The 144179-nt window shown below is 35.2% G+C and overlaps 4 protein-coding genes and 3 pseudogenes across 5 annotated transcripts; 2 read left to right on the forward strand and 5 right to left on the reverse strand.

Annotated features, from left to right (window-relative positions):
• Positions 1-27417: 27417 nt before the first annotated feature.
• Positions 27418-28257, reverse strand: LOC143629793 (transcription repressor OFP13 pseudogene; annotated as a pseudogene).
• Positions 28258-42621: 14364 nt separating this feature from the next.
• On the reverse strand, positions 42622-47801 carry LOC143630301 (cationic amino acid transporter 6, chloroplastic-like). The gene is made up of 5 exons (XM_077099361.1): positions 46529-47801; positions 45887-46109; positions 45416-45764; positions 44614-44848; positions 42622-43384 (listed from the first exon to the last, which is right to left on the reverse strand). Exons 1-5 carry the CDS (start codon positions 46908-46910, stop codon positions 42810-42812), a joined length of 1764 nt encoding a protein of 587 aa, XP_076955476.1. The 5' UTR covers positions 46911-47801; the 3' UTR covers positions 42622-42809.
• Positions 47802-70551: 22750 nt separating this feature from the next.
• Positions 70552-72056, forward strand: LOC143629800 (transcription factor SRM1-like). The gene is made up of 2 exons (XM_077098974.1): positions 70552-70922; positions 71621-72056. The coding sequence occupies exons 1-2, from the start codon at positions 70564-70566 to the stop codon at positions 71898-71900; spliced, it is 639 nt and encodes a 212-aa protein (XP_076955089.1). The 5' UTR covers positions 70552-70563; the 3' UTR covers positions 71901-72056.
• Positions 72057-74588: 2532 nt separating this feature from the next.
• On the reverse strand, positions 74589-75589 carry LOC143629808 (putative germin-like protein 9-2; annotated as a pseudogene).
• A 3016-nt stretch (positions 75590-78605) lies between these two features.
• On the reverse strand, positions 78606-82024 carry LOC143630310 (cytosolic Fe-S cluster assembly factor NBP35-like; annotated as a pseudogene). Its single transcript, XR_013153141.1, has 3 exons — positions 81881-82024; positions 81674-81775; positions 78606-79576 (listed from the first exon to the last, which is right to left on the reverse strand). The product of XR_013153141.1 is annotated as a cytosolic Fe-S cluster assembly factor NBP35-like (transcript).
• Positions 82025-83115: 1091 nt separating this feature from the next.
• LOC143629819 (vesicle-associated membrane protein 727-like) lies at positions 83116-88139 on the forward strand. The gene is made up of 6 exons (XM_077098991.1): positions 83116-83160; positions 84321-84531; positions 85165-85354; positions 85451-85571; positions 86869-86931; positions 87954-88139. The coding sequence occupies exons 2-6, from the start codon at positions 84342-84344 to the stop codon at positions 88095-88097; spliced, it is 708 nt and encodes a 235-aa protein (XP_076955106.1). The 5' UTR covers positions 83116-83160; positions 84321-84341; the 3' UTR covers positions 88098-88139.
• Positions 88140-106981: 18842 nt separating this feature from the next.
• LOC143629337 (uncharacterized) lies at positions 106982-108018 on the reverse strand. The gene is made up of 4 exons (XM_077098642.1): positions 107893-108018; positions 107715-107825; positions 107316-107368; positions 106982-107235 (listed from the first exon to the last, which is right to left on the reverse strand). The coding sequence occupies exons 1-4, from the start codon at positions 108016-108018 to the stop codon at positions 107187-107189; spliced, it is 339 nt and encodes a 112-aa protein (XP_076954757.1). The 3' UTR covers positions 106982-107186.
• Between the last annotated feature and the right edge of the window lie 36161 nt (positions 108019-144179).

Consider the following 144179-nt stretch of genomic DNA (forward strand, 5'->3'; position numbering starts at 1 on the left):
GGTACACGGGACAGGCGTGTTCGTTTCACAGAATTCGTGGGAATTCAAAAGAATTGGAATTAAAATCTCATGACATGGCGTTTTCGTTTCGTTGGAATTGGAATCTTAATTCCATTTTGGTGTGTTCGGTTCAAAGAATTGGAATTGGAATTAGAATTCAATTCCTTCAAATTCCTTTAAATAAAATGATTTCAAATCTTTCCAAAATGTGGAGGAATTCAAGGATATTCATTTAACGAGGACAACGAATAAATAAATTTTTTTAGTTTTTTTGTTTTTAATTTATATTTCGAGTTATGAATTTTTTATTATTATTTTTAAATATTTTTTGAGGGGTTTTTTATCTTAATAGAAAACTCATAAAAAAATTCAAAAAAAATAATAAAAAAACATAACGCAAAATATAAATAAAAAACTAAAAATCTAAAAAAACTAAAATGTTTTCGCCGTTATCATTGTAAAAAAAACACTTTTTGATTTTTATTTATTTGTCAAACGAACACATTAAAAATGTATTTGGATTTCAGTTCCCCTCAATTCCAATTCCTATTGGAATGTTCAGATTCAAAATCCAATTCATTCAAATTCCAAATCCTATGTAAATTCAAATTCCAATTTCATTCAATTCCGTGAAACGAACGCGCCCTAAATGTAAACAAAATTTAAAGTCCATATATTAAAAATATGAAAGGAGATCTGGTCTAGTTCAACGGGTTAGCGCATAATCGAGTAACATGGTTGTGTACTACTCAACCTGACCGGTTGTGTAGAAGGTCCCAATCCAATCGGCTAGTTCTTGGTTCAGTTTGTTTTTTGTTTGTTTTTTAAACGTTTATATATGTTCTCTATTCACATAAATGAAACATTTATAACGTCAACAATTGTTATACTATTTATAGAATTTATATTTTATACTTCTTTTGAGTGTCATAAGTTATTACTTTAAAATTCTGATATTAAAATATTGTACGAAAGAACAAGAATGTTGCAATGATTTTGCAAGAGCTTTATGATTGGTCATGTCATGCAACTCAAGTGTCATCTTGGAAGTTGGCATTGAACAGCATACAACTATTAACGTTAATGTGATATATTTGATTTGATGTGTATGCAAATAGTAATATCTACATGATATAAAAAGTATCTACAAATATAGAAACGCATATACTACTATACAGAGATCACCGACGAATTTTATATGTTAAAAGAAAAGTAAAAAATCGTTGTAATCCGTTTGTGATTACTGATTGAAGAGGTATGTACCCGCCTCAACACCGATCGAGGCGGGTCAACCCACAAGATACAGACAAGAGTCTTGAAAACAAGACATTATGAAGGCACAAAGCCAAAACCTAAGGCGCATATAACATATGCTCATGCATCACATGCTCACGCATATAACATATGCTCATGCATCACATGCTCACGCATATAACATATGCTCATACATCACATACTCACGCATATAACATATGCTCACGCATATCACATCCGCGCGTGGCGCATATCACATGCTTGTGCATATCACATCTGCGCATGAAACATCTGCGCGTGAGAATAAAGAGAAGACCTCGCGCATCCTCAGGATAGGCGCGTATCACACATGCACATAATCAACCTCGTCCTTATCCAAATCAGGATTAGGGCAACCTTGATTGTGCACGTCAGACAACCTTCCAGAAGGTATCTTTTTAAGGAATAAGAATATGCTGATGTTGACAGCTGCCAATGAAAGGTGGACAACTCAGCAAAACCCATGTGCTACCACGTGATTATAACCAATGAAAAAGCACCAGGTGTCCCCAAGGACACGTGGCGCAAATCAATTGGAGGAGGCCAACAAGGCTGAGCCCAATCAGTGGAAACCCTAGCACTATAAATACCACATCAACTCCACAGGGAAGACACACTCAATTACACTCAATTAGACTCAGTTACATCCAACAACACTGATAATCACATCCAATTACAGTGTATTCAGCTATATTAAGCAATACTCTCCAAACTTCCTTACTCTGATATTATTATCTTCTCCTACAAACACTTATTCTCACACCGGAGGGTTACCCCAAAGAGGACCCCTCTGTCCCTTTCTGAGGGGTAAGTTGACGGTGCTGTTCATTTTGTAGGTGGAAGAATCCAGATCCCAGAGATCCATCGGTGAAATAGCATAATCACACCCGAGGAAAGTAGATCGTCTACCAGTGAGTCGATCCACGTTTCTTCATTGGCGCCATCCGTGGGACACAATGGCAACAAGATCTCATCAGATCTATAAAAAAAACAAATTTTCACCATGGTTTCTGGTGCTCATAACGTCGATCAAGTTCTGGAGGATATTGAACGTGAGGATGTTAATGAGGGACAGCAGTTTCTGAGGGTGCCGCGTGATTCTACGCGCACCACCAGTAACCGTCCCTTTATCACAACTCCTCATGGCAAGACTGAAACTCCTCCAGACGATCTCACGTTACAAAATCTTGCCGGCGCGAAACAAAAAGGACCAATGGGTCCAGAAGATTAAACAAATGACCCTAAAGAATGGCTCATAAACGAGCAACGGCGTCTAATGGACAAGTACAATGAGCTGGTCAAACAAAAAACACAAAGGCAAGCGTTTGATAAGCAAACTGTTCATGGAACAAAAAGGGGGCGCGCGCCGGAAGAGGGTCACTCTGTTCACACTGAACACGCTGAGTTTAGTGATGAAGAAGTGCACAGCGTCAGGAGGACACGAGATACTCATGCAGGAGGCTCACAGCCCCGCGCGCAATTGAACATGGCGCCTGGAGCCAGAGCCGATCTGGATCTGCACGCACCATACAGCCCACCAGTGAGAGGGCAAGTGGACGTAACCACACCGTACAGGCCAGCCATCTTAGTGAAACATTCAAAATTCACTGAGCGCATCGCGAAGGCCCCCATTCAGCACAAAACCAAGATGCCAAGTGGTTTGGGCAAATATGACGGCACAACAGATCCAGACGATTTCTTGCAAGGTTTTTACAACACGGGAAACCTAGAAAGCTGGACGATGCCAACATGGTGTCACATGTTTGCTCGCTGCCTCACGGGCGCGGCGCGTGTCTGGTTCGAAAGCTTGCCGACTGGGCAAATCGATGGGTTCGAGGAACTTTTGGAAAAGTTCCAAGCTCACTTCGTACAGCAGCGCAGGCACACGCGCGACCCTGATGACATCATGCACTGCGTGCGCAGGAATGATGAAACGATTGAAGACTACATCACTCGTTTCAATCAGGAGTCTCTGGCAATCGGAGGCATCACTGAGCAACTATTGCGCGTGGCCTTTATACAAGGCGCGCGCAGTGATCAACTCCGCCGAGCTCTCGTAAGCAGAGATGGCATGCCCACCAATTGGGCCAAGCTAATGGAAGCATCCCGAGTATTCGCGAGAAATGAAAAACAAATTGCCCAAGATAGGGCAAGAGAAAGAGGGCATCAAGCTGAGACACCGCGCAGCAACGAAAGAAGGGGCAAACAGAACACTGTATGGTCCAGGTTGCAACCAACCAGTTTTTCTCCCGCAGAAAAACAGGCGCAACCAAGCTCACCTCAGCCCCAAAAAGACATTCGTAATCGCGGGGAAGGTGATAAGAGGGAAGGCGGCAGAGATCCTAGCAGACCTCTGCCAAGAATATGGACTCCCCTCACTAAAACACCTTCACAAGTGTTGAGCACTGAGAATGTCCAGTTCAAAAGCCCCAAGCCACTACACTACAAGGGACCGTCAAGCAGTGGCAAGTACTGTGAGTTTCACAAGTCCACAGGACACAACACTGATGCATGCCACCACTTGAAGGATGCAATTGAGAAAGATGTGAAATCAGGCAAGCTGGCTCACCTGGTGAAAAACTCAAGACCTGAAAATGAACAACCGGAAGGAGCCTCTGCCAGTAAAAAGTTTAAAAGAATCTGTGTAGCCGAGGGAGGAACGCAAGGGCAAAGATCAAGAAAGAGAAGCGCGCAAATCCAAGGAGATTGGCGCGAACAGCAAGTAATCTTCCCAAGAATCAGGGGAGGCCCTTCAATTAGCAGTCCTCTGGTCATCGCTACACACATTGCTCATTACGAAGTGTCAAAAGTCCTGGTGGACACTGGCAGCGAATCAGACATCATGTATGAGCAATGTTTCAGGAAACTGGATACGGCAGACCAAGCAAGGCTTGAAATTGTGAATGCACCAATCTCTGGTGTTTCAAATGAAATCATTCATCCCCTAGGTCAAATACAATTTGAACTAACCATGGGGGATGAGAAACACAAGCGAGCCGAAGTTGTTAACTTCTTGGTCTTGCCCACCACTTCTTGCCACAATATGATCTTGGGTAGGGGAACGATTGCCCAATTCAACGCCATACCGTCGCCAGCGCACGGCGCGTTGGGGTTCCCAACACCAACAGGTGTAACTTTTGTATACCGGGATCATTTGTGTGCAGTGACAAGTACTCCGCGGGAGGGGAGAATGAAACTTCCAATGGCAGACAACGCGGCCAGAGGAATGGATTCTCAACCCAAAATTCCCGGAGCAGAAGATCACAATTGGAGCAACGATATCAGATGACACGAGGATGAGAATAAAAAGATTGCTCACAGCATATATGTCGGTCTTCGCGTGGCAACACTCTGATATGACTGGGGTTCCGCGAGACCTGGCACAACATTCTCTCAACACGTTCAAGTCTGTAGAGCCAATTGCTCAAAAGAAGAGAGTCATGGGGGATGAGAAAGCGAGGGCCATGTATGAGCAAGTTGAGGATCTACTGCGCGCAAACATCATCCGCCCGATACGATACCAGACGTGGGTAGCCAATTCTGTGATGGTAAAGAAAAGTAACGGGTCGTGGAGGATGTGCATTGACTTCAAGGACCTCAACAAAGCGTGCCCAAAGGATTATTACCCCCTCCCAAACATCGACGCAAAGGTGGACTCCGTGGCGCCATTCAAGCTAAAATGTTTCCTGGATGCCTACAAAGGCTATCACCAGATTCAAATGGCACCACAAGATGAGGACAAGACCGCCTTCAGAACCGACAAGGGTGTTTTTTGTTACACAAAAATGCCCTTTGGTTTGAAGAATGCGGGCGCCACCTACCAAAGACTTATGGATGCCGTTTTCAGCGAGCAAATTGGAAGAAACCTAGAAGTCTATGTGGATGATTTGGTGATCAAAAGCAGGGAGGAAAAACAAATGCTCAAAGACATCGAAGAAACCCTTGGGCGCCTAACGGAAGTTAACATGAAGCTCAATCCGAGCAAATGCACTTTCGGCGTACAAGAGGGAAAATTTCTAGGTGTAATGGTCACCAAGGATGGTTTTAAGGTGAACCCTGAGAAGGTGGAGGCCATCCTTGACATGCCCTCGCCATCCTCCATGAAAGAAGTCCAGAAGCTGAATGGTAGATTGGTATCAATCAACAGGTTCCTAGCGAACCATGCAAGCAAATCTACCCCATTTGTCAATACATTGAGAAACTGCTTAAAGAAAAGCCAGTTCAAATGGACTCCTGAGGCCGAGCAAGCTTTCAGTGAGATTAAAGAATGTTTGATAAATCTGCCCGCGCTCACAGCTCCACTTCCTGGTGAAACTTTGACATTGTACCTATCAGCAGGAGAGCGCGCCATCGGCGCAGTATTGTTGGTGGATCGCAAGGAAATCCAAACGCCAATATACTATGTGAGTCGGGTGCTGACAGATCCTGAGACGCGCTACTCCATCATGGAAAAGTTAGTTTTGTCACTAACACACGCGTCGCGCAAGTTGCATAGATATTTCAATGGTCATCCCATTGAAGTTCTGACTGGTTACAACATCCAGCAAGTCTTGCGGCGCCCCGCGCTCTCAGGAAGGCTGACAAAATGGGCGCTGGAATTAGGCGAGCACACGATCGCCTATAAGCCCCGTCCAGCAATAAAGGGACAAGTCTTGGCTGATTTCATTGCAAAAGTCCCAGAAGGAAAAATTGAGGAGGCTCAGCGCGAGGCAGACCCTCCGCGAGCCAATGATGAAGAAAATGTTTGGAGATTGTTCACTGACGGAGCTTCAAATAACGAAGGGTCCGGCGCAGGCCTCAAACTGGTGGATCCAGAGAATCATGAATATACTTACGCCATCAGGTTGGACTTCAAGAGCACCAACAATGAGGCTGAGTATGAAGCCCTGCTGGCTGGCCTGCGCATCGCGCACAAATTCGGAGTTAAAAAGCTAGAGGCCCATGTTGATTCATACTTGGTAGCAGCACAGGTCAATGGCCTTTATGATGCCAAGGAGAACACCATGCCTCTGTATCTAGAGCAGGCGAAAAAGCTAATCGAGCAATTTGACTGCTTCAAAATCATTCATATTCCGCGCAGTGAAAACAAATCTGCCGACGCACTGAGTAAGATGGCATCAACCAGCTTCGATCACTTTGGCAAAGATGTCAGGGTAGAAGTAATGAGCAACCCGTCGGTGGTAGCGAAGTCTGTCCTTGTAACTCATACAACCCCTTCATCATGGATAACTCCAATAATGGAATTCTTGAAGGAGGGAAAGGTACCGGACAATCGCGCACAGGCGAGGAAGATAAGACACAAGTCGCAGAACTATGAACTCCTTGATGGCACATTATATCGACGCTCTTATCTTGGGCCGCTCATGAAATGCCTAGATGCTGAGGAAGCAAGCTATGTGATCAGAGAGATACACGAAGGAATCTGTGGAATACATGCTGGCCCGCGCATGGTGGTTGCCAAGGCAATGAGCGCAGGTTACTATTGGCCAGGCATGTACTTGGACGCTCTAAAAGAGATCCAAAAATGCAAAGCATGTTAGAGCTATGCGCCAAACACCATGCGGCCAAAGAACAACTTGATTCCGGTGACCTCCGCATGGCCTTTCCACAAATGGGCAATCGATATTGTGGGACCCCTACCGCAAGCGCAAGGGCGAGTAAAATTTTTGGTAGTGGCAGTAGACTATCTCACAAAATGGGTTGAAGCCAAGCCACTAGCAAAAATCACAGCCGAAGCGATGAAGCAGTTTATCTGGAGCCACATCATATGCCGTTTTGGCTTGCCCATGGAAATTGTGAGCGATAATGGCAAACAATTCACTGACAGGAAGATATCCAGCTGGCTCAAGGAATTGCGCATCAACCAAATTTTCACTTCAGTTTATCACCCTCAGGGGAATGGACAAGTGGAACGCGCGAACCAAAGCTTGTTAAATGGGCTGAAGAAAAGGTTGGAGGGAGAATCCCATTCTTGGGTCGAAGAGCTACCTAATGTCCTGTGGGCACACAGGACATTAAGCAAAACCAGCAATGGCGAATCCCCGTTCAGCCTAACCTATGGAACGGAGGCAATGATTCCAGCAGAAATTGGATGCCCATCCCATAGAGTGCTCATGATGAACAAGATTGATAACGAGCGCGAAAGGAGGTTGGATCTCAACTTACTTGAAGGGCGCAGAGAGGCGGCTATCATCAGTGAAGCCAAGTACAAGAAAAAGCTGGAAAAATATTACAACCAGCGCGTGAAAGAATGCCACTTCAAGAAAAATGATTTTGTCCTTCGAAACAATGAAGCTAGCCGCGCGATACCCCCGGGAAAAATGTCCCCCAATTGGGAGGGACCTTATCAAGTCTCGGAAGAATTGGGAAAAGGCGCATACGCTTTAAAAGATTTGAATGGAAAGAAGATCCCGCGCGCATGGAACGCGGCACAGCTGAGAAAATGTTTCATGTAAAAATTGTCAAGTTTGTAATCAAGGCTTTTTAAGCCATTATGAATAATGATACGCGCTATCTTCTCTTAATGTGGATTCTATTACCTTTTGCATACATGTTTCACACTTCCCTTTTTTAATTTTGAGCAATATGACAACATTGTATTGACATCAAAACAAAATAAAACGAAGTAAAACATACATGCGCGAGCTTCAAGCTCAAAAACGCGTTAACGAGTCTTAACTCTAAAACGTCAGGGCCTTAGCCCAATAATATGAGCCTTAGCTCAGGGCCTTAGCCCAATAATGTGAGCCTTAGCTCAAATCACTCACAACATCCATCTTACATGCTGCGCAGCCTGACCATAAAATACCTAAACACAACTAAGGCAAAGCAAATGCCAAAACATAGTTGTTAAGGTCTCAGGTTGGGGTCGCGCATGAAATTGTAGTGGATATCTGAGTAACACATTGACATGTAAAGGCTAAAAAACTCATAATTCCATAAATGCGCGATAACGTCGCGCAAAAGAGGAATAATGAAAACGCCAAGACACGTGTCAACATAATCAAGATATGGCAAAATCACTTACAATATGACAAGGGTTAAGTATAATAATTTCCTTACAACCTTGTTCTTATTTCAACGTGCAAGGTAATCTCATTAAGGTTAAAATACCTGCGCAAGGACGGGAATGGGAGTATTCAAATACTTCTCCCCCATCGCGGCCATGTCCACGCAGGCAACGTCGCTCTGATAAGGGTAATCGGATGGGTTCTTCTTTAGCATGCCATATTCATAGCCATCCTTAAACCCTTCAGCTCGACCAACCAAGCGCGCGGCAGCGTTGCAATCCATCACAAGGGCCTGAAACTCGTCTGAGTATTTCATCGCGAAAGCGCAACGAGTCACACCCTGTGAGATTAGCCAATGGCGATCCTGCGCGAGGGAAGCAACAGACGTCTCAAGAGCAGGAATCTGAGAGTTTAATAACCCAACAGTTTCCTTAGTCTGTTTTAGCTCCTCTTTGTCAGACGCTGCTGCAGCCAAGGTTTCTTCTTTTTCCGCTCGCGCAAGGTCAAGTGCTTCCTGGCTAGACGCTGCCGTCGCCAAGGCTTCATCTTTTTCGGCCTGCGCGGCCGCCAGCTCCTTCTTCAGGCGGGCAACCTCACTCTCCAGTGATGATTTGTCAGTTATAGACTGGACAAGAGCTTGGTCACGCGCCTCCGCGTCCAGCTCCAAGTCGCGCACTCTACGCGCGTACTTGGCAGCATCCGCCTCGGCCGCCTGTAGCTTCTCCCTCGCAGCCTGTAGCTCATGACCGCGCTTCACGAAGGCGGTGTTAGCACTTGCTCTGTTCTCACTGAGCTCTGCTTGGAGCTTCTCAGCTCTCTCTCGAGCATCAGAAAGATGCCAAGCAGACACTTTAGCCTCTTGCTTGGCTTCCGCAAGAGCATCACGTACCTTTACGTAATCATAGCGAAGCTCTTGGGAGGCAGCAAAGAAAGCCGACCCAGCAAACAGATGATCGTTGAGCAAGTCATCGCGAGCGCGGCCCTCCTGAAACCTCCTTTCAGCTGGAGGCACAGAATGAGCCCAGAATTCCGCACACACACCCATGGACTGAAATGTGCTGTCTTCAGTAATATTCCATCTCGGGCGGTAAATGTGATCGGCTTCCTGCAAACACAAAATTATGATCTAAGTCATCAAAACATTAATATGGAAGTCCGCACAGCGGAGCAAAAAAGAACCTATACCTGCGGGGATGAAGCAGAAAAGTCAGCGCCAGCTCCACGAGAAGGCTGCGCCGGAAAATCTCGTGGCGCTGAAGGGTTGGCGCGGCCACCGTCGGAGTCCTCAACTTCAAACTCCTCATCCTCCTCTGAAACAGGCCTTTTCTCCTGCGACCTAGAAACAAAATCAGTCTCGCGAGGAGGGCTGTGCGCAGAAGGAGGTGAGGGAGGTCTCGACGCCGCCAGGTCGGCGCGTAAAACGGCCTCCTGCTCCTTAGTAATCCCGATGAGGGGAGATTCAGTGCTTGCAGGAGCAAGAGCAGAACCAACGGCGCTGGCACCGGCGCCAGGAGTGCCGCCAGTAGCTTGTACGCCAGCAATGACCTCTATGAAAAATCAACAAAAAGAAATGGTTCATGACTTGATCTAAAAGAAAAAAGTCAGAAAATAAAAGGGCAATACATACCTTGGCGCAACTTCGTTCGCGAGGCAAACATCGCCATGATGTCCATTCTCCCCTTTTTGGAGGGTAAAACAGGGGACTTCGAAGCGACCTCCGGCGCAGGCTCGGCACCTTGTTGCGCCTGAGGTTGGTCCACCAGGGTCGCCGGCTCTACAAATATTTGAGTGAGCAAAGATTCATTAGTAATTCTATCAGAATCGCGCTCATAGAACCATAAAAGATAACCAAAGGATAAGCAAAGTATACCTGTCGAAGGCGCAACACCGCTTCCCTTTTCCGCCGCGCGAAGGGAGGAGGTAGTGGCACCATACCTCAAGTGGACAGGAGGTCTGCCCACTTTTTGAGGCAGGGAAGACAAGGAAAACTTGGTGGTAAACACCTGGGTTTTCTCAGGTCCCTTCGCCTGAGTAGGAGGATCCTGAACAACAGGGGCATCATCTTTCTTCTGTTTTTTACTGGCCCCTGCGCCAGTTTTCCCCTTAGCTTTATTCTTTAGTTGGGGCGCCTCCTCTTCCTCCTCCTCTTCCGCGAGCTCCAGCTCGTAGTTTTCGAGCGCATCTACAATACGTACAACGGAAATGTTAGCCAAATTTGGTATTATAAACGGAATAAGCATAAGTACAAAGGCTTACCAGGCGCATCGCTGTCAAACAGAAATCCCAGATCAACAGGGATGAACATGTCATCGAAGCGATCGGGGAAGCCAACCTCCCCAGCGCCCAGCGCGACGGAGCCACCCTCCATATGTTCGTCATAGGCGGCGTGGATATACTTCTTGGTGACTGCACAAAACAAGTCAAATGATATCAGCAAAACGAATTATATTCGCGCAGAAGTAAAGCAATGAGATTAACTTACACAAGCCGTCAACTTGGATAACGGGCTCAGTCGCGCTGTCCGCCCACCTCCTGCTCATACCAACCCCCACCAGCGCCTCCTCACAAATGTTCTTGGCGGGGGATGGTTCAGCGGTCAACTTATTTACCCAGGCGCCAGTTGGGTTCTTGAAGACACCCACATCCGCAGGCGCAGAAGAGATCGCGCGCATGGTCATACGGATGGGGATCACACCAGCCCTTATATAGAAAAATCTCTCAGACCAGTCATGAAGGCTCTTGAATGAAACAGTGCAGCACTTCACCTTCTGACTGCGAGGAATGAAGGAGAACCAAGAATCTTGGATCTTGGGCTTATAAAAAAACTGAAAGCGCCGAGGGGTGGGCTCCTCGCGCTGAGATTTGCACATGAACTCAAAATGAGTCATGCGCACGAGTCCAAACGGATGGACTTGGGATATATGAATCCCATAAAACCTAAGCACCGCACCTACAAACCTTGTCATCGGGAGACGAAGGTTGCAGTGGGTGAAAAAATGGCAGTACAGGGATATATAACCGGTAGGCGGGTCCGCCGCCGTTTGCCCGGCCGCAGGCAGCATGCAGCCATACTCAGGGAGAAAACCCTGAGAGGCGATAAGGCTGTCGAAATCGGCCTGCCTCAGTTTGCAGGGGATCTCATCCCACCTCTTCACTGCCTTAGTCCTCCCTACCTCCTCCGTTGAGGCCTCAGCAGCCTTCTTCCCCTTGCCGGTCTTCTTCAAAGTTGACATTACTAGCGATTTAACACGGCGATTGTTGGGGGAGATTGTATTGTCTGAGCTATCAGACATACAACAAAAAAAACGGACAAAGGATGCTTCTGAAGAACAGATATCTGGAAGCAGAACAAAGGCAATCGGAATAGAATGAAAAGAAAAAGCTCTGAATAAACAAGAAGATGAAGGATAAAAAACTCAAAGGGGCTGGCTTTTATAGGCCCAGGAGAGAGAAAAAGTGGTGCTGATCGGACTTCACGCGCCCCCACTCGCAGGTGTAAGCCAATGCGAGCGCGACACGTGTCCCTGACACTGTGTGAGGGGACACGAAAAGAAACGATACAGCTGCCACCAGAGTTCACGCGCCACCACTCGCAGGTACGGACCAACGCGAGCGCGACACGTGTTCCTGACACTATGTGAGGGGACATGAAAGGCAACTGTAGCACCTCGAGCACACGAAAGGTCTGACACGTCTCCATCACGTACATAGACGATTCGTTTCAACCAAAAGGATAGAATTTCGCGCAACGACGAGTAATAAGAAGAAAAAGACAAAACCCTATTAAAAGAGCAAACTATTAAGTCTAATATCTATCTTACCTCGCTCGCGCGAGACAAGACACACATTAGACTGGGGGGGCTTGAAGAGGTATGTACCCGCCTCAACACCGATCGAGGCGGGTCAACCCACAAGATACAGACAAGAGTCTTGAAAACAAGACATTATGAAGGCACAAAGCCAAAACCTATGGCGCATATAACATATGCTCATGCATCACATGCTCATGCATCACATGCTCACGCATATAACATATGCTCATGCATCACATGCTCACGCATATAACATATGCTCATGCATCACTTACTCATGCATCACATGCTCACGCATATAACATATGCTCATGCATCACATGCTCACGCATATCACATATGCTCAGGCATCACATATGCTCACGCATCACATATGCTCACGCATATCACATCTGCGCGTGGCGCATCCGCGCGTGGCGCATATCACATGCTTGTGCATATCACATCTGCGCATGAAACATCTGCGCGTGAGAATAAAGAGAAGACCTCGCGCATCCTCAGGATAGGCGCGTATCACACATGCACATAATCAACCTCGTCCTTATCCAAATCAGGATTAGGGCAACCTTGATTGTGCACGTCAGACAACCTTCCAGAAGGTATCTTTTTAAGGAATAAGAATATGCTGATGTTGACAGCTGCCAATGAAAGGTGGACAACTCAGCAAAACCCATGTGCTACCACGTGATTATAACCAATGAAAAAGCACCAGGTGTCCCCAAGGACACGTGGCGCAAATCAATTGGAGGAGGCCAACAAGGCTGAGCCCAATCAGTGGAAACCCTAGCACTATAAATACCACATCAACTCCACAGGGAAGACACACTCAATTACACTCAATTAGACTCAGTTACATCCAACAACACTGATAATCACATCCAATTACAGTGTATTCAGCTATATTAAGCAATACTCTCCAAACTTCCTTACTCTGATATTATTATCTTCTCCTACAAACACTTATTCTCACACCGGAGGGTTACCCCAAAGAGGACCCCTCTGTCCCTTTCTGAGGGGTAAGTTGACGGTGCTGTTCATTTTGTAGGTGGAAGAATCCAGATCCCAGAGATCCATCGGTGAAATAGCATAATCACACCCGATGAGGAAAGTAGATCGTCTACCAGTGAGTCGATCCGCGTTTCTTCACTGATGAATACAATAATCTGAGGAAAATGACAATCACCATTGGATAGCTAACGTGGAAAAACAGATTGTACAGTAGGGTTGTCATAACATGTCAGACATGATGACTTGTTTTACAAAACACGAACACGACACGATAACTAATCATGTCATGTTTTTCCAAACACAAACACGAACCTGTTTAGTAACATGTTAACTTGTTAAGACATGTTAAGTGACATGTTTAAACATACAATGAATAATCCATGTGTAATGAAACAATTTTTTTTCAAAACAAGCATTAAAGTCTTAATTAACACATAATCCATAACATTTAAAACAAAAAACCACAATCCTTAACATATATGAAACAAAAAACCACAAATCGATAACATGCTTAAAACAAAAATATCATATAAGCAAATCCTAACATCCATAAAAAATATATTAGCAGGTTCTGACGAGCATTTGTGAAATGTCATATATATAAGTATGACTTTTAGTTTAGAATTTTAGGAGTGCATATTTATTTATTTAGTTTTTAAATTAAAAATCTACACATGTTACTAACAGATCTCTTAACTTGTTAGGACACAAAATTTAACATGTCTTAAACAGGTTGTTGACCTGTTTAAGACATGAAACATGTTAAGCTACCAAAACCAGCTAAAACCCGTGATGTGTCGTGTCATGTTAGCATGTCCGTGTCATAAATTGACAGCCCTGATATACACTATGTAACGAATCTGTCGGTAAATATTTATTTTCTAAGTCCGAGAGTGAAACTACCACAATTACAATTGTTATCCCCATCGGCATTACATAAAAACGCATACACTATGTAAAGATAAAGTATTATTTTCATGGTCAATCACGGATGGTCTATATCTATTGGCAATAAATAGAATCCGGTAAAAATAAAAACAAATCGCAAAAGGAAAAAAAAAAGAGAGGGAAAAACCATTGTAATTCGTTGCTGATTACCGATTAATATCATAATTCACATAGCCGTTGAAATGTTAGTCGCTTAGGGCATAAGGAGCATGATGACTTGACGTCACACGCGTAAACGCACAAGGGCACGATGTATTATTTTTGCTGAAAGGCATAATTATTATTATATATGGTAATCAAACATATTGTTTCGTAGGGACCCCTACAAAGTGTTATTTTTGGCTGTTTCTTATAAATCATATTTCATATCAAGAAACTCTTGATTAGACGTCACGGAACTTCACAATAATTTCTAGCATAAGATAAAATTAAATATTATGTTCACGTGTCTTGGAAATTGGAAAAAGAATATAAAATGGCAATGGTTATCATACATCTTTTTTGGTTATTCACACACCCTCTTAGTACACACCCTATCTATATATACACCCTATAAAGGGTGTATGAATAAACATCCCTATAAAATTTAGCATACAAAGTTTAAAGGGATAATTTCCAATATGATCCAAAACAAGAGAGAGAAAAAAATGATCCTAAATGGGTTCACATTCCCAAACTAAACCATGAAATATGTAATGACCAGACGCTTTGGGAAAATAAACGGCTGGATTTTTAATCCAATCAAAATGTGACATGTGTAAAGGATCTGACACACCAGACGAGATTTTAATCTCGTCTGTTCCGACCATATTTTAAAGTTAACTCACTTTTTAAAAACAGTCTATCCAGACGGTTTTTTTTATGTTTTTTGTCTGGTCCGTTCAAATTATTATTTTCATCTTCTTTATCTTCTTCATGTTCTTCATCTTCATCATCATCATCATCATCTTCTTCTTCTTCATCTTCATCTTCATCTTCTCCGGCACCCCACAACTTCATCACCGTCTAACACCACCTCACCGCCACCCGCCGCCGCCGCATCACCACCGCCAACCACCAGTTCCCCACCTTCTAACACCACCTCACCGCATCACCACCGCCAACCGCCAACCAAAAAACTTAAAAAGATATCCTACCTGAAACAAACACCATAATAACAATAATAATAAAAATGGTTAAAAGGTGTCACGCAATCTAATATAGTGGGTAACGAATCCTAACTCATTTGGTTGGCGGTGGTGATGCGGCGGCAGCGGGTGGCGGTGATGTGGTGTCGGGTGGCGGTGAGGAGGTGTCAGACGGTGGTGAGGTTGAGGGTGCCGGAGAAGAAGATGAAGATGAAGATGAAGATGATGAAGATGAAGACGAAGATGAAGAAGAAGTTAGGATTAATAATAATTTGAACGGACCAGACAAGAAACATAAAAAACCGTCTGGATAGACTGTTTTTAAAAAAGTGAGTTAACTTTAAAATATGGTCGGAACATACGAGATTTTTAAAAATCTCGTCTGGTGTGTCAGATCCTTTACACATGTTATATTTTGATTGGATTAAAAATCCAGTCGTTTATTTTCCCAAAGCGTCTGGTCAGTACATATTTCATGGGTTAGTTTGGGAATGTGGACCCATTTAGGATCATTTTTTTTTCTTTCTCTTGTTTTGGATCATTTTGGGAATTATCCCAAGATTAAATGCATAGTGTAAAATTTTATTTTTTTTATTATACTATTACTCTTAAATCTTAATTCACTTGTTGAACAATATATAAGCAAATCTTCTTGTACGTAGTACACTAGGATCACATGTTTAGTAACTAATCAAAGTCTTAAGTTCGTTAACCATCAATTAAGAACGGTTAATAGCTCAAGGGGTATAATGATCTTTTTACATTTCAGTTAAATGAAGGTTTATATGCTTCTTTATTGCTTAAGAAAGACGAGGGGTGTAGATTAAACTTTGCGTTACCAGTTAAGTTAACGCTTGAAGGTTGGTTATAAACTCGCGAATTAGGGCATTCAACGGCTAATTCAATTCTCTTGACTCTGTCATAAATTTCGTATAAATTTAGTTTCATTTCATTCATCTTGATTCCTAACAAAGAAGCCCTAACTTGATTGACTTTTATAATCGAATTCCCATTGTTAATTTAAGTCAATTCGTATTGAGAGTTCTTCGCTTCTTCTTGCTTATTTGAATCAATTGTCCTATTATGCTTAATTAAGAACAAATTAAGAGTCATAATGCAATCAACATTTAAACTGAAAATTAGTTACCTATTATATTTCATAGAAACATTCAAACGATTTACAATTAAGTGGCAGGTAAGCGGGCAACAAGCTGCGCCGCAACCCCCTTTTGGATAGGAAACCCAATCCGACTAAAAACAAAGTGTTGATTCTTATGGGCTGATATGTTACTATACACAACTTTCTGAATCCTATTCAAAAGGTCCACAGCATCTGGAGCTAAGAAACCAAAAGTGTCAAAGGCGAAGGGGATAAACACGTGTTAATTCTCCAAACAAGCTCTCTCGTGTTTAGCAACCTTGCTCGATGCCGCCTTCAATGCTGCCTGGCCTGCTGCAAATCCAGTGTCCCTAATCCCAACAAGATGGGACACTCCTGTGAGGTCGACACAAGCGTGTTTTCCCCCTACCCACCCAAAAACAAGTATATCGGCCAAATGGGTATACAAGAATATACATACAATTTCTAGCTAAATGTGAAATAAACAAATTAAATGAATTTTAAAATTACATACCGTTGATACTTTTAAACTAAGGCTAAGGGTAGTGGGCTTGGTTGAGTCCCAAGTGATCCAATATATTTGTTTCACGTAGGCGTTGATGTGGCACAGGATCAAGCCCCCTAACCAAGCCCAGAGGGTATAGTGGTCCAGGTGATCAGGGGCTTGATTGATTTTTTTATTTATTATTATTTTTTTGTTATATACACAAATATAAATTAAAATACTTCATTAAAACATAAATAAAAAGGAAAATAAAAAAAATACATATAATCGGGTTGTGACATCTCAATGAACTCTTGAAACGAATCGTCGTCCATGCAGTTACATCCCTCGGGAAATTGAGTGTCATTGATGTTGATATTACCCCAACCCGACATTGTTTGTAACTTGATAGATTATTAAATTATTAAAGAGAAATGTAGTGAGAATAGTGTGTTATTATTATAAAATGAGGTAGTTATTTATAATGTATTATTTGTAAAAAAAAAGAATTTAAAATAGCTAACGGCTATCTTTTTGAAAACCAAAATAGCCCAACAGCTATATCCTCCCGCGGTCACAGCCACGCCGGACCACCGCGCCCCCAACCACCTGAGGGGTGTAGCGGTATTCGCGAGCCACATATGCGGCCGCGCCCCCCGCTCATCCCCCCCCCCCCAACTACCCCTCAGCCTAATTGGCACATTTTGTTTAGCGTTTAAAAACAATTTTTTTTTTATTATTATCATATTAAAAGCAAGTATACATTTTTAATTACATCATGTTGCGACATGACTACGGTATCAAATACTGTAACATAAAAATATACTGCTCCTTTGTAATCATGAGTTGTTAATTGTTATATATTTTGCATAATATTTTATTTAATTAAGAGTTAAGTTGTATATAGTACACTAGTTTGAGGTCCGTATATTACACGAGTAGTTCTTGAAAATACAATATTTAATAAATATAAGTATACAAGAAACAATAAACCCGTTAAACACTATTAATACAATCGTTGTACAATAGTCTTTAAATCAATTTTGAAGTAAAAAATAATTATAAATATAAAATGTTAGAAAAAGAATAAGAAGTAAATACTTCGTATTAAATTAACAAATTTTAAAGCATAAATTTAAGAATTATAACTATTATCAATCTTTTAAAAATAGTGATGTTTAATGTAAAAATTATAAGTGACAAAACTTGTAATTTTTTATTAGATAGTATAGATTATTAGATAGCATAGATAGATATGATTCGGCCTAATTTATCATTTTAAATTTTAAATTATGGTTTGTAATTTTATGTCATCAGTCAAAGTCATTAACACCATTAAAATACCTGTTAACTCATTTTAGTTAAAATAGTAATAATAATATGTTATTATAATAATAATTATTTTTATACCATACAAAAATATGCAAAAGAACAAAAGATAAGACATGTAATATTTGGAATTACCTCTCCATCTTTTAAAAAATTGTGAAGAAAAAACAAGTATGTGCAATATTATTAGCTCTCTAGTTTATACATGTTACAATATGTGTATTTTAGTAAATAGTTTTTTTTTTGTCATTTATAAATCAATGTGTAAAAGAAATAAAAATCAAAATTTAACGAGCCAAACTCCAGTTCAACTTTTCAGCTCGCTTTGTAAACGGGCAAAGCCAAAGCCAGGATTGGATTTTTCTTATATACCTTTTGAGCTAACAAAATTTTTTAACAACATTAATAAATTGGACTAAAATGACAAGATATATATGTTGGAATACCGTATGCCCGAGACACATAATTAGGTTAATGTGGCTAGTTGTGTTTGATCCAAGTCGGGTCATACCCAATAACGAGTTAGACACACACCAATTATGTATTTGTTAAGATAAGATCTATAAGACAAATACAGAACACGACACATTCAGAAAATCGGATTTCTGAATACTTACTTGAAAGTGTTAAATAAATTAATTGGTTAATTTATTTATTCAAATAATTATTATTGGAATGATTATTTAACTATATGTTCTTTTGTAAAATGGTTTATAAAAGATGGGGTGTTTATATATTTTATAAAGTATAAAATAAAAAATATATATATATATATATATATAATTTTGGGGCCGGTTTTGGGTGGGCCCCACACCCTAATGTTATGGTCAAGTTTTGTCATGGATTTGGTGGATGTTGAGTATTTCTTACTTGACTTAATACCTAACAACATGATATGATTTGATTGTAAGATATTTATATATCAAGACTTTCAAGAACTTTCAAGTAAGTAACAAAAACCACACAACTCTTTCTTTTCTTTCTTCTTGTTTTCGGCCAAGACAAAAAGAAAAGGCTCGGGTCTCGATTTTTGGTGTTCAAGCTCCCTAACATAGCTCGGTGTGTGTTGGAGGCTCGGGGTATATTCCGTTTGAGGATTTTCCTTTGAAAGTCTAGCATCAACATCATCATCTTCTTCAACCACCAACTACATCTCTTAAAGGTTTAAGAATGTAAGTTTTACAAGCTTTGATAGTTTAGTTTTTCCGTATTACTTGATCCTTGCCTCGGGTTTCTAACATATAGATTATTGGTAATCTTATGACATGAATAAACTAGGTTGTTCATGAACACATATCATATAAACTTGTAATATATATATATATATATACATATGGATAGATATGTTTAGTTTGTAAATATCACGCTTCCGCCTTAATTGTGACTAGTTAAATGGTTAACTAAGTATAAATTATCCATAGAAACCCAACAAATGGCATCAAGAGCCGGGATACGGGAAACTAAGCTTCGGGTTTTCGGTTTTATATTTTTCCCCTTGAAAGATTTTATACAAAAATAAACATGCATGATTTTTTGTATTTAATCTTGTTATTATTTTTGGCTTTGTTCAAAAAAAAAAAATAATAATAATAATAATAAAAAAAATATAAAACCGAGTTCATGGGCCGAAGCCCAATTCGGATGTGATTGGGCCGAAGCCCACTTCATTAGGTTAATGGGTTAACCGAGAAGAAAAATAAAGGAGGGAAGAAAGTTAAATGGGCCGAAGCCCATTTTGGTTAAATGGGCCGAAGCCCATTAGACCTTTCAGTGGGCCGAAGCTCATAATCAAGTTATTGGGTCAAGCCCAAATGGGTTGGGCTAGGCCCGATAAGGTCAAGGGGTTTTGGAACGGGTTCCTAAGACATAACGGGTTATGTTTGTTAAAACTAGACCGAGCCGTAGACCAAATGGATGTTTGTTGTGATTGTTATTAATTATTCAAAGTTTCGGTTTGTAATAATTAATTAGGGGCAATTTTGTAATTATTTATTCATATGGGTATGTAATAAATAGTTTATTTGTAATATCTTTATTTTATAGAAAAAAAATGTATTAGGACATTTGTTATGTAAATTTAAAGAAGATTGCAAAATTGGAAGTTTGGGCCTTATTGGGCCGGGTATGGTGATAATGGGTCTCACAAGCCCATTAAAGGGATTCAAGCCCAAATGGACCTAAGCCCACCCAATGAGCCCAAATGGAAGCTTATGGAAGCTAAGGCCCAAGTTCAAGCCCAATGGATCACAACGGGGTTGAAGAAGATGCTCGAAGCATTTGGATGCGGGATCGAGTGGGAGCTACAACATCCATGTGTCATGTGTCCCTTAGGATTGGACCTAAGACACACACTTGTTTCGGCTAACAAGTGTGGTCTAACTTAGTGGCTCGTGTCTAGTATAATTGTGTATGCTTGTTAATTGATTGTTTGAATATGTGGTTGCTAGATATTAGGATATCAACTTCGTCACATAGAATTAATTAACAAAGCATAAAACGGGTTCTAATAATTATCGGTAATTACGTGACACATAGTTTAATAAAATGGATTTATTAACTAGCCGTCTCACGCCCATAATAAAATGGTTTTATTATAAATTAGAATTTTGAAAATGGTTTCAAAATAATCATGTTACTAAATGCATGTTAGAACATGATTTAAAGTTTTATAACTAGAATTATTAAAACTAAAAATCCCTTTTAAAATTAAGGATAACAAGTTAAACACCATCCTTTTGTATTAACGCTTAACATATTAGTAAGCTCTTAGTGGGAAAAAGGTCACCTAACCGCGTAGAGTAAATTAATATGTTGAGGTAATATTGGCATATAAATGGGAAAAAGGTCACCTAACCGTTTGTATGTTAATATTACAAGTTGATACAAGTAGGACGACTTAAATTAGAACCATGTGAAGAGGGTCACCCAAGCATGGGGTCTAATAGGTGTTGATGGGATAAACATGCCGATACGAAATATGATTTCGAACCGGTCCCATAAACTCTAGAAGTTGCAAAAGGGTTTGCAATTGTTATGAATAACTACCTTGATAAACCGACAATGGGAAAAAGGTCACCTAACCGGAGTCGTGTTTATCGTTGGATTCTAGATTTTAATTATTAATTATATTTGGTATATATAAAAGGGTATTAATAATTAAAATATGTAAAACACTAAAATGAACTTAATTAAAATTCTGCAGATGGCCGCACACGTCGACGACAACATAATCCCTAACGTCCAAAACGTATCTCTCCGATCTATTCTCGCTAAAGACCGTCTTAACCACAATAACTTTTCGGATTGGTTCCGAAATTTAAGGATTGTTCTAAAACAAGAAAAATTATATCATGTTTTGGAAACACCTATCCCCAATGAACCGGAAGAGGGAAGTGAGGTCGAATATATGAATTGGGTCCAACACACGGAAGATTCCATTCAAGTGTCATGCCTCATGTTGGCGACTATGGTTCCCGAAATCCAAAAGGATTTCGAAAACCATAATGCGTACGACATGATTACTCAACTTAAGGAAATGTTCCTTAAGCAATCGAGGGTTGAAAGGTTCGAAACGGTTCGAGCCTTGCATGCATGTAGAATGGATGATAATCAACCAGTTTCAACTTATGTGCTTAAGATGAAAAGTTACATTGATCGCCTCGCCAAGCTCAATTGTCCCATCTCAAAAGAGTTAGCAACGGATTTGATCCTTAACTCTTTGTCGAAAAGGTTCGACACTTTCGTGTTAAATTATAACATGAACGGGTAGGACAAAAACATTGGAGAACTTCACTCAATGCTTAAAACAGCCGAGGCGAGCATGGGTAAAAGGGTTTTACCCGTGTTTGCGATCAATGAAGGTAGATCCAAGAATCGATCTCAACCCAATCCTAAGGCTAAGGTAGCAAAAAGAAAGGGTCCTCCTGTGCATCTTAAGGGTAAGGGCAAATCACCGGTTATGGCAAAGAAACAAAAGGTTGTGGAACCGAGGGGTCATAAGGATGATCCTTGTTTTGGTTGTGGTGAGACCGGACATTGGAAACGCAATTGCCCGGTCTACCTAAAAGAGCTAAGAGACAAGAGGAATGCGGGGCATGCCTCGGGTAATGTCTTTATGATTAATATTGAGCTAAATCTTATTTCTTCTAACACATGGGTATTGGATACCGGATGTGGAACTCATATTTGCAATTGGTTGCAGGGGTTCAAAAGGAATGAAGACTTAAAGAAGGGCGAAGTGAGCCTTTTCATGGGCAACGGTGCAAGGGTGCACGTGGTCGCTAGAGGAGACTTCACTTTATCGCTTCCAAGTGGTTTGGAAGTTGTTTTGAGAAATGTTTTGTATGCTCCTAGTTTGACTAGGAACATTATTTCTGTGCACCTTCTTAGACAATGTAACTTTGACTTTAAATTTGTAAAATCAGAAATGCATGTATCATCTAATGGTATCTTTTATTTTAAAGCTGTACCAAACAACGGTATTTATGAATTGGTTCATGACAATACCTCAAATAGCTCATTATATCAAACTTCCACTAAAAGACTCAAAAAGGATTTGAGTGATTCCTACATTTGGCATTGTCGTCTTGGACACATAAACAAGAATCGTGTAAATACTCTCCAAAAGAATGGTCTTTTGAAAACAAATGAGTTAGGTTCGTTTGATGAGTGTGAATCTTGTATTCAAGGCAAGATGACCAAAGAACCTTTTAAAGGTACAAATGAAAGGGCTAAGGACTTGTTAGGTATCATACATACGGATGTATGCGGACCTCTCAAGCCCACTAGTAGGAATAGTGAAAGGTACTTCATTACCTTTACCGACGATTTTAGTCGATATGGGTATGTGTATCTAATGAAACACAAACATGAAGCCTTTGAAATGTTCAAGGAATTTCAAAATGAAGTACAAAATCAGCTCGACCGAACAATCAAGGTACTCCGATCCGATAGAGGAGGCGAATACCTAAGTGATGCTTTTCAAAGTCATCTTAGAGATTGTGGAATTATTTCACAGCTCACTCCTCCTGGTACTCCTCAACATAACGGAGTATCCGAGAGGAGGAATCGAACACTGTTGGACATGGTTCGATCAATGATGGCACGAAGCTCACTACCACCATCATTTTGGGGATATGCGCTACTTACAGCGGCTCGTATTTTGAATATGGCCCCGACCAAAAAGGTGGATCGAATACCCTATGAAGTGTGGCATGGAAAGGTTCCATCCTTTTCATATTTAAGGGTATGGGGATGCATAGTTTATGTTAAACGTGACACCCCAAATAAGCTTGAGGCTCGATCCATCAGGTGTATCTTCATAGGATACCCAAAGGATGATATAGGATATATATTCTATGATCCTAGTGAACAAAAGGTGTTTGTTTCACGCAAAGGATACTTCTTAGAAACTAAGTTCCTTATGGAAGGACCTAGTGAAAAGAGAGTGGAACTTGAAGAGGTTCAAGAATCACTGGATGATACACAGTTGGTCGATACTAGTTTTCAACACGAGGATGTTGAAGGTGATCAAATGGTTGATCATACACACGTTGCTCGCAGATCTAGTAGGATTAGTCAACCTCCCGAGAGATATGGATTTCTCGTGGATGATTGCTACTTGGTCGATTCGGATGAACCGATCTCCTACAAAGATGCTATGTCACAACCTGATTGTGACAAGTGGCTTGAAGCCATGAGCGCCGGGATGCAATCCATGCACGATAACCAAGTTTGGGAATTGGTTGATCGTCCACTTAACTCCAAACTGGTTGGATGTAAGTGGGTCTTCAAGAAGAAGACCGATATGCATGGAAATTTAGATACTTACAAAGCACGACTTGTAGCAAAAGGTTTCACGCAAACTCAAGGGATTGATTATGATGAAACCTTCTCGCCGGTCGCGATGATTAAGTCGATCAGGATATTATTTGCATTTGCAGCTCATTTTGATTATGAGATATGGCAGATGGATGTCAAGACCGCTTTTCTTAATGGATATCTTGAGGAAGATGTCCATATGGTTCAGCCTGAAGGTTTTGTCGATCCATCTAATCCTGACAAAGTATGTAAGTTAAGGAAATCAATCTACGGGTTGAAACAAGCATCACGGATGTGGAATCATCGTTTCAATGAAGAAATCAAAGCGTTTGGTTTCGTCCAAAACGGTGATGAGGCGTGTGTGTATAAATGGGCTAGTGGGAGTATAGTCATGTTCCTTATTTTGTATGTCGATGATATACTTTTATTTGGAAATGATATACCAAGTATGGAAAGCGTTAAAGCGTGGTTAAGTAGTCGTTTCTCAATTAAGGATCTTGGAGAAGCGACATATATCTTGGGAATAAAGGTCTATAGGGATAGACAAAGGAAATTGATCGGACTCAATCAAAGTGCATACATTGATAAAATCCTGAAAAGGTTCAGGATGGAAAACTCTAAGAAAGGTTTGGTACCTATTCCTAGAGGAACCGTGTTAAGCTCATCCCAAAGTCCTAGCTCTAAGGAAGAGCAGGATAGGATGAAGCATGTTCCTTATGCTTCGGCAATAGGATCTATTATGTATGCAATGATGTGCACTAGACCGGACGTCTCGTATGCTTTAAGCATAACGAGTAGATACCAGCACAACCCAGGTGACAGTCATTGGATGGCTGTCAAGAATATATTAAAATACCTTAGAAGGACTAAGGATATGTTTTTAATATATGGGTCTGGTGAGGAGGAACTCGTCGTAAAGGGTTACGTGGATGCGAGTTTCCAAACTGACCGAGATGATTCTCGGTCACAGTCGGGATATGTCTTCATTTTGAATGGAGGCGCTGTTTCTTGGAAGAGTTCGAAGCAGGATGTTGTCGCGTTATCCACTACAGAATCTGAGTACATCGCCGCTTCAATGGCAGCCCAAGAGGCTGCATGGATGAAAAAGTTCATCATGGATCTAGGGATTATCTCTACCATTCAGGAGCCCCTAGAGATATTCTGTGACAATGAAGGTGCTATTGCACAGATCAAGGAGCCTCGTGCTCATCAGAAAACGAGGCACATTGAGCGCAGATTCAACTACATAAGGGATGAAGTTGAAAAGAGAAAGATATGTATTCATAAAGTTCATACCGATCAAAATATTGCGGACCCACTCACGAAGCTCCTCGATAGGCCAAAGCATGAGGGTCATGTTTGTGCATTAGGACTTCGGTATTCTAGTGAGTGGATTTAATCTGTATTTAGTGTTTGTATAAGAACGAATGTAATGGGTATCTCATGAAAATTAATTATGTTTTAATTATTCAATGAGTTATGTTCTATATTTGCATGTTTAATCCATGAATGACTTATGTTGTTCTAAACGTCCGTAGTCGATCATACTTGTGGGAACGAGTATGAAGTTAAGACTATTATGAACCCGGATTGGTTGATATTCATGTGATGAATATAGGGCATAGGTTTGCCACCAAGGTTCATAGATATTTGTGGGATACAAATATTGGACATGATCCGCTCTCAAGGATCACTGCATGGAGTTAGTGCAACTGATCATAAGTAATCCTTGAGTAAAGGCGAGTATCATTGTGTCCTTTGACCTGAGATGCATATCGGATCTGGTTTTTCATCAAGTCTGATATCTTGACTCTATTCTTTGTTATTTCGGTAACACGATGACGTGTAAGAAAGAGCTCAGATATTATATGAGATGTCAACGAGGATGTATGCAATCAAGATGGGATTTGTTCCTCTTATGTGTTGAGAGTTTAGATGTCTAAGGCCTGATAAGTTAAATCATTGAGAGAATGATCACTCTGTGTCTTTTCGATTTGACAGGACATCTAGTAACAAAGGGATATAATGATAAAACTTACCTATATCATATCAAGTATGGACTTGAAGGGGATGATGTTATTGAATGGCACTTAGTCAAACACACTAGGGATGGTGACCTGTTGTTAGGCGGTATTCACCATTAGCATTAACTTCCTATGAGTCTCGTGCAAGTGGGAGATTGTTGGAATACCGTATGCCCGAGACACATAATTAGGTTAATGTGGCTAGTTGTGTTTGATCCAAGTCGGGTCATACCCAATAACGAGTTAGACACACACCAATTATGTATTTGTTAAGATAAGATCTATAAGACAAATACAGAACACGACACATTCAGAAAATCGGATTTCTGAATACTTACTTGAAAGTGTTAAATAAATTAATTGGTTAATTTATTTATTCAAATAATTATTATTGGAATGATTATTTAACTATATGTTCTTTTGTAAAATGGTTTATAAAAGATGGGGTGTTTATATATTTTATAAAGTATAAAATAAATAAAAAAAAATATATATATATATAATTTTGGGGCCGGTTTTGGGTGGGCCCCACACCCTAATGTTATGGTCAAGTTTTGTCATGGATTTGGTGGATGTTGAGTATTTCTTACTTGACTTAATACCTAACAACATGATATGATTTGATTGTAAGATATTTATATATCAAGACTTTCAAGAACTTTCAAGTAAGTAACAAAAACCACACAACTCTTTCTTTTCTTTCTTCTTGTTTTCGGCCAAGACAAAAAGAAAAGGCTCGGGTCTCGGTTTTTGGTGTTCAAGCTCCCTAACATAGCTCGGTGTGTGTTGGAGGCTCGGGGTATATTCCGTTTGAGGATTTTCCTTTGAAAGTCTAGCATCAACATCATCATCTTCTTCAACCACCAACTACATCTCTTAAAGGTTTAAGAATGTAAGTTTTACAAGCTTTGATAGTTTAGTTTTTCCGTATTACTTGATCCTTGCCTCGGGTTTCTAACATATAGATTATTGGTAATCTTATGACATGAATAAACTAGGTTGTTCATGAACACATATCATATAAACTTGTAATATATATATATATATATATATATACATATGGATAGATATGTTTAGTTTGTAAATATCACGCTTCCGCCTTAATTGTGACTAGTTAAATGGTTAACTAAGTATAAATTATCCATAGAAACCCAACAATATAATCAATAAATAAAGTATAAAGTTGTTATAATGGAAAAATATTTCATAATATTGATTTTGAATGCACGCATGATCAGTTCGGCTTAATTTTTCTAGCAAGTCATAAACTTTAATTATGTAATCGTCAAAAATTAATGTCAACAATAATAACAAAACATTCTGTTTCACAAATTCAATATTTCAATGTTTTATTTAACATTTAACATCTACATTATATACAAGTACTACAATATTGTATCATTCAATTCTATATTCTATAACTAAAATAGTAAAACCTTCAAGCCTAGGAATTAAACGAGTAATAACTTTATTTATCAATTATTACTTTTTTAAGTTTTTCTTTCTCGATCTCCTTCTCACCACCACCTTTGCACAAAGGAGAACAAACCGAAGAAGTGAAAGAAGAAGCCACAGAAGTAAAAGAGGCTGTCGAATAATCAGAAGTAGTCGCATAGTCGTGGGTCCCACCATGGGTCCCACGATCTAAGCCTTTGCTAAGGCTGCTGCTTCAGATTCCAGCAAGCAAATCAATAAAGGCCCCAATAATAAGCTCATGATGGTTTTGCCCATTCTTTCTTAAATACCACCCTAACAACAACTCTAAGCTTTCCCAATCTATCAATCCATGAATCTCCACCATCTCCTCCATTGATTTCTTGAAATCCCCTTGTGGATCATTCGATTCAATCGACATCGCCACACTTTCTTTATACGGTACATCACCATCGCCACCACCACCACCACCCATGCATTGCTTGTTACCCTCAAGAATTGAGCTAGTATTGGGGCCAGGTTCAAAAAACAGTCTTTCAGACCTGGCCCCACGAACGATAGTCTCCACTGAGGAGTACTCATTCATGTTCAACAACTCCTCAGACTCTGTTGATATACTAGCAGACTCGGTGAAACAGGAGTCAGGTGTAGTTACCTCGACTTCTGGTTCAATATGTAAACCGTACTTGGGGTCAAAATAGATGAAATTAACCGTCTTGAACATGGTATTATTAGAACCGGTACCGGCTCTAAAAGAAAGTGTTTTGGGATTTTTACATGAAGGCCATAACCATGTGTCTTTCTTTTTGTTGAATAACAATAGGGATGAAGGAATTAGCTTCATGTTGTTGATGGCTAATGGCTTAGATTGGGGTTGTTATGGTTGTTGATTCTATTTTTTGAAGAGGTATTAATGACAATCACAAGAAAAGAGAGAGTGGTGGAAAGAAAATGGAGGTGGTGAGGCTTTGGTATGTGTATTTAATAACTAAGAGGCATGAGGAATATGTTGGTTATTTAATGCCAATATATGCATGCACCTCTCATATCCAAACACTCAATTTGGAGTGTGTATTATTAATTACAAAATATTTAATGTGAAAGGTATATATTGAATAGTTATTTCAAAAAGAAAGCAGTAGGTATATTTAAATAATTTAACCTCATAAATGTTTTGTTATAGTGTTATGATATTATGAATTATATATATATATATATATATGTATATATATATAAATTTATATAAATATAAAAGTAATTGTAAACTTGTATAAATTGGTTGTGGCTCAATGGTAGAGCACTCACTTTACTAGTGAGAGGTAAGGGGTTCAACCTCACTACCACCAATTTATATGCGAGATATGAGGGATAACCCTGGCAGGGTTCGAGTCCTGATCTCATCCGGTTTCACCGGCTCCTCGTTGTCGTGTCGTTTGGCGGGCGTGGGGGTCGTGTTTTATCCGGTGAATCCCTCAATAGGTGGACCGCTAGGGGCTCCGTCCGTCCGGACTAGTGGCCGGCTCGGGCTACCTTTAGCCAATGGGGGCCACAGCCAGAGTACCCGGCGTTACTTAGTTGGCCGTTCAAAAAAATTCGTAAACTTGTAATAAAAAAACTTACTTGTTTTAACTCGTGATAACCATCAATTTTCCACCTCTATTCTAAGTCATTTTGAGTTATATTTTACAACAAAAATAATACATTTACCAACCTACCTTTTTACGAAACAATTCTTTTACTATTGTGTTACACTAAGTTTTTTCTATAGATAATTTGATACTAATTATGCATTAACTTTTTTTTTTCTTTTTACCGGTTAGATAATATATACAGATATAAAAATGAATAGCGAGATTACATCAATTGTACGAATATAGGTTTTTAAATGAAAAGGGGTCGACTTGATATCTTCAAAGACAATATCCGAATCAAAGTTGTTTCTTTAAAGAGTTATTCGTTTCTTGATTTCCAAATGAATCACACAACCGCCAAAGTAATTACATTAAGCATTTGCATGTAGCCTTGATTTCTTCAAAGACAACATAATAAGAGTGAAAGTATGGTAGCAAATTAGTGACGATTTATGACCGAACTTGCCATAATCACAATAAGAGTGACTGCAACCTCTTTGGTTGCAAACTGTCGTTTACATCGTCGCAAAACAGTCCTTAATCACTTTATATAAAAAATGGTTAAATTATGTATACCGTTTGAAATATATTAATTTGTGCATGGTCGGCTGTTTTTGTTAATTATGTCGTCATTTGCATGCTATTTGTCGAGATCCATCGGAAAGTTGATTATATTTATATATAAATTTGATGAAATGTCACTTTCATGCCGTTTTATCGAATTTTAAATGTAATCTACCGGAAAATTAACTAAATAAATAATATTATGCTAAGAAAAGTCTACGTTGGCAATTATAGTTACAAACTTAAATTAATAAATGTATATAGAATATAAATGTTTATCAAAATATTAAAGACTTCTCGATCAGGGTTCAGTAGGTCGTGAATAGATGTGCACAAACCGGTTTTTTTAAAAAAACCGGTTCGGTTATTAACCGGACCGGTTTTTTTGGCCCGGAAAAAAACCGGTTCGGTTAATAACCGGACCGGTTAATAACCGGTTTTTTTCTGTCAAAACCCTGACCGGTCTAACCGGTTAGGACCGGTTTAGAAACCGGTTAGAACCGGTTAATAAACCGGTTTTTTTATTAACCGGTTTTTTTTATTAACCGGTTTTTTTTATTAACCGTTTTTTTTTTTTTTTTTTAAATTTCGCGGTTTCAAATACGAATATTTGTTTTTTATATTTTGTACTTAATGAAGACCATTATTTTTTCACAGTATAAACAAACCGGTAACTACAAGGCAAAACGGACTGACCGAAGCCATTCTTTGCTTTCGTTGTTAGGGTTCTTTGCTTGGAAGATGAGTATGAGTGTGTGTTGGTGAATGTGTTTTCAACAAACCAAAGATTAAAAACACATAACTTTCATTTATAGTTTTTACATTAAAAATACAAACATTAAATCGTTATCGCATATTCGTAACTCAAAAATACAAACATTAAATCATTAACACTGAAGAAATCTCTAACAAGAACTGTTGTTCATGATTTAACTCAAAAATACAAACAATTGAAACGCAACGGTTCGTTTCATCATTTGCCACGACTCGGGGTCAACCCAATGAGCCATCACACAAATGTATGAGTCGGGCGAACCATGAGGTACCGACCAAACATCCGTTGTTAAGTTTACACCAGTTTGTAAGTTTGAAAAGTATGAAATTAGTTCGGATTTAGCGTTTTTCCATGCTTTAAGACAATCTCTTCTAAGGGTCGAACGACTTACGTGTTGGTAGCGTGGTTGAACATAGTTTTGCATCATCTCCGTGAATTGAGGGTTGTCGAAGTGGTTGAAAGGAAGTGTTTGTTGAATCACAAAGTTTGAAAACTGTTGACGTACCGCTTCAACGTCGTACGTAAACACCCCTCCTTGATTCGTCATCTCCGGCTGCGAACTACTTCCCGCTTCGTCCTTCAAGGCCTTGCAAAAGCGCTGTTGTATATGCGCTTTTAAAGTGGAGTTTGCATCTTTGGCATAGAACTTCAAACAGTGCTTGCATCGAGCTTTTTGGCGACCGTTAGACAGTTCGCATAGGTCGAAATGTTGCCACACATCTTGGTTTCGTTTCGTGGGGATGATCCGAACGACCGTTATGTCTGTGTTCGAGGCACCCATGTTGACGGATGAAGCAGCACTTTGGGAGGCCATGATAATAAGAGCGTATAATCGAGTATGAAATAAACGAGTACGAGTATGAAATAAACGACTACGAAATAAGAGCGTATGCAGTGGTAATGTGGTATAATTGAGTGTGAGATAACAAAATAATCGCGTATGAAATAAACGTTTAGAGCTAGTAGAGTTGTATAATCGAGTGTGAGCTAACCTACCCAACCTAAACTATATATAGTTGTTTGTGGGGGTAAAATGTTAAAAAAAACGGCTAGAAATCAAGAAAAAACGGGCAAAAAAGGACCCAAACGGTCATATGGCCGTTTTATAACGGTCAAAAACCGGTTAACCAAAAAACCGGTTAACCGGTTTTTAGGTTAACCGGTTTTTGACCGTTAACCGGTTAACCGGTTTTTAGGTTAACCGGTTTTTTAATAACCGGTTTTTAAATTTAACCGGTTTTTTTACTAACCGGTTCAATAACCGGTTTTTGTCCACGAATGAGTAACCGAAGTACTAACCGGCGGTTCAATAACCGGTCTAACCGGTTTTTTAATAACCGGTTTTTCTATTAACCGGTTTTCGGTTAAACCGACCAAACCGGTTCTATAACCGGTTTTTTTGAACACCTCTAGTCGTGAATAATAATTTTTCTGCTTTTAAAACCTAAAGCTTAGTTTTAAATGTTTTATAAGTTTATCTAGTTTGTTTGAATGCCTAAAAGTCAAGAGTTTGAGTATGTATAAGTTTATGTTTTTGAGTAAATTAGTATGGTATATGTTAGTATTAATAGATGGTTAAGGCTAAATAATTTGTGTAAAAAAAACAATAAACAGAAAAAGTGGATTTTGGTTGAGATAAAATTACGTGTTCGTGTTTTTGGACCTGATCTCCAACATGAATCATGTCAAAATTTTCCAAAATTAATTTACACATAGTACAATACCGTTTTCACATGACATGTAAATTTAACGCTATGATATTATAACATCGCGGCTTGCCCCGAGTCCACCAATGAATTGCTTAAGACTTTTATTAAATAAAAATTAAGTTCTAATCATTAACCAAGTCAAGATGATAGCATGTGCGTATGATGTCAAATGTCATTAACAAATATGGCTTAACTCAATCATAATAGACACTACAGTTCATGCCTCGCTAGTTATGTCCTTTCTAAATTACAATTAAATCCAAGACAAAGATCCTCTTGAATGTATTTGACTTTAATTCTTTATGTATTATATATATATTAGAAATAAAAAACGATATATACATCTAAAAGAGGTTGTCATTGTTGTATATAATACGTATAACAACCTTATGTAAAATCTAAAATTTTTAGATCATGAGTATAGAATACTAGGTATCAGTCAGACCATTACGTTAGATTGGTGGGTTGTAAAATTACACTTTGGACTAACACGCCCGTAATTATGATACCTCGACCATACAACCTTGGATCATGATAACCTTATAACAGTTAAACATTAATTACATGTATGAAAGGCATAGAAGCATTTAGTTTGACTTAGTCGTACACACGACGTATTTAATACAGTATCTTACCAGTAAGTAAAAGGATCTTGGATGTAAAGAAGACGTTGGCAATCATTACCCTACATCAACGAAATCCATTTCATATCAAATCGGGTAATAGAGGAAAACCTTATCATGTGGCGAAGTTAACAATGGTTGCTTTACGTAGCCTAGATCTTTGATCTACGCTACTCTTGTAAGTTCCCTTACGAATTAAGATTATTTGTAACTAAATTAAAAGTATTTACAAAACATTTCATAATTGATAAGTGTGCTTAGGGTTGTCTATGGGAAGAGTAAACTCAAGCTAGGGCTTTATGCCCTATTTAGATAAGACTTTCAATATTTGAGATGAAAGTTAGGAAAAACATATTAAATAATGAAAAATAGACCAAAGTTAGGCAAAAAAATAAAATAAAATACTAAGTGATGAAAACAACCAATAAGTAATATGAAACGACAAACATGTTCAGCAAGAGAAGAAGTTAGCAAAGGATATTAAAAGGGAAAATTCTTAAAATGGTCCTTTAAGAGAGAGAAAATTAAAAATAACCCTAAATTTCAACGTATTTTTAAAATAGCCCATCAAATTTGGACTGAAAAGACGATATCTGAAAAAATCCTCTGGCCAATAAAATTTAGACAAGTGTCAAAATCCGACGGGATTTTTAAAAATATTGGGGGACCAGTCCATATTTCCGATTAAAAGTTCTTGACATTAAACAGTCTTTGCCGACGGTCTTCTAATGTTTCCTAACGGGTCCCCACAACTTCAAAAAAACATGGGAAAATGTGCCTTCAAATTCAGTATTTCAAGACGCATTTAGGGTGAATTTGTACCAAGAAGATCATAAATGTATAAATATTGAGGGATCCCTCCATATTTTTGAACTAAAATTTATATTCCTGCAAGACGGGTTATTTAAGTTTCTTATCTCGACCCTATATATTTTGAACTCATGGAAAAATGTGCCATTAAATTTTGTCTTTCAAGACATTTACTTGAAAAATTTGAACTAAGGGGATCATATTTTTGAAAATATTGAGGTACCCGTCCATATTCTTCACAAAATCTTAATATTAAAAAGTTGTCTTGCCAGACGGGTTATTTAAATTTCTTATCTCGACCCTATATTTTTAAACTCATGGAAAAATGTGCCATTAAACTTTGTCTTTCAAGACACTTACTTGAAAATTTTGAACTAAGGGGATTATATTTTTTAAAATATTGAGGTACCCGTCCATATATTCACAAAATGTTAATATTAACAAACTCATCATTTTCCAGCAGCGTGCAGAACTGAACAATGTACTCGTTTCCGAACGTTGAGATTAAGTTGCCGTTCATAATAAGATCCAACGAACCCGGGACTCATATCCATAACCTCCACTTGATCACCCCTCTTAAACTTCATGATTTGATTCAAGAGTTAGAATTTGATAAAAATATGTGAATGAATGAGGATTGATGAAGATGATAGATATAATGTAAATATGGATGGACAAGTAAGAAATATACTAAATACCGTCTCCTTCGTACAAATTTTAAATATTCGTGTCTTGAAAGACAAATTTTAATACACATTTTTCCATGAGTTCAAAATATATAGGGTCGAGATAAAAAACTTAAAAAACTCGTCTGGCAAGATAACTTTTAATATTAACATTTTTTGAATATATGGACGGGTACCTCAATATTTTAAAAAATATGATTCCTTTAGTTCAAAATTTTCAAGTAAGTGTCTTGAAAGACATAGTTTAATGACACATTTTTCAATGAGTTTAAAAATATAGGGTCGACATAAGAAATTTAAATAACCCGTCTGGCAAGACAACTTTTTAATATTAAGATTTTGTGAAGAATATGGACGGGTACCTCAATATTTTCAAAAATATGATCCTCGTAGTTCAAATTTTCAAGTAAGTGTCTTGAAAGACAAAATTTAATGGCACATTTTTCCATGAGTTCAAAATATATAGGGTCGAGATAAGAAACTTAAATAACACGTCTTGCGGGAATATAAATTTTAGTTCAAAAATATGGAGGGATCCCTCAATATTTATAAATTTATGATCTTCTTGGTACAAATTCATCCTAAATGCGTCTTGAAAAACTGAATTTGAAGGCACATTTTCCAATGTTTTTTTGAAGTTGTGGGGACCCGTTAGGAAACATTAGAAGACCGTCGGCAAAGACTGTTTAATATCAAGAACTTTTAATCGGAAATATGGACTGGTCCCCCAATATTTTTAAAAATCCCGTCGGATTTTGACACTTGTCTAAATTTTATTGGCCAGAGGATTTTTTCAGATATCGTCTTTTCAATCCAAATTTGATGGGCTATTTTGAAAATACGTTGAAATTTAGGGTTATTTTTAATTTTCTCTCTCCTAAAAGGACCATTTTAAGAATTTTCCCTTTTAATATCCTTTGCTAACTTCTTCTCTTGCTGAACATGTTTGTCGTTTCATATTACTTATTGGTTGTTTTCATCACTTAGTATTTTATTTTATTTTATTTTATTTTTTTTTGCCTAACTTTGGTCTACTTTTCATTATTTAATATGTTTTTCCTAACTTTCATCTAAAATATTGAAAGTCTTATCTAAATAGGGCATAAAGCCCTAGCTTGAGTTTACTCTCCCTATAGACAACCCTAAGCACACTTAACAATTATGAAATGTTTTGTAAATACTTTTAATTTAGTTACAAATAATCTTAATTCGTAAGGGAACTTACAAGAGTAGCGTAGATCAAAGATCTAGGCTACGTAAAGCAACCATTGTTAACTTCGCCACATGATAAGGTTTTCCTCTATTACCCGATTTGATATGAAATGGATTTCGTTGATGTAGGGTAATGACTGCCAACGTCTTCTTTACATCCAAGATCCTTTTACTTACTGGTAAGATATTGTATTAAATACGTCGTGTGTACGACTAAGTCAAACTAAATGCTTCTATGCCTTTCATACATGTAATTAATGTTTAACTGTTATAAGGTTATCATGATCCAAGGTTGTATGGTCGAGGTATCATAATTACGGGCGTGTTAGTCCAAAGTGTAATTTTACAACCCACCAATCTAACGTAATGGTCTGACTGATACCTAGTATTCTATACTCATGATCTAAAAATTTTAGATTTTACATAAGGTTGTTATACGTATTATATACAACAATGACAACCTCTTTTAGATGTATATATCGTTTTTTTTATTTCTAATATATATATAATACATAAAGAATTAAAGTCAAATACATTCAAGAGGATCTTTGTCTTGGATTTAATTGTAATTTAGAAAGGACATAACTAGCGAGGCATGAACTGTAGTGTCTATTATGATTGAGTTAAGCCATATTTGACATTTGACATCATACGCACATGCTATCATCTTGACTTGGTTAATGATTAGAAATTAATTTTTATTTAATAAAAGTCTTAAGCAATTCATTGGTGGACTCGGGGCAAGCCGCGATGTTATAATATCATAGCGTTACATTTACATGTCATGTTAAAACGGTATTGTACTATGTGTAAATTAATTTTGGAAAATTTTGACATGATTCATGTTGGAGATCAGGTCCAAAAACACGAACACGTAATTTTATCTCAACCAAAATCCACTTTTTCTGTTTATTGTTTTTTTTACACAAATTATTTAGCCTTAACCATCTATTTTTCCATGAGTTCAAAATATATAGGGTCGAGATAAGAAACTGAAATAACCCGTCTTGCAAGAACGCTTTGGAATATAAATTTTAGTTCAAAAATATGGAGGGATCCCTCAATATTTATAAATTTATGATCTTCTTGGTACAAATTCACCCTAAATGCGTCTTGGAAGACTGAATTTGAAGGCACATTTTCCCATGTTTTTTGAAGTTGTGGGGACCCGTTAAGAAACATTAGAAGACCGTCGGCAAAGACTGTTTAATGTCAATAACTTTTAATAGGAAATATGGACTGGTCCCCCAATATTTTTAAAAATCCCGTCGGATTTTGACACTTGTCTAAATTTTATTAGTCGGAGGATTTTTTCCGATCTCGTCTCCCCAGTCTAAATTTGATGGGCTGTTTTGGGAATATATGTTGAAATTTATGGTTATTTTTATTTTTCTCTCTCCTAGGGCTATTTTGAAAATTTTCCCATTTTAAAAATGTTGTATGTAGAAACGATGTTATTTTAAAAATATTTTACCAAAATTATGTTGTTTTTCTTTTCTTAATAATTATTTTGAAATGATATTTGTAACGCTAGGTAACCCACCACATGACATCTGTTAACTTTAATACAATATCATATGACATCTGTTAACTTTAAATATGTTTAATACAAGTTATATTTATTTTTTTATTTAGAAGCAATAAGCCAATGACTAACTAAATAAACGTTTGTGGACATGCTAATAAAATATATCTTTACGGATAAAAACTAAAGTACAAGTACAATGCCCTAAAACTAGAGAATTAGAAAATTTCTTTTGTTTGTTTTCCACTTTTCATTTCTATTTCTTTTGATATTTCTCTAAAATTAGAGAATTTCATTTCTCTTTAAAACAAAGAGAAATCTATTTCTCAGCAGCCTCCTCATAGCATGTCACCACCTCGTCTCCGGCCACCACCTCGCCTCCGACCACCACCTCGTCTCCAAGTCTGCAACCGCCACCTCGTCTCCAAGTTTGCAACCACCACCCCGTCTCCACCGTTCGCAGTGGTGAACACAGAGATGGTAACCGGTTGTAGGTTGCAGGTGGTACGGGTGAACGGAGATTAGGGTTTCAAGTGGTGGTTCGTGGTAGGTTAGGGTTTTCAGATGGTCGGGTGATTGTGGTCGCAGGTGGGTGACAGTGGTGGTGGAAATCGGCGGTGGTCGCAGGTGGCTTCTGATTATCATCATCATCATCGCCACCACAACCACCACCACAAAATCTCCAAAGAGACAGTGATGACAGATCTGAGCCTCCTTTTTCTATATCTTATGTTCCAAAAATTTGAATCTTTTTAATTTCTTGTGTACTGTGGTTGAAGAAGGGGATTTGGTGGCGGCAGCCGGTGGTGGTGGGCTGTGGTTGAAGAAAGGGCTGTGGTGGTGGGGCTGTGGTGGTGAGTGGTGTCATGTTGGGTGGAGGTGGGGTTGGGTATGGAAGAGTTCTCTGTTTATTTTCTCGTGTACCAAACAAAAGAAATGATTCTCATTCTCCATACCAATTCTCTTTCTCTACAATTCCATTTCCATTTCTATTTTCTCTCCTTTTCCATTCTCTGTACCAAACACCCCCTAAGTGAAGACAACTGACTAAAGAGTGATACGCCAGATTTACATTGGGATTTGCTCCACGCTTGTCTTTGCACATCATCAAAAAATAATACTACTATAATATGATACTCAATTATTTTTTTAGATATTAGTTTAATTTAATTTAATTTAATTGTCATTTAAATCACCGATAAATCAGTGGCTCATTTAATCATTTTCATTCTCAGAGTATTAGAAGTCACCTAAAGATGAAACCTGGAACACCTATTTTGTCACAAGCGGTACTTGAGCCAAAACCCTTCCCTTTTTAAATGAAGTCTTTTCGTATCCCACCTTAACCATTTGGACTAGTGATCATTGGCTTTTAGTTACTAGTTTATTGTTCGCTTGTTTTTAGATAATATACTTATAATTTAGGAATTAAATTCGTCATGGTTACGGTGCGCGCATATAATGTATATATGCATGGGCCCTCGGATGGGCAAAAGTGAAGTTGCACTAAATTTGACGCTATTTTACTAATTTCGAGAAAATAACGTTAAAAGTAGCGGAAGGTTAATCAGGCATCATGTGGTGGCGTTGATGGCCGAAAGACAAGGGTACATGCACCAATCGGCGGTGTCCCAATGGTTGAGTGTTATGTGCCTTATATCCAAGGCTTGATGCAAAACTACTATCGAGTCGGAGGTCTCACTAGAAGCAGTCTCTTTATTCCTACGGGGTAGAGGTAAGGTTGTCTACATCTTACCCTTCTCAGATCCTACCATATCTTTGCTATTTGTGGGATTTACTTAGTACGATGATGATGATGATGATGACGACGACGACGATTTAGGGATTAAATAATTCGATTCGAACCGAATCTGCCTAAGCTTGAATTCGACCTGTGATTACCTTTCAGACTCATACTCAACCGCTTGAAACAAATTGATACTCAAGAAATAAATACGACTTCTTATCATTATAAGTTCCAACTAGATCTCGATGTTACACATCTTTGTTAGCAATGATGCAACAATTTTCATGCCTATAATGCATTAAACATTGAACTATCAAAGTCTAAAAATCACTCACACTAAAGAAATCATAATTAGTTCTCAGTTCTAAACTATTAATGATAACTAAATAGAAAAAAACTAAAAACATATATTCATAAAACTAAAAATGGGCCGATTTCATTTTAATGGCCACATCACACTTCACGGCCCACAGACCCATTTTCATTAGTCACATATTCAGTCATGCATTTTTATTCATTAAAACTTTAGATATCCAACATACTAACCATAATTTCTCAAAACGAATGTTCGGTCATCACCCTTAACTCTTACCCACTCATATGAACTTGAGAGCAAACCATGCAAAGCTGACCCTTTTAAGTACCCAAACGAAACAAACAATATAAATCCGGAATTAATATATCTGAAAATACCATATTCTTCGAATCAAGAGCCACTATCAATTGATGTGAATTTGTTTCTCTTTGCCTTCCAGTACAAAAATCCATTCGCAAAGTTACCCGAATAAACAAAGTTGACAAAAAAAGGTATAGTCCCCGGTTAACTCTAAAGGCATGCTCCATGACCAAGTTTTAAGACTAAAGACCGTAAAAGATTCTCAGCCAACGAAGCCATTATATAGTTTGATTGAAACTCTTAAAAGTTAAAATGTATCCCAAAATAAGTCTTTGTTCTGGCATGATCAGGTGACGGCACCTTAGTGGTCCAAACTACTATATGTGTCGACTCATCATCGTAACACTCTGGTTTTGTTCAATGTCAAAGTTTTACCGACCAAAAAAATCCTAGCTCGCACATAACATTTTGTCACGAACAAGACTTGAAAAGGTCACTGGAGCACCACTAGAGCAATACTCTTTTGGTATTATTTTATTATTATCTTTTTGAATGGCTATCAATTGTACATCATGGAGATTGAACCATAAACCATTAAATTCACACTCAAACTATCTTACCACCTCGTCAAAGTGGCATTTGGTAATGGTTGGTATTAATTTCAATCATACTAACAATATGGAACCATGAATATCTTTTACATTTGATTATTTATGTTATTTAATAAAAAAAATCAATGATATATGTGCTTAACTTAACCATATCTAAACGTTTTAATAATAATTTAAATTTAGGGATCATAACACTTTTTATAAAAATACATAGCCGAAAACTGAAAATAATGAATACAGGCCCTGTATTACAGGGTTTCTGGCCCAAGTGCTCGCAAAATAAAATGCGGCCCTATTTTTTCTAGGTTTATGTTAAACATATATATTCATGGTTGTAAAATCACTTCTAGACGGAGAGTACTCCCCTCGAGTATTCCCCGAACTCCTTAGTCGACCGAGTTGACAGCGCCCAAATTCTTCTATAGCCATGTATATATTTATATATTGTTTTCTTTACTTTGTAATTATTTTATGTTTAACATCAATTTTTCTTGGTAACCATTCTTTGGGATTTATATATTTAGACTTGTTTAGACTTTGCAGTATTGAGTTTTTTGAGATCTGCACCCCTATTTTTTAATTTTTATTTTGATTAGGTTTAATTATTAAACTCGTTTAGACTTGTTAGTGTATTTTTCTTTTTTCTTTTTTTTAGTTCCAAATTATATATTGTGCTTTAATTATGTTGAAACATCCAAATGATTTACAATGAAGTGGCAGATAAGCGGGCAACAAGCTGCGCCGAAACCCCTTTTTGGATAGCAAACCCAATCCTACTAAAAACAAAGTTTCGATTCTTATGAGCCGATACGTTACTATGCGCAACTTTCTGAACCCTATTCAAAATATCCACAGCATCTGGAGCTAAGAAACCAAAAGGGTCAAAGGCAAAGGGGATAAACACGTGTTAATTTTCCAAACAAGCTCTCTCGTGTTTAGCAACATTCCCCGATGCCGCCTTCAATGCTGCCTGGCCTGCTACAAACCCATTGTCCCTAATTATTAAAACTCAATAAGATTTAACATTAGAACTAGATTCAAGTTTGAATTTATGTTGCATGCACATATAACTAATCATTTCAATCCTCTTTTCAGGTGACAATCATCTTCTCAATCATCAATGAAGAAAACTAAAGCATATCTACATGAAGATATCATAGGGAAAATATTTATCCGAATGCCTACAAAACCTTTGTTGCGGTTAAAATGTTTATCAAAGCAATGGAATCGTCTGATTTCAGATCCTAACTTTATGAAGTCTAGATCACGACGGATGATCTTTCTCCCAGGCCTACCTTTGCATGCCTTAGACATCAAAGTGGCTGGAGATCCGTTGATGATCAAGCTTAGGTTTCCTTTTTACCGAGTACGGCATAAAAAAATCACCCTTGTCGGATCATTCAATGGGATAGTCCTTTTAGTCCTAAAATATAATAGGAATATCTTACTATACTAGCCATATGATCTTATACAACCCGTTCAAGACTGTTCCTGATTCACCATCATTTAATTCGCATTACAACTGTGTGTATGGATTTGATCCTTGATTCCTTTTGAATTAAGTGGTTGGCTATGTATATTTGGTTTAGTTTTCAATAGTTTAGAATATATATGATATCTTTTACTTTGTGATGAGATCTATTATATGGTTTTAGGCATTATAAATGGTGACTTTTGACATGGTAAGCCAAACATTTGATGTAATAATGTGTGAATCGCAAAACAAATCTATTGGGCTACCCATGTATTTGTTAGCTCAAAACTCGTTGTCTCTCGGCCATGTTAGCTCAAAACCTGTTGCCTCCCCACTACAAGTCAACAAAAAGAATAAGTCAAAATCGTATGTAAGTTGGTTGGAGGAAAGAGTTTGGGTCGATTTTAATAGTGTGGGCTGGGCCGAGGGAATCACTTGGGCTACCCATGTATTTTTAATAGTCACCATATGCTTTTATAGAAAGTGAAAACGACTTACTTAGTTACTCGGTATCGGCATCAACCGCGTATAACTTGATTTCTATGTTTAGCGGGTAACTACGGTTTTATTAATAAACTGCAACAAACCAGCCAGATTGGCTACTTGGGCACTTGGCTAGCCAAATCGATAGAAACGGTTTGGTTTTGACAGTTTGTATCTGTGTTTTACACGGAATCAAACCATTTTCAATAATTATATATCAACGGAAGTTCAGCAATCGTAGGCTTAAAAAAGTAGGTCAATTCGTTTTACATTTTAAGTATCAAAAGGTTTACAAAGAAAACAAAAAACGAAAGAGGACGAAATCAGTCAACTCGATAATTAATACTTATTTTATTGTTTAGATTCATACAATATGAATAAGAAATTCTTTTTAAGTACATCCATTCTAAAAGAGGGTACTTTTTTTAAAAAAAAATCTTTAATATCTTGATCGTTCGTTTGCCTGGTTGGTTCCAAACCGCAACTAAACCATGGAACCCCTATTTTAAACCGTAAACCCAGGTATATTACTAATAACCCAATCAAACCGGCCTATTTAACTTGATTTGGATGGTTGGATTAGGCTCAACCTTTTTTAATATCCCTCATTATTGGTTACAATTAAAAATACAAGGAATCTAAGTTGGCATGTCATAATGCAAATAAAACATAAACAAATAATTAGTACCATGAACTTAAGCCAAAATGAGATACACAAAGAGTTGAATGTATAGGGGGCAGTCAAGTTTAAACATAAACAATACCTAAAATGTTCCCCTATGTCATGTGAACCACCTCAAAAGTTGATGGAATAAGTTACATTTATATACAAAAAGGTGCCAAACCCACACAATGTACAACTTGCCCACCAAATCTAATTCTATTCTTACTCATAGCTCTATAACAAAACAATAATAATAAAAAAGTCAAAGTGTTAACTTTGGACTTTGAGAGTAAGGACATCAATATCAATAGATTCCTTCACCATTTCAACATTCTTTTGACAAAGACTTCCTTCTTCCTCACCATCATAGCTAGAGTGAACACTATATAAAACATATACGAGCACTATGACGATCGAAAAGAACCCAAATCGTACATAAGATGATGCATCGATGTTTCCCAACAAAAATATGTTGAGAAAGATTGAAACGCATGGTATCCATGGCATAAGCGGAACCCCCCAAAAATCAGGCTTTCTTGCTTGAGGAACCATGTGATTAAACAATTTAACTAACCCCACTGCGATTATAGAGCACGAACCGAGCATGTAGCCCTTGGGTTTTCCAGGCGGTCCTAACCACCATAGTAGGGTGAATATTATGCAAGTGAACGAAAACGTTAACAGGAATGACAAAGTGGGCCATGGGCTTGTGGTCCCCACTGACACATATCTTCTGTAGATGACTGCATTAGAGACCATTAAAAATACGAAAAGTGTGCCAATGGAGACGAGGTTGAGGAGGACGTTTAGCTCAGTGAAAAGAGCTATCGCTGCTGTGAAAATCCCTGAAAAATTGTAACAATATACATTAGTGTTTTAATTACTTCTAGCATCATATATGAAAAGGAAAGAAGGTTTATATCAATCATCAATCAAGTGTAATAGTAAGAGAAACAAATGAAAACTCATGTGACATAATAGTATAAGACTATAAGTAGATCAAGAAGTCCTTCAAGAAAGTTGACTTGTGAAGAATAAAAGGAGAAGACAACAAAATAGTCAAAGTCTAAAGTCTAAGCCTTAAAAAAAAAGAATTTCAATTATGATTTTAAAAAAGGAAAATTCACAAGACCCACATGATAGAGATAGGATAGGATTTGATTTGAGGATCACATTTACCAAAATCACAACTTTAGAACATGATTCTTAGAGGAAAAGTATTCATGAGACTAGATTAGATTTGGAGCATATGCTTTGATAACAAGTTAATTATCATAATTCTTATTTCTTCCCATCAATCTTATCCTAATTAAATCACTAATTAAATAACATAAATTTGTCACCAATCATATACCAAATTCATATTTAATTAATTTTCATTGGGCATACAACTGTTAGGATTTTCTAGTAATCTATGTCCCATTAAAATATTATTTGCTTTACTATAGAATATTTTTAATGTAAAATTTTAAAAATAGTAATAACTAGAGGTGGCTATAAAACCTGGTTCCGAACTCATTCACAATCGGACGAGCCATACCTGACCTACAGATACGAACATATTTCAGCTACTCAGATAAATTATACCCATAACTGAACCGGACCCATCAAAACCAGTTCCATCTCTACCCAAATCAGCCTGATCATATATCCAACCATACACGAAACCTTTTTCTACCCAGTTACCGGTTGCTAGAAAAACACGGTTTACCCACATTTAGTAATAATATAATATATCACACAATTTTTAACATATACAATAGAGATTGGAGACTATTATTATATGTTCCCAACAAAACTAGTACGAACAAGACTATTTGTCCACCAATAGAAACGGTTCATATGGGACCGATTTCCCATACGGCCTAACTTTCTAAAAAAACATTACTTTATATCAATATTTTATTAATTATAATTTATAATTTATTAAAAATATTTTAATATGTATCATGTCTATGTCATACTTTAAAATACGATAGCAACAAATGAAAAAAAAAACCATTATAATGATATTTCATTATGATACATCACTATCAAAATTAATATACTGTTTAAACCGATATAGATAATTTACCTAAAAATACAGAGGCATTTACAGGCGTTGATGTTTTTGAGTGAACCTTAGCAAACCATGTCGGGACCACACCTGACCTCCCAATCACACAAATATACCGAGCCTGGCCCAACATCGCCACCAACAACGACGTTAGTATCCCGAAGCTAGCCCCAACTCCAATAACATTTGAAACCCAGTTAAATCCGTCAGGTTTTTCATCAAACGCACGTGTAAATGGTGATTCTGGATTTATCTATAAAAGGAAACAAATCTTTTGTTACATAAATCATAAATTGAACTTGACGTTGCATTTGAAAATTCATAACAACTGACCTTGATAAATACCAGAAACACAATATAATTAAAATGAAAATTATATAATAAAATTATTTGGAATATTTATATCCACTAAATGTTATATATTTGACCTTTTTATTAAAAAAAAATAAAGTAAATAACTAAAATAACATAGTACAAGTAAAAAAGTTATAAAAGTATTATCAAATTTATACATTTTAAAAATATAAAATTGTACCCAACAAAATTTAGTTGAGATAAGACAATGGTGCTTTTATAAGACAGTTAAAGCAAAATGTCTTTTTCAAGAAAGAAAAAAGAAATATTTTCTTGAAGGGACTTTCTATAAATAGTTTCACTAAAGTACCACACAAGAAGCAAACAGTACAACAACTTAAAACAACACTTATTTAATTTATTTACCAGAGACTTAAACCTAGACCTTTAGATGATTAGGAGACTTTGCTTTTATCATTTGTTCACGAACCCATATTATTAAAACTATTATTATTATTATACATACCAGATCATATGGAAGAAGCATAGACATTGAAGCTGCCATCAAACAATACAAAATTGTCACAAGGATAACCGAACCCAAAACGCCAATCGGTATATCGGTTATCGGGTTCTTAACCTCCTCGGCTAATGTCGAAACCGCATCATACCCAATATAGCTAACATACACCAAAGCAGCCCCATTAAACACACCCGAAGCCCCGAACGGGAAAAACCCGCTCGGGTGACTAGGATTCGACGAATTCGTGAAGTTTTTCGTGTCGCCTTTCCAAAAGCCCATAATAATCACAAATAATATGAATAAAATGTGGACTGCTGTTATTATCATGTTTAGTACTGAGCTTTCTCTTGTACTGTTGCAAATAAATAATAACTAATGTCAGAATTATATTAAAATGAAAAAAAGTAAGACAACAAGTTGTGCTGCTAGCCTGACGGGACCAGATAATAATGGTAATAATATTATTATTATTACCTGTAACAAATAATGAGAGTCAGGATTAATATAATGAGGACCGCGATTATGTCGAGTTGGTTGAACCCGTTGGGGAGAAATGAGACGGTTATTCGCCATTTTGCTTCGGCTGAGACCCCGATTGCGGTTCCTAGATACGTCGTGAAGCTTCGAGCTGCGGCTGCGTTCGATAACACGTAGTCGATTACGAGGTTTGCCCCGACTAAAAATGCCGTGAATTCACCTGAAAAAAATAAAAAGTTATAATTATATTTACAAATAAATTCATTTCACGTGAGCTAGATTTTATTATTTTCCCGGGAAAATCATGAAAAAAATATATCATTTTAACCTATAAAAGTTTGTTTATTATGTTATTAATAAAATACAGTGTTTACATCAAGACAGACAGAAGATAAACGGTAAATAAAAGCGTTCACTTGACGCGTCTTGATGTTTTGTTGCAGCAGATTTCCTTCTGACGACATAGAAAATAAAATAATTTACTGCGTCAGCGTCAAATGGAAATCTGTTGCCTTCTAATAAGACAAAAGTTAACAAAAGTCAACGGACTATTTTGTCAAATAGATCATGTTGAGTCAACATGGCTATTTTCGTGACTTTTAGTTGGTTGTTATTGACGAGAACTGAATGAGAACGAACCGAGAGTGACGCGTATGTAGCTAAACGCCCCGCCCGCAACCGGCATATGAACGGCGAATTCGGTGTAACAAAAGGCGGAAAGGAGCGCGCAAAGTCCCGCAATGGCATACGAAAGTATAACCGCGGGACCCGCCTTGTCGTGACTAGCGGTCCCACTAGTCACGAAAACACCCGCCCCAACCATTCCGCCAATACCGAAACAAATCAAATCGTACCAACAGAGATTTTTCCGCATATCGGTACCGGACCGAGACCGAATTTGCACAGTCTCTTCGAACGTGGTCGAGACGCAACCCGCGCGTCGGCTCAGCCGACGCGGCAGGTCCGAAAGTGCAACTATGTATGATTTTAAGCTAGAGAAAGATGATCCATTGAGGTCCATAACCTTTTGGACTCTTTGGTGTTTGATATTGTTTGAGTGAATATAAAGGGGTTTTTATAGAGTGAACATATGGGCTCATGGGTTCATGTTATTGGTTAACGGTAAAACTAACGGCCGTTAAGTTTTCTTTTTTAATTTTTACACTTTTGGTCCCTATAAAACCAAGGTTTGTCAAATGGGTCTTTTTGTTTTACAATTAGATAAGCAATATATCATTATATGATTATACTTTTTCATCATTTCTAAAAGGTTCAACTTTTGTAAGTTGATATAAACACCCACTAGTGTTTATGATTTCATGGAATCAAACTAGGAAAATGGTTGTGATTTGACCTGTCTTCAATGAGTTTAAATGTAAATGCGGAAAGATTGACGATATTTGTTACAGAACTTTCAGAATTAAATTCTTTATTTATGGCACGTCTTTTCGTTTCTTGTTTAGGAAATAATCCTTGTTTGGGATCGAACTATGTTGATTTTGTTCAAAGGTATGTTATGGATGCTTAGAATTTAGATTAGTGGGATGATTGTTGTTTGCTTGATTCTCGAATGAGAAAAGCAGAAAAAGGTGCACGAATGGTAAAAAATTGTCTCCGAATCGTGTGTGATTTGTTTAAAGTGTTGTTATGGTCCTATGTGATTTACTTGCCTCTTGAATGAGAAAAACGTAAAACGTCTGTCTTTTACTATATTTAGACTGAAAAAAGTTTCTTGTTAGTTGTAGCAACGAAATGCGGAAAAAAAGTATTTAGTACTCACAAATTGTTATAAGTTAAAGCAATATATGCATACTTAAAAATAGAAAACTTGTACACCATCCTTTCAAAAAGAATTTGTTCATTTGTGAAAATAAAGTAGACCATGTGAAATTTCTTCACACATTGAATGGCTATAGAGGTAAGAAGCTCACACTCATGTATAATATAACAAAAAGTAAACATAAATGTGAGTTTGTGTTGGATGAAATTGAAATTATGTTATGGTGATTTACTCATTTACGTGTTACGTCATTGGGTATACTCTCGTCTATTAAATTCACCTTAACTATTTCAGCCACTCACTAAATCAAGAAAATACGTTCACCCTTTTCACACTTGTATTCAATCAGTTGTGTGTAAAGGGACCCACACCCTCACCCTTCACGCTCGTTAGCGCCCTTAGACCTTAACGGGGTGGGGGTGTTAACGCACCCTTCTGAAGGGTCTAGGTCAACTTTAACGCCCCAGGCGATTTGGAGAAAAGTCAAAAGACATTCTAAAAAAGGATCAGATGCATTGGCTCTTTGGATGTTCAAAGATGGTAATGTTGTGCTTGTGCAGTTGAACTAGTGGTGGATCTGAATATTTCAACTAGCAAATGTATTGACCATAATGAAGCTTCTCTTCAATCCATCCATTACCATGTAAGGCATTGATTCTATAAACATTTCTTTTTATCTTTTTTTTTTCCTTTTACATTTTTCCATTTTTGCACATTTCTAAAACTTATAATCTCTTTATGTTTTAATTAGGGATGTTTTAAGTATAAATGTAAGTATATATGCATGTATTTGTATTTGTATTTGTATATGTGTTACCACAATGCCATGTTCTGTTTAAACGCCATAAAATGATAAACAGAATAAAACATTCATTTATTCCCTTTCAATACTTATTTGTAATTGAGACAAACAGACTAATATGTAAATAAAATATAAGTGTTACGTTAAGGAACCCGAGCAGGCCCGGCTTCGAGAATGTGAAAACAATTTTAGGCCAAAGGTGAACTTTTTTTTGGACCTTTAATAAAATAAACATTTTTTTGTTTAAACAATTTAATTCCAAATATGCTTACTTTATTATGATTTGAGTTGTATAAAAATAAGATTTAAAATGTCTCGAATAAGATTAGAACCCACAACCTTTTGGTTAGATGTCATACCCATTACCAGTAAACCAAGCTAGTGGCCGTAATTGTGCTGAAACATTGAATATACATATATTTTTCATAAAAAATAAATATATATTTAAAAAAAAAATTCGGGTCTAGCGGGGTGTCAGGCCTGTGGCCATCGACTACCCCGCCATACCCGATAGCCGGCTCTGAACCCGAGTGTCATCGCTTGTCACCTCACTATTTTCTTATATCACTAATTACAGGTTTACTTAAATTTTGGTTACTTTATATAAATCTTTTTTACAACTAATTGAAAGGGCAAGATTTATTGGAAATAAAGTTGGTTCAAAGTTTATAAAATAGCTAGAGCGGGTAAAGTTTTTATAAAAATTATATATTATACATTTTATGCCACTATAATATATACAAATCAAAATATTATTATTATTATTATTATTATTATTATTAACAGTATTATTATTACAAAATTGTTTATTTATTTGAGAAAATATAACTTTTTAGAAGTTCATAAAATTTGAGAGAAAAAAAATTCTCTCCACTCATGACCACTTAGAATGCTAATCGATTAATCACAGTGGACCACATCCAATCACTTGCAATGTAAGCTCACTCCAAATGTAGATAAAGAAGACAAAATTTACTAAACTTATATGATAATATAGATAAAATATCATATCAAATGATTTTATTTGCATGTGTAAAACGAGTAATATTATTCATGTTGATCCGTCAATTTGTTAAACTATACACAAAAACAACGAAATAAAATAGTCACAAAATAGGTGAATAATCGACAATGATGATGAGCGTACATGTGAGGTTTAGGCCGAAAGTTTGTATGATTTAATCTTTCGTCTTAGTTAGAGAATTGCAAGCCCTCAATGGTAAGAGTATAGTCATCTAAGTTACAAAATATGTCATGTGAGATGAATTAACACATTTTTTTATCTAAATTCGTTAAGGTTTGAAACTACAATATCAATTCAAAATTTCACATAAAGATATTGTTCGGTAAACATCATGTTTATAGTACATTATGTAACTGTGTCAATGGAAATCAGCACTCATTCATGTATCACGTTTTATCATCAACTGAATATCTAATTCCTCCTATGCACATCCCCTTAAATGCTAAATCCACGTAAGCCAAATACAAGTTAAGCGCTCTCAGCGATGTCTAAACAACATACAGTTTTTCACATGAACGGGGTGTTCATGGGAGCTTTAAATTTGAAGCTTTGTAAAACACATTTTGTTTTTCAATAATCAAACAAGTAAATAAGCAAGTTTTAAAAGCTCACTCAAACACCCCCGAAATATAAATAGCAGAACACAAATGGAGTAAAACTATACACGCCAGTAAAGTATCAATTTTTGAAAATGATGGCACGTACCACAAAAAAAAAGTAGAATATATTATTTTCTGTAATTTGTTAAAACTAATATTATATTTGATAATGTAGTGCAAAAATAATTATAAGTTGGTTGTGGCTCAATGGTAGAGCACTCACTTTATAAGTGAGAGGTAGGGGGATCAAACCTCACTACAACCAACTTATATGGGAGATATGAGGGATGACCCTGGCTTGCCAGGGTTCGAGTCCTGATCTCACCCGGTTTTACCGGCTCCTCGCTGTCGTGCCGTTTGGCGGGCGTGGGGGTCGGGTTTTATCCGGTGAATCCCTCAACAGGTGGACCGCTAGGGGCTCCGTCCGTCCGGACTAGTGGCCGGCTCGGGCTACCTTTAACCAATGGGGGTCGCGTACGGGATACCCGGCGTTACTTAGTAGGCCGTTCAAAAAAAAAGTGCAAAAATAATTGAAATGAGCAAAAACTTGTGGATACCTTCCTTATGTCGATGAAACAATTAAGGCACAAAGGACTGACCAATTTGACACACCCCATTAAGATTTGCCTAGTAACGTGCGTGGGTAACGATAAATTCTGTCGGTCAGGATTAATTGGTTGATAATCTCATTGAAACTTTAAATTATATTTTACATATCTGTATAAATCCAAAAATTAGTTTTGTGTTTTGTTAAGACATCTATGATGTGATATGTAACTAATAAAAATATCAATTCAACTAACCGTTTTTATTAAGGGTGATAATTATATCTTATTATCTTCCAAACCCGTGAGACAGAGTATACTTTACCCGGTTCGGTTTTTTATTATGATAAAATAGGTTATACGGTCTCCGTCCAAAACCTTATTAAAATTATTAATCTTTATACATGTTCGTCTTTATCTTTTATATTTTATTCAATAATAATAGTTGAATGCTAGTAATGGAAAAAAATGACGAACACAATCCATAATGTCATCTTTCACAACTTTCTAGTACCGCTTAATAAAAAGCAAACGAAAACTCATATGGATTCAGGGACTTGTCACTACCACACAACCACACTAATTCCTTGACCTCGGACATCGAAAATACTAGCTTCCAAAAGATATGAATGAACCCCCTAAAAGATTTTAACCGACTACTTCGACTAACCAACTCGGCCCCTATAAATCTTATAGTCGAAGTGGTTTGTTTGATCTCAAATGGAGGTCACTCATATGTTATGGAAGCTGATACGGCATTTGCAGTAACCGGAAACCAGACCATCATGAACCAGTTTGGCACCATCATGTACTAAACTTGTTCGGTAACGTGATATTATCCACTAAAGGACACGTATTCAACCGAATTCATCATCTTTCAAGGCACCATCCTCCATAAACAATCATTTATTTGTCATGAAAAAACAAGCGAAAGTTGATTTTATTAAGCATCCGGTCATGTTCTTGATGCCTTACTAATGAGACGTTGACATCAATCATTTATGTAAGTGGTCATCAATGAACTTCTAATTAAGCATGCTAGAATAGAAGTTGTAATTAGTTTGAACCTAAAACGATAAGACAAAAGGTATGAAACCAACTAGCAAGTGAATGAAGTGTGGTTAGATCGGGTCAGGATTATCCGGTTGGGTCTTAACTATATCCAGTCGGTTCATATCATTTTTTAAATATATTAACATAATATTATACTTTTATCTAAAAGGAAACACAAAGGTGGTTATTTCTATCGGTTAAAAATTAGAAAAAGTTGTCATATTAGATTCGGAGATTTGATGTTCCGTTTCTTTTTTATTTTAATTATGTGTGTATTGTAATCGGGCGTGAAATAGAGTAATGTGGTGTATGTGTTATTTTGCTTGACTAGTCTCTTGCTTGTCTAGTGGTAATTTTAAAACCATACGTAATGTAATGGTTAATGCCCCATAAGGAACTTTATCCACCACTATAATGCAGTCATTAAAAATGTTTAATAAAATTTCGGTTTTTATATATATAATTGAATAGACTAGGGCAACAGAGTGTTGTGTCGAATAGATTTGTCTTCTTATCCTATCCCCAACATTGAGTGAATGGGTTGTCTGCCATAGATATGGTCTACTGTGCTTGTTGTGGGCATTCATAATAAAGGATCCAATTAAATTTAAATCCATATATGTGACATTCCCTTTTCAAACTGAGAAAATAAAACAAAATATTAAAAGGTGTTTCAAAAATAATGTTTTAAATTTTAATACAAGTTTAATTTGAAAAGGTTGTAGGCGTGACAATGTATTTTATCATAGGTCAACTCGGTTTCTAGTCGTGCATATCCTTTTGTCCTTTTATGTCTATGAATAAGAAAATTATAAATATTATAATTTTATTAATATAGTAGAGTTTATTACTTGGATAAAGCATATGGCTTAGTGATAATTACAAATTTAATGTGTAAGCCAAAAAAACAGTTATATATTTAAGTTTTGTAGATTTCACTTTGTAACAAGTACGGGTTCTATAATTAACTTTCGAGTCAAACATGCAAATTTGCATATTGATTCGAATAAAGAAAATTATTAGTACGGAAAGTAGGTTAGGGTTTCGATGTAGCAGATTGTGAAAGCAATCTATAAGCATAAATGATGACATTTCTAACATCGGCGGTTTGCATGTCTTAATTTTATCTAAACTAAAAGTTCATTTGTTATCGCAAAGAGTGACACTATTTGACCTTAAAATTTTCATTATATACAAGTTTAATGTGTCTTTTAAAGTTAAAGGTAAAACTAACTTTTTACCAAAATAAAACCAATTTTTTTTATAAAAAAGTTAACAACCCAACTTTATAAATTTAGAACACAAATGAGTGATCAGGGACGAAATATTAGTATGTTGATGATTTATGTAATTAACTCAATATATTATATTTATGTATATGTGTTTATATGGAACATAAAAAGTATGTCAATATATGATAAAATCGATAAAGACTTCGTAAATTTAATTTATTTATGTGATTTGTCGGGATTTTCTTTTAAACATAAATTTGGTTCACTTTATACTTTTTTGTTGTCTATGAAAGAAAAAAAGTAAGCGGGTCGCCTATTAAAATTTTGAAGAGAACTTTAATGAGCCGCAAAAAGGTACATTGGTGAAAACTTTTATGTTTGTATGCATGTATGTTGTTTATTATTATTATTATTATTATTATTATTATTATTATTATTATTATTATTTTGTAGTGTAACTACACTAGTTTAAAATTGTGAATTAATATATTTGTGTATATATATAACATGTAATTTTATTTGTATTAGATCTTATATCTTGATATATTTTAATACAAGGATTTTTAACCTGTTTTCACTATAACTCATTTTGAAGGTATATTTTGGCATTTCCACATCTGAAAAGCCAGGTTTTCTTACCATTTATTAAAGTAGCATTTTTTTAAGAAGCTCAAAGTAATATTACTCGTTAAATATGGCATCGGTCAGTATAATAATAAAAAAAAGGATACACACATATTTACAAGCAAAGGTGGAGGATGAGGAATGGGCAAATCTTATCACCCCCACAACCAATCAGTTATCAGTCTACTGAAACGAATCCATGCCAGTGGGATTTTTAAATTGTAAGTTTGATAAAATTAAAATAAAAATTAAGTTTGTTCAATTTAAGACCACGTCTTATAGAAGGTCCAAAATGTGAGAGATGAGTTCGTAGCATAAGCGTCACATAGATATTTGAGACTTTCGCATTTTAGACTAGGTTATTTGTGTTCTAACATTGTGGAGATGTGATGATGAGTTGAATTGAAGATATGTCAATATTTTTGGGCGACGTGAGTAAACCTCTCTAGTTTATTTATAAGATTATACTGTCATGGGTGGACCCACACTTGTGGTACGGGGGTTCGGTCGTCTCCTATGGCAAATAGTATAGTACTATTATAATATAAAAATCTCAACCGGCCCTTTTGAGTTTATAGAGATTGTTAAACCGAGAAAGTTGTATGGGTCCGTTATTGTATGTGGTATGTCATTTCATGCTAACCTTCACTTCGTGGTATTTAAGGTCCTTCGAAACATCAACCCAGTATTTTGCTAAAGCTTCGTTCTCTTTTTTTTATCAACCAACGTTGAGAGTCACTCCTTGGGTTTCGGCCATCAAACTATCACTCCAAGAAAACGAGGATATTTTTATTTTTTGTATTTTTAGGTTCTAAAGTAATTTTATAGATTTAGGGGGAAATGTCTTTGATTTTTGTTTTTTTGATATTAAAAAAATTATGGGTAGCAATCTTGACCCAAACCCTTTCAAATGAGTTAATTTGAGTTGTTTTAAAAGTTAAATGAGTTGGTTTGGGTAAAAGGTTTTAAATTAATGGGTCAAAATGAGTCATGTGAAATTCCATCCTTTTATTTTCGGGTCAAAATGGGTCGACAAATTCAAAGAAATGGGTCGATGTGGGTTAGCGTCCTAAGGAAATGTGACAGGTTTCGGATCGGAACGGGTTTTCGTACAAGACAGATTTCGGCACGAAACGGGTTTCAGATCGGAACGGGTTCGGTTCAGGTTTCAAGTCAACACGAGTTTTCACCCATGACGTGTTGGGTTTTGGTTTCTTTTGTTTCTTTCTAGTCGATTCCGGACACGTTTTGTTCGTTTTTTCAGTTTTGTTTTTGTTCGGTTTGAATTCTTTTAGTTTCGTTTTGATTGAAATTTTTGATTTCGATTGATGTGGTCCGGTTTTGGCTTTTTGTTTCTTTGTTTCATTTTCATCGATTCTTTCGGTTTCGGTTCGATTCTAGATGGTTTTTTTTAGTGAACTACGGTTTTTGTCCATGTGGTTTGTCCAAATATGCGGTTTTAGTCTAATAGTTTCAAATTTGCAATTTCCGTCCCTGTGGTTTCATTTCGCTTGCAATTAAACCCGAATTCATTAACCCCGTTAAGTCTCGTTGGTAAACCCATCTCACGTGAGGGGCATTTTTGTCATTTTTCTCTCCAAATAAACCCCAGTCGTAATTCGCAAGCCCCTCTCACGTGAGGGGCTAGGGTGTATTTGGAGAAAAAAGGACAAAACTGCCCCTCACATGAAGGGTACGCTGATGGATTTAACGACTAGACTTAACGAGGTTAATGAACTCGGGTTTAATTGCAAGTGAAATGAAACCACAAGGACGAAAATCACAAATTTGAAACTATTGTACTAAAACGGCAGATTTAGACAAACCACAGGGACGAAAACCGCAGTTTACTCTTTTTTTTTTAATGGAACGAGGACAACGTATGAAACATTTTAGTGTTTTTACTTTTTTTTTGTTTATGATTTATATTTTGAGTTATAATTTTTTTATTATTATTTTTGAATATTTTGAGGGTTTTTGATCTTAATAGAAAACCCTCAAAAATAATTCAAAAAAAAATAATTAAAAAAATCATAACTTAAAATATAAGTAAAAAACGAAAAATCTAAAAAAACTAAAATGTTTCCGTCGTTATTCTCGTTCACAAAAAAAAAAAAAGAAGAAGAACTCAAAACCCGGTTTGACCCTAACCTATTTTGACCCAAACCAAAGCAACCCCTTTTTAATTGACTCGTTTTGACACGAACTCATTTTGACCCATGACTCGTTCGACCCAATCCAACCCATTTGACACCTCTAAAAAAATCAATATTATTTTTTTTTTTTTCTTTTTTGTCCTGTGTACACTTTTGGCAAAGTTTCCTTTATATTAAATTGGGTTGTTGTTCTTATCTTTAGAAAAGGTGGATCCCGCGAGATCAAACATCGTGGGCCTTATGTTTTTCTAAGGTTGAGACTTGAGAGGTCTACAAAATCTTTTGGTAAAACTCAGATCGGATCAATTTCCCATCACTAAACTTTTTTCATATTATATATAACTTTTTGACCATTATTTAGTCATAATAATAAATTTAAGGAATATAGGTTTTAAATAATAACAAATATCAGTCTCAATTTCACTCTTGACTAGTGACAAAGATGCATTGTTTATATCGTCACGATTAACGGAGGACTAACTCCTATAGTTGCAGATCGCTGAAAAAATGTTTTTGGCCGGAAAACACATTTTTTGCTGAAAAGTTCAACATTAACAGTTAACACCAACCACCACCACTTGAGCACCACAAACCGATTCCGATGATGGTTCTAAGGTTCCAACGACCTCAATAACCTGGACTTTTAATAAAAAAAGATTCCTAAAGACCGATCTTAGGTTACGAAGATGTTTTAGATGAAAATGTTGAGTTTTCCGATTTTTTCCAGTGACTTGCAACTAACAGAGTTAATCCTCCTTTAGTCGCGGACTGTTATGAACAATGCACCTTTAGTTATGACTGCCTACAACCAAGAGTGAAGTTGAGATTGTTATTTTCCAATAGGATATAGATGTGATTATTTAAAACCAATATTTCTATTTTAAATTCATCTTCATTGATATCTTTTACCAAAAACACATACTTATATATGAGATAACAATATAGGTCCAAACGAGCACAGCTGCTCGTGAGCAACTTGAGCTCAGATCGGTAAAAAGCTTGAATCGAGTCATAGCCTCAAATAAAGCTCGTTTAGGCTCATTAAACGTTATCAAACCTTATGTATTTTTAATTTTCTCTCTTTTGGACTCAAATGCATTTATTTCATACTAAACAGCCGAGCTCGAGGCGAGCTTTGGTTCATTTTAGATAGTAAACGAGATCGAGCCAAGTTTGGACTCATTTAAAGTTTTTCTCAAAATAGATCAAAATAATTAAAATGGTACATACATTTAACTAATGAATAGTAAACGAGCCGAGCTCGAGCTCTCGTTAGTTAAAACGAGCTGAGTAGAGCCTAGTCTAGCTCGAACTCGGCTCATTTATTCATGTGTATCTACTCGTCTGATTCATTAGTCGGATAAATGAATATTGAATACCCATTAGATACAAAAAGTTAAAAAAATTAAGTATATTGATTACGTTAGAAACTATGTTACATGCAACTATGCAAGTCAAATTAATAATTTGAAACAAAACTATATGCATACTACATTGTCCACCACTAACTTAAAAGAAGGATTCCAAACTTTTGGTTTGGGTCAAATAATAATGGATGGGAGTTTAATCGTATATAATTTATTAGAAAGTACAAATATAATGTTATTCACTTGAAACAATAAGCTAATAGCAATCACATATTGCAAAAATGAAATCCATGAATTCTGATGACTGGAGATACAACAGACCCCCTTGACCTCTGGGTTCCGGCCATTCATCCGTTTCCACCAAAGGTGGATCGGATCGGGTGGCTATACATATAATCAAATGACGATTGTAATCTCTATTGTCAGTATGAAATACATTAACGGTTAACTTTTCTTACAAGAATAAAAGTTTATGAAGAAACACGGATCCAATCCCCGGGTATGGGTCCTTGATCCAATGAGTCTACAGGGTAAAGTACGATAATTACAACTAAGATATGAGTAAAGCTTCCCAAAGTCCAATGACCGGAACCTGCAAAACATACACCGTGAGTCTCATTACATGAAGGACAAGAGGGGGGGGGGGTCTTCCTGTAACCACCCTCCGGCGTGAGAATCAGTAACCTTCGTAAATGAAGAAAGTACCGAAGTAAGTAGACTAAGTGTAGTCAGAATGCAAGTGAGTGAATGAATACCTCATACCGTTTGACAAGGTATTTATAGCCGAAGGATGCAGGAAAGTGATTGGGCCAGCTGTCCTCTTCTAGAAGATCTTTGATAACTGCCTGGACGCGTGTTCTTTTGTGATAGGTTGAGCTATACGTCCCATGTGCATGAGTATAACAACCTAGACACGCGTCGCCCAATGATAGGATGGATTGCACCCTGGCCATGTGCACGGTTATAACAAACTGGCCAGAAGTCCTTTATTCATTGGTTGTTCATTCACGTATTCCCCAAGTAAGAATCATGAACCTTCTTTTAGAGAGTATTTGAGTTATGACAGTTGTCCCGCTAGCCTTGTCTTCCGGACGTTTAGGCGGATAGATATCCTATCCTGCAGATGACTTTTGAGGAAGCCAGGATGCTTCCGCATGTGTTATGAGGACGTTCCTCCTTATTCGTGATATGCGGGTGATCCATGTGTCCCGCAGGTGGTTTATAAGAGGATTCTCTGTAACCTGCGGGTGATACTTAAATGTATTTGGGTCTTTTTCGGTACCCTACCTCTAGAGTTTACTATAAAACATGATGAATTTTAACAAAGTTTAATTGTCACATATATTCAACCGCTAGCTTTCTTTTAAATGTATTTTTTTGACTTGATTATTAACGATAATTCATTAATTTGTTTACAACAAAATAAATATGCAATATTGATTTTTATAAAAGGGCAATACATTTTTTAAAAAGATTGAAAAGACATGTCAATGAACTCAGCCACCCACTGTTCACTCTATAGGTTGTCTGCTATGTTGCCATGGGCCCATTTTAATTTGTGATAATTGATAAACAACAATATATAGGTTTTATTCATTTTTTAATTAAAAATAACTAAAAAAAAATCTTTTTATGCATGTTTGATGTTACTAAGGAGTTGTTTGGTAGCCTCTTATTGACCATTAAAAAGCTACTTTTAGTGGTTCCTAAGCTATCTCTTAATGGTTTGTGTCCTCTTAATAGTTAAGAGGTATCCTTAAGTCTAATTGATAATCGTTCAGGCTTAAATAATTCAGACTTAAGGATACCTTTTAATTATTAAGAGATTAAAAACCATCAGGAGGTAGTCAGTTAATGATTGTTAAGAGACCAACAAACCCCTATTGTTACTCTTATACATTCAGACTTAAAATTATCTCTTAACCATTAAAATGTCTTGAGCCATTAAGAAGTAGTCTCTTAATAACCATTAAAAGGTTACCAAACCGCCCCCAAGACTATTGTTACCCTACCTTCTACGTGTCAATTACTTCACACGATAGCTAGGGTTAGTTATCTTACAACATATAACTTAAACTCTAAAGAAACAAATTGCTATTATGTATTCAGTATGAAATATAAATTTTATCCAATTTCTTAAAATATTTTGGGGGTACAAAAGTGATGCTGATGCCATTTCTAATAGCTTAATTCTATATAAACAACATTATCTTGCTGCTGATTTACAAAAACAACCCATTTTATTACTCAAGTTGCAATTTCTTTAATACAAATAAATAAAGCAGAAATATTCTTTACTAAATTTATATATTCTTACTAGAATAAAATAGCCTATAATCTTGTGTAGATATTCTTGTAGTTATATAACCATGTAAATGATGTCATATAGATATAGATTTTATTCATGATATGGTACTAAGATTAATCTATTTGCCCTGTAATGGTTATGGTTAACGTGATTTATTTAAATTATTGTTTAGTTTAAGCTGTTATTATTAGTATTACTTTATGGATGGAATGATTCTTGATTATTATATGGACAAACGTAAAAACACATAATATCACTTTAGTTGTATCATAATGTAACACAATCAAATGATGTAGCGCTTTATGTGTCACATTATCAAAGATCATAAAATAAATAAACGCTTATTAGTTAGATATGTATCTTTTTGCAAAAAACGATATATATTGAAACTCGATTACCACATAAGGTAACATAACTTTTTGTAGTTCTTGGTTTTCGGTTTATCCAAGTCGACTGTCTTGACAGTTGTGAGTTAATGGTATTGTAAGATCTTTATTACTCAACATATATTATAAGAAACTTGTAATTTTAATTATGTAACATGGGAAGTATAACAAATTTGTTTGACAAATTGAAAGTCAACAATTTTTGCTTCTTTTATTTAAGTTGATAATTGATGAAAGTTGAATTAAGTCATTGCATTTGGCTTATTTTCTTGTTTTTATAAAATTTAAACAATAATAAACTTACTTTTGTAACAGAAAATGTAATCACCCAAATTGAGGATAAAGTTCATAAGTAGATAGGCCTCGTATCAAGATGTTATGGAAGTATTTTATGGGCTTTTAGAAAGACAAGTTCAAGGCTTCAAGGCCTTTAGAAACAACACTAGACTTAGACCAGTTTATTATATGTTCGAAGAATATTAGATCAATTAATGGGTCATGCTGTCTTGGCATAACTTGTGCACGAAGTTTGGTTTGGGTTTTTTTTTTATTTCACTTCTATAGTTCTACTAACAAATCTTAATTTAACTAGGTTTTTACTGGGCCTGTTTACAAATGGGCCATGACAATATGGCATACAACCTAATGTCTTAACACAGTTTTTTAGAGGTGAAAATAGATCCACCAGTTTCTTAATCGAAACCGGCTATTGAGGTACCCGTATTTAACGTTTATAAATATATTGGTTATATAGATGTCGAGGGATATTACAAAACGACTATGTGATTGTCCTTTTTTTCTTTTCCTTTACAACCACCGGAGTGGGATCTCGACATTGCATAAATTCCTGACTTTTGGAGGTCTTTGCTTTAGCGAAGTGTCTAAAGACTTTGTAGGATCTTAATAACATCTACAAAATGCTATCGTCTCCCATAAACTTCAACACATAAACATAAAAAATAATAATAAAATAAAACATGAATCATTTGAAGCAATCCGGTCAAAGAGGTGCGAGTGTTATTTGTTTTCAAATTTTGATAAGTCATAGACACTGAATAAACCATGATTAGTGATATCTTGTGATATTAAATACCTATAATATAACTTGATAGTTGCTTTAGCTAACACGTTATCATCAATCTTTGTTTGTGCTTAAACAAGCGTGTTAAGTAATACTCATTGTAAAAACTCATGCCCTAAATAGCAAACCAAAACGTCATGTTTTCATTTATATTCTAGGTACACGAGTCATGGATATGTAGGTCATGTACAACAGATGTTTTAGCTTGATTTATTCAATTAATATTTGATAAGTAAAGAACCACCAAATCAAAGTAGCTATGGGATTGACCTATTGTAATTTGAATCGATGATCCGGCTTATTAAAAAGAGATATGTGTCCTCCAGAAATTTAATTATTTAGTATTGAATTATTTAACTATAAAATTTTTTTAATATGACTTAGTATATATGGAAACTCTGATAACTGAGTAATAGGAATGCGATAAGTGTTCAAAATGGATGTTGTTTAATAGTATAGGTAGACAACCAAAGTTATTTAGGGACAATCCTCAAGATATGGCTCAATAGTAGAACACTCACTTTGTCAGTGAGAAGTAAGGGGTTCAAACTTCGCTATCACTAGAGGTGCACAAAAAACCCGTACCCGAAAAAATACCCGGAACTTGTTTATTTTATACCCGGGTATTCTTACCCAAAACCGGAACCGACCCTGCCTGTAGGGTATGGATAGGGTATGCATTTTGAGGTCAATACCCGTACCCGATTTATACCCGTAAATACCCGGACCCGGTTATACCCTATACCTATACCCATACCCGGTTATACCCGATACCCGAGACCAACTTTTTAATATACAAAATAATACATAAGTTATTATAGAATATTTTTATATTTACTTCACAACTTTTATGTTTAAATTTTTGTAAAATGCATATTACTAAGTAAATAATTTATAATTAAGTGGATTTATGGTTTTTTGTAATATATTTTAATTATTTTTTAAAATTACAAAGCAAATTTAAATTTTAAACAATATAAAAAATGTATAAAAAAATTACAAATTTAAAACCGGGTATTAATACCCGGTTGTACCCGGACACAATACCCGAACTCGATTATACCCTAAATCAAATCAATCAGTGGTGTGAAATAAGTTACCAATGGCGGACGAATTCTCATTCACATTCACGGACAGTGATGACGAACGAGCTGTTGAAGATATTATCTCTCAAGCCATGGATCACTCTGTCAACTGCTCCACCGATTCCGTAAACTCAAATCCCTTCCCACTCCTCGATCAGGTAACCTGACGGAAGCAAATCGAGAGTCGAAACCAATTAGTAACGGCTCTCGTAAATTGAAATCGAAGTCGAATTCTAGATCTGGTTCGTTTAGTTCATGGAGCATGTCATCGAGAAGCGTGTCACCGGTGCGGCGGAGTATTGGCTGCTTCACCGAAGAGGAAGGAGAATCGGTCGGTGGCTTCGGGGGATGTTACGTTTTCGACGAAAGAGCGGAAGAAGATAATGAGGAAGGCGATGAAGGAAGAAGAGAAGATTGCTAAAGAAGCTGATAAGATTGTCGAGTGGGCTAAACAGGCGTCGGGTAGAATGATGGATGTTTCTGCTGCTGCTCATGATGAACTGCTGCTGTTTTCAGACGATGATGATGATTGATACCACCAACCAACTGATGATGGTTGCTTTTACTATTGAATTAAAATAAATTAATTTTTTTTAGCATTTGATAACCTCTTTTTTTTAAAAAGTGTTTAGATTAGCTTATATCCTACAAATTGATTATACGTTTTAATAAGTTGTTAAATCCACCGTTATTTGATTGTTGCCGTAATAAGTTGCTTCAATATTATTAATCTGTCACCATTTAAAAGCAAATGAGTAATTTACCTAGGGCTGGCAATTGGGTACCTGTTAAAGACACGATAAGACCTGTTAAGCAAAAAAGTGCGGTATGTGAATTTTTTATTTTCTTAAATTACTAGATTAGACTCTCTCATTATCTCTTATTGATACACAAAACTTAAAACTGTCTTATAGTCATGACATATAAAGTAGTTAAACGAGTCGTATTCAAGTTTGATATTTATGTTACGCGCGTCACCTCTTACCTGTTAAGACACGATTTTCCAGCCCTAAATTTACCCCCTTAAACAAATAAGCTTTTTCAAATAAGCTAGAAAACTATCTTCAAATAAGCTTATATAAGCTAATAAGCATAAGCTAAAAAAGCTAAACCAAATACTAAGTTCAGCTTTTTTTATAAAAAAAAACTAAAAAAGCTAGGCTAAGCATCTCCTTAGAAGCACCCACCTTACTAGTGAGAGGTAAGATGTCCAAACCTCACTGTCACCAATTTATATGGAAAATATGTTGGATGATCCTGACTTGCCAGACTTCGAGTCCGGATCACACCCGGTTTTACCGGCTTTCGTTGTTGTGCCGTTTGACGGGTGTGGGAGTCGGGTTTTATCCGGGGAATCCCTCAATAGGTGGACCGCCGTCCGGACTCGTGGCTGACTCGGGCTACCTTTAGCTAATGGGGGCCCGCATATGAAGTACTCAGCGTTACCTAGTTGGTTGTTAAAAAAAACAAAAATTGGATCCAGCAAGATCAATAATGGTAAAACTGACATCGGATCAATTTCCCATCACCACTATACTTTTTTCAAAAATTTTAGTTCATTGATAGAAATTTAACTAAAAAATTTACTTATATATGAGATTAACAGTACATGTCAAAATGAGCCAAGCTGCTCGTGAACTACTCATGCTCAGATCTGTATGCTTGAACCGAGCCCTAGCCTTAAATAGATCTCATTTAGGCTCGTTGAGCCTTATCAAACCTTGCGTATTTTTAAGTTTTCTCTCTTTTGGACTTATATGCATTAATTTCACATTACACAGCCTAGCTCGAGGCAAGCTTTGGCTCCTTTAAGGTACTACACGAGATCGAGCATCGTTTAAAGTTTTATCGAAATAGATAAAAGTAATTAAAAATATATATAAATTAATTCATAAATAATAAACGAGCCAAATTTATGCTATCGTAAGTTAAAACGAGCAAAGCTAGATCCTAGCCGAGCTTGGACTTGACTCGTTTATTCATATATATCAGAATATATACTTTATCTGATTCATTAGTTGGGATACATGATACCCATTAGTTGCAAAATAAAAAAAAAACAAATATATTGATTACCTTAGAAACTATGTTACATGTAAATGTAAGTCAAAGTGTCAAACTAATAATTTTGAAACAAAACTCTTTGCATACTACATTGTCCACCACTAACTTAAAAGAAGGATTCCTCCTTTTGTGTTGGGTCAAATGATCATGCTTGGGAGTTTATTTACTAGAAAGTATTAGGTACATAATGTTTTTTACTTGAAACAAGAAGCTAAAAACACTCACATGTTGTAAAAACGAAATCAATGAATTCCGGTGAAAGAAGATATACAACGTACCCCCTCGACCCCTTGGTTCCTGCCTTTCATCCGTTTCCACCAAAGGTAGATCATATCAGGTGGATGTACATATAATTAAATAACGATTGCAATTTATTTTCTTTATGGAATATACTAACCTTTCTAAGGGGCTGTTTGGTTCATTCAGATCTGAATGAGTCAGATCTGAATGAACCTCTGTCCCATTCAGCAACACCAATAAGTCTGAATGATTCAGACCTAATTTTAACCATTTAGATGTTTTTCTGTTTGGAACCAAACAGTCTGAAGTCTGAATGAATCAGATGTTTACATCTGAATGGTTCCATTCAGATGTAAACAAACAGCCCCTAAGTTTTCTTAGATCTTAAAAGAGTAAAAGTTTAGACAGAATTGCAGAAATTATCCTTTATGTTTACGTCAAATTTCAGTGGTTGTCCTTTATCTTTAAAAGTAACATAATTTGTACTTTACGTTTCCAAACGTTATACCGTTTGTCCTTTAACCCTAACCCAGTTAGTATTTCTCGTTAACTCATGTCACATGCCTTGCACATGAGGGTAAATTAGTCATTTTACCCTTTTATTAAAAAAAGATTTGAATAATTACAAGAATATATATATATACAAAAATGGAAAAAAATATCTCCACTCAATCTTTCTTCTCCGTTCATCAATCACCACCACCCCACCCCCACCCACCATAGACCACCACCATCCAACCGTCATCTCCTTAAACACCACCATTTATGCCTTCCCTCCCCGTCTTTGTATGGTCTTCTTTATCCCCTTTTGAAGATGAAGCCGTCGGAAGCGACCCCGTTACTGTCGCCGCCATTGAAGATCTGGAACAATTAGCGTTGAAGATGAGACTCCGGAAGATGGTCCCCTCCGGAAGATCTTGAACAATTAGAGTTGAAGATCCGAAACACAGTTAACGGCTTCGATTAGGGTACGATTTGGACGGAAGACGGTGAATTAACTTCGATTAAGGTTCCTATTAACCATAATATAATGAATGGAATTCGCTTTAAGTGGTTGTGTTGGTGGCTCGTCTGAGAAAGTAGTGATGGTGGATCGTTGGAGATGAACTGTGGTGGGTCTGGTGGCTGTAGACAAAGGGGAGAAGAGAGGGGGGGGGGGGGCTAGGTTAAAATATATGTATTTTCTTTAATTATTAAAATCGTTGGTTAATAAAAGGGTAAAATGACTAAGTTGCCCTCATGTGCAAGTCACATGATCAGATTTAATCAAAAAACTTGACTGGGTTAGGGTTAAAGGACAAACAGTGTAATATTTGGAAACGTAAAGTATAAATTATGTTACTTTTAAAGATATAGGACAATCACTGAAATTTGGTGTAAACATAAAGGATAATTTCTGTAATTCTGTCAAAAATTTACTATAAATAAGTTCCTTAAATTTACCAAAAAAAGGTACTTTCATTACTTTCACTTTATGGTAATTTGTCCACAATGTTTGGTTTGGGTTTTGATTTCACTTCTATAATTCTACTACCAAATCTTTGCTGACTTGGTTTTTACTGCGCCTGTTTACAAATGGGCCACGACAATATGACATACAACCCCATGTCTTAACACATTTTTTTAGAGGTGAAAAAAAAACCCACCAGTTTCTTAATCGAAACCGAAACCGGCTATTGAGGTACCGGTATTTGACGTTTAAAAATATATTGGTTATATAGACGTTGGGGAATGTTATAAAACGACTATATGATTGTTCTTTTTTTCTTTACAAACACTGAAGGGATCTCAACATTGCAGAATTTCCTGACTTTTGGAGGGCTTTGCTTTAGCCGAAGTGTCTAAAGACTTTGTAGGATCTTAATAACATCTACAAAATGCTATCTTCTCCCATAAACTTCACATATAAACATAAAAAAAACATGAATCACTTGAAGCAATCCGGTCAAAGTCGTGTGAGTGTTATTTGTTTTCAAATTTTGGTAAGTCATAAACACTGAATAAACCATGATTAGTGATATCTTGTGATTTTAAATACCTATAATATAACTTGATAGTTGCTTTAGCTGACAACCCTCAGATACGTTATCATCTATCTTTGTTTGTGTTTAAACACGGGTGTTTTCATTTATATTATAGGTACACGAGTCATGGAAATGTAGGTCACGTACAACAGGTGTTTTAGCTTGACTTATTCAATTAAAACCCGATATGTGAAGAATCACCAAATCAAAGTAGCTATGGGATTAACCTATTTGGCTGGAGTTTTACTGGAAATGATGAGATCAGTATCGGGTAAAGCACCTACAATCTACAAAATCAACCACCTTAAGTCTCGCCACAAAAATTAGGTTCCGTTTGTGACCAACCTCCTGCGCAAATCAGTAAAACAATCTAGGAGTGAAGTAAAACTAAAAGTAGTGAGTTGTGTGTTCACTGGCGAAGATATGCCATACCTTAATCGAGAACCTTTTATTCAAAGTTGATATTGGTAAACGTCACTCTTATTGAGTGGGACCATACAGTTTTGTAAGCAACCCCCTCTGACAGTGACATCATATAATTTATCAGTCCAAAGTTAATCACACGGATTAAGCTGCAGATATAATGAGACATAAGATTACCTTTGAACTGCCTTCTCATCGTGTGACACATGGACTTGACTTTTGGTGGGATTTAAATTAGCGGGTTGAACCGTCTTTGACCCATATATTGCTTGGGTAACTATATCTCTTCAATATAGATAATTATTTTATCTTACTAGTATATGTCAGTAATAAGATAAATATTATGTATGGGGTAAATAAATATTACAATGAGTTTGAGTTTAATTGACATTAGTGGATAAGTGAAGATTCGAGTTCTATTGCAAGCGGTGAGTTTTCTCCCAATCAAGCGATCACAAACGTATGAGTCGTTTTTTCGCATTCAGTTAATCCGAAAGTTGGGCTTTATTTTATTAGTTAAAAACAATAATGTAAGTTACTTTCGGTAGGGGGAATAATGTTAATAGTTTAATAATAATAATACCTAAACATTAGAATTGTCAAACCGTTGAATATTGACATTGGATAATGTGTATTATTATTAAAATAAAAAACTAAAAATAAGTAGGATCAATAGAGACGGCTGCAAGGTTAAAGTGACAGGTGGGTGACAAAAAGATACTAAAAACAATGAGGTGTCATGTAAAGAAAGGCGGCTGCCGACATAGCATAAGAACATAGGCTGTGAGTTTAGCATCACTCGGCACCTTAAACAGTTGCCAGCCATAATCTGAACAGGAAGCACTTGGTTGTATTTTCCAACTCGGATTCCTCCGAACTGTCTGCTGCCTGCACATCTTTTCTTATGGATAATGTTATTATTTTATTGTGTTTTTTTTATTATTGTTATTTTATTGTTTAATAATATAATAACTTTGTTGAAGTATTCTAGTTATGTTTATTACTTTATTTTAATCTATAAAGCAGGTAAGCTTTTTTTTCTTTTTTCCTTTCAACGGCCAACATCTTTTAAATAGGTTAAATTTTTATATTGTGATACACTCCTGTTTTAATATGAGAAAAATATTCACACTCATTTAACTGGGCTACTGTTGCCAATGATGTCCAGCGCAGCTGGTCGAAGGTGTAAGGATTTTACTTCTTTGGGGGTTTCCCGCACGAAGAGGTGCCGGGTTCGATCCCGGCCTGTGACGTTTGTCTGCATTATCTGGGTAGGGTGCCATTTATGGCCTCCGGCGCTCGCCAGCTCTGCCTTGGTGGTGTGCCGGATCGAACTCGGGTGGCTAGTCTCCCGCAAACCGGTTGGAGTATGCATTGAGGAGTTGACCAACTGATCCACACTATTTGAAAAAAAGACTGGGCTACTGTTTATTGAACAAAATATTTGTATGTAAACCTTTATTTTAAGGGGGGGGGGGGTGGAGGGTAAACGAGTTAAGAACGTTCTTTATAAGACCACACATAGTGGTAACAAAGTACATAACGACGTTTTTGACACTTAATATCCTCTTTCAATCAAGAAAAGGTTAAAATTGTTTTCCTGAGAATGATAAGATGACATAAAAATAAAAAAATATTAATTGGACGATCTCCCCTCACACCACCGTTGTGTATACAATAAGAGCCTCCAAAACGAGACCCAAAACATGCCAAGGGGGCGGTGCGCCTATCGTTTTGGGCTCGTGTTCACCTCCACAACAGCACAACCACGTGTGGTCTAAGTTACTTGAAAACGGTTTGCTAAAAGTTTGAATTGATCCAAGTTTAATAAACGAGCGTGATTTCAAGATTCACTTATTAAGCTCAAATAGGCTTACAAGCCTGAACAAGGTTATTAATTATATAACTTCTATTTGATGTATATTTATTAGAATTTGTTAGTATACACACATAGTTCTTATATGTAAAGGTTATAATATGAGTACACATCAAATTATTTGCCTGATGAATTCATTGTAAATTGTTATGGCAAAGAAGTTACTTTTAGAAAAACATGAATTTTTAGAAAAAGTAACTTTCACATTATATAAGAAGTTTAAATTAGGTTCTTTATTATGCGTAAGAATAATTTACATGCACTAAATTCAAACAATTATGATAAATAAAGTTCACGTCTATTAATGATTGTATATGATGTAGTTATAAAATATCAAGCTTAACATAACTCTCCTACTCGAACATTCGTAGTCAATGTTACAATGGAACTCCTCTCTTTCTACTACGTGGCATGTTCTTAGCGGAATAATAATTAAAATTTAAATATTACATTTAATATTAATACTTAATATTCAAACATAAATAAATAAAATAATCGTGTTTACTTATGAGTTAAATTTAGTCTTATTACTTAAAAGTATCTACATTGTTATTTTCGTCCCTTCAAGAGAGTTTTATCTTTGAGTTGGTATCGCGTCAAGATGACGTGGAATTTCACATTAATTAATCAATATAAATTAATACCTCAACCATTAAAAATATTTTCTAAAAAAAAGCAACACTATGCACGAATTAATAAGAATAATCTAAGCTTTTAAAAATATTTTTTTAGACATAACAAATCTCTACTCTAATTAAAATGTTTTTGTAGTATATTTTCCCAAATAATAAAGCATACAAAGATAATTTACATTTAATTAAAGAAATAATATGACAAAATTAAAAGTTCAACAATCGTGTTTATTCATCTTTTGTTCCTTACAACCATAACAAACTTTCATCGAGTTATAAAGTTGACACCCCTTAATTAGAAATTGATTTTGACAATATTTCACATATATATATATATATCCTTTTACATTTCTCGTGAATTTAAATCAATCCAAAAATACGTAACAAAGAAAATATGCATTTTTAATAAACGAGATTCTATCCCATTAAGTTATTAAACAAAATATTTCTATTGTAATTAGTTTTGAAAATTAACATTGTTCACTTCAGAGTTAAGGGAAAAAAAATTAAAAGTAAACCTATTTGGGTATATAACTCCAGCAACGTTTATATTTTTCCGAACAATCGAGACTAGTAACACCGGAACTCATACCACCATACACAAATATTTCAAGATTCAGTTTTTTTCATCAGGCTCGAGTTTTTTAAACCATATTTAATTCATCAAACACTTTGTTTTTAACATTTTTTTAGAACGTCGATTTTTTGTTTTGTGTTTAAGTCACCACACTTTTTAATTTGGAGGACTCGTTGTCCCACTCTAACCAGACTACGTTGCCTTAACCTGACCAATGCTAACTTCAGAGTTTTGTGTGATTGTTTTTCAAAAACTCATACCGTTGTCTACTAGTTAAGAGTCGTCGTGACACCACGATGACATAACTCACAAACGTAACATACTATGAAAATATTTAATTCATCGAACACTTTGCTTTCATTATTTAACTTTATTTTAAATTTGAATATTTTTAATAATATTAAAGACCTAACATTTAATTTAAATTATTAATAATAATAATAATAACCCATATTTACATATAAATACCCGCACGGATTCACCAACCTTCAACGAATTCATTAATTTCAAGCAATTAAAAAACCATTCTCACGAAACCCTAACCCTCAAATCCCAAATCCAATTCCTCAAATCCACCTTCAGTTTCATCAAATTAACAATCACCCAACACCAATTCCATCATCCCGATTCCAAAAACCCCAAAACCCCCAATTTTCACCCACTAAATCGATTCAATTTCACTCCAATTTCAATCAGTTCATCTTCAAATTCATCAAAATTAACACTCACCCAGAACCAATTCAAACCCCCTGATTCCAAAACCCCCAATTTTCACCCACCAATTTACCCAATTTCAATGTATCAACAACCCGGAAACTGGAGTCGATACGAAGACAAGCTGTTCGAAGAGGCGTTGGTGATGTACCCGGACGACGTAATCGGCCGGTGGCAGAAGATTGCCGGAGCAGTTCCGGGAAAGACGCCGGAGCAAGTCAGAGCTCATTACGAGGTTTTGGTGCATGATTTGGTCCAGATTGATTTGGGTCGGGTTGAGTTGCCGAGTTACGTGGATGATGATGGTGATGGTGATGAGTCGATGGTGAGTTGGGATCCGGAGTTACGAGCGAGTCAGATTTCATTTGGGAATAATAAAGGTGGGAAACAAGGAGACGGTGAACGGAAGAAAGGGACGCCGTGGACCGAAGAAGAACATCGGTACGTTTTAAAGAAATACCGGTACCAATACTGATACCGTACAGAAAACAAAAATAATCGGTACATGTATTTAAAGAAATTTATTTTTTAATGTTTTTTTTGGTATTTGTTATTTTGTTCTATTTGGTTTCTGTAATTTTGTTATTTTTAATGGTACTGATATTGAAAATACTGATAGTAGATATTTATTAAATCGGTACGGAGTTAAAACATTTATTTGTTTATTTTAAATGTTTTTGGTACTTGTACCATTTGGTGTCATTGGTATTGGACTGAAAAAATCGGTACGATATTTATTTAATATATAGTTTTTGCTCGTTTCTTGAGATTCGTAAATGGTATCGGTACCATCAAAAGTAGTTAATGATACCGATACTGTACCGAGCAAACACAAACGGTACTTTTTTTTCTTCATGCTTTAGGTATCTGCACCATTTGGTTTGGTTTTTGGTTATTTTCAGTGGTACCAGTACCATTGAAAATACTGAAACTCGATCCTAGCTAACAGGCATCGACCGGACATAATTGGTACTGGTATCGGTATTAGTTTTTAATTCATTTTTTTGGTATTGGTGCCGTTTGGTTTTATTGTTTATGGTATTTCATCGGTACTAGTACCGAACTGAAAAAATCGGTCAAAAATCGGTCAGGTATCCGGTATATGGTTTTACTCATTTTCGGTAAATTAATATTTGTAGGCTATTTTTAATCGGACTTCAACGATACGGCAAGGGAGACTGGCGGAGCATATCGCGAAACGTCGTCGTTTCTCGGACACCAACGCAAGTAGCAAGCCATGCACAAAAGTATTTTCTCCGGCAAAACTCGATAAAGAAAGAGAGGAAGCGGTCGAGCATTCACGACATCACCACCACGGCGGATACAATGGCGGTGCCGCCACCGCCGCCGGTGAACTTTGGCGGCGGAGGGCCAACAGGACAGTTGGGGTATGAACAAAGCTATGGGTATAATATCTAGAGGGTACATATGACTATATGAGAGGTTATCTGTAAATATTATATATATAGAATAATATTATTTGAATTTACAAGATAACAACCCATTGCCATGTGGTTTAGGTTTAGATAATGTTTGGATTATGTAAGTACAATTTGATTATAATAATAATAATTGATGATGCTATAGATATTTTCATTTCTTTATTTTGAGAGGTTTTAATGAGTCATGGTTTGATGTTTTATAGATGTTTTGTCTTTTAATTTTAATGAGTTTAAATGCGTTGACTCGCTCGTAGGTTGTGAGTTGAGTCGACATGATTGTTAGTAGGTTTTTATTTTAGAGGTGTAATGATTTTGATGTTGTAGCCTTATAAACACACATGTATATATCACACACACCCATACAAATATAATAAGAAAAAACATAAACTCACAAACAGGCGAAAAACAGCCCCCCCTCTCCCCTCCCCCCCACCCACCCACCCACAAAACCAAATCGCCTATGGGTGGTGTTTCACAAAGTTGTCAACCAAAACTCACTAAATTGTCGCCCACTACGGATAGCCTAAAAAGCTTGAATTGAGCTGAGATAAGTGTGACATGAGTTGGGTTATGATTGATCTTATAGATATTATATTTATTAAATCTACATAATTGGTGTTATATATATCTTATGTTTTTCTTAGATTTATGGGTCTGATCAAGTCTTTCTCATTATAAGTTACTTTTAAAAGCTCAAATGTAAAGTTAACTTGTTAAAAGCTAGAATCTAGTTGTTACAAGTGTGATACGAGTTGGATCATAATTAATTAATGATATAGATATTTTATTTCTTACATCCAAGGGTTTTAACAAGTTATGATTAATGTATAGATATTTTATTTTTAAATCTAAAGGGTTTATTGAGCTGACGCGCTCATAGGTTGCGTGATTAGTCAACCCAATTGTAACTAAAAGCTTAAATTGTGCTGATATAAGTGTGATACGAGTTGGATTATAATTGATGTAGATATTTCATTTATCAAGTCTTAAGGGTTTTTAATGACCCAAAATTAAGATATTTTATTTCTTAAATTGATTCAAATGAGTCGACTCACTCGTAGGTTACGCAGTGAGTCGACTTATCTGTTAATAAACTTGTTAAAAGCTCGAATCAAGTGGTTATGAGTGTGATATGAGTTGGATTATAGTTGATGTGGATGTATGAATACTAACACATAAATGAAAATGATGTTTGAGTATTCTGGTTGAGTCTTTTGACTTGTGAGAGTGAACCATCTTTAGTACATTCCACATTCACAAATCACTATCTGTACTTCCTTGTAAGCACTTCATGATTGGTAGTTTTCATTTTCATGATTTAGTTGGTGGGTTGTTTAAATGGTCACTAATTTTGGGATTATCTTGTTTATTTTATGCTTTCTAATTTTCAGTATTTGTGATCTCATTTATTCATTCTTGTAAGTGAAAATGATGTTTAAATATAACGAATAAAAAAAATTGAAGTTACTATAATATTGACATTAAATCACAGTTATAGCTTGTTTGAATGTTTTATAAACTATTCAAAATAGTTTTCAAAGGTTTTGATGAAGTTCATGTCAGCCCCACGAGATATTAAAGAAAGTTTTTGGTCTCATTTGTGCCAAACCGTTCTCACTAATAAAATGAAAGTATACGTAACAATAGTGTTGAATAAAGAAAATCACATGGTAGATTCGACTCATTGAAGTCACTTAATGAGTCGACTCACTCGTTAGTAAAGTTCGACATATCGAATCACACGGTTATTAATGTGACAAGACTTGGATTATAACTGATGTGGATGTGTGAATACTAACGCATAAATGAATATGATGTTTGACTTATGAAAGTGAACCATCTTTGGTTCATTTCACCATTCACACATCATTATCATACCTTTTCTCGGTTAAATGGTAAATTATCTTACGTACACTTTAATTTACAAATCCTGATCATCTAAAACATGCAAACATCATTTAACTAGCTTTTTTTTTCCTACTTGTCTATTTGATTATGCAATTGACCAAGTATGCTCTACATTTGTTCGGTCAATGTATTTGCTAACTCGTAAGCTTATTTTCTTATAACCCTTTGTTGCAAATATCTCTGAGCGGTAACCCGTTAGTTGCCTTTTAATATAAGTAAACAAGGGTAAAACTTAATACAAGCTTTAGAGTGCATAGACACATTTAAACACTTGTGTCAAGACAACTCCCCCATATTAATTAATCTCAAATCTCAACTAACCTTATTGACTAATGTTGACATTCTGTTCAGATTCAAATGCCTCTATTTTCAAATTGTTGATATGTTATAAATAACGTGCGACTATCTCTACTATAAAAAGAAATCACTAAAGAAAGATTTAATTCACTAATAAATACTAGAAAAAAGTACTTTCTGCATTTGCATAGTCTAACATGACGACTTTTATTAAGGGTTTATAAATATTATTATATTTTGCACTCTAAACCTAACCCTTCTTGTAAACCATTTGATTTTTTTTAATCTTCAATATTACCTTTTGAAGTTCTTGTTTGCACAACATGGCTCATAGTTCCCAAATGCAACAATAGTCATACCAAGTAAAATCACACCCATAACAAAATTATATATAAGGTCAGAGGAAGGTGAGATGTAGGCAAACAGTACATCTATCCCAAGGGATCCTAGGGAGGTTGCTTCCAGTGTAACCATCGACTCTATATACGACCCTCGGCTCATGGTTCCTTAATGATGATATGAATTCATTGCTTATTAATCATTTTAATTGTGACAACTAAATAAATGTCTTATTATAGTTAAAGTAATTAATCAAGTACGTTATGAATTAAAGCTAAAGACATGATTTTGTTAACATATCATAAATTATCATGTTACATTGTATATTAACGTCAACAAGATATTAAAGGAAGTTAGGTCTCACGCGTGATGAACCGATTTCACTATAAAGAAAAAGTACGTGACATGTCTTACCATCATTGTTTTATTGTTTTCATACCAAATAAAGTGTTGAATAAAGAAAATCACATGTTTGATCAAAATCTTATTTCATGAAAAAAAAATCCAAAATGAGCAATTGTTTGAGCAACAACAAAATATACCTTGAGTCCGTCTTCAATCTTTCTAATTGTCGCTCGAGTAGCATGAAAAGTTGCATCTAAAACACCCTCAAAGATACTAGTGTTGAACACAATAGTAGGAATAGATTGAGTTCCAGTGTTGGCACTTTCAACTGAAATAGCTAACGCTGGTCCTGTAGTATCGTTACTATACCGAAAGTGCAGAAGTCCTTTAGGAAACATGAAAATATAACCAATTTGAAGGCTTTGTTTGAAAAGTATGTTACTAGTATCCACAAACCCTACTTGAAGAGATCATGAAACAAGAAACATATGCTCTGAAGCCCTAGGATGTATGTGAACTCAATTAATTGATCTTATAGGGAACTCGAGAATCACATATGAAACATTTTGACCATTAAGCTTCGGAAACTCATTCATGCTCTCTTTCAACGTCTTAAAAGTTGTCGGGTAGTCACCACCCGCCCGCTTTCACATCTTTGTGTGTGAGATACTCAGCATTGACAATGTTGTTTGGTGCTACAAAATTCGTAAGGATGCTGGGGTCTCATGCATCCGCTACGCAAAATAGAGCAAACACGAAAACTAAATTCAAAATCATCTCAAAATTTAAATAGATTGTAGAATTTCAACTCAAAACTTTTTAAAATTGGGAGTTGATTTTTATACATGGGATTCAAGAATAAACTTTTGAAAAACACAATGTTGTTCATCAAGGTTTTTAGCTAGCAATTTTCTAGGAATTTATGTTTCTTGTCATGTTCATATAATGCATTGTCTATGGTTTATTAATTCATTGTTCTTTTTAACCCTTTTATTGTCTTTTCTTATATTATTGTGTCATTTTTTATAACTTTATTTGTGTTATAAAATGTGTAATTTAATTTAAAACTCAGGGCAAATCATATTTGATCAATTTAAATAAACAGATGTCACACCTCATGTACTTTTGTCTCTATTAAGATTTAAACCCATAACTAATCATTTTAATAATGTTAGGCAAAGTGCCAAACATATATTTGGATTTATTTATAAAGATTAATTTGTTTTTTAATAAGTTTTAAGGTTCAAAATGTATACCACCTCTTTTAAAAATATCATATTATGCCTCTCCTTTCATAATAATTTTCTTCTCTCATATTCATATTGTTGACGTTTGCATATGATTATAATAAATGGTGTGATAGTATTAAGACCATATGGTTTACATCATTTCAGGTCATTGGGAATGTTGAGGTGCCGCCCGTGAGCACATTAGCACACCGTGCCGCCCCCTTAGTCATTAGTGACGCGGTGCAAATGACGTATGCTTGTCATCTGCCCCACTTAACCAAAAATATTTTTTTTTTGTTTTTTTCTTTTTAGTTTCTTTTTGTTATTTAATAATATAAATAAAAAGAAATGGTGAAGAATAGTGTATAACATGGATTGATTGTGGACTTGAATGATGTAGGAAAAACTGAGGTGACGGTGACGCTGACGCGGTGGTTTATGAAATAAGGAAAATGATGGATAACATAGCCTAATAAGAACACAATAACTACATGAATATGTCACCATACAAATATAACATTAAACACCAACAATACATGAATCAAACATATACCTGGACACCATATAACACGCTACGACACAAATTCTAAGGTTGTCTCGTTTGCTGCCATTATTCGAAAATAAAAGGGTAACAATTTCTAGTATATACTAACATAGTAATCACATTAAGATTTAGGGGATTCTCAAACACAGAAAAAGATCCAATGACTTCAAAAAGAATTGAATGAGGAGCCGTATGAGATGAAAATCTCATGTTAAGTGACAATAATAGTGACTTACCTGTCACTCAAAAAAACAACTTTGCTTTACGTAAAGTTATATGAAACCTCAAGAAACTTGTACACTTGAATTTCATGTTTTCACCGTGAAACTTAGTTTTTATATTTTCAAACACGACACGAGTTTTTCAAGTTGACACGACAACAACATTTTTAGATGTTTCTTTTTCCTGTTGCATTTTTTTTATTTAAGCGTTAATTTTTAAAATATTCAACTAAAATAAATGTTACAATAAAGTGGCAGGTAAGCGGGCAACAAGTTGCGCTGTCAGTCATACTAAAAACGAAGCTTTGAGTTTTAGGAGCCGAAAAATTATTATTCACGACCTGCTGAACCCTAGTCGAAAAAGCCACAACCTTCAGGGCCATGAAACCAAATGTATCAAAAGAAAAGGGAAAAACACGTGTTAATATTTTCAAAAGCGTAACCCAAAACTGACGAGAACCCATTTAGTTTAAACCTAAATACAAGAATTTCGGGTTAGGTTTGTCTCGCATTGATAAGTACTAAACTGAAGATTGAGGCCTATCAACAGTTCAACAACAAAATTTATTCACCAAATCATAGACATTATCAATGTTCGGAAACCACATATACAAGAGATCAAAACAACTTGATCTAGCCCGAAAGCCCGGCTTTAATCTTCTGAACCGTAGCAACATCCATTTTGATAACGCCAACACTTGATCATCGATAGTCGAATTAAAAACCAAGTTTTGAACTGGCACAGTCCCCTGGCTCGCACTCCCGAAAGTCGATATACTTAACTGGCTCGCACAAGTCCCTTAAGGTTAATATGTCACCTTATTGTAACTTTTGTGTAAACAAGTTATTAGTGGTGTCAACAAACCCGACATCTAATGAGCCTGATATCACCAACAAGAGCTCGGAAGCCTGTGGGTGCGTGTGGGCGGTTAACTGTGTTGGTTGGGAACTCGAGTACATCATAAGCAACGCTTTAATCTTGGCTCGTTTAAGTTAAGAGATATCGAGCAAGCTCATCTAGCTTCAAGCTCTATTTCTAAAACTCAAGCGAGACTCGTGTATTGTATATCCATAAAAAGATATACAATCAATTAATTAGACAAAGCCTAATAAGCTAAACAGACCAAGACTTTTAGCCCATAAAAAGATAAATATATCCATAACCAATCAATTAGACAAAGCCTAATAAGCTAAACAGACCAAGAAAAAAAAAAGCTTTTAGTCTACATAAAAACACCGAAAGAACACGTTGCACACGATAGCATTGGTTGAAGGAATGGCGCTGACTGAAATACAGCACCAAAAAACGTCACCAACACTCGTTGAGCCGACTAAAGGATAGCCGTTGTAGGCGATGTGGCTTCTGATTGGAGGATGAAAAAGCATCGTCTAAAATACAGTCAGCCTTAAAACGTGCATTGTTTTGACCGGTTGTTTACCGAATCCCTGGTCACTCCATGTATATTTTGACTTAAAAAATGCTTGTTTTGACTTAAAAGAATATAGAAATTGATCTGTTTACCATCATGTTCTACTAAAAGCACCAGCAATACCCAAATAGTCAAACGGCACAACGAATAATAATAATAAAAAAACCCTCTGACCCACCCTGAAACTGCAACGTTGTTGCTTCCGGGTCAGCAATGCCAACCAGTTCAACAAGCGTCGCCTCAAACGGCTTCTTTTAAATGCTCACATTGCCCCGATGAAGCACAACGGGTAAAACAAGGCTGTTTAGAATGCATATCTATAGTGAAGGATAATAAGAGTCCATGTATGTTATTCTATTGTACAATACAATAATAAATCCATATCAAATAGAAAACCTCAACCCGAGAACAAAACTCACAACCAAACTCTCAACAAAGGATAATAACCTTACACCATTTTACGATCACCCCATCGCATTATTCTTCAACAACTTTTTTATTATCACTGAAAGCGCAGCTGTACTAACCCCGCATTCATCCCGACCAAAACACGACTTACCTTCTTCAGCCGCCTTACACAACCTAGGATCCAACGGTACTTTCCCAAGAAACGGGACACCCATTTCCACGCACATCCTCGCAGCACCCCCACCGCTACTATCAAACACCTCACTACGTGCAACCAAACCCAACAACTCAGGCGCTTTTTCCTTCAAAACCCCCATCACCCACTCTGTCACATCCTCGGGTTCTTCCCCGTTTTCAGCCCGTTTCAGATACTTAAAATCTGTAACAGGCTGAGTCAGCCCGCTCATGTTTTCAACCACCCCGAGAACGGGAATCCCGACCTTTTTACAAAAACTTATTTCTTTCCTAACGTCAATTAACGACACTTGTTGTGGGGTCGTGACGATAATCGCACCGTCGATTCCCGTTTCTTTTAAAAACTGGACGATCGAGATGTGTTCGTCTGACGTCCCGGGCGGGGCGTCAACGACTAGAAAATCGATCTCGCCCCAATATACATCTTTTAAGAACTGTTTTATGATGCCGTTTTTACGTGGGCCTCGCCAAATGACCGCGTCGTCGGGGTCCGGGAGCATGAACCCAATTGACATGACTCCGATTGAATCTACGTAAACTGGGGACCAACCGAGGTTGCTTTGGTGGATTTCTTGGCCCGCATATGTCGATGTCGAGTAGGCCGACTTGTAAGTCCATGTCAGCGAGGGCGAACGAGAGTTGGGCTGAAAATGTGCTCTTTCCGACCCCGCCTTTGCCAGATAGGATTAAAATTTTGTGCTTTACTGTTGCCATTCTTTCTGCAATGGCAACCAAATCTGTTGCACAAAAAATGAAGATTATATAAAAATACAAATATAAATCAATCCTATCAACATGATTTCACAGGGGAATAAGTAAATCTATCATGAAAAAAGTCAAGTCAAAGTATTGGAATAACAACATTCGAAGCCGAGAGTGTTACAATTTTCTGTTAATGGTTAGTTTTTTTATTAACTCAGGGATGGATTTCAACAAATGCATAGGCTCAACTGTTATCAATAATTTGAGCTTGCTTCAGTATAGTATCTAGGGGTGGCGAGCTCGAGCTCGGCTCATTTTGACTTATGATAGCTCAAGCTCGGCTCGTGAGTCGTTTTTACAAGCTCGAGCTCACCTCGGTCTAAGCTCGTATATTCTTTATTTATTAGCTTTTTTTTAACATTTTTAATTATTTTCATATATTTCAAGAAACCAACTAGCCTAAGCTCGAGTTGTCAGTTGAGCTCATGCGCAGTACCTTAAATGAGCCAAATCTTGGCTCGAGCGCAGTTGTGTAGTGTAAAATTAATACATAAAAGTCCAATAGAGACAAAATTTAAAAGTAAACGAGACTCGTTAATACTCGGCGACCCTTAACTATCTTCCCATACAAAGCTTGAACTTGGATTCGATAACTAAACTAGCTTTATTTGAGGATCAGGCTCAGCTTGGGCTCAAAAAAGGCTCGGCTTGTTTTGAGCTTTTTAAAGATCCAATCTCAAGTAGCTCGCAAGCGGCTTCGTTACACCCCTAATTAGCATCAATTTCTATTGGATTTCTACTTCCAATTGATGAATTCTGAACATGTAAAACAACACCAAATAGAACACTTGACAGCTGCTCATCCTAATTATTGCAGGTTCACATCTCCATCAGGAAACTAAAACAAAGGCGTAAGGCGTGAATACTAATTCACATAATAACTATCAAGCCACACACATGCAACTAACTATCGAATAATACATAGGGTTCGTTAAAGTTCGACGAGCCTAATCAATCTTCCCATACAAGGGTTGAACTCGAGCTTGATAACAAAACAAGCTCTATTTAAGGCTCAGGCACGACTTTTTTCGAGCCTTTTCTATCCAATCTCGAGTAGCTCGCAAGCGGCACACCCCTAATAGTATCAATATCTGAAGGATATATACTTCAAATTGATGAAAACAGAATATATATAAAACTATAAGTCATTGAATAACAAGTGCAAATACTGAATTATTGCAGCTATGAATCTCCTTCAGGAAACTAAAACAAAAGCTTAATAACTAATCCATGTACTAACTAATCAGAAACTGATAATAAATACAGCGATTAAGCCGTATACATGTAATTAAACATAGAAGTCAAAAACAGCCAAAATTAAAAAAATACACAAGTCTCGTTAAAGCTTGACGAGCCTAAACAATCTTCCCATACGTAGCCTAGCTGGCTATGTACCCCTCAGTTCGGCTCTGGGAACCTTGGATTACACGGCTTTATAAGTGTAAACGAAACGAGCCCGAGCTTGATTAGGCTCGAGCTCAGCTCGTTTATAACTTTTCTTCTAAAGCTCAAGTTCAACTCACGAGTCGTTTTTTCAAACTCAGGCTCGGCTCGTTTGTTATCAATTAATTAATTTATTTAAGTTTTTAATTACTTTTACATATTCTAAGAAAAACCTTAAACGAGCCTAAGCTAGGCTCAAGCTCGTGTAGTACCTTAAACAAGTCAAACTTCGACTCGAGCTCAACTATGCAATGTAAAATTAATGCATAAGTAGCATAACAGCCCAAAATAAATAAAACTAAAAAATAAAAAAGTCGGCTTCCAATACAAGGCTCGAGCCTGGACTCCACAACTAAACAAGCTTCACTTGAGGCTTGAGCTCGAGCTCGAGCTCGAAAACTAAACGAGCTTTATTTCGAGCTAAAAAAAAACTGGGCTCGTTTAGAGCTTTTTATCAATCCGATCTCAAGTAGTTGGAATAAACCTAACTAATTCACATAATAACTAACTATCAAGTCGTACAGACATAACTAACTAACTAACTAATAATAATAATAATAATAATAATAATAATAATAATAATAATAATAATAATAATAATAATAATAATAATAATAATAAATCAGAACCTGGATCGGGTCCTTTAGGAGCAGAAGCACAAGCTTCTTGATTCGGGCAACCGGCACACGCGTCGGCTTTACCGGCATCTTCCGATTCTGTCCCGGGGCAATCTGCAACAACCGGAACATATCAATTAGGTCAAAATCAATAAAAACTAATTGAATCAAACAACAGCTCATAATAATAATAATAATAATCATAATCATAATTCATACGTTCGTTGGCATCTGCAGGCACTTCTTTGTGGTTTCCGTTATCCATTTCGTTAGTTCCGTTAGGGTTGCGTGTAGAAGAAGAAGTGGTTAACGGCGGCTATAGGGTTTATAGACTTCTGTTATAACCGACGTTATGCGTTTACACTTTAGACTGATATCGTTGATTTACAAAAAGGACCCTTGTAATAGTAGGCTTACTTTTTCTATTTAACGGCTAACGAATCATAGAAATAAGTTGTCGGCTAAATTCATCATATTGGGATACACTTGTTTTGCGAATCGGGGAAAACTTTCATCTAAGGCCAACGCTCGTGATCACTCGTTTGGAGACACGACAGTGCAGTGAGATCAAACCCGTTCAGTTCAAGGACTCAACGTCACTTGCTCGTATAGTGTACCATCATCCCCTGGTGCTGTTAAAACTAAATAACGAGGGCATAAATCAAACAATAAATTTTCTTCATTACCATTCAACCACTAGCTCATTATTTTTGTAACTTTTATTTTTTTTATTTTAGTTTGCTATATAAAATAATAAAAGGGGATAGCGGCGCAGCTTGTTGTTCGCTTACCCATTATCTAGATTCAGCTCGGTTTATGTTATATATAAAGTTGATTACCATAAAAAATAATAATAATAAAAAGTCAACGGGTTTTGAAATATGTTCGAGAAATGTTTCATCATATTTTAATAGGTCAAGGGGAGTATCGTTCCCAGTAACTCAAATTGTTGAAAAGTTTAGTAACATCTACAACAAAAGGTAGAACTATCAAAGTGGTTCAAGTAACTTATTACTTTATCAACAATCCTGTGATAAAGCGCATTTCCTCTTAGACCACTACATTGTGGAGGTGAAAACAAGTCCAACACCCCCGGGTCCTGTTGCAAGGTTAGTTTTGTAATGGATCGTTGTGTACACGACGACGGTTTGTGAGAGAGAAAGAGAAAAAAATACTGATTACAAGGTGATTTGAGCCTATCTTTTTACAACTTTATATTTTTTTGCAAAACTTTCATTTGCTAACTGAAACACCACATATCATACAAACTGGGCGTTTGTCCGGTTGATGGGTCCAAACTTTTAAAAATAAAAATAAAAAATATCACATAATTTGTCATTCATTTCACATGTTAGTTTCAGTTCCTTCCAAAAATTAAAATAAAAATAAAAATGAAAAATAATAAAATTAATTAGCAGAAAGCAAGCTTTTCTCCGCACAAAATATAAAACTTCACTTATTATCCGATCAGATTCAATCAATTTCCATTGCAGTTGCAGGTTCTCTCTATCTTCTTCTCACTCAAAGTCTAGTTACAATTATTATTATACCAAATGATAATATTATTAGTATCTGTTGACTCGCATTACCTGTTGTAATGATGTAACCACTAGAATCTAAACAGCCTGTAGTAGTTATGCTCACTTATTAGATATATATCAATTTCCCACATTACTAATTCATTCAAACAAGTTCGTTACTCTAGGGTTTAATATTATTACTCTCTGAATCTATTAACTGTCTCAGTTAATTTCAAATTCACAACTGATACTGTTTATTTGCTGTTGTATGTATCATAATTTGATGTACTGATCACATGAAATCGAATAATTGATTTAGAATATTGAGATGAATCAGAGAGGATTGATTGATTATGATATAGTTCTGTTAACTTATTATTATAGCTTAAGTTCACATTTACGCATTAATATCTTAGATTAGACTTATTAGTTTATATATTTTTGGTGATTATTTATTTTTTTAAGAGATTGAGTTGTATTATTATAATTGTAATTGTTATTATCCCGGGCTGAAAAGAATGAATGAGGGGATCGATATTGTACACAATTGTATCTTCCTTTAAGACTCAACCTCTGCTCATTATCATCTTGACTCACGAGAGCTTAAGCTGGGCTTGTTTCGAGCTCTTTATCAACGTCGCCTCGTTGTGACTTACGAGAACTCGATCTTGGATCATTTTGAGATTCTTTTCTAAGGCTTGAGCTTGGCTCATGACTCATTTTTTCAAGCTCGGATCGGCTCGTTTATTACCAATATTTTGACTAAAGCCTTAAACGTTTTTAATTATCTTTATATATTTTGACTAACACCTCAAACGAGCTTAAGCTCGGCTGTGAAATGCAAAAGAGGTCAAACTTAAAAGTACACTAGCTCGACGAGCCTAAATGAGTTTCCCATACATGGCTCGAGCTCCGGCTCGATAACTAAACGAGCTTTATTTGAGGTCTGGGTTCAGCTCGAGCACGAAAAGGCTCGACTCATTTCGAGCTTTTTATCGATCTGATTTCAAGTAGCTGCGAGCAGGTCGGCTCGTTTGCACCCCTACTGTTTATTTGTGGAATATATCATAATTTGATATGTTACTTTTGTTTTTGGCATGAAACCGAATAATCGATCTAGGATTTGGCAATTTTGCTAGGGTTTTCGGACGAATCTCAAGATGAATCCGAGACGATTGATTTACAGCTTTGTTGCAAAAGGAACTGTTGTTTTGGCAGAACACACAGCTTATTCTGGGAATGTTAGTACAATTGCAGTTCAATGCTTGCAGAAGTTGCCTTCTGGTAGCAGTAAATACACCTACTCATGTGACGGATACACCTTCAACTTCTTGCTTGATTTAGGGTTTGGTATGCTCACACATCTTAATTTTAGCTCAGAAACTGTGTACAATTAGTTGGGCTGTAAACTAACACAACCGAACAAGACCTTGTTCGTTTCGTCTGTTAAGCTTTTATCGGAAAAGCGAACGGTTCATGAACACCTAATCGAATGAAATTTCTTGTTCGTGTTCATGAACGGTTCACAAACACAAAAATGTTATATTTGATAAAGCTACCGAGAATGGTCAGTGCCAATGGTTCGTTCCAGCTACCAAGTTTGTGTCAATGTTTTTCTTAACATTCATATACATATGTTAATTTACATTTTAATTAATCACATGATAAATTTTTCTTAAATCTACATGATAAATTTAGAAAGGTCATGAAAAATATTAAAAGCCTTTAATGATCAAGCATAAACAAAAAATCATTAACGAACATAAAAGAACGTAAAAAAATACGATTGGACGAACACTGTCTTTGTTCGTGTTCGTTCATTTAGTTAATCGAACGAAATTCCTTTTACATGTTCGTTCGTTTATTAAAAGAATGGATATAATTGAACTTCTCGCCGAACGTTCGGTTCATTTACAGCCCTGACAGTTAGTCTGATTAACTTAGGGTTTATAAAAATATGTTTGCGTGATCAATTTAATGCAGTTTTTCTTGTTGTTGCTGATGATTCAATGGGAAGGATTTTTCCATTTGTGTTTCTTGAGAGATTAAGGGATGAGTTTAAGCAGCTTTATGGTGGGAGTATTGGGAATGATAATCCACATGGAGATGATAGTGATGATGATTTGTTTGATGATCGGTTTACTATTGCGTACAATCTTGACCGAGAATTCGGGTATGTTGACTTTGTTCCCTTAATTTATCGAATTTCGTTAAGTTTGTTTTGATTATGCTTACTAGTTTAATGGTCCCTTATGTTCTGTGCTAATAGGCCTATGATAAAGGAACAAATGGATTATTTCTTAAATCATCCAGATGAAATGAGTAAGCTCTCTAGAATAAAGATACAGATAAACGAGGTCAAAGAGATTATGATGGACAACATTGAGAAGGTACTTTTTTCCTTTTTAGTTAAAAAGTTGTATATAAATTTATATATGCATGTTGTTTTAATGGTACATTAAGCAAATATTAATATAATTAGGATATGTTTAACCTTTCAATGCGGATGAGAAGAGTTATATATTGCCAAAGTAACCACATCTATAAGTTCAGATAATCTAATTTTATTTAATTTTATTAATTTCCTGATCTTTATATTTAGTATATGGAAACTTTTTGTTAAATTTATATACCTATTCCAGTTCAGAAACAACTGCATTTTTCTACCTCTATTCTGGCCGACCAGGTGGGCCCGACCTCTCCCCCCCTCCCCCCTGGTGGGACCCACATATGCGTGAGACTTGACGGATACGCTAACGCTAAGACACGATCGACTCGTGAAAATTAGCACAGAGCAAAAAGGCTTAAATACATAAATTTCACTTGCACAAAAAACTTTAATCTAGTCAACGCGCTTCTTTTTAGAAAAAATATAAAGTAGAATAAATAAACTTTGAGATGCTTAGCAGATACGCTAAGACACGATCAACACGTGAAAATGAGCACAGCGCAAAAAGTCTAGATTAATGGATTTTAAATACATAAATGTTTCAGTTGCACAAAAAACTTTAATCTAGTCAACGCGCTTCTTTTTAGAAAAAAATATAAAAAGTAACAGGTCTCTGAAAGACGGGTTATCCGGTAATCATACTTATTAAACGCAGCACAAAACACGCGATAAGGGTTAAACACTTGAACTAATTAAAACCTTAAAGTTATCTATCTTGTCTCTAATACATATAACACAATGTATAGGATCAATCTCTGTTATCAAGTGGCTCAGTTAACATATTCTTGATGCTATTTTTAGTATTATTTAAAGATTCTTGAACTGTTACTTTTGGCAAAGATATGATCATTCAAAGTACGCGATTACGCCTTTACACTGACTTTTATATCATTGCAAACTTTTTTGCATTTAAACTGTTTAGTTGTTTGTTGTATAATACGATACAATAACCCGAAATTGCGCGTCACCCTTTAAGCAAATTATCTGTTGTGATTTAGTGAAAATTAGAACAACTAATAAATAATAATCAGCGTGAGTGAAGGCAATATAGAAAATCAAACTTAAAACCTAAACGCTTTTTGGTAAAGTTTTTACTCGTTTATGTTCCATATTCATTGCAGAATGGCTACTCTTTATGTTTCTGATTTATTTTTTCTATAGTTGGTATATAAAAGCCACTTTTGATACTATAATCAATTAGAGTATTAAAATAATATCTGTTTTTCGCAACTATTCAGGTTTTGGATCGCGGTGAGAAGATCGAGTTACTAGTTGATAAGACGGAAACTCTTCAATTTCAGGTAACAGTTATACTTTCTTTTCCTGAAAATGGTACTTAAAAAATTACTAGATTCGTCAATTTCGACTTATTTACTAACGGATGTTCTGTTTTATCTCTAACGGGTATAAAAAACAGTTAGCTAACAAGGAAAAAGGTCAAAAGGGCTCAAAGTGCATTTTAAACTCTATTAAATTTGTTTTTAGATATTATGAGATGATATAGTTTTTAGGAGGTATTAAATTTTTTTATTAAGGCATATTACTTACACCCTAAAAGTCGAAAACAAACTTAAGATATCAAATACTCAACTACACTTCTAACAAATCTATATTTTTAATAATTTCAAGTTTCTAACAACTTTAAAATGCTAAAGCCTGTGAAGAGAACCAACATGTTTTTGTCCCTCTGGCTTTTGATACCTTTGGCTCCTTGGCACCGGAAGCTATCCGTTTCCTAACCAGGGTCCAACGGGTTGTGCATAGCAATGTCTCGACTCCAAAGGGGCAGGGGTATGTCTTTAGCAGGTTAGGGTTTGCAATTCAGAAAGGGGTGGCGGCGCAGCTTGTTGCCCGCCTACCTGCTATGTTGATGTAATATCTATGTTTCTATTTAATGAAAGAAGTTTTTGCTAAAAAAAATAAATAAATAAAATAAATAAATTTGAGATTAAATTTATTACCTTTTAAACTTATATTATATATTAATATACTTGGTTTAATTGCGGGTAAACATGTATAGGATTGGGTTAGGGTAATCGGGTGGGTATCACCTAATATCATGCATGTCCCAGGATACCCAGCCTGATACCCGAATGCCATACATCTATAAGGACATTTTTGTCATTTTCACATGTTTTACCCGCTTTGTTAACCAGACAAATAATGAATAAATGTTTAGACATCAGTGGCTTTACATACATCATCGATTTGTGTAATCATATTTGACTCTAATACTTCATATAAAAAGTTAATAAGTCTGGGCAAAAAGTGTTTCGACCCGACCCAGTTTGACCCGTTACACGACCCGTCCGTTTGGTTGCAGGCCGACAGCTTTCATATACAAGGAAGGCAACTGAGAAGGAAGATGTGGCTGAAAAATGCAAAAATGAAGCTTATGATTGGGGCATCCATAGTTACTTCTATCATAATTGTTTGGCAACTAGTTTGTGGCGTGCTTAAAGGTTAAAATATATTAGTTTATAATATTAGGCGCAGTTTGGTTCACGCATCTTTTATCCTTGTATTTGTTTTTTCGTGTACCTTTTGTTGTAAAAATCACATGTAATAATACTCGGTTCGGTTTAATTAAACCGCTATTAATAAAAAGACGATATTTAAAACAGTGTGTTGGTATATGTTTTTCAAGTAGCGGTTATGTTAATATTGTTTTCTATTTATGGTGTTCCGAATGATGAGACAATACACGAATATTCATATTTTATGTCGAGTAAAAGATACATCTTTGCAACACCGCCAACTTTCTAGCTACCTTAAAAAGACACGAATTAACAAATAGACAAAGCGTGAACTTTACATCATTAAAGGTACGAAGAATCATACAATAACAAATGACTAATCAAATTTCAAACGAAATTGATGTCATAAATACTCAAATTCTATGTGAGGTTAAACGATAAATCTTTGTAACACCGCCAACTTCCTAGCTACCTTAAAAACAAAAACACGAATTCATAAATTGACAAAATGGGAGCTTCTCGTAGGCAAAGAAGATGTCATTAGTGTTGATACTAATAATACGACATGACAAAACAAAATTTATGTCAACAATCTCAAATTCATGTCTAAATGATAAATTTTGGCAACACCGTCAACTTTCTAACTACCTTAAAAACAAAAACACGAACTAATAAAAAAAAAGTGTGAGCTTCTAGCTGCAAAGCAAACACTAATGTTGGAACTATATGTTGATGGAAAACAAAAATAACTAATTCAAACAGTTAAAATTATAAATAGAAAACCGAATGAAATCGATGCTTATTATATTTTAATAAAATATAAACAAACTTATTAAAATCATGGCCAGTAGGCATACATCACACAAATTGGTCTTCAGTCTTCACAACTCTTCACTTATTTATTAAACTTGTCTCTTCAAGTCAAACACCCATTTTCCTCTTAACAAACAACACCACACACAAAGTACAATCTTTAACCCTTTTAAGACACGACATAAACCTCCTTTTCATGCCACCCGAGTTGTTAATTTGTGTAAGTTCACGAACAACTGATTTGTCAAGCGGAATGTTGGTGTAGAGCTCCTGAAGCTCTGGCCTTCCTCTGTGGATTGAGTAGTTCCTAAACCTCGGGTTTGGAATAACCGCACCATTGTTCTTCAACATGTCTTTGAGACTAATGTAGCTGTGTTTTGACATGATGGAATCAAGAACATGAATTGATATTAGAGTTATAAATAATAATAATGTTATAAATAAAGTTTCATAAAGGTTATAAATAATGTGTGTATATATAGAGTTTTAATAAAGGTTTAAACATGTGATTGAATTTGATGATGAATCAAATTGGTGAGTTTTGTTCCTAATGTTTGTTCATGAGTTATAATGCGTATAATAAGGGTGGTGTATGTGTGTGAGATAATGTGAAAAATATTTATATTTGTTTTTTTCCTAATATTTTTGTTTGTCACATGATTAGTTTTCTAATATATTAATGAGTTTTAATAGTTTTTATTTTTTATATTGTAATATATATTTTTTGTTTTAGTGAAGATTATAGTTTCGATTGTAACTTGATAATGTTTTTTTTTTAAATTTTTAGATAAATTTACTTTGTTGGATTGGATTAGGGATTAATCTATGTAATGTGTTTACTAGATATAGCTAAAAGCCTAAAATTTAATTTAATGTCCAAAACAAAGTGTTAAGTATTTATAATACAATTGAGGTGTTCGAGATTTTAGAGGATTTTATTTAAAAATAATAATAAATTAAAATTAGTTATTGGTATTATTTTTTTGAAGGACGAATTTCCTTTTAATAGATATTTCAAAAGCTGTTAAGATCAGTTTTAAATAAATATTCCATAGATAAAATTGACATGTTGATTTTCCAACTTTTAGTCGGTTTATATATTTACTTTATTATTTAAATAAAGTGTAAAGGTATTTAAAATTTAAATTTTGTAAGTTTATAGAATTAAAAAGATCTCACCACTGCACCTAGAATGAATAAACAATTTTTTTTAAAGTTTTTAACACTATTGTATAAAATATAAACATATACAAACAGAAATAATTAAAATATGAGCTTTTTAATAATTTAATTCATTAATCAATTAATATTTTGGTTTTTACCTCTTTAACCATATAAAAACGTGAAATTTTCAAAATCCCTCACATTGTACATATTAACAATAAGTAATTTGTAATTATATAAAATCGAATCACATACCATTTTATTGAGTTTGTAAAACGTGTAATGCTTTGATAACAGGCCGTTTAATTTGTGTGGAGTCATGTCTTCTATCTTTGTTATTTTTTAAATAACCTTTTTAATTTTAAAAATATTGTTTTATAGTTTTATATATAAACATGAGCGTAGTTGGAAATACAAAATAATAATAATAATAACAATAATCATAATAATTTTATTAGCATTATTATTATAGAAAAACCAATTATAAATGAGATAGGAAAACATGTAATCAAAATAAATTGAAATTTTCATATGAATATATGTCACAAATATTATTATTATTATTATTATTATTATTATTATTATTATTCAAGATAATGCAACCCTGTATTATTGTTTTGTCATTTGTATATAATATGTCTTCATTATTAAATATTTATAACAACTAAGAATAACATCTTTATTGTGATAAATAGTTATATAAATACCAATCGAAAAAAAATAGTTATATAAATGTTACTAGTGGTATCCGCCTATCTGGGTGGTGTTTAAATTCCTAAGAGATTAAGTTTTGAGTCTTATGGTATACATTAATGGTACCGGAAGATATTAGATTGTTTTTAAAAAATTGGTATCACTCAATCATTTTCGTTTAAAAACTCATATTTATAAAAGAGAGCGAGAAAATAATGTGTTAATGAATAATATGGTACTTAAAAAAATATGTGAATAAAATTACCTTTTTTAGAACCGCAAATAATGCTAGACTCATAGAGGAACACCATTTAACCCACCAAAATATAAATATCATGAGGATTTCAATCTAATAATACAACAATCCATGCATTAGCGATTTCAGTTATTTCATTGTTTTTTTTTCGGTTGATCGGATAAAATTTCCTATTCCTACTTGTTAAAGGACGACTAGCCACTTACCTAAAAGATCTTATAAACAATAAGTAATTATACAACTATAAATAACATTGTATTTATGGATCTCAATCAACTTACAATTACGATAATATTCTAATAAATTTTATGAATTATTAGAAACCTATTTGTCATGTTCACATTTTACATTATCCCTAGTTAATAGCCTTAACTAGACAAAACAATAGGTTAATTTAATATCAATTATTTTCTATTGAATGTGATATTATTTTACATCAAATAACAAGTAAACATATATTATTTAACACCTCTTTCAAAAATTGATTAAAAGGGTATTATTGTGTTAAGAAGGAATATGAATTCATTGATTTGGGCCATTTGGTATACTCTAAAAGATGCACTAGGTACAACGTTGTGATGCTCAACATGTTCGGCATAGTCCCCTTTTGACTATACACGAATATTTGTTTTAGCTCGGCATATCTCGAATCACAAGAGCACATTTACGTTGTTAATCATAGCATTACTATATCTTCTAAGTTCTATATTCATCAAGTTTTAAGTTGGCCATTCGTCATCACATGTTAAGTTTACGATGCGTATAAAAACCATCGACCAAACAAGTATTTCATAGAGAATTGACAAGGAGTTTGTTTTTGTTTAAAGTTTTTCTTATAATTTAAAGCATAACGAATTTCACTTGAACCCACAAATGTCTGTGTTATTTAGCCACGTCCATTTCTCATATTTATCACTCATTCTCATGTTTTTACTACTATTTCCACTTCACCACAAATGAAACTAGAAATGTAATTGTTATTGGAATAAACTAGAAATATATTTAAACCAACTACAAATCTTTTACCAATAATTCAATTTCAAAATTTATTGTTCTTCCCCCTTTTTTTTCAATTCTAAACTCTAATATCAATATTATAAAAAGAAGCAATCCTTTTACTCTAGATCATATCTAGTACACTTGTATATTTTGAAGTTTGTGTATGATTTCTTGTTGGAGTTGATTTTGATTTTGATAATATATGGTTTCTTTTTCGTTCAATAATCTTATTTTTTTCGGTACAATTGGTTTCAATAATCAACAGTCTCCATGACATCACATGTTTAAATCAACCAGTCAATAAAATTTACACATATTTCATTAAAAAGCATAAAGCAGTGTTTATAATATATTAAGGGTTAGGCTAAACGTACTCCCTTTGTATACTTGTCATACTATCTCCTTTAAACTTTCAATACATTTTACAATTTTATTTGGCATATTACTACTCTATAATATTTGTTGTTATTTCAAGCCTCTCTTTAAAATATCAAATTAAAATCCTTACAGTTTATTATTATTATTATTATTATTATTATTATTATTTCATTTTCTCTCTTTTTGAGTATATTGTTCTTTATCATAATAATAATATTTATTATTAAATGCTTTATAAAATGTATTTAATGAATAATGATATAACGTCTTTATAAGAACCATAAAACGTTTTTTATATTTTTATCTTATCATATGTCTTTCACGGACAAAAAAAATCATTTGAATATTTTTTTGCTAGGTTTGGGTGCATAAGATAAATGTGACATGACATGAGAAACAAACAAACTTGTTGAACAATTCATATGTTGTTTAATCTCTTTTATTGATTAAAAATGTGTTTTTTATTAAAAAAAATGGTAAGCTATCCCTAAAAATAATTTTTTAAAAACACTAAAATAGAAAAAATATTCTTTTTAATTAAAGAAACGTTTTTTTTTTGCATAAACAACAATTTTTGTTATTTTTAAAAACTAAAAAAACTGTTTTATAATATGAAAAAAATATAATAGTAAAAAATAAAAGAAAAACTCTTTAAAGTATAAAATAACTATTTTTAATTAATAATGATAATAAAAGATAACAAAATGGCAAAGGAAAAACAAAAAATGTTTAAATCGTATTAATATAAAACTTTAGGGATGAGGTATGTTTAGTAAAACTAAAGGGAAACGGAGTACGTTTAACAACACCCTATATTAAATAGCAGGTTCCAACTTCCAATAGTTCAAACAAATAAACAAACATATAAATATATAATGTGACCATGGATTAAGTTCATGAGAGAAATGATTTTATTGCAAGAAGTGTAAGAAGTCAATTTAACCAATCAAAAATTTTCTTTTCATTTTATAATTAATTTTATTAAAAGGGTATTGTAGTAAGTTGACTAGCTATACTTAATTTAGTTAACTCCACGATTTTAGGCATGTATTTAATCTTATATATTTTATCTACCAAATATTAATTTTAAATTACCACTTGAATTAAACTATACATATTTATTTATATCGTTTTTGTTTTGTTTTGTTTTTTTAGCAATGATTTTTTAATATCTAACTACATTATCAAATAAAAAATAATTCAAATTATAAAAGATGCTTACCTATTCCTACAACAATTTCAAAGCCATGAGTATCACCCTACACAAGTATATTATCTTCCTACACATCTTCAAATTCTTCCTACATACTTTCAATTTCTTCCAACACATTCATAAATTTTTCCTACACGTCTTCAAATTCTTCCTACATATATTCAATTTCATCATATGCTACCATAATTTCTTGCTACACGTCTTCAAGTTCTTTCTACATATCTTCAATTCATGCTACACATTTGCACATTCTTCCTACACACTACATTTTTTTCCTACAAAACTGCATATACGCATGTATACGAGACAAAACACAAAAATAAATAAATAAATAAAATACATACATAAATACATACATACATACATACATACATACATACATACATACACGAGACCAACAAAGATTCTCAAAATGCATAGATATCGTTATATTACAAACATTCCAAAATTACTCTTACATAAGAAATCCAACATGATAATAATTAATAACATTTCAAAAAGTGGTTGTCTTAGCTAATTCCAACACAACGAACATGTATTTATACTGACATATAGTTATTCCTACACATTAATAAAATAAATAGATAAACTATAACAAATACCTACATACAAATACTAAATATCCTACACAAATTATTCAGACTAAAATTTTCCCCATTTGTCGTATGTGTAGGAAAACCAAAATACCTAAAACTAATAATAATAATAATAATAATAATAATAATAATTAGATATAGGCTTACAATAACCATATGGTTTGAAATTCATAATGTAGATCTCAACGTAGATAAATTATTTTCAACCATAGCTTTCCTTTCTAAATGCTTGATAGTAAATGTCTTCAAAGATTAATATGGAAATATCTCTCTTAAATTAATGACCCAATAAGCTTAAATTGGAATTATGAATGACAAAAGGAGAAAGTGGGGGGATTATCATTAACGTATGTATGTTTTGAGTAGAAGCAAAATGACAGCATTACCCTTTTTTATTATTAAACACTAAAAACAAGGACCCAACAATTACAATAATGCCATAATCATTATAGTCCATAGATCAATCTTAATCAAGGGTTACAATTAATTTATCTCATTTATTGCAATAATATGACTTCTCTCTTGAACCATCCCCTATATGACCATAACTGAAATTAAGTGAACATATTAATCATTAGCAAGATCAAACTTGTCTAAAACACTAATCAAACATATTAAATAGAACATATATCCGATGGTGATACCGAACTCTCAACATATACCACAGTTTGCATCCTCCCTACTAGTCCAAAACTTGTCAAGGTGTTCACCTCCTTATATGAATCTTTAAACATGTCGTGGATGATGAGTTGTTTTGACGGATTCAAAATAAGCAGTTTCCCGTCATCCAAAATACATGACCGCCACTCGTAATAAAAAACATGAATAGCTAGCCCGAAATCCAATTTGAACAAACATGCCATCGACCATGATTTCTCATACCCATGCTCTTTCATTACCCATAACTCGTATTTATCAACATTATTATTTGCGCACATCATGCAAGGCTGGCTGTTGTATGTACCCAAATTAATCATCCGTTTATTTGGACAGTCTATCTCTGAAAATGCCATCTTTTTCATATCAAGAAACACTATCTTTATCCCGCAATCCAGTACAAAAATCCATTTACAAACGTACCTGGATCGATACTAATAGAATAAATGTCCTTGATTGTCAACTGAAAGAATAATATTATACAATCAGTTTATGATTGTTTTCAAGTGAAAAATACCAACTATTTTGTATTGTTTTCTTATGATTTGGTGAATATAAGCAGATATCTTATTAATATTTTCTAAGCAAATTAATTGTAATATGTAATATGAATTCTTGATTCTATATTAGTTGTATGATTGAAAACTTTGATTTCTATATCATATATATCAAAAGGTTAACAATTCCTAGCTAGAATTAAGAAACCCTAACAGGCTAGAATTAATTTGAATTTAGTTACCCGGTATTCACTACTCAAATCCTGAAACAACTATCTATTTTTTGGGATTTGGGATAAACCATAGTTTTATTACAGGTAGGATTTCACTTAGCATGATTGATGTTTTTATGCCTACTGATTGTTTTTATGCCTACGTAAACATAAGTAGAATAAAATCCAAAAACATAGGTACTAACAATCGATGTTAAGTTCAAAATAATATCATCACAAAAGATGTTAAGTTCAAAATAATATAATCACAAAAACAAAGCAAAGATGTTAAGTTTACTTACCTCTTTCTTTCTCCAAGATACTCTCACGCCTAGTTTTTCTTTTTAATGTTTTGGTGAGCGAAATTCATCGTACTCAGTATATCCCATCAATAGCAAAGCTATTGTAGGGTCGATTTGAGGAGGGTAAGATGTAGACAGCCTTACCTCTACCCCATATGGATAGAGAGGCTGCTTCCGGTGAGACCCCCAGCTCGATAGTAATTTTGCATCAAGCCTTGGACATAAGACACATAATACTCAACCATCGGGACACCGACCGATTGGTGCATGCACCCTTGTCTTTCGGCTATCAACGCCATCACATGATGCTTGATTAACCTTCCGCCACTTTTAACGTTATTTTCACGAGATTAGTTAAATAACGTCAAAATTAGTGCAATTTCTTTTGGTGAGCGAAATTATTCTTTTTAATAACCTAATTAAAATGGGCTTTACGTTCACATCATAATCCTCGGCCCACAAGCCCATTTTCATCCTCCATTGAAGGGTCAGGTCAACACATGTCAAAAGCGGAGTACCGGGCCATTTCTTAAATATCGTTCAATGATCCCACTGTTTCCAATTAATGAGCCATGCCCGATTTGCTGCAAAGTTTGTTTGGATGATTTTGGTGAACATGTCGTTCATTGCAAGGAGCTTCCGGGGATATAGGCATGATTTGGTTAGAGATGTCCTTTGTGATGTGTTAAAACGAGTGAGGATCTCAACAAATAAAAAGCTCTTGTCGGATCCACTTGAAGAGATGTCTTCTCTCCGGCCAGAAGACGTTCTTGTGTTTGGATAGGCAGGGGAAGCACGATTGTGTAGACCTTAATGGAGTACCCCCTGGTCGGGCTTAGGGATACCGGGTTTTTGTTAGGCATGTTGTGTTGAAAGCGGAATAAGGAAAAATTTCTAAGCATGAAAAACATGTACCGAGAATCAACACGTCTTTATTCTTTTTTGTTTTTGATACATTTGTGTCCATTACCCCGAAGCTATTACGTTTATGAAAAGAGTTCAACGGTCGTGCATAGTAACTTATCGACACCAAATAACTCTAAGTTTGTTTTCAATAGCATTGGGTTTGCCACAAAAGGGGTGGCGCAGCTTGTTGCCAGCTTAACCACCTATCTATTGTAATTGAATTTTTTTTTTCAATATATGAATCATATTTATTGATTTGATTATTGTTGTTAAAATAAATTTAAATTACATTTTTATTCCTTGTATTTTCATTAAAAACCACAATTCATTTATTAGACCAAGTGAAATGGATGGGCTTTCACTACTATCACGTTACTATCATATAAGTGGAGGGGCATTCGCTAAATTTCTCAAATATCTTAAAAAAAGTGCCTATGCAATTGTGAATAATAGCGTATTTGTGGATCTCAATCGACTTACAATTACGATAATATTCTAATAAATTTCATGAATTATTAAATTCTAACTTGCCATGTTCACATTTTACCTGATCCCTCGTTAATAGTCTTAACCACCAGACAAACAAATGATTGATTGATTGTCAACTGAAAGGAGGATTTAAACCATTAGTTTATGAGAGGGGGCGGGGCACTGCGTGAGGAGGCTCCCATCACGCGTGATGGCTAAGTGAACACCGGCGCCGGTCGTTTTGTCACGCGTGATGGGTATGTTTGCGTGATAGCCATCACGCAAGTGATGGGTGTTTATCGAGGAGAGGTATGGGTGATAGCCGTTAGAAGGGAGCAAGTGATGGGTGATAGCCACCACACCATCAAATCCATCACATGTGATGGATTTGGGGTTGGTGATGTGGCACACTACCATTGGAGGTGGTGTGTGAGGACCTTTGCACCACCCCCTCCCCCTGATAGGGGTTTAGGGACACTAAACACCCTCTATACGTTTCCTCGTATCGGGCTATATGGGGCTATACGCTATACGCCCCCTATTAAGGTGAAAAAGTAACTAAATAAGCGAACATCTTATTAATATTTTCTAGAAAATTAATTGTAATATAAATTCTTGATTCTATATTTGTTGTATGATTGAAAGCTTTGGTTTCTATAATTATCCATGCATCAATATCATATTTATTAAAAGATTAAGAATTCCAAGAAACAAGAAAACCTAACAGGCTCGAACTAATATGAGCTTAGTTACCCGGTATTCGCTTCTCAAATCCTGAAACAGCTTTCTATATTTGAGGATAAACCGCAGTTTTGTTACAGGTAGTAGGATTTCACTAAGCATGATTGATGTTCTTATGCCTACGTAAAAATAAGCAGAATAAAATCCAAAAACCAGGTTTAACAATCGATGTCAAGTTCAAAATAATATAATCACAAAAGCAAAGCAAAGCAAAGCAAAGCAAAGCAAAGCAATGATGTTAAGTTTACTTACCTCTTTCTCCAAGATACTCTCACACCCAATTTTTCTTTTTAATGTTTTGGTGAGCGAAATTATTCAATTTTAATAAGCTAACTAAAATGGGCTTACGTACACGGTACACATCATAATCCTCAGCCCACAAGCCCGTTTTCATCCACATCGAAAGGTTAGGGCAGCGCATGTTAGAAGACAGAAGTGGAGTACCGGGCCATTCTTAAATTAAGTTTAATCATCCCATTGTTCCCAATTGATAAGCCATGCCCGATTTTCCGCAAAGTTTGTTTGGATAATTTTAATGAACATGCCGTTCATTGTAAGGAGCTTCCGGGGATATAGACATGATTTGGTCAGATATGTCCTTTGTGATGTGTTAAAACGAGCGGAGATATCAGCAAAAAAAGAAGCTCCTATGAATTTCCTGCCTGATCCACTTGAAGGGAGGTCTTCTCTCCGGACAGAACACGTTACCGTGTTTGGATAGGCAAGGGAAGCACGATTGTGTAAACCTTACTATCCCCTTGTCAGGGATTCTAGTTTTTTTTTGTTAGGCAGGCTGTGTTAAAAGCGGAATCAAGAAAAATTGCTAAGCATGAGAAAGCATGTACCGAGAATCAACACGTCTTCATTCCTTTTGCTTTTGATACATTCAGTTTCCTTGCCCACGAAACTATTACGTTTATGAAAAGAGTTCAACGAGTCGTGCATGGTAACTTATCGACACCAAAGAAGTATAACTTTGTTTTTAGTAGGATCGGGCTTGCCATCAAAAGGGGTGACCCGGCTAGCTGCCCGCTTAACCACCTCTATATTGTAATTGAATCCTTTTGTTCAATAGATGAATCATATGTATTGATTTGATTATTGTTGTTAAATAAATTACATTTTTCGTCCTTGTATTTTCATTAAAAAAATTTGGATTATATCCTCGCAATTCATTTATTAGACCAAATGAAATGGACGGGCTTTCACTACTATCACGTCACTGTCATATAAGTGGAGGGGCATTTACTGAATTTCTTATATATCTTAAAAAAGTGTTTATACAACTATGAATAATAGCGTATTTATAGATATCAATCGACTTACAATCTACCTATTCTAATAAAGTAAAATAATTGTGACACATGTCAGTTTGTGGTTAATCCTTACAATTTTTTCCCCTCCAAAACTAATATATGTCATACATCCATAGTTATTCACTTTCCTTTTACACTTTATTTATATATCGATAACATGATTAAATTATTAATTTTTCTTTAAAATCTATTTATATTATATCTATATGCTTTTATAAAAAAAACACTTACATGTTATACTTTTATACATTGATGGAGTATATTTCATAACATACTTGGTAAAATTCAAAAATCAACAACAAACTGTGTTTGTTAAATATTGAAAAAAATAAATTTTAAATGATATCATTCACATATTATACTATGTTTATTGTTGAAATTGTAAATAAAAAAATAAAAAAAATTATAATATGCTTTCAATTTACGAATTTATTTTTTTAATCATTTAATTATAAATATATGCTTAAAAGTTTATCCATTTTTTAAAAATAAATCCATTTATCTATTGGTTTTTTTGTACATTGTCATTTAAATTTATAAATTATAATATGATTTAAATCTATATATTTATTTTTCCGGTTAATTTAGTAAACTATACATATATGTGTTAAATTGTAAAGATTATATATACCAATCACTTTCAAATATAATAAAATATGTGTTAAATTATAAGGATAGTAATATATACCAGTCACTCTCAAATATATTAAAATTTATCATATTTAGTTTCTTAGGTTTATTTTTATCAAGAATTGCTTAGGTTTTTTGTGAAACTTAAATTTGATGGTACGGGTTAAAAGTTAGTAAATAGATTGTTGGGTACAATTTAACTACATTTGACTTAAATTTTTCACGGTTAAAGTAAGGTAATCAGAAAATTTTTAAAATTTTGAGAGTGCAAATAGATTTATCGTCAAGCTTGTTAGGAGTTCAAAGTTTTGTCTTGAAAATGTAAAGCAAATAAAAGTTAGAATTTTAATTGTGATTGAGTTTCGAATTTATTTTTAAGGACATTTTTTGAAATAGTCAAAAGATTCGGGATTTGCACATTGAGTATGCTTCTCCTAACTATAAAATATTAAGAAAAAATGACGAACACTTCCGACATGTCACCTCTAAACCTATCAATGCTTCTAACTTTTATCAAATTAGAAACATTTGTGTCAACATTGATTTTTCCTTGAATAGTAATCAGAATGTTATATGTAAAACATGTCGTACAAAATTATGCTCAAGTGAAGCAATACATTCACAAAATTGAATGTGTTAACCTGTTATTTTTTTGTCAATTGGCAAAGTCGAGAAACCCTCAAACTTATTAAAATCTGTTTCATAGTATAGCTCAAAAATATTATTATATAAGAAGTATTCTCCGAAATTGGTTCGTAACCAAATTTCTTTCAATTATACATATATGACACTAAGAATAAATTTTCAATAGATGGAGTGTTCTTGGGTATGTTTTTGCAGGTGCAACATTTTTATTAAGTTTATTGTTTTTTTGGAAAAAAAATCATTTTGTGATATAAATAAAATCAATTTATGTATAATGATTTTGATATACATTATGTATTGCTTTATTTGTAACTTAATTATTTTGATCATTCCGTGTGCTACACGGGCTCTAAAGCTAGTTACGATAATATTCTAATAAATTTCATGAATTATTAAAAACTAACTTGCCATATTCACATTTTACCTTATCCCTCGTTAATAGTCTTAGCCAGACAAACAACATGTCCGGTATACTCCCCTATTAAGTGTTGGCCATTCGTCGTCACGGGTTTAGTTTACGATGCATATAAAAACCATCAACCAAACAAGTATTTCAAAGTGAATTAACAACAAATTTGTTTTTGTTTAGAAGTTTTCTTATATTTTAATCCATAATGATATTTGCATTGAACCCACAAATATCTGTGTTGTTTAGTCCTGTCCCTTTCTCGTATTTATCACTCGTTCTCATGTTTTAACTACTATTTTCACTTCATCACAATTGAAGGTCGAAATGTAAATGTTACTTGAATAAATAAATATCCCCATTACAGGAAATATATTTAAACTAACTTCAAATCTTTTACCAATAATTCAATTTGAATTCAAATATGTCATACAATTTAAATTCATCTAAATATAAAACGTTTATATTAAGAGAGAGATAAACGGGCAACAAACTGTGACGCAGTCACTTTTTGAATAGCAAAGCACAATCTTTCAAAATATATAGAAGTTCTTTCCTTTTCCCTTTTGTTTTTCTTCAATCTAAACTCTGATATTTTTTTTTTTTTTTTTTACTCATGAAGTTTTATATAATTTACTATAAAACGATTACAATAAAGTGGCAGGCAAACGGGCAACAAGTTGCGCCGCAACCCCCTTTTGAAGTTTGTGTGTAATTCTTCATTGGGTTCGATCATATGATTTCTTGTTGGAGTTGATTTTGATAAGGGTTTCCTTTTCATTCAATAATCTTGTTTTCTTCGGTAGATTTGATTTCGATTTTAGTTCGTTTTTGTTATTTTCTTCTTCGCAAGTTCCATACTTGTCGAGTCAATTAACAGTCTCTATTGCATCACATGTTTTGTAACAGGAAAACTGTACAGCAAAAAGCAGCTGTGGCATCTAGCTGAAGAAGAGCTAACCCATGCGCAAACAATTTTGGCTGATTGGTTTGGTCTGGCTTTTTGCTTAAAGTGCAAGTCAATCTTAGAAGCTGCAGTTAAACAACAACATGGAGAACTCTACAGAATTAAAAGTTGTTTCAGCAGCATTAATGCAGAAAAACGTTTACTTATATCTAAAGCTAAAGGCTTCTAGAATGCTGCTGCAGAAATATTGAAGCATCCTAATTGGGTAAACTGTATTAGTAAGCCCAGGGATACAGTTCCGCTCAACGAATTTTTTTGTGATGGTGTTTTAAATGGCGGTAAAGGTAGAAAGGGTGAAAAAACTTTACAAGCAGAGCAAAAGGTGATTGCTGGAATCAATATAACCTCTATGTTGAAGAGTGAAGATGCGGATAACAAGTCGAAAGGGACACAGAAGTCAGAGGTTAACCCGGTTGATTGTTGTGGGTGTGGTAGTACATGCATTTTTGGTAAAATAAGCTGCTGGCATTGTGTTTCTTTAAAGGTCACGGAATCTTCCCTGTTGAAAAGTGTCATACAGATAAAATGGGATTATACACGAAGACAAATCTTAAATAAAATTCTCATCGGGTTAGGTATTATAAAACTGACTTGAAAACTCTAGTTTTTCTTGTCATAAGTTGTATTAATAAATTTTATGTAGCCTCAAGTAGGTGACAAACTAGTTCTAGTCTAACTTATGCAGTTATTAGCATATCCGGCCGTTACGTTGTTGTTTATATTAATTTGTTTATCATGATTTGTCCTCATATTTCCAGGAAACTATATGTGGGATAATGGCCAAACTCAGAAGGCACATGAAGCATTTTTGATGAGCATATCTGTGATGTTCATCAAGAACACTTTTGATCCATTGCCGCCCATCATTTCATTGGCTTTTCTGGATAAGCTATCTAACAAGAACGTCATTGGAGAAGCATATGCACTTGAGCATGCATCGTCACTTTACAACATATGCCAGTCATCACTAAGACGTTATTGTGACGATCCTACTAAGTATTACTACATTAATTTAATGCTGTAAAATTTAGCACAAACATCTATTAGTTTTTAGTGTTATCTTCTTGAGTAAAGAGTAAATCTTTTTGATAGGAATCGTTCTCCTGACACATCATCCACACCCCTAGTGGTTTCCATGTTGAAACATTCTTTCATATTATGCTGTGAGGTTCCCGAACTCTCTCGGAAGGTAGTTATGATTATAGTTTCAGACAGCCTTTATGCATCGAGTTCAATTTCACATTTCATATTTGCTGACTCTGGTAATTGATGATGATGATGATGATGATGATGATGATGTTGTTGTTGTTGTTGTTGTTGTTGTTACAGGTATCAAGGCTGCTAGCCGTGTTGTATGCAATTGCTTCTTCAAACGAGGATTTTTGTATGTTGACTTCTACTAGCAGTTTATGCAAGAATTATTAATTAATAGGCGGCTTATTTTCTACAAGCCTCTCAGGTAAGTACTTTTAATGAATACATGCTTTCCGTGTCCCTTTTTAGTGAATGTCATAAGTTGATGCATTTTTATTATTGTTACTATATCTTTAAATTGAAATTACCACAGTAACAATTGGTTCATTATCAATGAACTTTTATAGTAATTTTGAATTCTATTGACAAACAATTAACTTATATTTGTTGATTTGTAAATTTTTTAGTTTGCCTTTAATTCTGTCCCTTAAACTATTTTTCAGGGTGTTTTCCCATCCAGCTCAGCATATCTCAGCTCAGTTAGGTATGTGCCAGGCCTCTTCACTAGGGATAGTGGTAAATTAGGCGGGTGGGTAACATGTCGAAACACACTGTTTTGTCCATCATTACTAAATTTTTTTAGATAAGTTATGCGTGCCATACAAGATTGTAAAAACTATATTATTTCAGTAATAAGTCCATTATTTTAAGCAAATGATTTTTGAGATGTTGTGCTAGCAATATAATTTTCAGAACCTCCAACCCAATTGATTCGTTTGCATGTATATCTGCGTTTTTTGAGTTTACATGTTTGACTCGCTTGAGATAAAATATGCACGATTAAACCTTTATAAGTAATGGATCAAGATTGCGACATGGTTTCGTAAATGACATTTCTAACTGCAGTCTGGCACCTAAATCTGTTTGGGAACTAGAAGGTTTCATAGAAGATTTTTTTAATGATCTTCCTCAAGTTACAATAGTTTGTCTTAGCGAACTTGAAGATGATCATGGTAGGTTGCTCCAAGATATATGTCCTTGTAGTTTAAGAAACAATCTTGGCTGATGGTTTCAAGGCTAAATGCTGGTTTTGCTCCTATTGTTGTTATTTTGCCAATTGATCCAGTGCTAAATGATGTTGGTTTTGCTCATATTGTTGTTATTTTGCCAATTGATCCAGTTGTAACAGGTACATAGATAGCTACACAATTGGACACTCCCGTGGGGCGGCTACACAGTTGTTGATGACATTGCTCTGCTGTTCACAAAGATTCTGGAGCCATACCAAAGACATTTTGGGAGGTTTCCCCCAATCCAAATTTAAAAGAAGTTGATTGGAAATTGATGTCAAACCTTGACAGAAATCTTCGCCATCTTTTGAGGTGAGGCAATTACTTTGGGTTTTAGACCTGATGTGTATTTCTGATGCTCACTCTCTTAAATTGTTATTTGTTGCATGTACTTTTGTATCAGTGTGATAGATAATTCTTGGTTCAAATCCTGTACGAAGTTACTTATGGGAGGATCTATAAACTACCCAAACATACGAAGCTACATTGGTCAACAAGGAAGCATTAAAGATCTTGTTTTGAACTCGATATTAAAGGAGATTGGAGGTGTTTAAAAAATCCGTCATTATAGTGCCGGACTATGAGATACATGCAATTATTCTTGTTAGTTTAGGCTTAAACGGTTTGGGGAGTTTTCTTAAAACATTTTGGATCGCTTTTGGGAAGTATCAAATATGTGATAAACATGTCTTTTGTTTTTTTGACATGCAAGATGCTTCCGTGGGAGAGCCTACCTGTGTTAAAAGACCAAGAAGTATATAGAATGCCGACTGTTTTGAGCATTCTGTATGCTTATAAGAGAGGCCATCGTTTTAAAGTTAAAGACGAACATGGTGTTTTATCGTTACGGAAGATTGATCCATTAGATTCGTACTATCTACTTACTCGAGCGGGTGACATTCCAACGATACAAGCATTAAAGCGAACGTTTGAAGCATTAAAAATAAAGGTATGTAGTTGCAAGCTTATTGTATTCGTTGTGAAAACATAACTAGTAATTATTGATATATCAATAAATTTAATACTGTTACTGTTAACATTTCAAATGATGCATACCCATGTATGATTATGGGAAAAGTTCCATCTTTTATTTGGGTAAGTTGGGTTGATCTGCAAAGACTTTTGGCTGATTGTTTATTTACCTTTTCAGGGAACAAGCGGAACCAAAGCTAGCGTAGAGGAATTGATCGCGGTCCTACAAGAACACAATCTTTATATGTGCATTGGTCATGGAGGCGGTATGTGGGCTTTATACGTAATTTCTCATTTACAACCAGCTTTATATATTTAATTATGATCCCCCTTTATTTGTACACTAGGTGATATGTATATGCCCGTCAAAAAGCTGGTAGAAGTTAAAGAGTGTGCGGCTGCTTTTTTCATGGGATGCTCCAGTGGATCCTTGCGTTTAAACGGGCCATATGCCCTGAATCCGGGCCCACTTTATTACTTAGTGGTCGAATCTCCCGTTGTTATAGGGAACCTTTTGGGATGTGCCAAGTGCTATCGATTTCACCAAAGCTCTTTTAAGAGTGTGGCAAGACGCAAGATCATCCTCTTCCCAGTGCACAAATGAGTGTGAAGTTGGTTGTAAACACACAAAAAGGATCGGGTGCATAATACCCTGTCTAATGGGTGCTGCTCCAGTCTGTTATGGCATACCAACCGGGTTTCGAATCCAAGATGAACACCAAAGAAAGGTTTTGGGATTAATTAAGAGTTTAGGGGTAGCATTCTAGCCCAAGGAAACTTTTGAGGCTGTTAGTATATGTGAAAATTTTTGTTCAACAAAATGAGTATCTAACAGAAGGTAAATGTTTATTTTGATAATCAATGGAAGTTTTAAGTGATGTGTTTAATATGTTCAATATATGTATAGCTATGTTAATAGTTACGAGTCAAGAGAGGTTTAATTGCCTAGAACTAATTAATAGTTGCAGCCCAAATGCATTGTATAAACGAATATGAGCTTGATTCAATGCTTCTAAGGTGAGCACTTACAAATCCCTCGCATTAGTATATGATACGTACTCACGTTTAGTTACGGTTAAATAGATTCAGTCAACTGGATGTTTTAGTTGTGGTCAAAGTTTAAGTTGGTAAAAGTCAAAATAGGAGTTTGTTAGAAGTCAACTGTATATTAGTCATTTGGGTATAAATAGAAGAGTTTGTACATTGTAAGAAATTAGTCAACAAATAATAACTACTTCTCAATCTATGTTCATGTTCGATTAACCAACCTCCAAGAATCATTCTTATTCTTATGATTTTGATTCTTTAGGCGTAATTGTATTTAGCCATTTTAATTTATTTAACAAGTAAATAATTAGAGTGACCTCGTCATCACCATCGTCACACCTACACATCCGCTTCTTACGTCTCTCAATCCTTCGTCCTTCCCATTTCAACAATCTAATCGCATTTTAATTAGAACATGTATGTTTTCAAGTTTAGGGTTGTTGGGCTTGGCTTTTTCATGGTTCTGTCTTTTGTTTACTTTAGATTTTAGTAGGCACTTAAGTATATTTCTTTCAAACTTTGGGGATTGTTTGTTAGGTCAAACGAACGAAAATTGTGTTATTATTAATTATGCATTCAAAGGCATACAAGAATGGCACTACCAGAAAAAGAAATCAGGCGATTGTTTAGGATCAATAATATGATGAGAACATGAAAAGAGAAGATCTCATTATCAGCAAGGCCGACGATAGTTTAGAAATTAACATGCTATTTTTCAATGAGCCACTGCGCATATATAAGAAATGTACGAGCGAGATTCCATAGCATCAACAACCGCAGCGAACACAACCAGTTACAGATTTGTTTACAAGGTGAAAAAAAAGACAGAAAAGTCAAACTGCATACGAAGAAACATGAACCAAAATCCTAGCAAACAGTTGAAAAGACGTGGATGTGACAAAAGTGAGCTTCTTCTTTTGAAACCTTCAGACCTCACTTATGTTTCTCCTTCAGTCTTTTTTGCGTCCTGACCGAAACGTCGTTTGCTGGTGGATCACAAACACGTAAAATCAAACATTTTGAAAACATGTATTAGTTTCATAAAATGTTGAACTAGTGGACTTACCAGTACTCCCCTAAGGTGGTACGCTCCATGGAGGTTACTGTAGTTCCCCCGTCCTGTGACCAGCACAACATATAGATTAGATCACTTTTAATGTTTCTTGTATAAAAGACTCAATTGGAGAAGTTTATTGGTTTGCTTTTAAACAACTGAATCTGCACTAACTATGTTAGAAGGCAGGATGTTGTTGCAATGTGACAGTTAGTAAGTGGGTCAAAATTGTCTACTTTAAGGTTGTTAAATTTTCTATTTATCTCTGCCTAGATAAAGAAAAAAAAAACAACGTAGTCGTTTCTTTTGTGTATATGTTTTGGCGTGACAGTATCTGCAAGCTTGCAGATAAAGTAATGTTATGTAGTTGACAACCGACTATTGCAGCCAAAAAAAAAGGGTAGAATCAACCTGGAACCGTGGGACGAAGATGACGACATCATCCGGGATGATTTTATTTGAAAACTCCTTGTCCTCCCAAAGAATTTGGGGAGGTCGAACCGGAGGAGTAGGCTCAGGGATCTGTATTTTATCCGAGAAATATATATTATTAAAAGAAAAATGGAAACCACAAGAGCAAGTCGGTCACCAATTTGTGAAACGGATAATCTTCAAAGAGACTAGACAGACGGGGACGACGAGCTTCAATGCATTTATCATGATCGTGGAATGTGAATTCATCACCACCATTATTATTACGATCATCGGAGAGCATTGCGGCTTTGGTGGCGATACTTACTGCAGTCAAATATATTAGTAATGTGGTGATTTTGCTATTGGACAACATGCACTTAACCGCCCAAATCAAATCAAATCAAATCAAATCAATCAATCTAGTGGTGTAGGTTACAAACAAGCATGTTGAAACAAACAAATAGGAATTATTATATTAAGTGAGTGATTACAAAACATACAATTAAGTAGTAATTTTGCAGAAGATTCATTCAAATAACGTACAGTCACCATTCAATAATTTATCAAAGTATAGATAAGAATAAGAAACCACCCAAACCAAATCAACCCGATGGTATGAATGTATGTATGTATGTATGTATGTATGTATGTATGTATGTTCAGCAACAAAAATCGACAAAACTGCACATCACATGTTGTTATTAGTGATATGGATTTGTAAACAGCAATGATCTGATCGTCGGTGCGATTATCTATCTCCGTTTCGATTCCGATTGATTGATTGATTGATTGATTGATTAGGGTTTGGTTTGCGATTCAGAAGTTATTATATATATTGATTTGGTTTTAATTGGGAATGGGCCGGGCCCTACCATTTGATTTAAATCCCATTCCTGTCCACACACTCTGGGCCACCCACTCTTCGTAATGATTTGATTTAGAATCTGATTCATTAGTAGTGTTAAAATTATTAGTTTTAATGAACCACCCTCTTAACACACCTTAATCTTTCAATATTCTCACACCACCAATCATCTGCAACCTTTGGTCTTTGATATATATATATATAACTCTTTTTCTCTTAATTCTAATCCTGAAACACTATCAAAGATTAAAAATAATAATAACAATAACAATAATAAATTTTTTTTTAAAAATAAAGGATTGCTATTCAAAACATGCATGTAATTAAGAATTTTTTGGCCAAACTAGGTGGTTTAGCATTTTTAAGAGTGAAACTAGGTGCGGGTTGTTAAATGGAATAGCAACCTTCAACCCAAATAATTCAGAGGAGAGAGAACCCGTAAACCCAATCTACGGGTTCTTTACAAAATAAATCAAATCTCCGGTTTCTCTTGTTCGGATTAATCTTGAGTTTAAGTGTTTATTGTTATTTTATATTTATTTAATAGTTTTTGGTAAGTAGAATAGGTATCTCTCCTGTCCTCTGACATTTAGTTGAAGGTCGCTGATCCATTTAGCGACCTACCCATTTTCACTCAAAAATTCTTTCCCCCGGCTAGAACTCTTAAAAATGCTAAACCAACTAGTTTGGGAAAAAATTCTGTAATTAATACATAAAACAAGCACATACCGGCGATTGCCCATTCTTGATACCCCCCATGTTCATCAAACGTACATCATTCTTGGAAGCAGCCTCTAGACGCTGATAGTCGAAGCCAAAACAAGAGCATAATTTGCAATAGAATGCTATTTGATACTCATTCCATTGCCAAAATGCGCTTGGACCAGGCGTCTTGCGTGAGTGAATAATTCTCATAATATCAAAAACCTGGTAGGTATATAGTTGGGTCTCGATACGATCAAACTCATCAGTAAGTGGGTGTCCCAAAGGGGCATAGCCTGACATGTCGTATTTAGGCCGAGAGGCGTCATAGCCAGCGATAAGGGAGGCGGCATTGTACCGTTCGCTGCAAGCAAAACATTGTGAACAATAATACTAATAATAACATTATTAATAAACATAAGATATATAGGGCTGTTTGGTAGCCTCTTAATGAGCATTTAGAGGCTACCTCTTAATGGTTCAAAGAATCTCTTCTGAATGGTAAACCATCACAAGTCATTATGCATAACTTAATGAGCATTTAGAGGCTACCTCTTAATGGTTCAAAGAATCTCTTCTGAATGGTAAACCATCACAAGTCATTATGCATAACATTTTCCTTGGTAAACCTTTTAATGATTCCATTCATATGTAGTCTCTTAATGACCATTCAGAAACTACCAAACAGCCTTAATGGAGGGAATGAATGAATGAAAGTATGAAACATACTATTTCCAGCCGAGTGGCAGATGCGAATAGAAGTATTCACAATTAATAATGTAACATCCTAAAATTTATAATGTTAAATAAAGAAAGTTACGTTTAGTGATTTCGCGTTATTAATTAATTAATATCATGTAAAGAACGGATCATGGACTTAGATTAATTGAGATGGGTTAAATGAGAATGGGCCTTAGGTCCATGGGCTTTAAGGGATATAAATATCCCCTAAACCACCATAAAACCCTAAACCTCATCTCTTTCCATTCTAATCTCTACACATTCAAAAACACACACACCATAAACGAGCAGGATCCGAGAGAGAGTAAACGTTAGTTGGTGCTAGATCGTCGTGACGAACCAAAGCAACAAGACCAGCTCGTGTTCGTAAGTTCGACTCGTTCAAGGTACGTTTATGGTTAGAAATCGTTCGTATAGGTTCGGTTTGATTTGAGAAATGGTAGATCTGAGTTTGTATGGTAAAAACGAATCCAACAAAGCTAAACTTACTGAAAATGGTTATGATTTGATGGGTTAATCGATTGATAAAAAGGACCCGTAACCTATATGCCTAAATCGCACCCTCTAAACATCGATGTTAGGTCGATTTGATAGTTGGGGTTTGTAGGCGCTGGTCAGACGATTCCATGGGTACCTAAATCGAGTTATTTGGTTAAGGAACGAAGGATTTAAGAGCGAACAGAACCTGCAGACGACAACTTCGCCTGCAAGCTAAGTTCGCCTGATGAACTTCGCCTGCAAGCTAAGTTCGCCTGATGAACTTCGCCTAAAGCTAAGTTCGCCTAAGGTTTAACTTCGCCTAAAGCTAAGTTCGCCTAAGGTTTAACTTCGCCTAAAGCTAAGTTCGCCTAAGGTTTAACTTCGCCTAAAGCTAAGTTCGCTTAGAAAATAAATTAAAAACCTAATGGAAAATGTGTTAAGACAGTTAATGTAAATAAAATTTTTCCAAGCTGACCTGGCAGCTCGACCCCAGCCAGGGGCTCTGCCCCTTGGACCCTGCTAGGGGCTGCCGCCCCTAGACCCCGCTGCCAGGGGCGCTGCCCCCCGGACCCCCGTTCGTTGTGGGTCATATAAAGATAGAAATACAACATGAGTAGTAGTAGTAGTTAATTGATACGTGTAAATATTATACAGTTAGCCGTGCACAGCTCAAGAAGGGAATAACTATTAACGGAGAGCGTAACAGGATTCAGGTGAGTTTCTAGCCCCATTCCTTGTTATGTTTTCGGGGCTGTGTGCATACTCGATGTGTTTGTTAATACATTTATCCTAAGTGATAAGTGTATGCCATATGTGATATATGTGATAGATATGAATGATTGCTTGACGGTACGTGAACGATCTTCGGATATTGCACGTACTGTCAGGTTGCAGCGCTAAGAATAAGGTAAGTATGATATATATGCTTATGTGTATGAATGTGATAAAGTTAATAAAAAAAAGGAAAGTATGGTTGTATGGTAACAAAGAGGGAATCGAACCCTGCTAATATTCGAGAACTAGGGAACCGAACCCTACTAATATTCGAGGAAAGAGAAAATAACATCATAGAGACAAAAGAAAATTAACCCTCTTTATCTTGACCTCTATACATATTTTATATGTCCTGAACTCTATACATATTATATACTAGGTTATAACCCCGTGCACAACATAGGGCTTGACATCAAATATTTTGAAGTTAAAAATAACTTACAATAAATAAATACAAACTATATTTAATAATGTTCCATTTACAAACAATTTAATGTTATAATAAGATATAAATTACATTAAAATGGAAGGCACGCAGCACCCTAGCCGCTTTTTGGATTACAAAATCAAGGCTTTTATTCTTTTAAACACTCAGTCGAGGCATAAAAGTAGTGCAAATTATAGACATGTTGGTCATGCATTGAAAATAATTGCAACAACTTACACTATAACATCTAAGAAGGTAGGCTCAGCAGTCTCCCATTCCTAAATCATAAGTTAACCAAAATGCTGCATGTTAGTTTTGTGATTGAATGTAATGAAAAATGCATATAGAGAACTTGGAAGTATCTTAACCTTGAAAAAGTCAACAGTGGTCTTCTTATCGTACTCGCATTTTGTTCTCTAAATACTAACGAATTTTTAAAAGATTATACAAGTCAAGCTATTAATCCAATAATAAATAAATTTAATATGCGTTAGGTGAACCTCTTTGGACTATAAGTTAATTGTTTCTACAAAAACAAAAAGAATATTAGAATAAATTGTTGATTCTCCTAGGACTTGTCTCCCAATTCAAATGAGGAGTTCAACACAGTTCCACCCGATAGTTAACATGCCAGACCTGCAGCCCACTTGCTATGGATATAGTATATTCGTGTTCAGTTTAATACTATTGAATAAACATTGTGCCAGATTTGAGTACGCGATTTGCGTACACAACTCCGGAAAAAAAAAGTTGTAAATAAAAAAAAAGAATACCAAACAGAAATAAAGAATTAGGGTCCAAAGTTCAAACAGAAGCAAATATAACTAATTTCACACCATCTCCAAAATCAAAATGATTTATTTCAAAATAACACACAAATTAGCATTATACAGATTCCCAAAATTTAACTAATAAACCAATTTTTATTTATATTTTTATCAATAACCAAACTAATAAGCCAACTTAAAAAATGAAAATTGTGAATTGATTGATTAAGAACAGAACCTGAAAGCCCCATTAAATATACAAACTACTAAGAAAAATATCAATTATATCCTGTAATCAAACATAACAACCGCTAATTAAACCAACTGACAGAAGATACATACCAAGGGTACTGATTATTGGCATTCTTTTTATATTGTCACAAAGCGGAGTAGAGATTGTGACCTTGAAGATAATAATGCCTCAAACTATGGTAGTGCCGAAAACATTTCAGGCGTCTCATATGCATCTTTACATGGCGGCTCTCCACCTTTAGATGAGATTGCCAATGCTAATTAAGCAAAGTAAACATACACATTGGAGTTTTAGGGTTTGCAATTGGTGGAGCTGAGCAAAATTACAAACCACATATAAAAAATGGTAAAACCAAAATCATACCTTGCTTGTAGATAATCAGAATTAATATGCACTGATTATGATTTAAAACTTCATAAGTCGTCAGAAGAAAAACGGCCATTAGAATATAATTTGAAGTTTAATTGTTTGAGTATACGTAAAGACGAGTATGAGCTTTAATCACGGAAATTATGGCAGGGAAGAAACCGTCAGCAACTTCTCTCCTCTGAAAAGTAACTGTCTAATACTTGAAGGATAGTCATGCCACGTGTTAACACAATACTGTATAGATTAAAAGGGAGGGCTAATGTGTGAATGCCAGCCGTCCAAAAACCCTTTTCTTTTATTACTATAGAGATATGGGCCACCACACATATCAATCACATCCATCTTAGTCAAGTGATTTATCAGTTAGATATGGATTAAGGGCTAGTGCTTATAAATAGGTGCATATTCTTTCTTGATATCAATCAATGTGGGACGAGTGCTTAATAAACTAATTTTTTAAGTATCTTAATTCTGACACATACATTTCAGAGCACTTGTATCCTACTTGACCCACTCATTTCTTGTAAGTTTCAAACTCAAATATTAGATGATATATCAATAATAACTCCTTTCACTCCATTCAAACATCATATAAACATGTTATACCACATATAATTAAAATATTATTTATTAAGCTATGCAATGAGAAGTAAGAAGGTAAAAAAATCATAAATGACAAACAAAGAACCACATGATATTCATTAACCTAAAAGATGTAAACCATTCCTTAACAAATATAAGCCATTCAGGACAACAGTTAAAAAACAACAGATTATTTTAAATCCATACTCAAAAGTAAACTCCAATGAGAACTATTAAAAAAACATTAAGATTGACCTACTATACCTCTAGTTCCCTCTCGTCAACTGTTATAATGGCAAAGAAGGAGGTTAATTTTGTTAACTCGTTTAATCCATTAAAGTGTTGGGCTTTTTAGATTAGTTTTAGTTACTTGTTTTAAAGACCATTTATATTTAATTACTTGTAAATATATGGGCCTTAGGTACTTTGTTTAATAACAGGCTCATGTTTAATAACAGGCCCAATACTCATGTTCATTGTAAAAACTGATAAACGGTTTTAGGGTGAATGCAACCAAGGAAAAAAACGGTACTTGAACAACAGTCGCGACTTTTCCTTGGCGCCTCTTCATCCCTATAAATACTAGTTATCAAATCTGTTGTAAACAATCAGTTAGTTAATCAATATATTGTTGTTATTATTTCTCTTCTCCTTTAATCTCATTCAATAGTATTATTGTTGCTGTGTTTATTATTACTGTGTAACAAAAGATGAAGCCAATCTCAAAATACAAACAAAGAAAATCGACCTCTGGGATGCGATACTCTAACAGTGGTATCAGAGCAAAGGGTAGAGGCGATTCACTATACAATTGTAACGCCACTGGAAGGATTCAAACTCCTGCCGAAAGCCTCGAACAACAATGTTCTGGCGGTGATTCAAACCCTGGTTTTGGGAATAAGATAATCACGAGGGGCTTGGCAGACATGTATATCGAATCATGTCCAAGAAAAGGCACATGGAGAAAACAAACCCATAATTCTGGAACCGCGAAATCTTTGGCAACCCGGAAATCAATCTCGAAAGCAAAAGGTATTGATAAGGTTGTATATAAGGGTAATTCAAGTTCTAAACAGAATACGAAACGGGTTAAATGTTATCGGTGCCATATTCACGGTCATATGGCAGCCAATTGTACGAGTAAGTCTCCTCAATTATTTTCGTTTGATAACACTTATCCCAAAGATTACTTGGTTAAGGGAACCGAGTTTCGAAATTGGGATAAAATATGGGTTGTTGATCCTTTGTTTAAAAAACATGTCACCGGAGACGAGTCAATGTTTAAAAACTTGAAAAGTTGTTTTTCAATTGAAACAAAGGGCTATGATAGTGGAATTCTATATTCCCGTGGGATCGGTGAAATAGAAATTTCTATGAATGAAAACCCGAAATTGATTCCAAGTGTTAGGTTTGTACCAACTTTTTAAAAAGAATGTTTTGAGTTTGTCTCAATTAAATGATCAAGGATTCGAAGTAACATTTGAAGGGGATAAATGTTACATAAACGGTATGTTTGACACATTGGGGGAACCTAGTGATAATGTTAATTCTGAAAATAATTATGTCCGAAATTATTTTGATGCCTTAGATGATCAAACTATACTTGAATTAGAAAAGGGAAAATTGGAAGCCGGGATTGAAGGATGGTTTGATCATGATGCTAAGGATAATATGGGCACTTTGGTTGATGATTCTTATGTGAATCAAGGAAAACCAAATAAACAATCCAATAAAGGTTGGGTAAATTTTATAGATTCCCTTCACATACCAAATTATGTGATGTTATGTAAAGAATCACTACGTCAAGAATTCGGTAAATTTGTAAAGTGGTTCTATGAGGATCATTTCAATCAAAACAATAAGGAATATCCACCTAAACTTCCCAATGGGCAAGAAATTGATTTATTCGACTTATACTTATATGTCGAAGAGGCCGGTGGATATAAGAATGCAACCAAAGGTGGAAAATGGTTGGATATAGTGTCAAAATTGGGTTTGCAACAAAGTTATGCCGCAAATCTAATGATGATTTAAACGGGTTACTTGGAATTGATGGCGTGGAGATACGGTTTGGCAAAGAATGAAGAAGGAGAAACAAGTACAAATGTGAAAGAGGGAAATAATGTTATGATACTAAAAGAAATTATTAATGAAGATGGTAAAGCTTGTGAAGATGCCAATAAAGAAACAAAGATACAAGATAATCAAATGAAAGATGCGGTTGAAGATGCATTTCTGCTAGAGGATGATAAAGATGAAGAATACAAGTTGGATGCATTGGAGGACCTTGAATATATTGATGATTTCTTCCTCGTGGAAGAAGAACCTGCTTCGGGATAAATGAAGATGCATATCTCAACCCTTTATGGATTAAGGGGGTGAATGTTAACTCGTTTAATCCATTAAACTGTTGGGCTTTTTAAATTAGTTTTAGTTTACTTGTTTTAAAGACCATTTATATTTAATTACTTGTAAATATATGGGCCTCAGGTACTTTGTTTAATAACAGGCCCAATACTCATGTTTATTATAAAAACTAATAAACGGTTTTAGGGTGAATGCAACCAGGGAAACAAACGGTACTTGAACAACAGTCGCGACTTTTCCTTGGCGCCTCTTCAATCAATCAATCAATCATACCCAGTAAAATCCCACCGACAGCAGAGCTATAGGTAGGGTCTGGGGAGGGTGGGATGTAGGCACACCGTACCTCTATCCAAAGGAATAAAGAGGTGGCTTCCAGAGAGACCCTCGGCTCTAAGAACATGTGTATGAAGCAAAAAAAGGAAATCAAAGTTTAACAGTTATATAAAAAACTACTACTAATTATAATAATATTAATAATAAGGTCACAGTTTAACCGCAATATAAAAGCTAATAATAATAATAATAATAAAATATGTAAGGGAAATACCATTATGGTATGTGACCTAAATAAGTTAAGTCTAAGCCCTAAGGTATTCAATTCTCTCTAAAAATCCTTAACTTTAATTCTACTTCTCCACGAATTCCTATCCTCAACCATGTCCTCGGAGAGGTTTAGGTCTATCAAATCATGCCTAATCCTCTCATCCCAAGTCAATTTCGGTCGTCCTCTACCCCTCCTCCCCTCTATAGTAATGTTTTCTACGGATCTAACAGGATTCTTCGTCTGTCTTCTCTTTACATGTCCAAACCATCTCAATCTCCACTCTCTTATCTTGTCTGCTATGTTCGCCACCCCTAATCTCTCGCGAAGCACAACGTTTCTTATTCATCCCTATAAATACCAATTATCAAATCTGTTGTAAACAATTAGTTAGTTAATCAATATATTGTTGTTATTATTTCATTTCTCCTTTAATCTCATTCAATATTATTATTGTTGCTGTGTTTATTATTACTGTGTAACAAAAGATGAAGCCAATCTCAAAATACAAACAAAGAAAATCGACCCCTGGGATGCGATACTCTAACAAATTTCAGCCAACCTTTACCATGAATTCCCCATCTACTGCCAAGGCTATTTTTCACTTGTACACTTAGGTGAAGGTTTAGATATTTTCCTCTAACATAGGTGCCTGTAATGAGTACACTGTGGTCCACATCACTTTGACAAATCTGTTTCTTGGGTCCAAATGGCTTCTCAGGAGTACTTTCTTCTAATTCCTCAAAAGCTTCATCAGATTTCACAAGTCCCACAAATCCAAATTTATTGCAATTTTTTCTCAAAAAAAATTCTTTGCTAAAGCTTTTGTCATTCTCGTATAATTTCTATAGATCTTAAAAGGAAATCGAAGATTATATCTTCTAACGATTGGAGCATACATATAAGCCCATCCTTTCCCACGTCTAGGCCAACCTTGCCTTACACCTCTCCGTTGCAAACCGCCATTAATATTCTCTCTCAAAACCCTTTAAGGTAAGCAATCCACATACCTTAATAAAGCTCTTCTACCTAAAATTTCAGTTTCAAAACATAATCATCAACTAAAATACCACTTTCACTATAAAATTAATAAGGTATCCTACATATCTAGTAAAGCATAGTGCATTATTATCAAGCATTTAACACTGTAGAATCAACCTTTATTTATCATGAACATTGAGCCAGTTAACCCATTGTATTATAGCCACCACAATTATCAGACAAAGTAAAGCATATCCGAAGAAAGAAACGGACAATATTTGATGTGTGTCTAACGATGCTCTCACAACTAAGCTTTAAATTTATTAAACTAAATTCCTAAAGAAGCCACACAAAACCGGCAAGTGTACCGATCACTAATAGCATAGCACTAAGGAAGTCCGAGTGTCGAACACAAGGACACGTGAACACGTATCTAATACTTAACCCTAAATAAGACTCACCTAAGAATAATATATTTTAAATTGATTTTTATATTATTAAATACTTAACCTAACTTAATTTAATTAACTTAAAAGACTTATTTTGAGAAGACTAAACGAAACTATGAAAATAAGTTTTATCAATGGGAAAAACGTCTACCTAGATAAGAATCCTATTGAAGGTATAATAAGCTACTAGATTGTAGAATCTCACGACACCGGCTCCTAAGGAATGACATAACTAAGGTTCACTCAGGAAGCTAGATTACCTCTCGGTCTCACTAACAAGCCCTCACCTACACTAGTTGATTTTAAGAACAAACCGGGTGACGAATTGTTAACGTGCTCTAATGCCGACTCTCCTCTCGGTCTCACCGACACACTACCCTAATGGAGACGAATACTACGCTACCAAGGATAGAGGAACAATTCAGTTTAACTTAAACTAGGTCAACTAATCGCTCACAAACCCAAACCCGACAAGAACCGAACCCGCTCTCGCGCGATCCTAATCCTAACAAGTAAAAGCTATGAGACGAGTTTACTTCCTATCACCTCTCGGTCTCAAGGAAGGTGTTTACCCGCTGATTTTAACTAATTAATATACCCAAACTTACCCTACGGTTGTACACCCAGCAAACAATCTCTAAACACAAAGTAAAAAGTTCAAACAAGCTAAAATCAACTAAAACCGATTCAATCAATCAAAGCAAGAGGTAATTGAGTATTATTAATCAAAACACAGCCACTAAACACAACCTAATTCAATGTTAAACCAAACTTTACATTAACAAATCAAGTCATGATCATCAATAATCCAAACTACTTACTAAAACCTAACAATAATCATCTAACCTAGGTAGAACTAACTACTTTAGCCTAACATTGATTTTGGACAGCACCATATAGTTAAGATAAACATCAAATAACTCAACCAAACATAATAAACTCATTCAATGATCAAGAACAATCAAACACAAGTCAAACTTCAAATTACTTGCAAAACAATCCAACAAAAAGCTTAAACTTAACAAGTTAGGGTTCTTGAACAAAGGACAAAGTTTATGGATGATTACTTAGGGTTATATGGCTGAGATTATGAATGTATATGGCCCGTAGCTGCTTTCCACAACTATCTTTAGCCTCCTTCTTCTTCCCTTGGCTCAAGAATTGCAAAAAAACAAATTTTTCCTCTTGAATGGGGGCTTTTAGGGTTATTTTTTTACTAGTTGGGGGCTGATTTCGGGATTGATGGGCTGTTAGGGTTCTTTTTTCTTTTGTTTAATTAATATATTATGCATGTAAGGCTTCTAACTTGTGGGCTTGGGTCGGGCCTTGAGTTGTAGTCTTCAAAGTTGCTCAAATAAGCCCCTAGAGTCTTCAAACTTGCCACTTTTCTTCATTAAAACTCATAACCTACAAGTAAACATCCATCTTTGTAAAATTAAGCAAAAACAAGCTAAACCTCTTAATAATTAAACTAAAAAGCAATTAAATCATGATAAAACGATAAGGAAAGTAAGTGTGTTTTACAACACATCAAACATCCCCACACTTAAGTCTTTTTCGTCCCTGAAAAAGTAATCTACACAGGATCATACCCAAGTGAAAAACAACAAACTCTCAGATTATTATCATTTTCAAAGCACAAGAAACAGCCTGACATATTGACCGCGATTGCCGATATTGTTGTCCACTTAAACCCAGCCACCAGCCAATCAAGCCCCCCTTTTGCATTAAACGTTTTAAGTTCAAAAATTAAGGCTACACCTACCCCATCTCAGACAAAGAGAGCTAGAAAAACTAAAGTCGAAGCAAACTGGTTCGAAAAATCACCATAAGCCAAGGACTCGTTGATAGTACGAATTAGATGCACTCGGTGAAATTTGGATGGATGAATGGTCATGTGGAGGTCGTACGAGCTATTCCTAAATATTATTGGACTTTGTCCTATAAATTCCTAATTTTTATTTATTGACTAAGAACCTTCGAGCCCCAATAGTGTATCCTCAGAGTCACCATCCCCAAGGTAACACGTAAACTCTAAGTCCCGTCTAGTATGTGCATCATTGGCCTCTTTTTCTAACTTTAAACAATGCTCATTTGGCATTTTACAATACATAACTTTCTTCATAAGCATTTTGCTTGTCTTGAACAACTTTGAATAATACAATACATAACAAACTTTCAAAACATACTTTTTTTTTCTCTTTTTTTTTTCTTTTTTTTGTTTTTTTTTTCAATCTTTTATATCACCCTAAAATATATAACTATTTTTAAGCTCGTAAAAGATGGACATGTGGTGTGTGCTGATTTTGAGTGCATTTAATTCTTACCATCTCAAAGTTTTTAGATTATGGTAATCCTCCCTAAGCATCGAAATTCGGTTTCACCTTTTTTAAATTATTATATATATAAAAACATGCTAAAGAGGACTATCAAAGCTAGTTGTGCCTACCGACACATCCCAAATCAGATATGCAAACCATCCCTTTTATTATTATATTATATTTATTTCAAAAGTATCCGAGAGTTCGTTAGCACATTGGTAATAATTTCATTTCCTGCTTAACGTAGAATAAAAACAATTTTCAAGGGACATTTTTTTCTTTAAAACTTTTATATAAACTTTTTTTTTTAACTTTTTTTTCTACAACTAAGTAAAATAAATTTCCATCCCCACACTTAGAACGAAATCGTCCTCGATGAGAACAAGGAAAAGAAATAAAATAAAAATAAAAACTGAAAAACAAAATTAAAACTTAAAGCAAAAAGTAAAACAGGGAACGCGTTACTCCCCTGGTTTAGATGCAGAATCTTCACCAGCTGTGTATCAATCGAACGACCGTGTAGCATTTCATTCGCGGCCGCAACCTCGGGTGAACCAGTTCTAAAACGCCATCAGAGCTACCATGCGCATAATAATACCTGCAATAACTCAAACTCGCTCTCATGTAGCGACGTACAAAATAAAAACAAAACATAAGAAATAAACATATTTTTGTGTTTTTGATTTTTTGATTTTTTTTATTTTGATTTTTATGATTTTTTAAATTTTTAATTAACAAAAATAAAAGAAACAAAACTCTAAATCTCGGGCTGCCTCCAGAGGGTGCTTAGTTTAACGGGTCCTTAGCCTGACCCCAAATCTCAATTTCAATCAGGTGGCTTCTCCTTCATCCGTTTCCCACTTGACCCGTTTCGTTTTATTCGTTTACTATTAGTTGGGAATAACTCACCAGAAAAATTTAAAGAGATATTGAAAAACTTAAACGGGTCGGACCACCAAGACTTATACTTACCCGGACCAAACTTTATACGAGTCGTGTAATGAAGGAGGATGTCATCTTTGCTTTGTGTCAACTTTTTATGTTGTTTCGTATGTCTAATCCTCACCTTCAAGTTCATTTGATCCAAGTATACACGTTCCCTCTTCTGTGGTGTCTCTCTGAGAATTAATCTTTCTATTCCTTCAATGTCACCACCCGGGTCAAATTGCACATCATCTACTTCCATAGAGGTACCCTCCATAAGCTCTTCATGACAACCCCCAATATCCAAGACAACCACATTCGCCTCTTTAATCAGTTCAGACTTTTGGTGTTCTCCTTCTAAATCCTCAATCATATCATTCTCACAAGACAGGTGTGATGCATCAAGTGGATCTGTTTCATGGCCGGGTGGATTCTCACCTACTTCATAACATGAGTACAAATGCTCCTCCTCTATCTCTTCCCCTACTCTTGAATCCTCAATCTCATTTAGGGGTTCGATAAGCGTTTGACTCGGAGGTGGAACATATGTCGAGTCATTCACAATAGCATGCAGTACATCGTTCATTATTGCCTCCAATTCCGGGGTGGGCTCTAATATATTTCCCAATGAATCTCTATACCCTAAGAAGTTCCCCATCAGATCATATGCGAAACGGTATGGAGGTTCCACCCAAAGTGATTCGAAGTCAGCCTTTTGTGCCTCGGTTTCTATCCTCCTTCGCTCATAAGCATCATGTACCCAGTGATCTCCGCCACACACTTTGCACCATGGCGTTCCAACATTTCGTCCGAACATATTTCCTTTAAAGAACACTCAAAAGAAAAAGGATCACGGGCACCAGATAAAAATAGAATAAAATACTTAAAATAAAATTAAACTAAAACTAAACTAATTAAAATAACTAATCTAATCTAAATATACGAAAATACAATAGGCAAATCCTAACTCAGGTCGTTCTCAATACGCCTCAAACCGTGTCCCCGGCAACGGCGCCAAAAACTTGATGTGTGTCTAACGATGCTCTCACAACTAAGCTTTAAATTTATTAAACGAAATTCCTAAAGAAGCCACACAAAACCGGCAAGTGTACCGATCACTAATAGCATAGCACTAAGGAAGTCCGAGTGTCGAACACAAGGACACGTGAACACGTATCTAATACTTAACCCTAAATAAGACTCACCTAAGAATAATATATTTTAAATTGATTTTTATATTATTAAATACTTAACCTAACTTAATTTAATTAACTTAAAAGACTTATTTTGAGAAGACTAAACGAAACTATGAAAATAAGTTTTATCAATGGGAAAAACGTCTACCTAGATAAGAATCCTATTAAAGGTATAATAAGCTACTAGATTGTAGAATCTCACGACACCGGCTCCTAAGGAATGACACAACTAAGGTTCACTCAGGAAGCTAGATTACCTCTCGGTCTCACTAACAAGCCCTCACCTACACTAGTTGATTTTAAGAACAAACCGGGTGACGAATTGTTAACGTGCTCTAATGCCGACTCTCCTCTCGGTCTCACCGACACACTACCCTAATGGAGACGAATACTACGCAACCAAGGATAGAGGAACAATTCAGTTTAACTTAAACTAGGTCAACTAATCGCTCACAAACCCAAACCCGACAAGAACCGAACCCGCTCTCGCGCGATCCTAATCCTAACAAGTAAAAGCTATGAGACGAGTTTACTTCCTATCACCTCTCGGTCTCAAGGAAGGTGTCTACCAGCTGATTTTAACTAATTAATATACCCAAACTTACCCTACGGTTGTACACCCCACAAACAATCTCTAAACACAAAGTAAAGAGTTCAAACAAGCTAAAATCAACTAAAACCGATTCAATCAATCAAAGCAAGAGGTAATTGAGTATTATTAATCAAAACACAGCCACTAAACACAACCTAATTCAATGTTAAACCAAACTTTACATTAACAAATCAAGTCATGATCATCAACAATCCAAACTACTTACTAAAACCTAACAATAATCATCTAACCTAGGTAGAACTAACTACTTTAGCCTAACATTGATTTTGGACAGCACCATATAGTTAAGATAAACATCAAATAACTCAACCAAAACATAATAAAACTCATTCAATGATCAAGAACAATCAAACACAAGTCAAACTTCAAATTACTTGCAAAACAATCCAACAAAAAGCTTAAACTTAACAAGTTAGGGTTCTTGAACAAATGACAAAGTTTATGGATGATTACTTAGGGTTATATGGCTGAGATTATGAATGTATATGGCCCGTAGCTGCTTTCCACAACTATCTTTAGCCTCCTTCTTCTTCCCTTGGCTCAAGAATTGCAAAAAAACAAATTTTTCCTCTTGAATGGGGGCTTTTAGGGTTATTTTTTTACTAGTTGGGGGCTGATTTCGGGATTGATGGGCTGTTAGGGTTCTTTTTTCTTTTGTTTAATTAATATATTATGCATGTAAGGCTTCTAACTTGTGGGCTTGGGTCGGGCCTTGAGTTGTAGTCTTCAAAGTTGCTCAAATAAGCCCCTAGAGTCTTCAAACTTGTCACTTTTCTTCATTAAAACTCATAACCTACAAGTAAACATCCATCTTTGTAAAATTAAGCAAAAACAAGCTAAACCTCTTAATAATTAAACTAAAAAGCAATTAAATCATGATAAAACGATAAGGAAAGTAAGTGTGTTTTACAACACATCAGACAAAGTAAAGCATATCCGAAGAAAGAAACGAACAATATACAACACATTGAGCCAGTTAACCCATTGTATTTTAGCCACCACAATTATCAGACAAAGTAAAGCATATCCGAAGAAAGAAACGGACAATATTCACAATATCCAGAGAAATAACAAAGCCACAACATCCAAAGAAACAGAAACAACCCTAGTTCACTTACCTATCTCCAATTTTATAAAATCTTTGTTATGTAAGTTTTATACCATTTATATTATCCACTTACGTAGTAGCTCATCAATCATCTTCATCCATACGTTGAAGTCCAAGATAGATATAATTTACCTTGTTAAACTCTTACAAGACTTTTAACTTGAATGGAAGTTCCATAAAGCAAGTTGGAAAGTAATCAAGATGCTTTCCCCATTTGTTTGTCCTTGAACCATTTCAAGGTTGTTTGTCTTCTATGTTGGCTCCCATGTAAGACTTTCTCCATTTAGAACTATTCTCTCATCTCAAATTCAAAATAAAATCCACAATTATATTTTATAAAGGCTTAGCCATGTTTTATAAAGTATTTGTTGTCTTGATGGCTCGAGTCGTATTCTCATCGGCTTCTTTTCAATCTTCATACCGAACCACAAATTATTGTTGATCACTTAAAACACATTTCGTTACGTGACTTAAAAGATAATTAATCAAGTGTTTAGGAACATGTATGTGACATATAATCATCATTGATAAACTAGTAATATTTCAAGTCGCATTTAGTTAGTCATTATCAAAACTAAGGATCTAATAAAATTTAAGTTCATTTTCCCAACAAAGTTACTTGTAAGTTAACGGGGAATCTCTACAGATCTCTAAATTATTCGTAAGTTGGGACCTTTACCTGCTAATAGGTCAAATTTGTGAATTTTTAAAACCTAATATCCCTTTTAATTGTAGAAACTAATATTTTAGCTGGGAGAAACTAATTTAAAATACGTTGGGTGATCAGAAATAGCAAATAAAGGGTGAAGGAGAAAATTTTATGGTGAAGTAGCATCAAAAGAATATATGGTCGTCATTCACGTTTTAAACGAACTTTGTAACCATCATGTCCACTCCTCCGACCAAATGGCGCTAGAGAAGTAAAAAATGCAAATTTAAATACGATTCCATAAAATTTTCTGAATGACTAGTTTGGTGAAAAAATTGATTATGAATTTCTCTTATTTTTATGTTTTTTTAACACACTCTTCCATTCCATGTAAACAAAAACAAGTTTACTCCTTAATTTTAATTTGATACTTACTTCCAAACTCTCCTTCTAACTCCAAAACCCAAACCCTCATCACTGCTGTTATTGACAGTAACAATAATAATTATAATTTTGTTAATGTATCTTATGGTGGTAGTACCATTAGGTTACCCTTACTTGTCACCTCCGCATCAGCCGCAGTTCACAAGTAGTTTACTTAGCTGCTTTTGTTATGGTGTGACTGGAATTTGATAGTGTAGTTAGTTTAGTGAAGAATGTGACTGTTTGAAGACAAATTTTAGGTCAATATTATATTACCTACCTTACCTATGCATTCGGTCACGTTGTGAAATATCGATCAGACTGTTGCTACCAATATTATCGGCGCCGATCCACTCGTCTTTCTCCTTATTGCTGCTTTAATTGTTAGTATTTTAAGTCTTAATCATTTCCTACTTGCTACAATTTAATTTGTTAGTGGTATGAGAGTATACTGAATTTTTAGTATTTAATTGCTATAAATTCTGCATGATATTAAGATTACTGATACCCCACCAAATGTTGGTCCTTGACCGATATTTGATTTTTACAGCATTAACTGATTGCTTCATCACTTCACTTTCATATTAATGTGCACGCAACATATATCTCTATTTAATTAGTAGGTGGACTTAGATTAGCAGCCAATTGAAAAGTTGAATGCCAGAAGCATACATCATATCATAGTTGTGAAGGCGTGCACCTAGGCACAAAACTGCACGCAGGCGCAACTTTAGTGCCTCGTGGAGAGGTAGACACAAATCGGGGCTTTTCTTTCAAAGGCGAGCTTAGGCGCAACTTGCTAAGGGAATTTGTCTAAAACCCCTAATCACCCCTTATCAAGCATGGAATTAACCTAAAAAAAACTAAACTAGCCCTAAACAAGTTTAAAACCTCTAAAAATGGTAATTTGATACTATACACCAAACTTAAAAATGCCCTTGTTTTTTTTGCGTCTTGTGGCTAGGCTTTGCGCTTTGAGTTCGCCTATGCACCTTGACAACTCTGCATAATATCGTTTCATGGTGGTTCAATTTATCTAAGTTACATGACAGTTGTTATCATGTAGATAGATGAGAAAACGAGAGGATATGAATGTGACTATATCTGATATCAAATATGTGACTATCAAAACTATCGTTTCCTGCTATTTCTGTCAAATGGAACTAGAAATGTACTTGTTATCAGAATTGTCAATATCACTTGCAATTTAACTATCAATACAAATTACAAATGAAAGATAACACTATCACTGCAACTATTAATTTGATTATGAGTGATAATCGTGATCATGGTGGATTGGCGGCATTCTTATCATTATATCCATTATTCGGATAACTAGAATTCCGTTACAAAGATTTTCTATAGTTCACTAAAAAAGAATGATCATTGTCAATATTGAAAAAATGATTTTCAATTTCTATATATATAGAATAAGTATTCTCATCACAAGAAACTATTGAGGAAGTTTTGATATGTTTAGATATCAACCATAACTTAATCTCAAACGTAGTAATCATTAGCATGATCAAACTATTCTAAACATACTAATAAGTTTTGAACATGCTAATGATTACTCATAAATCCGATGGTGATATTGAACTCTAGACATATTCCACAACTTGCAGCCTCCCCACTCGCCCTAACCTCATCAAAGTGTTCACCTCCTTATATGAATCTTTTAAGCATGTCGCAGATGACGAGTTGTTTTGACGAATTCAAGCAAACCATTTTTCCGTCATCCAAAACACATGACGACACGATAACTCGTTTGAAAAAACATACCATGGACCGAGTTCACACATGCGAATGGCCCCTTAGTTATAAACTTTATATTCACGGATGAGCATACCATTAACAACAATTACAACTTTGATGTCAAATATGTGACTATCAAAACTTATAATAATATGAGGATCGATATGATTTGTGAAGTGAAAAGACAGTTAAAAAGTAAAAAATATTCATAACATTTTATCATGTGTAGCATACTCATTGTTTAAAGTAAAGAAAACATCTCTTCAAAATACCAACTTCATAACATTAAAAAAAAAAAAAATCTACCAGTCAAGGTCCTAAATTTTTCAATAATAATCAAACTTACTTTTTTTTTATTTGATTGTTTCTGCTGACATTTTGCTCCAGGTAGGTTACCTGTATACAGAAAAATGAAAAGGCATTAACCAAAGTTTAACGTTTCAAAACAAGCCTCGGTGCATATTTATAAAAGGTATTTGAGATCGTAAAGTTTTCAGCTTTACTTAGGCCTTGAGACAAACCGAACGTTAAAAGAACCATTTGCGAACTGCTCGGTGAAAAGTTCATTTATGTTCGTTCATGTAGTAAACGAACGAACATAAATAAACAACATTGTTCACATTACTAAACGAACAAACATAAACACATGTCTTGTTCGTTCATTCACGTTCGTGAAAGTTCGTTTAGGTCCATTCGATCATGTCTGTTTATACCCATTCGTTTATTCTAAAACATGACGTATGCTAAATCTTCAATTGCACATGCCAAAACAAAGCAAAATTCACCAGTTTCTAGTATGCACACACCAACACTATGTATTCAGCCTCTTTTAAATGGTCAATTACTATAACCAGCTAAGCATTGTTAAATTAAAAAGGCTAAACTTAAATCTACAAGCTAAATGCATTCTCGACCTATATTAGGTGGTCTAATAAAGTATTCAAGTTCATCAACTCCACACGCCTAGAACAAAAGCGGAAAATTAAGGCGGTTTAATGCATAAGATTATCCTCAAAACACAATGATTTGGCTTCAAAAATGTACTAAGAATAGATAAACCTGTCATGTGAAACTCATATATCAGATCCCAAATTTATAAGAATCAACTACTTATTAAGCAACAAAACAATTTAAGCCCAAATTTATTGATTCCGACCAAACTTCATTTCCAGTCCAAAAAAATTTAAACTCAAATCAAAACAACAAACCGAAACCAAAAAAACTGAAACAGAACAGTTTTTAAATTTAGTACTTGGTTCAGTTTCACCCCAAAACCGACACAAACCGAACAGTGCACATCCCTATTGTAAATAACCAACAAAATTCCAATACAACATCATCAAGCCAATTGTAATATTCAACAAATCAAATCCACAATACACAAAATCAATAAACTCGGTTCGGTTTTCATTACTTCAAAACAAAACAAAAAACGACCTGCAAATTCAGTTTTTACAAAAACATCAAACCAGACCGTCTTCGCTCTTTTCGGTTTCGGATCATTAATTTTGCAAATAAATTAAAATTAAAAAATATATATCAAAATCCATAAACTCATTCCGATTTTTATTACACGCACAACCAAAACCGAGGCGTAAATTCACAACTAACACAATCATCTCTCACCAACATAAACCAAAACCGAGGCGTAAATTCACAACTAACACAATCATCTCTCACCAACATAAACCGAACAAAGTAATTGATTATTATACATTTAGTATCCATTAATTTTTTAGCAAATCAATTAAAATTATAAAAAATATATATCAAAATCCATAAATTCATTCTAATATTCATTACACGCAAAACCAAAACCGAACCGTAAATTCAAATAAACATCCAACAAATCAAATCCACAATCATCACTCACTCACCAACATGAACCCCTAGGCATTATTAACCACCACCGGAGTACCAAGCAAACTAGCTTGTTGAAGCTCAAGCTCATTATACAAAGCTTCACGGTCCATCTCAATGATTAACGGAACCACCAATATTAAAAAAGTGGTTCCGGCTATCCACGCCGCCTTGCCGGTGCTCTTCAGCAGCTTCTTTGCCACGAATCCGGCGTCGGCGGCGAGGGTTTTGCCTTTGTGAACGATCGGTGAGTCGGATATTGAAGATGATGATGAAACCCTGGTTTTGTTGCTTGATTTCCTTCTGGCCGCCATTGTTGTTTGCTAGGGTTTTAGGGGTTTTCCGATTTGTATTTGTTTTGACTGAGGGTTTAGGAGATTATATATATACATAGGATTGAGAACCATTTTGGAAAAAAAAAACATAAAAATAAAAAAAAAACATAAAAATAAAAAAAGTAAAAAAATCAAAATTCTTATTTTAACATCCCGGTTATATACACATATGTATAATATATACATATATGTACATTTACATTTACATGATTTTTTTATACACATGTGTATAATTTAAGATAAATGACACTGTACATATGTGTATATTACGTAACTAAAGATTAAATAAAATTATACATATGTGTATAATACGACGTTTTTTTTTATTTTTTTATTTTTTTTAATGAAACCGGAATGAAATATAAGAATTTTGGTTTTTTTACTTTTTTAAAATTTTAGTTATTTTTGGTTTTATGATTTTTTTTAAATATTTTTTTCAAATGTGTTTTTTGTGGTCAAAATAGTTCTCAAAGTTTTTAATTTGCAAAGGGTTCTCTTAGGATCCTTACCCTATATATATATATATGATTGATTTCTTTTGATAACCACTTTGAGTTTTAAGAACTCGAAAGAACTCAACGTAACAATTTTTTATTTCGAATTTTTTTTACACATGTGTAATACGTAAGTGTAAGTGATGTACAAAAAAATACAGTATTTTTTTACACACCGAATCGACTTTTTACACATGTATAACTAACGTTTAAACTTGTGTAATTATCAAAAATACGTATTCTCTCTCCTGCTTCATTTTTTAATTAAATTTAATCTCAGCCACATATTTTATATCATTTAATTAAATGTGTGGTTCAAAATTTAGTTCTTAAAGTTCTTAAAACTCACCATGGTTCTCAAAATAACCCTTCCCTATATATATATATATATATATGAGTATCATTACGGAACTGTTAAATTATTTAAGAACTTGAAGAAACCTAACGTTTTTTATAAATTTTTTTGTATGTTAATGTTATTTAAGTGTAGTTTTATCATTTTTTATATCTATAATTACGATTACAATTTTGAAAATTAGTTTTTATACGTATCTATGTTTTGTTTTACACATATGTAAATTTGTTGGTACATAAATTTTACACATGTGTAAACTTGTGATTAATTTATGTAATAAATTTTTTTTATATAAAATATGATAAAACTACTCTTAAATAATGTGAATATGTGAAAAAATTATAAAAAAATTTGGTTGTGTATAATTCCTAAGAGTTCTTAACTTTTTTAGAGTTCTTAAATAATACCAACCCTATATATATATAGGGGACGGTTCATGCGAGAAGTGATATTACAGCGAGAAATGCGAGAAGTGGATCTCAGCCCTTGATTACACACATTAATGGTTTAAAATACACATGGTATTTTTGTAATTATTAGATATTTTAATCTCCTGTTTTATGATAACAAAGGGCAAAATTGTCTAAAATATGCAGATTAAAAAAAAGGTAGCATACTAATATTCTGGAAACCCTAGTTTTACGCCCAAAACTGCTCTCCATCATTCCTATACATCTAGCGAATTCTATCTCAGCAGAAGAATTTGACACACAACCACTGGCTTGAACGAGATTGTTTCTATTTGGTAATGTATCATAATCAATTGTTTTGTCTTTGATAGTGCCTGCGTTCTTCTCAAGTATAATTGGGTTTTTTATTTTGCTACAGTGACTGAATCAAACACAATGAATCAAGGTATATCGGTTAATTCGGGTTTTTCTTTATTTGCTACAGTGATTGAACCAAACTGTGCATGATTCTGATTTAGGGCTTAATTTGTGTGATAGTATTTCTATGTTGCTGGTGCATCTTTAAAAAATGGATCTTGTGTAGGGTGCGCGGCTCATGTTTATTTGTTAGTGTGGTGCCAGTTAAAGGTTTATACAAGGATGTGTGTTATTGATAAGCTTGTGTAGTTATTCACAATTGTTGACTATTCAATTGTGCATGTGATTAATATAATCTTGATACACACTTGATGGTGTTGGCATCTGTAGGAGTTAAATTACTACTAATACTGGATATAATTATATCTTATACAACAACCTATCATATTACAATTTATTTTACTAATAGATATAATTTTGTTATACCTACATTGCACCTAGCATAACTTCTTACTTTGCACATTTTGCTCTCAGTTGTTCAATACTTCCTATGCTACACAATAATTTTTTACCTTGTGAAGGTATCTTCATTTTTTGGCGTATTTGCTATCTTTTATGTTTGTATTCTAACCGGATGTTTATCATGTTTTTTGTGTAGGTATAGCTTTTTTTATTTGTAGATGTAACTGCATCTTTTTTTTCTTTGTATTTATTTATACAAATGTTGGCCTTTTTAATATATGCTACTAAAATACATTATTTGTATTTATTTATACATTTTTGGGTACGATATTGTTAAGCACGGCGTGTTGAATTATTCTGCAATGTACAATATTTCCTATTATGAACATAGTTATCATAATGTTATGTTTTAATATACACTGCATGTATAATATGATGTTTTTTTCTATATGTGTAGGGGTGTGCCAACTGCGTAGGTAGTATATATGTGTAGGCGTATGCCAACTTTACAAGTAATATACAACGCAGGTCTATTATGATGTTCTGTTTGTCAATATATATGTAGATCTATGCCTATTGTGTAGGCAGTATATAATATGTGTAAGGATATGTTAGTTATGTAGGCATATTATGATGTTTTGTTTGTTTAGTATGTTGATTAGTTTTCTAAGTATGATGGTTTGTGTAGGTTTCGTATGTATGTGCGTAGGAATTTGTATTTTGGTGGATGTGATATTAAAAAGTTTTTTGACCTTTGTGTAGGTGTATGCATGTATAAGTATAGCATTGTTATATATATTGGATTGTGTAGGTCCAATATTAAAAAATGTTATGTGTAGGGGTATTTTTGTATGTGTAGGATTTGTTAGTTGTGTATGTGTATTATGATGATCTGTTGGTTAGTTTGTTTAGTTTTATGGTCTGTGTAGGTGTTGTATATATGTGCAAGAATTTGTATTTTAGCGGGATGTGATACTAAAAAGTGTGTTGACTTTTGTGTAGGGCTATCTTTTCATGTGTAGGGGTAGCGTCACATGTGCACGGATATGTTGGACTGTGTATGTCCAACATTAAAATTGTATAGACAATTATAAAATATTGTGATGTCTTATGTGTTAGCTTGTGTGAGTTCATAGTGTAATTGGTGCAATTTATATGAAATATTAAAGTGTTGAAATTTATATGAAATGTTGAAGTGTTGGCTTGTTTAAGCTCATAAAATGAGTGGTATAACCACTTTTACTAGGTGTATGTTTCGTAGATTCAGTTAAAATATGGGAAGGAAGTGGAGGATTGTTATATCCTATAAAGCAAGGTCATAGTTTCTAAAATTGTAAGCCTATTACCTTTACATATAATCTGATTGTTGCGTGTAATTTGTTTGTTTTTAAATAATATGTTTTTCTTTATGTATATAGAACATATGTTTTTCCATATGTAGGTAGAACACAAAAATGATCCATTGTCATGGAGGTTCACGACCAAGATTCAGTTGTCAGACATAAACACGAAAAAGGTCCAATATCACTGAGGTTCTTGATGCACAATGGATGTTAGGTTGATCAAGATACAACCATAATATGGCCTACTTGTTTGGTGGTTTTTTCACATGTTTTGAACCATAATGTTTGTTTATACTACTAAAGTAATTGGTTGAGTGTTTACGACCTATTTATCGAATTCAGAAAAGTTTAAACTTTTAATTTTTGGTTAATGTAATTGATTTATGGTGTTGAAAGTTTTTGGGTGTAACTTATGGATTTGTAATATTTGTAATTAGTTTGAAGGAGGGTATATTGTACCCAATCTTACAATATAATTCATTTTATGGGTTTGTATTATATTAACTAAGCGGTTTTTATGAAAAATAGCATTCCTAAATTACACACTAACTTCTATACTACAAATGAAAAGTGAATAGTGTAGGCTAGGGAATTAGTTGAAGTTATGGCTGATTTGGTTAATTTTAAAACCCATACAGAAGATAGGGAATTAGTTGAAGTTATGGCTGATTTGGTTAATTTTAAAACTCATACGGAAGAAAAAGATTTCACTATCTTTTGAATTAGTTATATAAAACGAATTCTTGATCCAAAGCAAAAAAAATGGAAAAGATGAATTGTGTAGCAAATATACGATTTGCAAAAAAAAAAAAAAAAGTTAATTAAAAATCAATTACTTATAACTTTTCCTGAAAATTTGGTTTTACCATATATAAAACAAATACTCCATTTACTATTATACCCTTAATATTAAATAAACAATAAAATTAAAGAAAAAAATGTGATTGGTTAGATTTATTTCTCGCACTTCTCTCTCTAAAAACACTTCTGAAATGAACCAAATCCTATATATATATATATATATATATATATATATATATATAAGAGTTCAAATAAAAAACAAGTGTTTTGTGAGAAGTGTAAGAAGAGTTTTAAAATAAAACAAACCACATAAATATGACACTATACAATGTAAATATGAAACAATACAATTATTCAAGGGCCTAGATCTATTCTTATTCTTCTCACAAAAATATTGTTTTTTACATTAACCCTACCCTATATATATATATATATATATATATATATATATATATATATATATATGGTGGAGTTAAAATAAGAAATGAAGTTTGTCTAAGAAGTGTAAGAAGTAATATGGTGCGTTAGATATATTGATCTGATGGTGGATATGGACGGTGTGTTTATTGTGCAGTGTGTTTTATTTTAGTTCCGGTGTGTTTATTATGCGGTGTGTTTTATTAAATCTAATGGTGAAAACACACTTTCTACACTTCTTAGAAAAAATCTACTTCTTATTTTAACCTTGCTCTCTCTCTCTCTCTCTCTCTCTCTCTCTATATATATATATATATATATATATTATTTTTTTGAGAAAACTATTTATTTGGTCCTAATGTTTTTTGGTTTTGATTTATTTGATAAATTTTTAACAGTTTGAGTCGTTAAAGTTTCATGTTGTAATAGTTTCAGTCCAGTTAATTGACGGAGTCGTAATTTTACGTTAACCCTCATCCAGATAAGAGGTATTTTCATCATTCTTTTAAGGGGGTGTTTGGCCTAGCTTTTTAAGCAAAGCTTATAGTTTTTTTTTTTTTTACAAAACACGCTTAATTTGGTGTTTGGTTTAGCTTTTTAAATTTAAGCTTATTAGCTTATATAGGTTAATTTGAAAAAGCTTGTTTAAATATGGTTTTTTAGCTTATTTGAAAAAGCTTATTTGTGTAAGGATATAAGCATAGATCAAAAATTAAAAGCTAGGCCTAACACCCCCTAACCCCTTATTTTTATTCCCTTTCTCTTTTTAACTTGATAAAAGCTAAAACAATTGTTAATTAATATTATAATGTTATATATTATTTTAACATATTGTAAAAGAATAATAATAATAATTGCTATATATATTATGTTAATAATTGTTATACGTGTCCCTAATTTATTTTTAGGGACCTCATAGTTTTTTTGGGTTATGGGTTTTTCAGGTCTAGTAGTTAAGATTTTGGATGAAAAAAATTATATGATAACCGACCAATTTAAGGTTCGGATTGGATGGGTTCGGATTATCAAGGTTCAAGTTTTGTTATATAATTTGGTTTTGGATGCAGGTCGGGTTTATTACTCAACTAGTATTGAAGTTGTGCGGTGCTGAGCGTTATTTTCCTACGTTTTTAAAGTTCTTTTCTTTAAAAAAAAATATTTTGCTTTGTTGCCTTGTAGAGTTTACCGTCGTGATTTGCTTATTCCAATCTACATATGAAACCCGTGATAGAAAGTATATACATTATAGACACATATGGCGCAAGACATCGTGACATCTACTAGTTACATTAATGATAGTCATCCTTATACACATTTGACAAGGTATGAGTGAATTAAACATGAAACTTTGGCTTACATCACTTCTAACATTTGAATTCTTGTCAATAATGCAGTTTCTACAACAAAGTTAGTGACATTAAGTTGTTTTAAGTTTTCATATTTGACATCTATTTACCTTAATTCGTGTTTAGATCTAGTCCTTTCCATTAATCAACCACGACGAGATCTCTAAATTTCTCTGCAAGTTTGACCATAAAAAGTCAACTTTTGCACAATCCAAAATATCAATGTTATCCTTTGTTTTGAAACTACCCGTTACAAGATTACCATTTAAAGTTACACCCGTTGTTGTTGTTTACCTAATAACACAATTCCCTCGATTGTTTTACATAAGCCTTAAATAAAAAAAATATATTTGAATTATTGAAAACAACCAACGAGGCAGTGGCGTAGTTTAGTTTGGTGGCCCCGCCCCCCCCCCTTGCGTTTTTTCGTTACGTAATGTAAATCTTTATACATAGTGTAAATTTACCCGTTTCTGACCGAAATTTTGAGCCCGACCCTCTTCGTTTTTCGCTTGGTAGTGTAAATTTATCATTTTTCGGCCCGAAAATTTTTGTACATAGTTGAAATTTACCCGTTTCCGGCCGAAAATTTGTGCTCGTCTCCTCCGTTTTTCCGCTCGGTAGTGTAAATGTATCCTTTTTCGGCCAAAAATTTTTATACATTGTGTAAATTTACCCAATTCTGATATAAATTTTGAGTTCGCCCCCCTCTAGTTTATGATTTTTTTATACATATTGAGTCCAGCCCCTCGCCGTGTATGTTCAAGCTTTGCCACTGCAGTGAGCGACCTCGGATATCTGAATGACGACTTTAATAATTGAACAAACAAGTGGAAGCAAAGATACATACGACTTTAATAAAAGACACTATACTTCTTTAAGTTCTTTTATTTTGTGCTTTTATAATGACAATGTACTTTTATTACAGCGGTGTTTGACCTAAAATTTCGACATCTGGTTGGTTGAAATCTCAGCATCGAAAAATACTATCATCGTAAGAAAAATATCCTTGCTCTGACATCGTTTGCACAATGTACAAACATAATCAAAATCATCACAAACAACATATTGCACCAACTATTTTCACATCTAGTTTTTGAGATATATAATTATATTTTACATCGTTTAGGTTATCTCCATTCTTGTAATCTACACACCGATTTGCAATAAAAGATACGTTGATGTGACGATGATCACCCCAAACCGTCCTTTCCAGCATGGAGCATAGGTTATAGCACCACTGCTGTGGCTTCTACGAGAACCTGCTGCACCAGCGGCATACACAGGAACCACCCCATTGCCGCCTCCTTGTGGAGAGGTGTTGACCTGACCACCATCTCCGCCTGACCGCCCACCACCTCCACTTCCTCTTAGAGTAGTTGTATACTTGCTTTCATTTACCATTGCGCCGCCACTACCAAATGTAGCATTGTTAGCATCTTCTATATTGTCTCCAATGTAATTATTAGCATTCTCTACAAAAAAAATGTTGGAGTTATTGATTGAGTGTATCTATGTGTTTTAATAGAGGTGGTAATATGGGTATGCTAGCTAGGTAGAATTTAGTTGAAGGGAGTCATATTTTTAGCATGTCTCAAAATGGACTATTTATATAATTCCTCAAAGACTAGAGAAATTCGGGTTGGTACAACTAAGCCCATATAAAACTAAAGCCAAAAGAACCTTTTATATGTTCATAGTTACAAATCTGAGATAAGAATAACTATCATCCTTAACAGTGAGTCAGTGACACACCCATGATTTCTTGTTATGAGGGATGACCAAGGGGCTTAACTAAAGCTTTAAGGGGGCAATCAGGTTTTAAGCATATAAACAACACTTTTTTTTATGTGGAGGACACCCGCACCTTGCTTTAAATGTAACTACGCCCTGATTCCTAGTACTAGTAGAATTAACCTTAAAAGTAACATCTTAATCCAGTATCAACTTTCCCAAGATTTAAAAGATTTCTTCAAAAAATAAAAGACCTTTGAGGAGCCATACGAGATGAAAATCTCATGCACGCTTTCGCAACAGGGATGCTTTTCATTGTTCAGGCATAAAACAACGAGAACCGCATACACAATACAAACAGTTATCGTTTTAAATGTGGTACATAAGATTGGTGTTTTAGTACGTCGTCTCTTTGTTATTTATCTTTATGCATTATGAACAGATTTGGTTCTATACTTAAAACTGGTTATGTATGAAACACACTCTGTGTGTTAGCGCACACGTGTGTGTAAATATATACATGACTACTATAGGAGAGAGATAGAGAACCTGGAATCAAGTTCTTGCTAATAGGAGCAAATGATGCATGAGAACAAAAGGAAAACATGACTACTATCAACATATGCTCTTGAAGACCCATTTTGTCTTTAAGTTCTCCCCTTTAACTTGTTTGTGTTCTTTGATCCACTTATATAATAACAACAACAAGCTATTTGCGTCTTCCAATCATCCTTAACTCTATGATATATTCCTTTTGAGTTTGACAAACCTTAAATTGCCTACAAATGTTGAAGAATTTATGTTGATCAACCTTTGCAAGCTTTCCAAGGAATCACGACACTTATGTCAAAAAGAAAATGATAACTGTGTGTGACATGTAACATGTTAGTTAAACAAAGAAAAGAACCTCGTACACATTATATATGTGTTGTTGGTTTATAACAGAAAACCTACAAACCACTTATTTGGAACCTAGTTTTCTTGGGTGTAAAGTAAAAAAGAAAAATGCCCATGATTCTTATTCTTCACTTTAACTAGAATAGATTAAAAGATATTGTTCTCCACTAATTAGTCATTCAATTTGAATAGCGGGGTTGGTAATATAACGATTCGGTTTATGATTTGACCAACGGTTTGAAACTTATGTACGTGTATCGTTTTAATGGACCATCTTTATCGTTCTTAAAATTTGTATACAAACTAACAATTCAATTGAAAAGGAAAACTTCGGTTCAAACTGTCAAAACCTAATTGTTTTGGCCGGTTTGACCTTTTTGATTTCTTGTTTTTGAAAGCCATAGTTAACGGTTTCAATAACTGCAGTCAAGGTTTTATGCTCAAGGGGGGTTGCCCCTCTTGGAGATTCAACCATGAAAGCCCTCATTGATAAACACCCAGTGGTGCCGCCTCCGTCCTTGCCTTCTAGCTCTGTCGTCCTGCCTACTCTCTCTGTGGATGGGGACTGTGTGCTTAGATGTATCCGATCATTTCCTAAAGGGACCTCATGCGGGAGAGACGGGTTGCGGGCGCAACACTTGTTGGACGCTCTTAGTGGTGAGGGATCAGTGACTTCCGTGGGTCTGCTCTCAGCCATCACTGAAGTCGTCAACTTATGGCTAGGGGGTCTGTGCCCCAAGGTGCTCGCTGAGTTTATTGCTTCGGCCCCCCTTACCCCTTTATTAAAGCCGGATAATGGAATTCGGCCCATTGCTGTGGGGGCTATCTGGCGTAGGTTGGTTTCTAAAGTGGCTATGAAGATGGTTGGGAAGGAAATGGCTCAGTATTTAGGGGACTTTCAGTTTGGGGTGGGGACCCCTAATGGGGCAGAGGCGGTGCTTCACAGCGCGAACCGGTTTCTTAACTCCTTTCACGCGGACGGCTCTTTAGCTATGCTTACCGTGGACTTCTCCAACGCCTTCAATATGGTCGACCGCACAGCCCTTCTCCGAGAGGTTCATCATCATTGCCCGTCTATCTATCTATGGGTCCAGTTCCTTTATGCCCAGCCGGCTAGGTTGTACGTTGATGATAACTGTATAGGGGCTACTACTGGGGTTCAGCAGGGAGACCCCCTTGGGCCCCTCCTCTTTGCCTTAGCATTACACCCTCTTGTTCTCCGGGTACAAAATGACTGTAACCTCCCATTTCATGCTTGGTACTTGGATGATGGGACTATTATTGGTGGTGCCAACGAAGTCGCTAAAGCCCTAGACATTATCAACTCGGAAGGGCCATCATTGGGGCTGCAACTTAATATTAAGAAAACCGAGGTTTTTTGGCCAACGTGTAACGGGGTGAAAGTCAAAGATGGGCTCTTCCCTAGTGGGATTGGTAGACCAGAGAGAGGGGTAAAGCTCCTTGGAGGGGCTGTTAGTCGAGATCCCTACTTTATTAAGGAGTTGGCGAGGCGGAGAGCATCTCGTGCGGTTGATCTTATGAAACTCTTACCTTGCCTTAGGGATCCCCAGAGCGAACTCCTCCTGCTTAGGTCTTGCATGGGGGTTGCTAAGTTGCTTTTTGGGTTACGAACATGCCACCCCCATATGATGGATGATGCGGTATCCTGTTTTGATAAGGGGCTACGAGAAGCCATCGAAGACATAGTTGTATGTGGAGGCCCGTTCTTTGGTGATCTTCAGTGGCGACTTGCATCTTTACCGATGCGCTTAGGGGGTTTAGGCCTTCTTTCGGCTCATGATGTCGGGGTTTACGCTTTTGTAGCGTCGAGGGCTCAGTCTTGGAAGCTACAGAATCACATCTTAAGGAATAGCGGAGTTGTCGACCTGGACCCAAACTACGTGCAGGCCCTGGAACGCCTAAATGGCGCTCTCCCAGACTTTGACATTGGCGGTTTCTCTAATATGGACACCGCCCCACCAAAGCCTCAAAAAACTTTGGCGAATGCCCTTTTTGGAAAAATCGCTCAGAGCCTGGGAGAAGTTTTTGGATTGTCCCCCCGACAGAAGGCGGTTTTTGAATGCTTACAAGGTCCTCATGCCCAAGATTTTCTGACCGTTATCCCGATTGATGGCTTGGGCCAAAGCATGTCTGCGGTTGAGTATAGGGCCATTCTTAAGTACCGTTTGATGGTCCCAATGTACCCCGAAGACGAAACATGTCCGATCTGCCGTAAGGCCTGCCTGGATAAATTCGGAGAGCATGCAGTTCATTGCAAGGAGATGCCTGGGTTCAAATACCGACATGATTGGGTGCGGGACGTTCTTTGGGACATCTTAAGGCGAGCTGGGATATCAGCTAAAAAGGAAGCCCCCGTAAACTTCCTTACAGACCCCACGGAAGGGAGATCCACTCTACGACCGGCAGATTTGCTCGTCTTTGGTTGGGCCGGGGGAAAACACGCTTGTGTTGACCTCACAGGGGTATCTCCCTTAGCTGGTTTGAGGGATAATGGGTTTGTAGCTGGGCAAGCAATAAAAAGGGCTGAAACGAAGAAGGTGGAGAAACATGCTAAAGCCTGCGAAGAGAACCAACATGTTTTTGTCCCTCTGGCTTTTGATACATTTGGCTCCTTGGCACCGGAAGCTATCCGTTTTCTAACCAGGGTCCAACAGGTTGTGCATAGCAATGTGTCGACTCCAAAGGGGCAGGGGTATGTCTTTAGCAGGTTAGGGTTTGCAATTCAGAAAGGGGTGGCGGCGCAGCTTGTTGCCCGCCTACCTGCTATATTGATGTAATATCTATGTTTCATCAGTAGAAATAAATATAATAATAATAATAATAATATTCATAATAATTTTAATTAAAACCGGCTTAACTAGACCATAATCATACCACTATTTTGTACCACTATTTTTTTGAAGGCGATATCACTCTTAAACCATAGATGAACTGACTAATTTAGGTAAAGTTTGGATCGTTTGAGTGGTTTTAAGTTTGAACTGTTTTTGTCCTTTTTGAACACCCATATATAATGGGCTGATCAGAAAAGAAATCGAATAAAAAAGATAACTGAGAATTTCAACTCGATAAAAGTTGAGCCAATGCCTATAGTCTTTATATTCCACTTCATTAGTGGTAATCTTTATTGCTTTAGAATTTAAGTGCTTAGGCTAGGTGTAGTGGAGGAGATACGAAATGGAGCCTTTTGCGTCATATGGTGCCCAGTCAACAAAGAGTGAGTTTTTGTTTTAAGGGTGTAGTGGTGTTGTAGCCCATTATATATATGTAGGATTAGGTGAGAACTATTTTAAATTGAAAACTTTGAAAACCATTTTGAATCTCAAAAAAATTCTTTTTATAAAAAGGAAAATTGGTTTTAAATACTCTCAACTATGTCTTATTGGCAAATAACAGTCCCAACTTAACATTTGGCTGGTGATGATCCCAACTAATGATGTATTTGTTTTTAATGGTCCACGACTAACGGATGATTAACTCCGTTAGTTTGGTGCTTACGTGGCATGCTTTGTTGTCAAAACCTTGATTACGTGGCATCTAACGTGGCAACCAGGAATAATAATAATAATAATAATATAACATATATAAATAGGTTACAAATCCACATCATCCGGCCGTTCACCGTCTTCTCCATCCCCACACCATGTTCTCCAGCGACACCTTCGCTGCAACCCTCCTAATTCCGACGAGTCATAATCTGTTGTTTACAAAATCCTAATTCCGGCAGATTTAACATGAAAAAAAAGTTTACACTATCAGATTTATATCCATTTACCAAAACCATAAATACCATGTTCACTTTAAATTCTTTCAATTGAACGCCACTGATGTTGCCGACCGTTCAACTCAACGCCACGGTGGTGGTGCTTTCATTTGATCGAAATTGCAGTGGTAGCTCTGAACCTCCATTTGTCTCCGTCGCCATGGTGGCGGCGTTTCGTTCTTTAGTTCCTCCTAGCTCGGATCTGGTGTTGATAAGAGAAGAAAGAAACAGATCCGTAAGTGAAGACCCAGATGCGATTGATTACTCATATCATGTAATTGAAGAAGAAGCTTGCAGATCTGGGTGTGGGTGGGTGTGGGTGTGTGTATGTGTGTGTGTGTGTGTGTTGTGAGTTTGGTTTTAATGGTGGAAACCTGGTGCTACACCTAATTGGGGATCAAGAAGATAAGTGGAGATCTGCTTTTATAAAAATTATTATTATTATTATTATTATTATTATTATTATTATTATTCCTGGTTGCCACACGTAATCAAGGTTTTGACAACAAAGCATGCCACGTAAGCACCAGACTAACGGAGTTAATCATCCGTTAGTCGTGGACCATTAGAAACAAATACATCATTAGTTGGGACCATCACCAGCCAAATGTTAAGTTGAGACTGTTATTTGCCAATAAGGCATAGTTGGGAGTATTTAAAACCAATTTTCCTTATAAAAAATTAAAAAATTTATTAAACAAAAAAAGCACGAAAATAAAAAAAGTAAAAAACCAAAAATTTTTATTTTTCATCCCCGTTTCATAAAAAAAATTAAAAAAAAATATCAGTTTAGCAAAATTATACATACATGTATAATACGTATTTTTTAATTTTATATAAGTTTTTATTTATACACATATGTACAATTAAAATAAATGATAATGTACATATGTGTACATTATGTAAATCGATATTAAATAAAAATATACGTATGTTTATAAATGGAGGGGTTTTTTAATAAAACTGGGATGAAAAATAAAAATTTATGAAAAATAAAATTTTTTGGTTTTTTTTTCTTTTTAAAAAATTTTGTTGTTTTTTGTTTTATAATTTTTTAAATATTTTTTAAAGGAGTTTTTTTGTGGCTTAAAATTTTTCTCAAAGTTCTCAATTTTCAGAGAGTTCTCATCCTATACACACACACACACACACCTATATATATATATATATATATATATATATATCTCACACACACAACATATATGATAATAATATTTCCCAAACACACCCATTGGACTAGAATTTGTCGCCCACTCCTCACCCCCAAAACATTTTGGCCCTTTTGTAGCCTAGAGGGGCGGTGTTGTCGCCCCAAACCCTCATTATCGCCCCAATTCGTCGCCCAATACACATACCCTTATACGAGGTTTGTACTGATTTATAATTTTATAATATGACCGATTATTATTTTAAAAGTATACGCGTTATATATGATGTATAATTAGCAATGCAATTTATATTTATAATAACTGAAAAAAGTAAAATGGTCGTAAAATGTGTCTTAACAATATTATTAATCGATCAAAGTAGAAGAAACACTAAGCAAACAAACAAACTGATGGCGTTATTTGAAGTCAACTCGCTAAGAAAGAAAATCGACAGGGTAAAGGATGTCGAAAAATTAGTCGATTCGAATAAGATGGGTACCACTAAAGATTAATTTCTTCAGATGGAGAGTAGTGTTAAACGTGTTACCAAACTTGGAAACCCCCTCAACACGCGATATCAATGCAAACTATCAACCTTTGTAGAATTTATGGGGGTGTAGAGGAATCAATGGAGCATTTAGTAATATTATTTGACTTTGCAAGAATTTTGTGGTCACATATTTGGAGTTGGTGTAACTTTATTATTATATCCCTCTTTTATCGGTTAAGGAGTTGGTGGACATGCCTATTCAGTTGCAATAGATTGTCAATAGTAGGGGCGTGCATGAATCAGTTTTGGTCAGTTTTAGTCTAAAACCAATATCATAACCGAGATATTGGTCAATGGAAGTGATATAAAAGTAACTTTGGTATTTTAAAACATTGAGTCCCTTCTTTATCTTTCCCGGTTACCACCACCACCACCTTCCTCTCCAGCCACACCACCGGCAAAAACAACAATCACCACTACCAGAAACCCCCACCGTCTCTCTCTAGTAAAACCCTAACGATAGAAACTACGTTACAGTATATAACAGAAGCAACAAATATTCAAGCCAGCCCACCACCAGCTAGTCTTATAAACAAGTTTGTGCTTATGTTTGGCCCGTGATTATTGGTTCCAATTATCACTTGCAATAACTATAAGCTATAATACAAAGAACATTGTGAAATCAAGTATAGTTAACCAATTTAAAGGTGGAATTAATCAATTAACAAAAGGTGTTGTATCAACATTCTTGTCTTTCTTAATTTTGGATGCATTAGAGTTGATCCCGCCACCACCATTGCGTAAACTTTGACATTCTAAGATGATTTTAATTTTTAAACATGTTTTTGAGCTTGGCCATGAAGCTATTTGACAACTATAAGGGCACAAATGTCGTTTCAGTTGTTTTTTAACGAAAAACCTGACACCGAGACATAAACTTAT

Source organism: Bidens hawaiensis, unplaced genomic scaffold (assembly GCF_021521415.1).
Source record: "Bidens hawaiensis isolate Kalapana, Puna unplaced genomic scaffold, B.hawaiensis_p1.1 tig00000459_1, whole genome shotgun sequence".
Taxonomy (NCBI): domain Eukaryota; kingdom Viridiplantae; phylum Streptophyta; class Magnoliopsida; order Asterales; family Asteraceae; genus Bidens; species Bidens hawaiensis.

What these genes read in the sequence shown, in the direction of transcription:
- LOC143630301 (XM_077099361.1), bottom strand. Translation starts at nt 46,910, where the DNA reads ATGGACCTCAATGGATCATCTTTCTCTAGCTTAAAATCATACATAGTT. An exon ending in ACTCTCATTATTTGTTACAG is followed by an intron (nt 45,765 to 45,886) that starts GTAATAATAATA and finishes TATTTGCAACAG; the next exon opens with TACAAGAGAAAGCTCAGTAC. An exon ending in TGCTTCTTCCATATGATCTG is followed by an intron (nt 44,849 to 45,415) that starts GTATGTATAATA and finishes TTCCTTTTATAG; the next exon opens with ATAAATCCAGAATCACCATT.
- LOC143629800 (XM_077098974.1), top strand. Translation starts at nt 70,564, where the DNA reads ATGTATCAACAACCCGGAAACTGGAGTCGATACGAAGACAAGCTGTTC. An exon ending in TGGACCGAAGAAGAACATCG is followed by an intron (nt 70,923 to 71,620) that starts GTACGTTTTAAA and finishes TAATATTTGTAG; the next exon opens with GCTATTTTTAATCGGACTTC.
- LOC143629819 (XM_077098991.1), top strand. Translation starts at nt 84,342, where the DNA reads ATGAATCCGAGACGATTGATTTACAGCTTTGTTGCAAAAGGAACTGTT. An exon ending in CTTGCTTGATTTAGGGTTTG is followed by an intron (nt 84,532 to 85,164) that starts GTATGCTCACAC and finishes AATTTAATGCAG; the next exon opens with TTTTTCTTGTTGTTGCTGAT. An exon ending in CGGAAACTCTTCAATTTCAG is followed by an intron (nt 86,932 to 87,953) that starts GTAACAGTTATA and finishes GTTTGGTTGCAG; the next exon opens with GCCGACAGCTTTCATATACA.
- LOC143629337 (XM_077098642.1), bottom strand. Translation starts at nt 108,018, where the DNA reads ATGCTCTCCGATGATCGTAATAATAATGGTGGTGATGAATTCACATTC. An exon ending in ATTATCCGTTTCACAAATTG is followed by an intron (nt 107,826 to 107,892) that starts GTGACCGACTTG and finishes GATAAAATACAG; the next exon opens with ATCCCTGAGCCTACTCCTCC. An exon ending in ACCACCTTAGGGGAGTACTG is followed by an intron (nt 107,236 to 107,315) that starts GTAAGTCCACTA and finishes GTGATCCACCAG; the next exon opens with CAAACGACGTTTCGGTCAGG.